A 144,179-nucleotide genomic window follows, 5' to 3' on the forward strand; every position below is an offset into this window, starting at 1 on the left:
GTGAGCAGGGATTTCTGTGATCAGGGAATGCTTTGATCAGAAAGCTCTGTGCTCAGGTAGTGCTGGGATCAGGGGATTCTGGAATTAGGGAGTGCTATGATCAGGGAGTGCTGTGATAAGGGAGCTCTGGGATCAAGGATTGCTGGCATTTGGGAATGCTAGGATCAGGGATTGCTGGGATCGGGAAGCTCTAGGGTTAGGACGTTCCTGGATCAGGGAGCTCTGTAATCAGGGAGCTCTGGGATCAGGGTGTTCTGTGATCAGATAGTGCCTTGACCAGGGAACGATGTGATCAAAGATTGCAGGCATTAGGGATTGCAGGGATCAGGGATTGCTGGGATCAGTTAGCTTTAGGGTTAGGGAGATCTGTGATCAGGAAGCTCTGTGATCAGGGAGCTCTGTGATTGGGCAACTCTGGGATAAGGGAGATCTGAGATTAGGGAAAGTGGAGATCAAGGAGTGCTGAGATAGAGAACTCTGTGGTCAGGCAGTGCTGTGATCAGGCAGTGCTGTGATCAGGGAGTGCTGTGTTCAGGGAGCTACGTGATCAGGGAGCTTTGTGATCAGGAAATGCTGTGATCAGGGATCACTGTGATCAGGGAATTAAGCGATCAGGGAGTACTGTGATCAGGGAGCTCTGTGATTAGGGAGCACTGTGATCAGGGAGCTCTGTGATCAGAGAGCTCTGTGATCAGGGAGCACTGGGATCAGGGAGCACTGTGATCAGCGAGCACTGTGATGAGGGAGCACTGGGATCAGGGAGCTCTGTGATCAGGGAGCTCTGTGATCAGGGAGCACTGTGATCAGGGAATGCTTTGATCAGGGAGCTCCGTGATCAGGGAGTTCTGTGATTAGGGAATGCTGTGATCTGGGAGTGCTGTGATCAGGGAGCTATGTGATCAGGAAATGCTGTGATCAGGGAATTCTGTGATCAGGGAGCTCTGTGATCAGGGAGCACTGTGATCAGGGAGCACTGTGATCCGGGAGCACTGTGATCTGGGATCTTTGTGATCAGGGAGCACTGGGATAAGGGAGATCTGTGATCAGGGAAAGTGGAGATCAAGGAGTGCTGAGATAGAGAGCTCTGTGATCAGGAAGGGCTGAGTTCTAGGAGTGCTAGGATTAGGGAGCTCTGGGATCATTGAGCATTGCGCTCAGGGATTTCTGTGATCAGGGAATTCTGAGATCAGAAAGCTCTGTGCTCAGGGAGCGCTAGGTTCAGGGGATTCTGGGATTTGGGAGTACTGTGATCAGGGAGTGCTGTGATAAGGGAGCTCTGGGATCAAGGATTTCTGGCATTAGGGAATGTTAGGATCAGGGATTGCTGGGATCGGGAAGCTCTAGGATTAGGAAGTTTCGAATCAGGGAGCTCTGTAATCAGAGAGCTCTAGGATCAGGGTGTTCCAATCGGAGAGCTCTGTGATCGGGAGCTTTGTCATCAAGGATTGCAGGCATTAGGGTTTACAGGGATCAGGGATTGCAGGGATCAGTTAGCTTTAGGATCAAGGAGATCTGGGATCATGGAGCTCTGTGATCAGGAAGTCCTGTGATCAGAGAGTGCCGGGATCAGGAAGCGCTGTGATCAGGGAGGTCTGGGATCAGGGGACACTGTGATAAGGGAGCTCTGGGATCAGGGAGTGCTGTGATCAGGGAGCTCTGTGATCAGGGAGCTCTGTGATCAGGGAATTCTGTGATCAGGGAGCTCTGTGATCAGGGAATTCTGTGATCAGGAAGCTCTGTGATCAGGGAGCGCTGTAATCTGGGGACTCTGTGATCAGGGAACTCTGGGATCAGGGTGTACTGATCAGAGAGCTCCGTGATCAGGGAGTTCTGTGATCAGAGAGAGCCTTGATCAGGGAACGATGTGATCAAAGATTGCAGGCATTAGGGATTGCAGGGATCAGGGATTGCTGGGATCAGTTAGCTTTAGGATCAGGGAGCACTGTGCTCAGGGAGCACTGTGAGCAGGGAATTCTGTGATCAGGGAGCTCTGGGATCAGGGAACTCTGTGATCAGGGAGCTCTGTGATCAGGGAGCAGTGTGATCGGGCAGCTCTGGGATCTGGGATCTTTGTGATCAGGGAGCACAGGGATAAGGGAGATCTGTGATCAGGGAAAGTGGAGATCAAGGAGTGCTGAGATAGAGAGCTCTGTGATCAGGGAGGGCTGAGATCTAGGAGTGCTATGATTAGGGAGCTCTGGGATCATTGAGCACTGTGAGCAGGGATTTCTGTGATCAGGGAATTCTGAGATCAGAAAGCTCTGTGCTCAGGTAGTGCTGGGATCAGGGGATTCTGGAATTAGGGAGTACTGTGATCAGGGAGTGCTGTGATAAGGGAGCTCTGGGATCAAGGATTGCTGGCATTAGGGAATGCTAGGATCAGGGATTGCTGGGATCGGGAAGCTCTAGGATTAGGAAGTTCCTGGATCAGGGAGCTCTGTAATCAGGGAGCTCTGGGATCAGGGTGTTCTGTGATCAGAGAGTGCCTTGATCAGGGAACAATGTGATCAAAGATTGCAGGCATTAGGGATTGCAGGGATCAGGGATTGCTGGGATCAGTTAGCTTTAGGATCTGGGAGATCTGTGATCGGGGAGCTCTGTGATCAGGGAGCTCTGTGATTGGGCAACTCTGGGATAAGGGAGATCTGAGATTAGGGAAAGTGGAGATCAAGGAGTGCTGAGATAGAGAACTCTGTGATCAGGCAGTGCTGTGATCAGGGATCTTTGTGATCAGGGAGCTCTGTGATCAGGAAATGCTGTGATCAGGGAGCTGTGTGATCAGGGAGCACTGTGATCAGGGAATGCTGTGATCAGGGATCTTTGTGATCAGGACGCTCTGTGCTCAGGGAACTCGGTGATCAGGGAGCACTGTGATCAGGGAGCTCGGTGATCAGGGAGCTCTATGATTAGGAAGTTCTGTGATCAGGGAATGCTGTGATCAGGGAGCACTGGGATCAGGGAGCTCTGTGATCAGGGGGCTCTGTGATCAGGAAATGCTGTGATCAGGGATCACTGTGATCAGGGAATTCTGTGATCAGGGAGTACTGTGATCAGGGAGCTCTGTGATCAGGGAGTACTGTGATCAGGGAGCTCTGTGATCAGGGACCACTGGGATCAGGGGGCTCTGTGATCAGGGAGCTCTGGGATCAGAGAGCTCTGTGATCAGAGCATCTGTGATCAGGGAGCACTGGGATCAGGGAGCTCTGTGATCAGAGCATCTGTGATGAGGGAGCATTGGGATCAGGGAGCTCTGTGATCAGGGAGCACTGTGATCAGGGAGCACTGGGATCAGGGAGCTCTGTGATCAGGGAATGCTTTGATCAGGGAGCTCTGTGATCAGGAAGTTCTGTGATCAGGGAATGCTGTGATCTGGGAGTGCTGTGATCAGGGAGCCATGTGATCAGGGAGCTCTGTGATCAGGGAGCACTGTGATCAGGGAGCTCTGGGGTCAGAGAGCACTGGGATCAGGGAGCACTGGGATCAGGGAGCACTGTGGTCTGGGAGTGCTGTGATCAGGGAACTATGTGATCAGGGAGCTCTGTGATCAGGAAATGCTGTGATCAGTGATCACTGTGATCAGGGAGCACTGTGATCAGGGAGCTCTGGGATCAGAGAGCACTGTGATCTGGGAGCATTGTGATCAGGGAGCACTGGGATCAAGGAGCTCTGTGATCAGGGAGCACTGTGATCAGGGAGCTCTGTGATCAGGGAATGCTTTGATCAGGGAGCTCTATGATCAGGGAGTTCTGTGATCAAGGAATGCTGTGATCTGGGAGTGCTGTGATCAGGAAATGCTGTGATCAGGGGTCACTGTGATCAGGGAATTCTCTGATCAGGGAGCGCTGTGATCAAGGAGTTCTGTGATCAGGGAGCACTGTGATCAGGGAGCTCTGGGATCAGAGAGCACTGTGACCCGGGAGCACTGTGATCAGGGAGCACCGTGATCAGGGAGCACTGGCATCAGGGAGCGCTGTGATCAGGGAGCACTGGGATCAGGAAGCTCTATGATCAGAGAGCTCTGTGATCAGGGAGCACTGTGATCTGGGATCTTTGTGATCAGGGAGCACTGGGATAAGGGAGATCTGATCAGGGAAAGTGGAGATCAAGGAGTGCTGAGATAGAGAGATCTGTGATCAGGGAGGGCTGAGATCTAGGAGTGCTAGGATTAGGGAGCTCTGGGATCATTGAGCACTGTGAGCAGGGATTTCGGTGATCAGGGAAATCTGAGATCAGAAAGCTCTGTGCTCAGGTAGTGCTGGGATCAGGGGATTCTGGGATTTGGGAGTACTATGATCAGGGAGTGCTGTGATAAGGGAGCTCTGGGATCAGGGATTACGGGCATTAGGGAATGCTAGGATCAGGGATTGCTGGGATAGGGAAGCTCTAGTATTAGGAAGTTCCTGGATGAGGGAGCTCTGTAATCAGGGAGCTCTGGGATCAGGGTGTTCTGTGATCAGAGAGAGCCTTGATCAGGGAGTGATGTGATCAAAGATTGCAGGCATCAGGGATTGCAGGGATCAGGGATTGCTGGGATCAGTTAGCTTTAGGATCAGGGAGATCTGTGATCAGGGAGCACTGTGATCAGGGAGCTCTGTGCTCAGGGAATGCTTTGATCAGGGAATGCTGTGATCTGGGAGTGCTGTGATCAGGGAGCTATGTGATCAGGGAGCTCTGTGATCAGGAAATGCTGTGATCAGGGATCACTGTGATCAGGGAATTCTGTGATCAGGGAGCACTGGGATCAGGGAGCGCTGTGACCAAGGAGCACTGGGATCAGGGAGCTCTGTGATCAGAGAGCTCTGTGATCAGGGAACTCTGTGATCAGGAAGTGCTGTGATCAGGGAGCTCTGTGATCAGGAAGGTCAGGGATCAGGGAGCTCTGTGATCAGGGAGCTATGTGATCGGGCAGCTCTGGGATCTGGGATTATGGAAAGTGGAGATCAGGGAGTGTTGAGATAGAGAGCTCTGTTATCAGGGAGCACTGCGATCCGGGAATTCTGTGATCAGGGAGCATTGTGATCAGGGAGCTCTGTGATCAGGAAATGCTGTGATCAGAGAGCACTGTGATCAGGGAGCTCTGGGATCAGGGAGCACTGTGATCAGGGAGCACTGGGATCAGGGAGCACTGTGATCAGGGAGCTCTGTGATCAGAGAGCTCTGTTATCAGGGAGCACTGGGATCAGGGAGCTCTGTGATCAGGGAGCACTGTGATCAGAGAGCTCTGTGATCAGGGAGCACTGGGATCTGGGAGCTCTGTGATTATGGAAAGTGGAGATCAGGGAGTGTTGAGATAGAGAGCTCTGTTATCAGGGAGCGCTGCGATCCGGGAATTCTGTGATCAGGGAGCATTGTGATCAGGGAGCTCTGTGATCAGGAAGCTCTGGGATCAGAGAACATTATGATCTGGGAGTGCTGTGATCAGGGAGCTATGTGATCAGGGAGCTCTGTGATCAGGAAATGCTGTGATCAGGGATCACTGTGATCAGGGAATTCTGTGATCAGGGAGCTCTGGGATCAGAGAGCACTGTGATCAGGGAGCACTGGGATCAGGGAGCACTGTGATCAGGGAGCACTGTGGAGCAGGGAATTCTGTGATCAGGGAGATCTGGGATCAGGAAGCTCTGTTATCAGGGAGGTCTGGGATCTGGGAGCTTTCAGATTATGGAAAGTGGAGATCAGGGAGTGCTGAGATAGAGAGCTCTGTTATCTGGGAATTCTGTGATCAGGGAGCACTGTGATCAGGGAGCACTGGGATCAGGGAGCTCTGTAATCAGGGAGCACTGTGATCAGGAACCACTGTGATCAGGGACCACTGTGATCTGGGATCTTTGTGATCAGGGAGCACTGGGATAAGGGAGATCTGTGATCAGGGAAAGTGGAGATCAAGGAGTGCTGAGATAGAGAGCTCTGTGATCAGGAAGGGCTGAGTTCTAGGAGTGCTAGGATTAGGGAGCTCTGGGATCATTGAGCACTGTGAGCAGGGATTTCGGTGATCAGGGAATTCTGAGATCAGAAAGCTCTGTGCTCAGGTAGTGCTGGGATCAGGGGATTCTGGGATTTGGGAGTACTATGATCAGGGAGTGCTGTGATAAGGGAGCTCTGGGATCAGGGATTGCTGGCATTACGGAATGCTAGGATCAGGGATTGCTGGGATCGGGAAGCTCTATGATTAGGAAGTTCCTGGATGAGGGAGCTCTGTAATCAGGGAGCTCTGGGATCAGGGTGTTCTGTGATCAGAGAGTGCCTTGATCAGGGAACGATGTGATCAAAGATTGCAGGCATTAGGGATTGCAGGGATCAGGGATTGCTGGGATCAGTTAGCTTTATGATCAGGGAGCTCTGTGATCAGGGAGTACTGTGAGCAGGGAATTCTGTGATCAGGGAGATCTGGGATCAGGAAGCTCTGTTATCAGGGAGCTCTGTGATCAGGGAACTCTGTGATCAGGAAGTGCTGTGATCAGGGAGCTCTGTGATCAGGGAGGTCTGGGATCTGGGAGCTCTGAGATTATGGAAAGTGGAGATCAGGGAGTGCTGAGATAGAGAGCTCTGTTATCAGGGAGCGCTGTGATCAGGGAGCTCTGTGATCAGGGAGCTCTGTGATCAGGCAGTTCTGTGATCAGGGAGAGCTGCGATCTAGGAGTGCTATGATTAGGGACCTCTGGGATCATTGATCACTGTGAGCAGGAATTTCTGTGATCAGGAAATTCTGGGATCAGAAAGCTCTTTGATCAGGGAGTGCTGGGAGCAGGGAGTGTTGGAATCAGGGAGCGCTAGGTTCAGGGGATTCTGGGATTAGGGAGTGCTGTGATCAGGGGGTGCTGTGATAAGGGTGCTCTGGGATCAGGGATTGCTGGCATTCGAGAATGCTGGGATCAGGGATTGCTGGGATCGGGAAGCTCTAGGATTAGGAAGTTTTCGAATCAGGGAGCTCTGTAATCAGAGAGCTCTGGGATCAGGGTGTTCCGATCGGAGAGCTCTGTGATCAGGGAGCTTTGTCATCAAGGATTGCAGGCATTAGGGTTTGCAGGGATCAGGGATGGCTGGGATCAGTTAGCGTTAGGATCAGGGAGCTCTGTGATCAGGGAGCACTGTGATCAGGGAGCTCTGTGATCAGGGTGCGCTGTGATCAGGGAGCTCTGTGATCAGTGAATACTGGGATCACAAAGCACAGGCATCAGGAAGCTCAGGGATCAGGGACCGTGGGGATCAGGGAGTGCTGATGTCTTGACAATGGTGCTGACGTGAAGTGGCAAAATGAAAATACAGCCAAGAATCCTTCATCATTTCCCAAAAATATTTCTCACGTGGATGCTATTCGCTGAATGACATGGAATACAGGAACGTCAAGTTCCTTCAATGCATTACCTGAAACAAAGCAACCTCTACATGATATTCAGTCACAAAGTATTCAGCTCAGTTTCCTCTCAGTGAATTCCACTTTCTTGACTGCAATGTGGTTTGTACAATTTCCTTACTGAAGTCAATGTGCTGGACAAAAATAAACAGTGTGAGGAAAGGCCAGCATTGTTATTGCTGCAGTGAATGCCTGGCGTGAATCCATTGTAAATTATGGGAAAGTCAGATTTGTATTTGTTCTGAAAACAGTTGTGGATCTAAGTCTTGATCCAGCGACACACATTTGTTGCAAAAAAGCATAAGTGCTGCTCTACATGTGAAAATTAAACAGCTGCCTCGAGGTCAGCTTCCAAATTGAATTTTTAAACCCTTTTCAGTTTCAGAAGTAAGACAGAGAGAGTCAGTGCATTCCCCGTTCCCAGGTGATGGGTTAGTTATTGCAACAGAATCTGAACACAGAGTCTAATCTGACACTTAAGGTATACTGAACATACTCCGCTGTTGGAGACAATGTCCTTTAATGTGGTTTTCTCCTTGGATGCTCTGTGATGGCTCTGGTGGAGGTTAAAGGTCACTCAACACTTCTCAAAAAACAAGAGTAGAAAGATTCTGCAGTGTCCTGGCAGGCATCGCTTCCTCAAGGATTGTAAAGATTTGTATCTCGGGTGCTGGTTGCCGTGGTTGTGGGTATGTTCGCCAAGCTGGGAAGTCGATTTACAGACGTTTCGTCCCCTGTCTAGGTGACATCTTCAGTGTTTTGGGGCCTCCTGTGAAGCGCTGCTGTACTGCGTCTTCAGGAATTTATTTGGTTCCGTTTCTGCTGCTTCCGATTGCCAGTTCCAGTAGTTCATTGTAGTGGCTGATTTTTCTAAACAGAGGACAGCCAAAGAATTTCTTGAAGCATGGCACTCATCCATCAACAAACACATAGGCCGAGACCCAATATACCGCCCACTACATCGAACTACTGACACCGGCAACCGGAAACGGCAGAAACAGAGCCAAATAAATTCCAGAAGACACAGTTCAGCAGTGTTTCACAGGAGGCTCCAAGGCACTGAAGATATCACCTGGACAGGGGACGAAACATCTGCAAATCACCTTCTTGGCTCGGTGAACAAACCCACAACCGCGGCAATTGCTTCCTCAGTCTGAAGGTCTCATGCCTCAAAAACTATTACCAGCTTAACTTAAAACACAGTGGACATTTTAACGATGGCACCTATGGGACCTGGAGTGTGCTGGTTGATCTAATATTTCGGATAATCAACAAGTTCACATAATCAATTTAAAAACACACATTAAGTAATAGAAACGTAAATACACATCACTGTTACTCTGTATTTCCAGCATTAATCACTTCAATAATAATGCAATGTTGCCCTAAATAAAACTTACAAGCAGTGAGCCTTCTCACTCGCACCCTCAACTGAGTACTCAGAGATGGCAGTATTTGAGAAGTCGTTGACTCGAAATTGAACCAGTTGTTGATATTTCGTGTGACCATTCAATTGACCAACAAGTATATTTATGTTGAGGTAAATGAATTTAAAAATAACAAGTCATGCAAAACTGTACAAACTATTGAAGACAGAGAGATCACAACATGTTATCAAGGTGAAGGTGTCAAAACAGTACAGGAAGGAAGATTTTACAAATACAGAACAGGATGATGCAATTACGTCTTGCCTCTTTACTTTAATTTGTCTGTTCAGTTTGGATTACTTGTTATTTTGTTTAGACCCTCGGCATGCGACTCTTATACCTATGTTATTCCAGCCATTTGGTTTGTCTTCAGCATGAAATTATCTATAATGCTTTGTAATTATTTCTGCGCCTCAATTAATCGGATCATAGGTCGTCCCTTCACTTGCTGTTCAGCTGTTGACACTTTGCTCACACCGTCTGACACTTTTGATTAGCTAGGTGAAAGTGGATACTGCAGATGCTGGAGATTGGAGTCAAGATTAGAGCAGTGCTGGAAAAGCACATCAGGTCAGGCAGCATCCGAGGGGCAGGAAAATCGACATTTAGGGCAAAGCTGCAGAGACTTGTTAATCAGCTGGTCAACACACCACTCACAACATTTTCATGATCTTTTGATCCCTCTGCCTATAAATTCTGTGCCTGTGTTTTTCTCTGCATTTCACCTGATGAAGGGACAGAGCTCTGAAAGCGTGTGCTTTCAAATAAACCTGTTGGAGTTTAATCTGGTGTCATGTGACTTCTGACCTTGACCACCTCAGTCCAACACCGGCACCTCTACATCACAGATTCTATGATTCTATGATTTCTTTGCAATTGCAATTAAAATGCCTTGCTACCATGATAGCATTTGAACTTGTATTTCTGAATAATTAGACCAAAGAACTAGATTACATACTTGATGGGCCAATGGGGTCCTTTTGTACTATATGAGTCTATAGAAGCTCAGTGTTACTTCAGCTCTATGAATCTCCACCAAAAGAAAATAACATTCATTCAGCGCATTGCTTCCTGAGGATGACACAATTAAGACGTAAAGGTAGAGACTCTGTTTTAAAGGTATTAATTTGACATGAAGTGACTTGACGTAGTGTTCAAGGATGTGATGGAGTGCTTTATAAATGCAAGGCTTGCTTTCTTTCTTATTCTGTCTTTAAACCCAGCAAAACGTTATGTCTAACAGTACACAGCACCCTTTGAAGAAAACTCAGAGCATTTTAAAATTGGAAAATAATGAAGAAACAGAGTGATGTATTGGGCAAGGCAAACTTTCAGATTGAGTTAATCATTAGACAGAATCAACGCAATTGGCTTGCACTCCAGTCACCTTTTTTGAATAACCATTTGTAGATTTATTCCACATCTACAAAGGCAGTGAGGTGACAAGAGGAGAGAAAAAAAAATGATATCAAAATGGAACAAATGCATACTAAGAGCAAACAGAGACCTGGCACTCCTTGGGCTCATTAATCTTTGTGACGCCAGTTGGATGTAAGATTTATTTGAGAGAAAGTCGATAGTTTGTCTGCATTTTGTGCAGTTCTATGCATTCCGTCATTTAAATAAAGAAATTCAGAAGTCTAGTCAAAAGTAATTTAAAAATTCCAATATTTTTGTGTTGAGGGCTTTGTTGAAGAAACCAGTTATGGAGCCAGCTTAATGTTCCAGGATACAAATGCTACAGGAAGAACAGAAAGGGAGGCAAGAGAGGAGGGGAGTGGCATTTTTGATAAGGGATAGCTTTACATCTGTACTTAGGGAGGATATTCCTGGAAATACATCCAGGGACGTTACTTGGGTGGAATTGAGAAATAAGAAAGGGATGATCACCTTATTGGGATTGTATTATAGATTATATTATAATAGTCAGAGGGAAATTGTGAAACAAATTTGTAAGGACATTTCAGTTGTCTGTCGGAATAATAGGTTGGTTATGGTAGGGAATTTTAACTTTCCAAACATAGACTGGGACTGCCATAATGTTAAGGGTTTAGATGGAGAGGCATTTGTTAAGAATGTACAAGAAAATTTTCTGAGTCTGTGGATGTGGATGTTCCTATCAGCGAAGGTGTAAAACTTGACCTACTCTTGGGAAATAAGGCAGGGCAGGTGACTGAGGGGTCAGTGGGGGAGTACTTTGGGGCCAGTGACCATAATTCTATTAGTTTCAAAATACTGATGGAAAAGGATAGACCAGATCTAACAGTTGAAGTTCTAAATTGAAGGAAGGCTAATTTTGACGATATTAGGCTAGAACTTTCAAAAGCTGACTGGGGCAGATGTTTGCAGGTAAAGGGACGGCTGGAAAATGGGAAGTTTTCAGAAATGAGATAACAAGAGTCCAGAGACAGTATATTCCTGTTAGGGTAAAGGAAAGGCTGGTCGGTATAGGGAATGCTGGATGACTAAAGAAATTGAGGATTTGGTTAAGAAAAAGAAGAAAGCGTATGTCAGGTATAGACAGCATAGATCGAGTGAATCCTTAGATGAGTATGAAGGTAGTAGGATTATACTTAAGAGGGAAATCAGGACGGCAAAAAAGGAGACATGAGATAGCTTTGGCAAACAGGGTTAAGGAGAATCCAAAGGGCTTTTACAAATGCATTAAGGACAAAAGGGTATCTAGGGAATGAATAGGGCCCCTCAGTGAGGGACAGGATTTACAAGTATTTGGAAAGGCAAGGACTGATTAGGGATAGTCAACATAGTTTTGTGTGTGAGAAATCATGTCTCACAAACTTGATTGAGTTTTTTTGACAAAGTAACAAAGAGGAGTGATGAGGGCAGAGCAGTGGATGTGATCTATATGGACTTCAGTAAGACATTCGACAAGGTTCCCCATGGGAGACTGATTATCAAGGTTAGATCTTATGGAATACAGGGAGAACTAGCCATTTGGATACAGAACTGGCTCAAAGGTAAAGACAGATGGTGCTGGTGGAGGGTTGTTTTTCAGACTGGAGGCCTGTGACCAGTGGAGTGCCACAAGGATCGGTGCTGGGTCCACTACTTTTAATTATTTATATAAATGATTTGGATGTGAGCATAAGAGGTACAGTTAGTAAGTTTGCTGATGACACTAAAATTAGAGGTGTTGTGGACAGCGAAGAAGGTTACCTCAGATTACAAAGGGATCTTGATCAGATGGACCAATGCGCTGAGAGGTGGCAGAAGGAGTTTAATTTAGATAAATGTGAGGTGCTGCATTTTGGGAAAACAAATCTTAGCAGGACTTATACACTTAATGGTCAGGTTATGTTGCTAAACAAAGAGACATTGGAGTGCAGGTTCATAGCTCCTTGAAAGTGGAGTCGCAGGTAGATAGGATAGTGAAGAAGGTGTTTGGTATGCTTTCCTTTATTGATCAGAGTATTGAGTACAGGAGTTGGAGGTTATGTTGTGGCTGTACAGGACATTGGTTAGGCCGCTGTTGGAATATTACGTACAATTCTGGTCTCCTTCCTATTGGAAAGATGTTGTGAAACTTGAAAGGGTTCAGAAAAAATTTTTAAGGATGTTGCCAGGGTTGGAGGATCTGAGCTACAGGGAGAGGTTGAACAGGCTGGGGCTGTTTTCCCTGGAGCGTCGGAGGCTGAGGGGTGATCTCATGGAGATTTATAAAATTATGGGGGACATGGATAGGATAAATAGACAAAGTTTTTTCTCTGGGGTGGGGTAATCCAGAACTGGAGGGCATAGGTTTAGGGCGAGAGGGGAAAAGCATAAAAGGGACCTAAGGTGCAACTTTTTCATGCAGAGGATAGTGTGTGTACGGAATGAGCTGCCAGAGGAAGTGGTGGAGGCTGGTACAATTACAGCATTTAAAAGTCATCTGGATGAGTATATGAATAGGAAGGGTTTGGATGGATATGGGCCAAGTGTTAGCAAATGGGACTAGATTGGGTTGGGATATCTGGTCTGCATGGATGAGTTGGACCGAAGGGTCTGTTTCCATGCTGTACATCTCTATGACTCTTGGACTCTAAATTGGAAAGTGTGCAATTTCTTCTCTGTTTAGAATTAGCTGAACAAGCTGCAATGTTTGCAGTTTCACAACAGCAGTGGCAGGACTGAGCTGTCCAGAGGTTCTGTCCATCTGACAGCAGGGATATACAGAAACCACCGGTGGCAGTATGACAGAAGAGCAACAGAAGCTGAAGATCTTGGTATGCATAGATCTTGAGGGTCACATCACCCACCACAGTCTATCCTCCAGGTCACTCTAAGATCACAAGTTGAACAGAAGAAGGAGGAGATCCAGATTCAGTGGGGTGGGTGTGTGCTGTGGTCAATTATCCAAAGGTCTGGATAGTGGTAAACCCCTGCATCCACCTATGGTCAGTCAAGCCTTCAGTATGTTTACATTTTACATCCTAAGAAGTTTCAAGTCATAGAGACATTGCAGGAGGCCTGGTTTTAAGTCAGCACAGAAACAGACCATTTATACTGCATTTTAATCTTTTCCCAACTTTGCTTTCTCTATAATTATCAGCTCTACTCTCTATTCCTTTCTCTCCCATCTTGCCTCACCATAGCTACATCTGTACGATTCACTTCAACCATTCTTTGTGAGAGCAAGGTGCACATTCTCAGTGCTGTCTGGGTAAAGACATTTCTTCTGAATTTATTTTTGGATTTCTTTGCGGTTATCTGTCAGTTGGCCTTGGACCTGGTTAACATTCAGAGGCTCAGTTTCAGGATCTTGACATCTCCAGGAAAGTTTTGTGTTTTCAAAGGGGTCGTAGTCAAAAAGTGAACAGGGAGGCCACTCACCTTCTATTAATGGACCACTAAATGCCTTAGGGAATTTGTTCAAAGACCTGTCCTGGCACGATCGGAATTTTCAATTATTCATCTAGCACATCCAAACTCCAGTGCTCTGTTTGCTGCAGGAACACCAGAGATTTCCTCACAGTGTAACGTAAACTGACCTTTCCTAAACCTGCTCCTGTCAGCTTGACTGCTCCACCATCACCTAGCCTGCTTCGTCACTTCCATTTATATTGGTATGACACGCTTTCTTCTTGAGAATTTAACAGCATTCTCCAACATGACTGCAACCTGCCCTTGTTACTGGTGCCTATCAGGCAGTTCCCATCTCCTCGGGGTGTATAGTCCCTATAACTGAGAACCAAGCTGTCTTCTGATCAGTTAGGGCATTTGAAATAGTCCCACGGATCTGACAATGCTTGGGTACAGGCTTGGACCTGAGTTCATCTCAGTGATCCTGTCCATGCCCAGCTCCTCGGAATGCATCGGTCAATTGTCTTGTTTGGTTTTTGAACAGCTGAAGACTTATTTCCAGCACATAAACAACAAACTGCCAGGGATATTAAAAGAACATTAATTCATTCAGTTTGGCAGTCGGGTCATGGAAAAGTATTTGTCAAACCCCTGGCTTTGTTTACTAAACATGTTTGCACCACATTGTGTGACTGTGCTGCAAGTACATTACTTCAAGCACAGGCAAGGGCAGTGTTATCACAATGTCACTCTGACAGTAATCGAGAGGCCCAGACTAATGTCCTGGGGACAAGGGCTCAAAAGCCATTGTGCCAGCTAGTGAGATTGTCAACTCAACTCATTTACCAAATCTGGAATTGGAAGCGAGTCTCAGATTTTCAATATCGGCAGTAGTATTTGCATTAATTTGATTACTTTGAAAGATATAAGGCTTTTTTATTTCCAGATTTTTGTTCATAATTCTAAGTCAAATTCTTGACCTATCTTGGTGGGATTTGAACTTACGTATGATGGATTGTTACTCCTGACCTCGAGATAAGTTAACCACCAGATTCCGTGAGTTGTACTCTGCATGTTTTGGTGGCTAGGGAGAGATTAAAAAAATACAAAGATTAGATTAGATTACTTACAGTGTGGAAACAGGCCCTTCGGCCCAACAAGTCCACACCGACCCGCCGAAGCGCAACCCACCCATACCCCTACATTTACCCCTTACCTAACACTACGGACAATTTAGCATGGCCAATTCACCTGACCCGCATATCTTTGGACTGTGAGAGGAAACCGGAGCACCCGGAGGAAACCCACACAGACACGGGGAGAATGTGCAAACTCCACACAGTCAGTCGCCTGAGGCGGGAATTGAACCCAGGTCTCGAGCACTGTGAGGCAGCAGTGCTAACCACTGTGCCACCGTGCCGCCCACTAAGTATTTTGCAAAGGTAGAGTTCCAGATTGGTACACCTCGGAAACAGACCCTTCGGTCCAACTCGTCCATTCTGACCAGATATCCTAATTAATCTAGTCCTATTTGCCAGCATTTGGCCCATCTCCCTCGAAACCTTTCCTATTCATATACCCATCCTGACACCCTTTAAATGTTGTAATTGTACCAGCCTCCACCATTTCCTCTGGCAGCTCATTCTGTACATGCACCACCCTCTGTCTGAAAATGTTGCTCCTTAGGAGCCTTTTAAATCTTTCCCCTCTCAGCTTAAACCTATGCTCTCTAGTTTTGGACTCCCCTACCCTGGGAAAAATACCTTGTCTATTCACCCTGTCCATACCCCTCATGAATTTGTAAACCTCTTTAAACCACCCCTCAAGCTCTGACTCCAGGGAAAATGACCCCAGTCAATGCAGCCTCTCTCTATAGCTCAGACTCTCCAATCCCGACAACATCCTTGCTTATCTTTCCTGAACAATTTCAAGTTTAACAACATCTTTCCTGTAGCAGGGAGACCAGAACTGAACGCGATATTCCAAAAGTGCCTAAACCACTGATAAACAGGCAATTCTGCACATGTTCGTGATCACTATTACTACTTAAATGATACTACCAAAAAAAAAATCTGCTGGTTATTTATCATTAGCTGTATGTTTATTTGACAGGATTGTTGGGAGGGATAGGGAAAAGCATAATGAGGAACCTTAACCAGTTTAGCTTCATCAAAAAGAATGAGAGTGGGCAAATCTTGCTAAAACTATACAAAGCACTAGTGACACGACAGCTGGAACAGTTTTGGACCCCTTATCTAAGGAAGGATAACAGATATGATGGGACTGTCTGATGAGGAGAGGTTGAATAGTTTTGACTCTATTCATTGAAGTTTAGAAGAATGAGAGATAACCTTATTGAAGCACACAAGATTCTTAGAGAGTGTGACAGGTTAGTGAAATGTGGTTTTCCCTTAAGTGAGATTTTAGGACCACAGGGCATAATCTCAGCAGAAGGGGTCACACATTGAAGACACAGATGAGTAATTTCTTCTCTCAGAGGATGGTGAACATGTGGAGTTCTTAACCACAGAGAGCATTTGAGGTTGGTTCATTATGTATATTCAAGGTTGAGGTAGACAGACTTTTAATCAGTGAGGGAATCAAAGGTTATAGGGAAAAGGCAGGAAAGTGGAGTTGAAGATTATCAGTTCAGCCATGATCACTTTGAATGGCTGAGCAGAGACTCAATGGACTGAATGGCCTATTTCTGTTCTGATGTTCTTATGGTCCTACAATTCGGTGAATGCAGAACTCAAACATTGCTGAGAGGAGGGGCAATGCTTTAGTCTTGCACTTATCAGGACTAATGCAAGAATGCCAAACATCAAATAATCATAACAACAAAAGAGCTTTGTGCGGGCTGATTGGTTGGCAGGTTCAGTGTGGATTAGACTTTCCAAACAAACAACCTTCTGCGTTGCTGTGTTACGAACTTCTGTGATCGATCGGAGTTAGGCATTCTTGTAATTGTCCTATTGGGTGCAACAAGAAAAGCTTGGTGAACATGCTTCCTTTCGCATCAGTATTCTATCTTGTGAGTGCCTCCAATGGTCCCACCAAGACTCTTAGAGAGGTCACTCACCGTCCAAATGAACAACTCTTGCACACTTCCCCCATTTGTGCCTGGAATTCGTAATCGAGATTGTACAATTAGCAGAGGATGTCCACTTTGCATATTTAGAGCTGAAAATGTGTTGCTGGAAAAGCGCAGCAGGTCAGGCAGCATCCAAGGAACAGGAGATTCGATGTTTTGGGCATAAGCCCTTCTTCAGAATTGCTTATGCCCGAAACGTCGAATCTCCTGTTCCTTGGATGCTGCCTGACCTACTGCGCTTTTCCAGCAACACATTTTCAGCTCTGATTTCCAGCATCTGCACACCTCACTTTTTCCTCGAAAATTTTAACCTACTGCGAATCCTCTTGCAAGGATGCCTTCCTTGAAGAAGCTCTCTTCCTCTCATTCCTGAAGAAGGGCTTATGCCCGAAACGTCGAATCTCCTGTTCTTTGGATTCTGCCTGACCTGCTGCGCTTTTCCAGCAACACATTTTCAGCACTTGCATATTGACTTTACCTGTTCCAAGTGTGGAGGAGCCGCAGTTGCACTGGGGTGGATCAAGTTAAAAATCACACAACACTAGGTTATAGTCTGACAGGTTTATTTGGAAGCACTGGCTTTCGGAATGCTGCTCCTTCATCAGATTCATCACCTATAACCTGGTGTTGTGTGATGTTTAACACTGTTCCAGGTGGACAGGCTGCTGTGCTATTCTGAGGAGTACAGCAGATGAGCCTTGGCTCTGAGATGGATCCCCGAGGTACATTTCCCAGTTTTATCATTGGCCACCCGTTTTCAGATGAGATATGGGGGCCACAGGTTGGATGTGGCACACCTCCCACCCTTGTATTTCAAAACATGTCATTGCTAGAGAAGTCCTTTGACAAGTTGTGAAATAAAAATATTAAGTTCAGCAAAGCTATTTCTTAAAATCAGTAGCTGTAGGTTAGACATGCCACTCACAGAGTATAAAAATAACCTCTGAAGCGGCATCACTTAACCTTGTCAGATGTATAATTGCAAAAACAAAAGAAAAATCAATACAGGAGTACAACAGGAGTTGCCCTTAATGGGATGGATTGTAGGTAGTCAGGATTGAGGACTGAAAAGCTGAAGAAAAATGAAAAACATTTAGAAATCTAAAGGAATTTTGATGTTGTTTTCAAGCTATGATAATCCAGGAAATAATTCCATGGGATTTAGGTATTGTTGGTTGGGCCAGCATTTATTGCCCATCTCTAGTTGCCCTTGAGAAGGTAGTGGTGAGCTGCCCTTTTGACCTGCTACAGTCCATTTGGTGTAAGTAGACCCATAGTGCCCATCCATTAACTCCACCTATGCCTCTTGCAGCGATGGAAAGGCTGCCAACATCATCAAACGCCCTTTCCCACCCCAGTAATACCCTCTTTCAATCTCTTCCATCAGGCAGAAAATGCAGAAGCTTAAACACGGACACCAACAGGTTCAAGAACAGCTACTTCCCTGTTGTTGATAGACTGTAGAATGGACCTGTCTAATTCCAAATCTAACATTAAGCTTGCTTTTGTGCACCTCTTGTGCAGCTGTAACCTTGTGTGTCTCGCTGTGTCTACGCACCTTATGAACTGTATGTTTTTGTTCCCTATGATCTGCCTGTACTACTCACAAAACAAAACTTTACACCATACTTTTGACAATAAATCAAATCAAACTTCCACAACTTTGACTGACCAACACTGAAGGGAATGATGACATAATTCCAAGTCAGGATGTTGAGTGGCTTGGAAGGGAACTTACCTTGCACCCAGAAAATTAATGTATGTGCTAAAATACCCTTGCTAAATAAACATTTCAAACTAAACTACAAAGTGCCCAATTGTGATTATGGTCAACGTTGTGCAAATGATGTAACAAAAATATCCGTGATCAAATGCATTGTTTATGTTTTCATTGTTAAATAGATAGTAGTTGATTAACAAAAGGCCTGTGCAGTTTCCCTGTTTTGATACTGCAACTGATGTGTGTTTTCCTGGTGACTGGTAATGACAAAGAAGCCAGTTTCATTTCTCTGTCTTTTACTAAACTGACATCCAAATACAAAAGAAACGTCAATGCTGAAAACTTGAAATAGAAACAAAAATGCGAAAAATACTCAGCAGTTCAGGGAGCTTCTGTGGAGAGAGAAAAATGGGTGGAATTTAATGGCTCCCTCCTTGTCAAAGTGGGCTCAGAGTCAAGGGGTAGAGCTTGAGCTCTGTCTGACTTGGTGTGAGGGAATGGGAGGGCATTTATGTACTACTTAAGGGCTTCAACCCATTGCCATTGATACCCAACCTGAAGTGGAAATCTCTTCAGCCCAGAGGTTGCAGGTAGGGGAAGTGTTCCTCATTCACAGGCACTCTGTGCAGATTTTGTTTTATTCTTCATTACTGGGATGAGGATGTCATTGGCCAGGCCACCATTTATTGTCCATCCCTAATTGTGCAGAAGGGGCAACCACATTGCTAGGGCTCTCGAGTTACATGTAGGCCACACCAGGTAAGGATGGCAAGATGGTTTTTTCCAACAATCGACAATGGATTCATGGTCATCGTTAGACTCTTAATTCCAGATTTTTGTTGAATTCAAATTTCACCAACTGCCGTGGCGGGATCTGAATCCAGTCTCCAGAACATTACCTGGGTCTCTGGATTAGCAGTCCAGCAATAAAACCAGGAGGCCATCCCCTCCCCCCTAATTGAAGGACTCAGCATCAGGAATGAGGGACTCTACAGGACGCCCATCCCCTGCCCTTCTTAGTAACCCTGTTCCCCCAAGCCTTATTCTGCCTACATTGACATCGTCCTTTTGCCAAATATTTCCGCAGGCTCCATTGTATTACTAGCCAAGACCATTGCGCTTGGTGGAGCAATTGGCACTGGAGGTTTGCTAGTCTCTGATTATCTGGCGGTTCTCAGAGGGCTAGATTTCAGCCCCACAGTGAGTTTGACTGGGCGGGAGGCTGGATACTGCCCGGGTATGTCCCTGTCACCCATAGGCCTCAGAGGTCTGTGCAGAAGAGAAAAAGACATTAGAGTGAACAGTGGGCAGTGAATCATCCTGGAGATACATTGACAGCCACAGTCATAAATCACCTATCACTCTTTCTCCTCCTTTATTCTTCTTCCAGTCTTGCACAGCTGAGTTGCTTATGGTACCACAGACCTGGCTCCAACTACAGTCCCTTGTATTACTGGCACCCTCACTTACTTCCAAAATGGAAAACCAATGTGTAAATCCCAGGCGACTCTAGCAATACCTGCCCACATCTCTTGGATTGCTTGGCCGTTACTTTTCAACTTTCTGCCTTCAGGCCCTTAAGCTGTGGTGTGACCACTTCTCCGAATGTGTGACCCACATAGCTCTCAGTCTTACAGATGTGCCACCAGTGGTTCCAGCTGCACTTCAAGCTCCAGCATTCCCTGCCCCTATATGTGGTCAGGTAGGAAACTGGCATTATCCATGACTTCTTAGATATTACAATCCACACATTCCACTTGACTAGTTGCTCTGTCATATCTTAAATTTACTTCTTCACATTGACTTGAGTCTACATTGGATTATTTACTTTCAAAGTCTAGAATTTCCTATAAAAAATAATACACTCATTGAATTTGTAGTAATTTAATCCTCCTCAACTCTGTCCTAACTGGGTGACCGCTAACTTTGAGATTATGCCCCAGGTCCTAAATTCCCCCGCAAGAGAAACCAACCTTTCCACATCAACCTTTCATGTCAAGTCCTCTTGTATGCTTAAATACGATTATCTCTCGTTCTCTAATCTTCAGGTCAAAATTATTCAAACCCTCCTCATAAGACTGTCTCTCCATACCTGGGATCAATCCAGTGAACCTTCTTTGGATTACCTCCAATTTGCCAGTATATTTTTCATTCAATAACAGGATTAAAACTGATCACAACATTCCAGATGAAGTCTAACTATTGTCTTGCATAGTTTTCACAAGCCAACCCTAGTTTTATCCTCCATTTCCTTGGAAATAAAGGCCAAAATTCCATATTCCTTCTCTCTTATCTATTGAACTTTTATTGTTTGGTTAAAACCCTGAAGGGGTTATTTGAAGCTTAGACATCATCAGCTCAAATGTATAACTAATCAAGGAAGAAGTTATCAAACTCACCAGATTGGGAATTTAAAGAAACAGGCAAGTTAAACCTGTAGATGTGATGGCAAAGCAAACAATCTCTGCTGTTTGAGTAAAGTGATGGTGTTGGAAAAGATGGCTTTACATTCTTAATATATATTTCAACATCTCTTAATTGTATCACATGTAAATGGCTTGTATTATTCTATGTTTTTCTTATCTGCTTCTTTTTATTGTTAAAAACCGTAGTATGCATTTCAGTGGAAGGCCACTTCATTAAACAATTAAAAAAACATGATTTATTAATCCAGGCTTATATCTGGGATCTGATTTGTCTGGTAATAATATCAGTTGGGTTCATGCTAACGTTCACTACAAAAGGAAAAAAAGTATCTCCAAAAGGCAGTGTGTGTTAGACAGAGAGAGAGAGAAAGAGAGAGAAATGAGACAAAACATCATAATGCAGAACTAGAACCTTTCAGAACTGATTCATTTATCTGTTGGTATTAATCCAGGATGTCTGTTTAATATGAGCTAACCAGTGCCTACTGACATTGAACACATGTTGTTCTTATCTTTCTTATCCTTCACTACTCCTCTTTCATTAGTTCTGTTCCTTGCATATCAACATTTTCATACAGTCAAACCACAATGTGTTCCAGTGGGTGTGCACGTTCCTTCCTCCCTCAGGATTCTAACACAAGCACGTAATGTTACCTTTTTGTTTTTGATGGCACTTCAGGAATACCCTCAAGGCCTCACTGGTGAAGTGTGGCATTCCCACTGACACCTGGGAATCACTGGCCCGAGACCATCCTAAATGGAGAAGGACCATCCAGGGAGGTGTCGAGAACCTCGAGTCTTGCCATCAGGAAAAAGCTTAAGCCAGGGGAAAACAGCATGAGGAGTGCGCTGCCACACCGACACCCCACCTACCCCTTCCCGCTACTACCTTCTGCCTCAAGTGTAACGGAGCCTGCGGTAGCCGCAAGGCTCTGTAGCCACCTACGAACTCACCCTGAGATGGAAGAGAGTCATCTTCATCTGCAAGGGATCATTGATGATAGCTGATGGCCCAATTTATCATCATTTACTTCTGTCTTGTGAAGTTGAGTTGCTGTTTGTTCATCTTGATCCAGCATCCTCAATAATTTAGTGAATTCAGTGTATCTAAACTACAAGAACTTTCAAAGAAATGGATCAAATAAACAACCTTAGCTTCTAAAACCCTTATTTGAAACAATGTAAAGGAAATACTAAATATATAATTTTTGTGCTTGGGGTTTCTGAAGCTTCACTTGCTCCTACTATTATTCAAGTTTCTTGAGGTTAGTGGGAATGTGGAGGTTGATGTTCTGACAACTGACCAAATCATTCTGATCTAATTTATGGGGAAGTAAGAAAGGAGGTATATGCACTCATTCAATAGAAGACCTATATCAGACTGGAAATGTTAACTCTGCTTCTCTACGCACAGATGCTGCTGAATTTTTCCAGCACTTTCCATTTTCACTTTTAATCATACCATCATTTGCACAACATTAGTGTGCCCAGAGTTTACTGCCAAGGAAATCTACTGGAAATTGGAAACAACAATTGGAAATAGAAGAGTAGCCATAAAGGGAGGTGAAATGAGGACTAAAGGTAGAATAGTAGCAGTTTATCCAGTTGGGAACTAAATCTAATACACGTAGAACAAACGGAGCAGATATCCTAAAGGAGGGTCATTGGTCTTGAAACATTAACTCTGCTTTCTCTCCATGGATGCTATCAGACCTTCTGAGTTCCTCCAGAAATTTCTCGCAAGTCAGCACAAATTGTGTTGACATCTCCAAGTGATGTCTATAAAGTTTCAGAAGACATTTCAGAAGAAATTTACCAGGACATGGCTGCGTATGGAAGATTTAAGTCATAAAAAAATGTTTGTTAGGCTGGGACTATTTTCACTGGAGTGGAAGAGGTTGAGAGGCGTCCTTGTAGAGGTTTATAAAATCATGAGGGTTATAGATAGGGTTAATGGCTGATGTCTTTTCCCCAGGATGGTGAATTACAAGTCAAGAGGGCATACTTTTAAGGTAAGAGGAGAGAGATTTAAAAAAGACATGGGGGCAATCTTTTTGCACAGGGGGTAATTTGTGTGTGGAATGAACTTCCAGAGAAGTGGTGGATGCAGGTACAGTTACAGCATTTAAAAGACATTTAGAAAAGCAAATTAATAAGAAATGTTTGGAGGAATATAGGCAAAGCGCAGATGGGCGGGACCAGTTTAGATTGGGATTATATTTGGTGTGGGTTGGTTGGATGGCAGCGTCGGTTTCTGTGCTGTATGACTCTATGACTCTACAACTAACCTCAACACCCAAGCGTAACAAAGCAGAAAAATCACCACAATGTTCACTTTGCAGTGACTTCTGCTGGAAATGCAGAGGGGAGGGAGGACTTGTTTGTCATCTCCACCCCTTCACTTGCTGGCAACAGTCAGCTGTGAAGAGTGTCCTTAAGGCTGAAAGATGCTGTGAAGGGTTTGTTAGGGTGAACAGTGTAAGGTTTCTGGATGCGGGTTTCACCTAATGTTGGTCATTAGGTGAAACTTCTCCACTCAAGAGAATTGTAGAGTCATGGAATGGCTTGCCACGATGATGTTGGGAAGCAAAGATCTTGGCAGCTTAAAAGGAAGGTTACATAAATATTTGCAACAGCAGGAAGGTACTTGCTGAAGGGGATAGGGAAGATGAGGTTTGTTTTGGATTATCCTAAAGAAAAGCAGGTGTAGGTACAATGGATTGAATGAGGCCTCTCTCCCATTGCATGGAAGAGTGAGCAAGTCCCAGGCAACTATAGCCATCAGACAGTTAGCATCTTTCAGAGAGAAGGGTGGGAGCAAAATTGATGGCAAAATAAAAACCAAGAAAGACTTGCATCTACATAGCAGCTTCAATGACCACCCATATCACTTAACAACCAATTTAGTACGTTTCTTTTGTAATGTAGAAACTGTTGCAATGTCAGAAGCTCAGCAGCCATTTTGTGCACATCCAGCTCCCATAAACAGTTGTGATAATGACCAGAGAATCTGTTTTCTGTGAGGTTGATTGAGAGATAAATAGAGGTCAGAACACCATTGAGTCATAGAGTCATACAGCATGGAAACAGAGTTTCTGTCCAACCTGTGCATACTGGCCACAATCCCCAGCCCCACCTCCCTGCACTTGGCCTATATCCTTCCAAACATCCCTTATTCATGTACTTATCCAAATGTTGTAAGCGTACCCGCATCCACCACTTCCTCTGGAAGTTCATTCCACACACAAACCTCTTTATGTGCATTACCAATTATGTCTTTTATAATTTTTTTTTCTCTCATCCTTAAAAATAGGCACTCTAATCTTGAAATGGTGAATAAATAAATAACTCCCTTAACTTCTCCTCAAAACAGTGCCCTGGGATCTTGGATCTTGTATCTGCGCAGTTTAACATCAAGTTTGAAAGACAGCATCTCTGACAGTATAGTGCCCCCTCAGGACAGTGTACAATAGCACTAGCTTTAATTTTGTACTCCAAAGTGGAACTTGAAACTGTGGTTTATGACTTTGAGACAAGACTGTTACCTACTGGCGCACTACCACCGCCAAGAGCAATCAGGTGTGGGCATGAAATGTTGATCTTGCCAATGAAGCATGCATTCCATGAATGAATTGACAAACATTCTTTTTACAAGTTACCATACAACGTTACTGTTGGATAGCGGACCGGTGCGCATGTGTTAAACATGTGTAGAAGGAGTTATGTCAATCTGACACATCACCAAATCTTTTTAGTGTTTATGAGGCAAGTACTTTAAGCAACAGCACGTTATCTATCAGAAGTACTTGTGAGTACGGCGGACTTTAAGCAACAGCACGTTATCTATCAGAAGTACCTGTGAGTATGGCATACTTTAAACAACAGCACGTTATCTATCAGGAGTACTTGTGAGTATGATGTAGTATTTGCAAAGCAGTTTCCAGCTCTCTATTCCAAACACTGATTTACACACCACATTAATTGAATATGATTTTATATATAAATTGGGTCTTTTTTATGTATCTGGAAAATGTCTTGTAAGATGGCATTATTCTCTTGAATACCAACTATGTATTCCACATAGATTATCTTACTCAGCATAGCTCTACTGTACGTGTATTTCATGGGTTAAAATGTGGTTCTGATGTTGTCGGTTGTGAAAACAATTTAACCTGTCGCTGATCCCAGTCTCACCTCTGTGCAGTTTTTAATTGATGCTTTTGTTACGCAATTTAAAGTAAATGTAAAAACATTGAAATAACTGGCTAAATATTAAAATATTCCAAAGAGCTGCAGATGTTGGAGATCTGAAACAGAAGCAGAAATTGCAGGAGCAACCCAGCAGATCTGGCAGCATCTGTGGATAGAGAAATAGAGTTAATGTTTCCAATCCCGTGACTGAAGAAGTGTCACTGGACTTAAAATGTTAATTCTGGATCAGTGGTGCTGGAAGAGCACAGCAGTTCAGGCAGCATCCAACGAGCAGCGAAATCGACGTTTCGGGCAAAAGCCCTTCATCAGGAATAAAGGCAGAGAGACTGAAGCGTGGAGAGATAAGCTTGGGGAGGTTAGGGATGGGGAGAGAGTAGCATAGAGTACAATTGGTGAGTGGGGGAGGAGATGAAGGTGATAGGTCAGGGAGGAGAGGGTGGAGTGGATAGGTGGAAAAGGAGCTAGGCAGGTCGGACAAGTCCGGACAAGTCATGGGGACAGTGCTGAGCTGGAAGTTTGGAACTAGGATGAGGTGGGGGAAGGGGAAATGAGGAAGCTGTTGAAAGTCCACATTGATGCCCTGGGGTTGAAGTGTTCCGAGGCGGAAGATGAGGCGTTCTTCCTCCAGGTGGTGAGGGAGCGGTGGTGAAGGAGGCCCAGGACCTCCATGTCCTCGGCAGAGTGAGAGGGGGAGTTGAAATGTTGGGCCACAGGGAGGTGTGGTTGATTGGTGCAGGTGTCCCGGAGATGTTCCCTAAAGCGCTCTGCTAGGAGACGTCCAGTCTCCCCAACATAGAGGAGACTGCATCGGGAGCAACGGATACAATAAATGATATTAGTGGATGTGCAGGTAAAACTTTGATTGATGTGGAAGACACCTTTAGGGCCTTGGATAGAGGTGAGGGAGGAGGTGTGGGCACAGGTTTTACAGTTCCTGCGGTGGCAGGGGAAAGTGCCAGGATGGGAGGGTGGGTCGTAGGGGGGCGTGGTCCTGACCAGGAAGTCACGGAGGGAACGGTCTTTGCGGAAGGCGGAAAGGGGTGGGGAGGGAATATATATCCCTGGTGGTGGGGTCTTTTTGGAGGTGGCAGAAATGTCAGCGGATGATTTGGTTTATGTGGAGGTTGGTAGGGTGGAAGGTGAGCATCAGGGGCGTTCTGTCCTTGTTACGGTTGGTGGGGTGGGGTCTGAGGGCGGAGGTGCGGGATGTGGATGAGATGCGTTGGAGGGCATCTTTAACCACGTGGGAAGTCTTTTCTCTTCACAGATGCTTCCAGACCTGCTGAGTTTCTCTACTAATTTCTGTTTAGAATTAGTTTTATATGCTGACCTTAAGCAAACTTCTCCCTGCCTGTAGTTTCTTTGAGTTTACCTTGTTTTCCAAACTGTAACTATAAAATATATATAATTCTGAGCTTTCTTGCCAAGTGATCTGACTGCTACAGAGAAATGTTGTGCCTAATCTGAGGTCTTGTGTGTGGATTCGACCTTGATTTCTGCTTCTACTGTTCATCTAGCTCATCACACTCAGATATATTAACGTTTATTGCCCAGTCACCCAACATTATTTTACAATTTTTGGGTGGCATGGTGACTCAGTGGTTAGCACTGCTGCCTCATGGCACCCGGGACCGGAGTTCAATTCCAGCCTTGGGGGACTGTCTGTGTAGAGATGTACAGCATGGAAACAGACCCTTCAGTTCAACCTATCCATGCTGACCAGATATCCCAACCCAATCTAGTCCCACCTGCCAACACCCGGCCCATATTCCTCTAAACCCTTCCAATCCATATCTCCATCCAAATGCCTCTTAAATGTTGCAATTGTACCAGCCTCCACCACATCCTCTGGCAGCTCATTTCATACACGTACCACCCTCTGCGTGAAAACGTTGCCCCTAATGTCTTTTTTATATCTTTCCCCTCTCACCGTAAACGTATGCCCTCTAGTTCTGGACTCCCTGACCCCAGGGAAAAGACTTTGTCTATCCTATCCATGCCTTATAATTTTGTAAACTTCTATAAGGTCACCCCTCAGCCTCCGACGCTCCAGAGAAAACAGCCCCAGTCTGTTCAGCCTCTCCCTGTAGCTCAGATCCTCCAACCCTGGCAACATCCTTGTAAATCTTTTCTGAACCCTTTCAAGTTTCACAACATTTTTCCGATAGGAAGGAGACCAGAATTGCATGCAATATTCCAACAGTGGCCTAACCAATGTCCTGTACAACCGCAACATGACCTCCCAACTCCTGTACTCAATAATTTAACCAATAAAGGAAAGCATTCCAAACGCCTTCTTCACTATCCTATCTACCTGCAACTCCACTTTCAAGGAGCTATGAACCTGCACTCCAAGGTCTCTTTGTTCAGCAACACTCCCTAGAACCTTACCATTAAGTCTATAAGTCCCCTGCTAAGATTTGCTTTCCCAAAATGCAGCACCTCGCATTTATCTGAATTAAATTCTGTCTGCCACTTCTCAGCCCATTGGCCCATCTGGTCCAGATCCTGTTGTAATCTGAAGTAGCTGTCCACTACACCTCCAATTTTGGTGTCATCTGCAAACTTACTAACTTTACCTCTTATGCTTGCATTTAAATCATTTATGTAAATGACAAAAAGTAGAGAGCCCAGCACCGATCCTTGTGGCACTCCACTAGTTACAGGCCTCCAGTCTGAAAAACAACCCTCCATCACCACCCTCTGTCTTCTACCTTTGAGCCAGTTCTGTATCCAAATGGCTAGTTCTCCCCGTATTCCATGAGAAATAAGCTTGCTAACCAGTCTCCCATGGGGAACCTTGTTGAACGCCTTACTAAAGTCCATATAGATCACATCTACTGCTCTGCCCTCATCAATCTTCTTTGTTACTCCTTCAAAAAACTCAATCAAGTTTGTGAGACATGATTTCCCACGCACAAAGTCATGTTGACTATTCTGAATCAGTCCTTGCCTTTCCAAATACATGTACATCCTGTCCCTCAGGATTCCCTCCAACAACCTGCCCACCACCGAGATCAGGCTCACCAGTCTATAGTTCCCTGGCTTGTCTTTACCGCCCTTCTTAAACAGTGGCACCACGATTGCCAATCTCCAGTCTTCTGGCACCTCACTTGTGACTATTGATGCTACAAATACCTCAGCAAGAGGCCCAGCAATCACTTCTCTAGCTTCCCACAGAGTTCTCGGGGACACCTGATCAGGTCCTGGGGGATTTATCCATTTTTAACTGTTTCACATTCTCCATCTGCACATTCTCCCTGTGCGTGCGTGAGTTTCCTCCGGGCGCTCCGGTTTCTTCCCATAGTCCAAAGGTGTGCAGATTAGGTGAATTGGCCATGCTAAGTTGCCCACAATGCTTAGGGATGTGTAGGTTAGGTGCATTAGTCAGTGGAAATATAGAGTAATAGGGTAGGGGAATGGGTCTGGTTGGGTTACTCTTCGGAGGAGTCAGTGTGGACTTGTTGGGCTGAAGGGCCAGTTTTCAGACTTTAGGGATACTATGAACCCTCCCTCCCTTTTTGATTTCACCTTCAGTGCAATCTCACTTGATGGTGGAAGAAAGTATGTCCAGAACAGTTTGAAGATTAACTTGGGACATCTTTCCAACATGTGTCAATTGCAGGTGATAAGAATGTGAGTGACTCCCAGCCAGTCAGCTGGAAAAGGACAGTGCGGTATCTTGCCAAGTGGAACCACGGATCTTGTTGAGGTATTTTCTCCATGTGGTGTGGCCTGAATTATGACGTGGAGTTTCTGTTTACCGAGAGGACATGACTTCAGATCTTCTTCCAGGAATTGCCAGCCATTTATCTGGGCCTGATGAAGGTTTAAGAAAAGGTCACCTCACACCAGAGCTATGCTGGTGGGGCTGTGGCTGCCATAAGGAAGACATTGCTTAGGGTTGGGGCCATGAATCTGGGCTTTAGGTGGCTGGCAGAGGGGAGGACTCAGAAGGCTGAGGTGACCAGATTTGGGGCTTTAATGGTTGGCGGAGGGGTAGGTTGAATGACACTGATTCCTGTCGATCTGAAGCTCGACATTGGCTCTCGGAACCAAATCTTCCTTTGGGCCCCTCACAGTCACATAAATCATAGAAAAGACCACTCAGCCCATCATAACTGTACCAGTCAAAAACAATCATATAACTATTCTAGTCCCATTTTTCCAGCACTTGGCCTATAGCCTTGTATGCCTTGGCATCACAACTCAAACCTAAATATCTCTTTATCGTTATGAGGGTTTCTGGTTCAACAGATTCCCACCACTCTCTGGACAAAAAAATAATCCTTCATATTATCCCTCACCTTCCTACCCCTTCCTTTCTTGGTCATTGATACCTCCACAAGGGGAGAGCACCCTGTCTGCCCTGTCTATACCCCTCTTAAGGTTTTATACCTCAATCATGCCGTGTCTCAATTTCCTCTACTCCAAGGGAAATAACCCCAGTCTAGGCCAATCTCTCTTCATCGCCAAATCCCAACAGCCGAGGCAGTGTTTTTAAAAAAATCATTCTCGGGATGTGGCCATCATTGGCTACGCTTGCATATATAGCCCATCCTTAATTATCCAGAGAGCAGTTAAGAGTCAACCACATTACTGTGGGTGGAGTCACATATAAGCTAATAATTTCCTTCCCTAAAGGGACATTAGTAACCACATGGGCTATCATTAGACTTGTAATTCCAGATTTTTATTGAATCCAATTTCCACTCTCTGCCCTGGTGGGATTTGAACCCAAGTGCACAGAACATTAGCTGGATCTCTAGATGGTGAAGCCCGTGCCTCTCCAGCCTCATCGATTTCCTCTATAACCTCTCCAGTGCAATCACTCCTCCCATAATGTGAATTCCAGAACTGTGCAAAATACTCTACTTATGTCTTAACCAACATTTTATACAGTTCCAGCATCACCTACCTGCTCTTAAACTCAACAGCAACTAATAAAAGCAAGTACCTCCCCATTTTATCTACCTGTTCTGCTACCTTAAGGGATTGGTAGGCATGCACATCAAGGTGCTTCCCCCAGGGTCCTAGCACAGCCCCTCATTTGATCTGTCTTGTGAAAATTCCCTTTAAAATGAGTGGGGGGTGGATTTCTATAAAGGCATTCTCCACTTCCTCATCTTTGTCCACCACCTCCTGACAGGAGAGATCTGCACTTTAGCAATGGACCCTCCATAAAGGGCTGCTCACTTATTTCATCAGGGATCCGGGGGTGGACAGTGTTGCATGCAGAGAGGTTCAGAGGGTTCCAGACCACAGGTCAGTTTGATGGCCTGGAGGAAGCAGTGTTTCACACTATTTTGTCTGAGCGTCATCATTTGCAGCCCCATTTATTCTTTTTAAAGGGGTTGCTGTTAAATGTTTAGCCCCATGCTCCTGATTTGTGGGTATATTGTGCTGAGATGGGGATGGAGAAAGTGAGGACTGCAGATGCTGGAGATCAGAGCTGAAAATGTGTTGCTGGAAAAGCGCAGCAGGTCAGGCAGCATCCAAGGAGCAGGAGAGTCGACGTTTCGGGCATGAGCCCGAAGAAGGGCTGGAGAAGGGCTCATGTCCGAAACGTCGACTCTCCTGCTCCTTGGGTGCTGCCTGACCTGCTGCGCTTTTCCAGCAACACATTTTCAGCTCTGAGATGGGGATGGGCAGATTAGAGTGCCCTTTTGTGGGCTTGCTGCTATGTCTGGCCAAAATGGCCATCAATAGGTCCAGGCAACTGGTTCTAGAGAGGGTCATAATACCTGAATTTCTGCCCCTCTTCCATGGTTATGCCCATGTGAAGCATGCATAATAGACCAATAGTCCTTTGGGGACCAGGTGGGCACTGTAGGGCTAGGATATATCATCACCCCTGGTGCTGACATTTCAATTTCAATTTGATAAGTTTCTGTTGTAAGTCTCCAGTGGTAAACTTTAGAGCTTTTTTGACCCAATGTTCCACCAGGGGCTTTTTACTTGTACAATATTCATTTAAAAAGACAAGAGACAAGGTCTGCTCTTAAAAGTGGTTCCTTTTTCCAGAGTGGCAAGTGGTGTTGTTAGAAATTGCCTTGATCCCTGCCCAAGAGGGAAGAATCAGAAGCCAATACTGTACCATTTTGATCGCTGCTCAATCACTCCCATGTGTCTGTCAGTTGAAGAAACTATTGTATTCAAATATAATGACCAACATGGGATAGAGTCCAGGAAGGTTTACTGCACAAAAGAAACACAATCATTGCCTATGTGCAAGACAAGTCTCAGAGCTGAAAGGTAAAAAAAGTTGCAAGACTGACACAGTTATCAAGGAAATGAGAGAGGTTGTAACTGTGTAACTACACCTTTTACAAATTGTAAGAGTATTGTCAGTGACATTTTATGTTAACTAATACAGGTCTCTATTCAGGTGCATTGTTAATGGTTACCATTTAAATCAAACAAATAACTTCTCTATTTTGAGATTTGTACCTTGATAATTTAACAATCAATGTTCAATATGCTTAGATTGCTTTTTGTCATTTGTATATGATAACATATTTGTGTGTTCTCCATCAATTTCTCCAGAAAGTTTGCAGCTTAGATCACACCCAAAAATATAAACAGTGGTTTGGCCTTTTAAAGTTAGAGTATAGGGTGGAGCCACAGCTAGGATTGATTCATTCATCCCAAAGAAGTTTGTTACTGTTTGGTAACATGGCAACTATGATGATTGATATTTTTCAAAAACTCTTGATCGAACAAGTTTATTTTAATAGACCATAAATTCATTTATGTTGAAAAATAAAGATTTTGTTGAAAATGCCTCAAAATCATCAGGATTCTCTCTGGAATATCAATGTAAACAGGATTTTATACTGTATGAGAATGGAACACTAGTTGTTCAGTGGAATCTGGCGCAAGTGTTGCCATGTAGAATGCACCAATTAGTGATGACTGACATTTAACTGCCAATCTCTGCTCAAGTTTAAACCAGACAGTTGGCTCTGTTTGGTCAATCTGTTCTAATCAGGATCCATCTGCCAACTAATCAGCATACTGCTCATACAATATGAAATGTTGTTTCCTTAATATTAATATTTGTGCAAATGTCCTGATGTGTAAGGCTGAAAGATTCAACGAAATGCGTCTTGCATTTTAACAATGCTCAAGTTCTTTAATATCACACACCAATTCATAAATTGTTGGTAATGAGGATTATATGTGGTCTCTTAGTGTTGGTAGGGTTAAGGAATCTTTGATTTTAACACCTTTCACACATGTTTTTCCTGAATATTCCCTGGTGATGTGTTGGAAGGAGGGGGCACTGATAAGGTAGTGAAGGAAGTCCAACCAGGGGAGTCCATTGTCATTCCATTATACACCACTGGCTATTGCCAATGACAGGACGTTCGACAACCCCTTATTGACCACTTCTTGCTCCAGTGGTCATTTTGCTCCTGTTGCAAAGCCTGCCATAGTATTGGGTAAAACATGCTGCCATCTCATCAAGTCCTGAGTATTGGGGGTGGGGGGAATCCTTCTTTATGGCTGCTTGATGGTTCACGAAGGGGCTTCCCCTGTAACAATGGTGAGACCAGCAGCCAACGTGCTGCTAGTGTAGGGTTGTTCCCTCTGCTCTTCCCAATTGCCAGGACTGCCCAGCCGGCCTTGACCTCTCCGACTGACCCCACCTTCTCTTCAAGATTCTCACCTACCTCTGAACGAAAAAAAAGCTTCCCTCAATCCCTCTATACCTTCTGCCTTTCCCTTAAAATTATACCTGAAAATGTGTTGCTGGAAAAGCGCAGCAGGTCAGGCAGCATCCAAGGAACAGGAAATTCGACGTTTCGGGCATAAGCCCTTCATCAGGATTCCTGATGAAGGGCTTATGCCCGAAACTCGAATTTCCTGTTCCTTGGATGCTGCCTGACCTGCTGCGCTTTTCCAGCCACACATTTTCAGCTCTGATCTCCAGCATCTGCAGACCTCACTTTCTCCTTAAAATTATACCCCCTGTTTATTGACCCTTAGACTGGAGGTGGGAAACAATTGCTTCCTATCCACCACATCCACATCCCCTCATAACCTCATACACCCTTCTCTTGTGGTGCAGTGGTAGTGTCCCTATCTCTGAGCCAGAATTCAAATACCATCTGCTCAAGAGGAGTGTCACAACAGATTGATTATAAATATTCATGCACCTTTTCTGTTGTCAGAGGATCAATTTAAAAAAAGTGTATCCTGTACTGTTTTGCTGGGAAGTTAGTCTTGAGGAGTGCACTAAGTGAATGAGTGCAGGGAGGGTGTGACTGACTAGATTTGGGGAATGCCTTACGCGGTGGCCATACACGAGTGAAGTTGACTCATCGCCGTTTAATAACTGACATCACTGGGGAGACGCCTCAGAAGCCAGACTTTGAAAAACACGGTGCAATCTGTAAAAGCTCACTGTCACAGGCTGAGCTTGGGAGTTGGAGTCTTCCCTCTCCATCGTGTGAGTACAGTTGTAGTATTCAAACTTTTACTTTTGATGGTGGTGTAGGAGGGAGAAGTAAATAAAAGAGGATTCTGACAATTTTCAAACGTTGTCAGTCTCGAAGGAAAATTTCTATATAGTTGGGCTCAGATTGATGGGATGAAATGTTAAATATTTACTGCAAGAAATGGGTCGATGCTCCTGCTTTCCTCCAGCCTCTGAATTTGTATTTGTAAACTTTATTTGCAAAGTTGAAAAAAAGAGACTCCAATGTTTGTTACACTTCATTGACGGTAAAAGGTAATTCCTGAGGTTCGATGCAGACAAGTTATGGGGGAATTTTTGTTTTCCCTCCCCTTTTCATGTAAATTCAAGTTTCCACTCTACTCCCCGGTAAAATTGCAAGTTTTTTTTTCCTCCCCCGGATGTTTGTACTTGCCCTGTTCCCCTGGGGGACACGGTTTTAGGAGGGGACTGAAGTTGTCCGTCTCTGCTGAGGCTTAGACCCCCCCCTTGCATAAGGAAACCCTTTCATGCCTTATTTTTTTAAACCACGACAAAGTTTAAAAATGTTGGCCATGACTTTTTGAAACTCTTCGTGTTCCTTGGATTCTCTGAAGGATTTTTGAAAAGTGTGTGTGTGTGTGTGTGTGGGGAGGGGATGAATAATTTTGCATCAGAGCTTCATTTCAGCAGATAACCGTGTTTTGAATGGGTGTGGCTACTCCGTGTTTATCCAAAAAACAACAGCGTCCATTCTCTCCAGAATAATGTAAAATTACTGTCTTTCAAAATGGTAACGGGGAGTGACACTAACGTTTTCCCTCTGCGTCTTTTTTTTTGCCTGTAGTTCCTGTGGGATTAAACTTTTGCCCACTGAGTTGGCTTTTGGATTCGATCCTTTTTTTTTAAAGAATCCCCAGCTGCAGCAAAGGTAGAGTCACCACAGGGCATCTACCTCATTAGAGAGAGATGACTGGTGGTGGTGGTTTAACCTGAGGGTCAGGTGAGGTTGAGGAGGAGAGTTACTCAGCCAGATGTGGGAATTGAACCACGATATTGGGTTCATACTGCATTGCAAACCAGCCAACCATCCATCCAACTGGCTCCCTTAATCTAACGTTAAAGGAGCGGGTGAAAGTACTGATAGTTATTATCCGGGGAGTGGCATTGTTTGCTGTAAGAGATGTGGGTGAGCAATTTCCTTTAGTCAGCTCCCTGGAGTCTCAGGATCGAGCCCTTACCTCAGGGTGGGGTTTGGGAATCCTTGGCTGTGCTCCAAGGCCCCTTACCTTCACTTTGGAATCCCTGTTACTTGACGCTGAAGTTGCAATGGGTGAACTGCCAAGGAGATTTTGGCCACTGATAAACACCCATTCAGTCCTTGCTGTTTTCTCTGTTGCTCGTGCCATGCAATGTCAGAAATGACCACCTTGTTGTGAGCTTCTGGAAGGCTGCTTCCCTATCCAGCTGAAAATGCCAAGTAACTTCCAACGGTTCCAGAACACTTCCATGTCTCGAATGATGAGAGAGTCTCATTTTGGATGACACTGAAAGATCTCGGGAGTCATTCTGAAATCCCAGAGTCTTTGTTTGAAGAACTGAACTTTTTTTTTAAAAATTTTTTTTTATAATATTTGTATTGGAATATTTCCCAACAGCAGATTGTGGAACATTTTCTAGGCCAAATGAAAAGCAGCAATGTACACACAGCATTCCAAAGCTGCAGGGCGTGTCAGTCAACATAGTTCCTATGGTATAGGGGAATGGTAGTGCACTGAGCTTGGGTGGGACATGCAAACTGATGATGAACTCAACAGAATACTAACTGGCAGTGTGGTTTGTGAGTGGAGACTGCTAATGATTTATTTTACAGTGCAGCCTCAGCCAGTATCACCCTTCTGAAAGTCCCCATAACCTAATCCTGAGCAAACCTCGGGAGTGGAAATCTATGCAAGATCCCAGGACAGGAACCTCGTGCAGCTGATGTGGCAGTGGGAATCTTGGTCTGGGCTTTCAAGTTTTTATTTTGCGTGACAGGCGCTTGGATTCGAGATTATGACGACAGTGGGTATGCTGAGTTCCAGCCTTCCCCATGATCGCACGCTGAACTGCAACTTCCTTAAGTTTGAAAAAAAGTTTGATGAGTTTCTTCCTTTTGAAGCTGTCCCATTTTATAGGGGAAGTGGAATATTCATGACAATGAACTCTGGTAAATTAGGAATTCGAGAATGGAACTCTTTCCCTATTTGGACATCTCGAGTCTCATAATATCTATGGGAGCTGCAACTAAGGATAAAAACCAGTCTGTTCTTGGGGCCATTGTTAATCCTTTTTGAAGTTTATGCAGGCAGGGTGGGGCACAGAGGAGGAGGACACTGGGCTGCGTGGTGTAGTGGTTACGTTGCTTGGTGACTGTGTTTCTTTATCCTTATGTGGGTGGGGCTGGCAAAACTAGCATTTGCTGTTCATCTCTTTGTTACTCTTGAACTGAGTGGCTTACATGTTCAACTCAGAGGGTTGAGGAGAGCCAGGCACATTGTGCTGGTCTGGGGTCACATGTGGGCGGCACGGTGGCACAGTGGTTAGCACTGCTGCCTCACAGCACCTGAGACCCGGGTTCAATTCCCGACTCAGGTGACTGACTGTGTGGAGTTTGCACGTTCTCCCCGTGTCTGCGTGGGTTTCCTCCGGGTGCTCCGGTTTCCTCCCACAGTCCAAAGATGTGCGGGTCAGGTGAATTGGCCATGCTAAATTGCCCGTAGTGTTAGGTAAGGGGTAGATGTAGGGGTATGGGTGGGTTTCGCTTCGGCGGGTCGGTGTGGACTTGTTGGGCCGAAGGGCCTGTTTCCACACTGTAAGTCTAATCTAAAGTCTAATCTAATCTAATGTATGCTGGACGAGGTAAATTCTGCCTTCCCTAAAAGTAACCTTGCATTCCAGGTTTATACCCCATGAGCTTTTGGATTACTAGTACAGCTCTGGGAAGGCCGCCAATATAATCAAAGATCCCTCCCACCCCAGTTATAATCTCTTTCAACCTCTTCTGTCTGCCAGTTATTAGACTTCTGAATGGACCTTTCACATTTAATGTTGATCTCATTCTTTGTGCACCTTCTATGCAGATGTGACTTTTTAATCCTCGCTCTGTTTAGATTAGATGCCCTACATTGCGGAAACAGGCCCTTCAGCCCAACCAGTCCACGCCAACCCTCTGAAGAGTAACACACCCAGACCCATTTCCCTCTGTCTAATGCAGCTAGCACTATGGGCAATTTAGCATGGCCAATTCACCTGGCCTGCACATCTTTAGACTGTGGGAGGAAAACCAGAGCAAACCCACGCTGACCATGTGCAAGCTCAACACAGACAGTTGCCTGAGGCTGGAATCAAACCTGGGACCCAGGTGCTGCGAGGCAACAGTGCTAACCACTGAGCCACCGTGCCACCTGTCTGTTACTCCCATGCACTTTGTATGATATGATCTGCCAGTGCTGCATACAAAACAAACTTTTCACTGTATCTAGGTATGTGTGACAACAATACACCAAATCAAAACAGTTAAATTGCTGCCCTGCCATTATAGCTCTTGCAGACAGGTCATCTCTTGAAAATAACTTACCCCCCTCTAGCCATTCTCTTCTTAACCCTTCATTTCCAGTTCAACCTAACTGCTCACCCTTATCTCTTCCCCTACATCCTTCTGAGGGGAGCAGTACTGGATCTTTTGGAGTTCCTCATCCCTCCATGTTGGAGTGTTCTTAAGGGGAGATGTTGCTCTTCATAAAACATAATGGGAAGATATAGGACATTTGGTATAACCAGCTCCAGGCTATTCTTGTAGCTGTCCTGTCACGTGTTTGCTGGAATTGAGTAGACCAGTTTTCTGGGCCTCCATGTCAGCAGCAAATATCTCCAGCTATGGCCACATTTAGCAGGTTGGAGGTTAGATCTTCACCTGCTCTGCTGTCCATTATGTATTAAGTATAGGAGTTGGGATGTCATGTGGCAGCTGTCCAGAAAATGAGTTCACTTTTAGAATGTTGCAATCAATTCTGGTCTCTCTGCTACAGGAAAGGTGGTGTTATACTTGAAAGCATTGAGAAAAGATTTACAAGGATGTTGTTGGGATTGGAGGATTTGAGCTGAATAGGCTGGGGCTTTTCTTCCCTGGAGTTTTGGAGGCTGAGGGTGACTTTAAAGAGCTTTATAAAATCATGAGGGGCATGCAGAGGATGAAGAGCCAAGGCCTTTTTCCCTATGGAAGTGAAGTCCAAAACTAGAGGACATAGGTTTAAGATGTGAGGGGAAAACGTTTTAAAAGGGACCTAAGGGGCAACTTATTCCCCAGAGGGTGGTGCGTGTATGGAATGAACTGCCAAAGGAATTGATGGAGGCTGGTATAATTACAACATTTAAAAGGCACCTGGATGGGTAAGAGAGATATGGGCCAAATGCTGGCAAGTGGGACTGGATCCTTTTGGATATCTGGTCAGCATGGACGAGTTGAATCGAAGAGTCTGTATCTGTGTGAACTGACTCTATAAACGTCAGTCTCCGAGTGGTACCTTGTACAGTACCAGTGTTACATTTTCACCTTTTACACCATTCACACTCTGACTTCACTGGAGCCGGTTTTGTTAAATTGACCATCTTGTGCCAATTCCTGGAGCACATGTACCTGGCCCCATATCCATTGACAACTAATGGCTGAAGATGGTCTTGAGCTATTTCAATTATTACCAGCAGAGGACATTTGTGGGCCTGATGGATTGGGAGTTGTTTTTTCAGCCCAGTAATAAAGATCTTGGCCTTTAATGGAGTGCTGCTGCAGAAGGAGAGCTTTTCATCTGGTTTCAGATTCCTGGGCTGGAATAACAATTCTAGAATTCTGTGTTTCACTTACTTCCAGCTGTGTGGTAAAGCACAAATGCATCAAAACCAGCCAAACCCATAAAACAATCCCTCTCTACAGAGCTGAATGAAATAGGATTGTTCTGAGCTCACTCAGTTCATTGGGCTGTGCCTGAAATTATAAACCAGTCTGATATTGCAACATTAATTGGTTAAAGAGTGTAGAGTAAAGCTGAGAGTTACTGTGCTGAATATTGAGTTGGGCTGCAAACGATGGAGTATACTGTATTCAGTAACAAATATTGTGACTCTGCAGAGTAAAGCTGTAAATGATGGAGTACTGTATCCCATTGGCATAAATATTATTTTCTACTTATTATTTTGTTTAAGGGAGGCATGGTGGCTCAGTGGTTAGCACTGCTGCTTCACAGAGCCAGGGACTTGCGCTCAGTTCCAGACTCACCCGACTGTCTGTGTGGAGTTTGCACATTCTCAGTCCAAAGATGCGCAGGTTGGGTGAATTGGCCATGGTAAATTATTCCATGGTGTTCAGAAATGTCTGCATTAGGTGCATTATTCGGGGGAAATGGGTCTGGATGGGATACTCTCTGGAGGGTTGGTGGTGTGGACTTGTTGGGCTGAAGGGCCTGTTTTCACACTGTAAGGATACTTTTTTTTAAACAAACACTCTTCATAGTGAGCAATCTCTGTTTGCCACTTTTTAAAAAAATTCTTTTTGGCCTTAGCCATCAAGTCAGGAACCAGTGTATGAGATCAGAAATCTGAGTTTTCACTCTTTACAAAAACCAGGCGATCAGGAATTCAGTTTGAACTGTAGCTTTTTAAAATGAAGTTGTTCAGTTTAACAAAGACACAAGATATGGTCATGGGCATCGCTTTCTGTCACAAATAACTCCCTAGACTTGGCATTGATACAATGATTTGTAGGTAAATTTGCAAGTTTAACAAGCTTCCACCCTGCCTTGGTTGAGCTGACTAAACCAAGTTTAGTCTGAAAGCAAAAAGAAAGATGAAAATTTATATTGCTAGGCGTATTGTAACATCTGCTTGATTTGGTGTATTGTAAAAAATGATTTGAGAAAAGCCTTTTCAATCCAGGATTTAAATTTCAACAAAACTGATTTTAATCTGTATTTATAATCAAGAAGCTTTGATCAATGGGAGGGATTCAGTTTCAGTAACAGCTTAATGCAAAACACATGATCTAGGAAATGTTGACACTAGTGCAGTGTGCCTGACGCATACAAATTGACAATATTTCTCATTCATTCCCCTGCTTTGATTCCACTAACATTTTTTTCCAATTTTTTTTTTGAACTCTTATGTAACTTAGTATTTCATGCCCATTCTCCTCCTTGTGGTATAACTATCTTCCTCCTCTCTTTTTTTATTTGGACACTCTTTATTCCTGCAGTGCTTCAGTGGCTTTGAAGAGTCACCCACCGTTGACATCATTGACCTTTTTTTTTAATTGGGGGGGAAATTGGAAGTTACATCGGTGAACCAAAACATCTTGACAACAAATCTTTTTTTACGATTAGCACCTCGGCATAGTAAGTGGAATCACACACTGGGTTTATGTGAATATATGAAAAAACACATTGAAATGTGGTTGCTCGAAATCTGAAACAAAGTGTCACTGGACACAGTATTGATTCTATTTTCTCTGCACAGATGCTGCTGTTTCTCCAGCACACTCTGGCTTTAAGTGAATTTAGCTTCTGCTCATCACTCCAGTGCACAAGTTTGTATAGCACTTTGTGACATATAATAGAGGTGATGAAACATCGAAGTGTTCAAATTATTACAGGACATATAACACAGAACATTACAGCGCAGTACAGGCTCTCAATGTTGTACCGACCTGTCATACCATCTAACCTACACTATTCCATGTACGTCCACATACTTGTCCAATGACGAGTTAACTGTACTTAAAGTTGGCTATTTGCCCCTTTTGAGCCTGCTCTGCCATTTCAGTATGATCATGGTCAGAAATGGGAATGTTCTATGCTGATTGAGTAATTTTCAATCTAATTTGCAACCCCTCCGTTACGGAAGCAGTCTATGTGTAAATGCAACAAGATCTGAATAATATCCAGGCTTGGGTTGAAGTGACAAGTAACACTCATGCCACACAAACACCAGGCTCCAATAAGGGGCAATCTAACCACCATCTCTTGACATTCAGTGGTGTTACCATCACTAAATTCCCCACTATTAATGTCTGGGGGGGGGTTACCATTGACCAGAAACTCAACTGGACCTGCCATGTAAACATTTGTGACTCCAAGAGGCCAGGAATACTGTGGCGAGTAACTCCCCTCCTGACTCCCTGAAGTCTGTCCACCAGCTACAAGACACAAGTCAGAGTGTGGCACTGGAAAAGCACAGCAGGTCAGGCAGCATCTGAGGAGCAAGAGAATCGACGCTTTGGGCATAACCCTTCATCAGGAAGGGCTGATGGAATACTCCCCTCTTGCCTGGATGGTTGCTGATCTAACAACACTCAAGAAACTTTATACCATCCAGGACAAAGAAACCCACTTGATTGGCTCCGCATCCACTCCCTCCAACACTGCCACTCAGTAGCAGCAGTGTACACTATCTACAAGATGCGCTGCAGAAATTCACTGACGATGCTTAGCCAGCACTTTCCAAATCCATGGTACTTCTATCTGGAGAGACAAGGGCAGCAGATACATGGGAACACCACCACCTGCAAGTTCCCCTCCAAACTACTCGCCATCCTTATTTGGAGATAAATCAACATGCCTTTAGTATCACTGGGCCAACATCTTGGAATTCCTTGACTAAGGGTTGACATGCAACACTTGGACTGTGGTGGTTCAAGAAAGCAGTTCACCACCACCTTCTCAAGAGCAACTAGAAATAGGCACCACTAGTTGGACCAGCACATATTGCCTAAGACCCAATTTGATGTTAAAAATCAAGGCTGATTTGTCCACCTTTTTTTTAAAAAAAAAAATTTAAGCCTGTGTCATAAAGTTGTCTCCTTGTGATGAGATATAAGTTCTGTTACATCAGGTACACATGAGTATGAGGCAAATGGATTCTGAGCATTTTGTGTGCTTGAAGTAGAGTCAGAATCACAAAGTGGCAATGTGTGTTGAACAGACAGAACATCCTTTAAGCGCTCTGGGTTAGGTAGCATCTGTGGAGAGAATGCACATTTTTTTAAAAATCACAATTAAACAATTTCTGAACTGCAGTCTGTTCTCAAACGGTACAATAAGTGACCAGATAATCAAGTTATACAGGTGTGGCACTTTCATCAGAACTGATCAATATAGAAACTGTTCCAAAAGGTGCTTAGTAACTTGTGTAACACTATAAAAAGCATATTTTGGTGTTTTTTCATTCATTCCATTTCATCAGGTGCAATCAACTTCCAAAGGTTTGATCTGTGACTGTGAGAAAATGAATAGAGTGGATTAACAGAACTTTTCAATTAAACTTTCCCCCAGTTGCTATAGGCACCAGCCTCCTCCTCCATGCCTAAGTATATTTTATATAAAATTGTCCAGTTGGCTCATTTAGATTTTATGGTCCATGCTTACCAACTTGTATTTTGTTTAATCTCACCATTTCAATGCATTTCTTTTTGCCTTTTTAATTGTCTGGTTTTCCTTTTGTGTATCTATGAATTTACCACTCTCTGTAGAGAGTTCTGCTTACTGTCATTTCACATTGATTTCTCTGTGCTAAGTCCTGCTGAGGTCAATTTCACAATTTCTCTAGTTCTGATAACATCTAGCATTGCTGGTTTTCTCACTGTCTCTCATTGTTCTATCTTATAGCTATTAGCAAAATGTGCTCTGCCTATTTAATGTTTGAATGTGGAGATGTTTGACTTTTCTGAAATTCATGGTATTGCTGGCAAGGTCAGTGATTTATTACTTTTTTTGAGAAGGTGGTGCTGATCACAATTCATCATTGCGGTTTTGATCATAGTTGAATGGCTGTCTTATCCACACAGAGAACATGAGTCAAACCACATTGCTGGGCCAGATTGGGTAATTTGGACACATTTTCTTCACTACCTTTATGGTAATGACAATCCTTAAGTTTTATGGTCTTCCTTACTGTTTCCAGCATTTTTTTTGTTATTCAGAATTTATTCAATGAACTAAATGTAAATTAATTTACTCACTTTCTGTGATGGGATGTGAACTGATAATTCTAGATTCTTACTCCAGGCCTCTGGACTACTTATTCACTAACAGAACCAGTACTTGTCTAGAGCATAAATGACAGAGTGCACGTACCTAGAAGCCAGTGAAAGAATGGAAAGATAGGTAGGTAGCTGTGGGGGTGGGGTGGGGGAACAGGGGAAGCTGAATGCTTGTTCATTTCATCACAGTCTGAATAACCGAAGTTCAGAGTGGCACGGTGACTCAGTGGTTAGCATTGCTGTCTCACAGCGCCAGGAACTCCAGTTTCAATTCCCACCTCGGGCAACTGTCTGTGTGGAGTTTGCACATTCTCCCCGTGTCTGCGTGGGTTTCCTCTGGGTGCTCAGGTTTCCTCCCACAGTCCAAAGATACGCAGGTTAGGTGAATTGGCCGTGCTATATTGCCCTTAGTGTTAGGTGCATTAGTCAGGGGTGAATGTAGGGAAATGGGTCTGGGTGGGTTCCTCTGCGGAGGGCTGGTGTGGGTTGAAGGGCCTGTTTCTACACTTAGTAAATCTTAAAAAAAACAGTGGGGTGGTGTAAGAGAGAGGAAAGAAAATTCAGAATTCTGGAATTTAGTGTGGCAGCCCTTTTAGATGAGTTGATGTCGAGTCATACAGCACGGAAACAGACCCTTTGGCATAAAAAGTCCATGCCAACCATAATCTCAAAGTAAACTAATCCCACCTGACAGCGTTTAGCCCGTATCCCTCAAAATGTTTTTTCTTATTGTTTACTTATGCAAATATATTTTAAATGTTGTGTTTGTACCCACATCCACACTTCCCCTGGAAATTCATTCCGCACATTAACCACTCTGTGCAAAAAAAAAAGTGCCTCTCATGTCATGCGGTCATGGAGTCCTGCAGCATGGAGACAGGCTGTTTTGGCCCAAACTGGTCCACATCAACCAAAATGTCCATCTACGCTATCCCCATTTCCCTGCATTTGACCAATATCCTTCTAATCCTTTCCTATCCAAACGTCTTTTTAAAAAAATCTTTCTCTTCTTGCCTTAACAGTAAACCTCTTAGTCTTGAATTCCCCACCCTAGGGAAAAGACACCTACAGTTCACCTTATTTATTTCAACTTATGTATATCCCTTCTTGACCTTAAACCTCTATAAAGTCACCTCTCAACCGTCTTAGCTACATTGAAAAATGTTCCAGCCTCTCCTTATAACCCAGACCCTCCCATTCCTGGCAAATCCAGGGAAATCGCTTCTGAGCCCTCTCTAGTTAATAATATCTTTTGTGTAACAACAGGCCGACCAGAAATGTTCTTCTTTCAACAGAAAAATTGGAAGGGAATGCTATTCTTGGATCCATTGCTACTGTGGGACAAGTTTCAAGATGAAACCAAATGGGCGGGATGTGAATGCATTTCCAAATACTAATCCTTCGTTTGTGCTTTTGGCTCATCAGCTAAGAATGGAGCAGATTTATTGGCACATTAAAAATCCATTCTGCATTTTTAAAAATTCTTTTGAGAAATGAACTGTACTTTACACTGTATTTTAACATTGAAGGAACAATTGCTTTAAAATAATATTGCTGTGTAATTTTATATAGGTTAGAGTCAGGTTTACTACAACTATAATTTGAGACTGTTTTAAGGTTCATAAATACCTTTGCTATGGTGCAAAACAGTACAATCAAGGAGAAAGCTTGCTGTGAGACATTACTTTTCCAGCACCATGTAGAAGGGTTTTTATCCAAGATCTCTGGAAAGATCTAGAATTCTGAGCTGACCAATCGTTACATGAGGCTGCGATTTGGGCAAAGATACTGCAGCAATCACCTCTCCCTTTTTTCACTCTGGAGAAACAGGAGCTCTACGTGGTTAAACCTCCAGGAGGAGAACGGGAGAACTGTGATCACTTTTGTTTTGGGTAGAATTCCAGCTGAAGGTTGATCAAGAAATGGAATTAATGGTCCATGGGTGAGAACATGAAGAATTGTGACCGGGCAGAGAGAGAAGAAATCAGTGGAAAAAAGATCTTGTAATTTGTTTTGCTTCCAAAACACTTCAAAGCTGGTGTTCTATGATCTATTCAATGCGGATTCCTTCCTTCGCTGGGTGTGGCCATGTATGTCTATATAGTAAATATACAGGTTTATATCTATAACTTTCACAGTATTATGATCAAAAGAGATGTAGAGTGCTGTTTATTTCACAAGTTCAAAGTGAGTTGTATTCCATCAGGGCAGTAATAATCTGTCCAAATATATATAAAAATGATTTTTCTTTCTTTAGATGTCATTCAGCAATCTACCATTTGCCAATAAGTTAAAAAGGAGTGTGCTCTTGGTCATTAAGAAATTATCATTCCTGAGCTGGCTGATGTAAAAACAAGACTTCAGTGGGAAAGCACGTTATGCTGTGTGTTAATCGAGGGGTGGCTGATATGTTGTCTCTATTGTACTATTGATCCATTTGACTTTCACACCCCTATTGGAAAGACTCAATATGGTTCTTGGTGAACATAAGTTGCGTAGCTTGGTGTAGGGTTTAAGGCTCACAGAAAGGTATTGGGATCTTTATCTTTTTGGCTGTTGCATGTGACCTGTGCTCACTTGATGCTGATCCATGTTTCCTGAAATGGGAAACTAATGTAATTTGCTGGTGATGATATTTGGTGCAGACAAGAGGGACTGAATGGCCTTCATTTTGTGCTGGAGTAATTGTGATTCTGCGCGATATGTGATTTTTGTCTTCCCTAAGTTAAAGCTTTAACAGCTATTGGACATGCTCCACTGTGTGGAAATAGTAACATCCTTGTGTGTAAATTTATGAATGCTATATCATAACTGGTAGCAAAGATAGGCTTACAGGTCATGTGCCTATTAGGATATTTCTGTTCTGTAGGCTTCAGTTATTGTATGTTGAGTTGTGTTGTCATTCATTGTCAGTCATTTAATTGGAAAGCCTTGTCATGAAGCTTGTGGGATGAAGAAATATGTGATGACGCTGTTTTGACTCAGAGTTGGGTGGAGATGCATTGTCGTTGTTTTACTATAGCAACTGTTTGTAAATGGATGATGTAAGTTCCCACTGAAGCAGCCAGTGTCTTGATGTTTTACCAATCATCTGGAAGGTCAGCTCTTGGCTTGGTATTGCAGGCTGTAATGTGATCCTGTGTTACCTGAGTGGGCAGCATTGAGTGAAGTTGTACACCGAACCAATGGAGCATCTCACAGTGATGGAAGAGGGGCTCAAACAATGACAATTTATCGTTTGGTTTGGGTTGTTGAGAGAGGCATTTCTAATGAAAAGTACAAAATGAAGACGACTCAGTCTTTTGTAGTTTGTCCAGTAATTGATCCTGTTTTTATAATGTATTGCAGCAGCAGAGATGTTAAATATGTTGGTCATAGAGTTATAGAGATGTACAACAAGGAAACAGACCCTTCAGTCCAACCCGTCCATGCCGACCAGATATCCCAACTCCATCTAGTCCCACCTGCAAGCACCTGGCCCATATCTCTCCAAACCCTTCCTATTCATATACCCATCCAAATGCCTCTTAAATGTTGCAATTGTACCAGCCTCCACTACTTCCTCTGGCAGCTCATTCCATACAAGTACCACCCTCTGTGTGAAAAAGTTGCCCTGCAGATTTCTTTTATATCTTTCCCCTTCACCCTAAACCTATGCCCTTTAGTTCTGGACTCCCCCACCCCAGGAAAAAAACTTTGCCTATTTACCCTAACCATGCCCCTCATAATTTTGTAAACCTCTATAAGGTCACCCCTCGGCCTCTGACGCTCCAGGGAAATCAGCTCCAGCCTGTTCAGCCTCTCCTTAAAGCTCACATCCTCCAACCCTGGCAACATCCTTGTAAATCTTTTCTGAACCCTTTTAAGTTTCACACCATCTTTCTGATGGGAAGGAGATCAGAATTGCACGCTATATTCCAACAGTGAAATGTGAGTAAACTGTAGAATGCCAATGCATGGCAGATATAAATTTCAATGGTTTCTCTAACTGCTGTTACATAACATTGGAATAAAAATTCAACACAATGGAAATCTTTTATGTATCTGTGTTGAATATAAAATTTGGAAGTGGCTGAAGTATGTACTCTAACAAAATGGAGAAGGCAGAAGGTTACAGTTGACTGTCGTACACACTGCTGCCTGTGATGCTGTGACATTCCTGAACTGCATTTGAACTTAAAACTTTCCAAAGTTGCGCCCTGTTATTTTGCAACCTGGCCTGACTACATTTGACTGCAACAGTTCAGAAAACAGACCACAGCAATCCAGAAATTGACTTGTTTTCTGTAGCTGAGCTTAAATGAAGCCTTTCATGAGTTTGTAGTTCTGGTGGAATCTCTGTGCAAGGAGGTCAGGCATTTTATAACTGGAGGCACTAATTTTAACAAAGGAAGTTTCTGTCTGCACTGTCAATGCATGGAGGTAATAACTTTACAATGACAGGAATATCATTAATTTTGTTCATGTTAATGAATGGGGTGCTAGGAACTCTCTGTAGGTATATGCTATAGCAGTTTTATACCTTGATGCAACATTGTTTGTTTAGGTTAAGTTCACCTGTAATATTCCTTTTGAAATTTACTACTATAGATCTCATTAAGCCAAAATTCTCTCTTCACGCTGTGGCATCACAACAATTTAATAGCAGAACTGGTTCTGAGATTGAATCTATTTTTAACACTCGCTCACAGGGTGTGGGTGTTGGTGGTAAGGTCAGTATTCATTGCATACTCGTGATTGCTCCCGAGATGCTAGTGGTGAGCTGATTCTTGGAAAGCTGTAGTCTGCGGTGCTCTTGGAGTTCCAGTGACACCTGAGGAAGGACAATTTGATTCCAAGTGCTCACTAACCTTGGCTCATTTTGGGAGGTGCTGGTGAAGAAGCCTTGATGAGTTGCTGTTGTACAACTTGTGGATGGTACATGGTGTAACCACCTTTTCTTTTGACTTTGAAGTGAGTATATGTGGTGGTTGAGATGCTGATCGAGTAGGTTGCTTTCTCTTTGAAAGTTTTTTGTGCACTTTGTACCAGTGCCAACTAGGCAAGTGGAAAATGTTTCACTACACTCTTTCGATTTGTGCCTTGTATGCTGTAGAAAAGTTTTGTGGAGTTAGGCGTGTCACTTGCTATATTCATTATCTATCTATTTAGTTAACTATGTGGTCAGTGGTAACCCTGCACAATATCGGTGATGGATTCCATTATGGTAATACCATTGAATGCTGATGGGAGTTGGTTAGATTCTGTCTTGTTGGAGATGTTCAATGTTTGGCATTTGTAGTAAAGTGAGTGCTCCTTGCCATTATCAGCTCACACCTGGATGTTGTCAGGCTGGTTGTCTGCAGAGATACACTCCTTCACTCTCTGCACCATGAGGTGTTTGCAAACAGAGTTATGCTGAAATTTTTAAAACACTAATTTTCTCATAAATTTCCACATATATTTACATAGATAATCTACATGAAAGGTTTGCCATGTTTAAAACTAGAATGGATCATCAGGATGGGAGTTTGGCATTTGCGAGTATCCCAATCTGAGCCAGAAGGTATGGGTTCAAGTCCCATCCCAGGAAAAATAAAGATGTATTCATAAAATGACGACAAACACGATGAGTATCAACCTTTCAACGTGTACCACTCAACATGATACCTGGTCAGTTATGCCATGGAAAGATAGATTTTGCTGTTCCCATCACTACTCTAGCCTGTAACACACACGTTACCATAGCAGCTGAGGCTCTGCGTAAACTCTAACATCAGTTAGTGGGAATTCAGAAAGCAAGAGTGATTATTTTGTACTTGCAGTAATCTCCTCCTCCATCGTAGGCCGATCACTCGGGGAGAAGGAAGTAGACTGTGGAAAGGTAGTGTACATGGGTATTTTATTTCTAAGAAGTCCAGTCTTTCATGTGCTTCGTGTACCTAAATTTCGAAGCTCCGGAATCAATCCCCCACTCTTGTTGGCTCCTGCTATCTTAGGAATTTTGTGTATAATTGACTGAAAAAACATGTGAAAACATCACACTGGCATTTTGATTTAGGGTCTGCCCCAGCGTAAGTCTGTCTGTATTCAGGGTGACTAGTGCTGTTTGTTCATCTTAACTGTACGGGAACAAGCTTGTGAGCATTGTAATTATTAGCATTTCAGCCTGATGGTCACGCGCACCCATTGTAAACACTATGTTCTTGTGCTTCTACTGAAGAGAGCTGAGGGGACCTTTTTTTTTATTTTATCAGGGAAGAAATGTAATTAGTCTGTAACCGAGGGAAAATCATTGGATCAAATGATTTCTTCTGTCTTGCTATTTCACTGACCAGTTGAGTTGTTTGTCTTGAATGGAATGGTGAATCTTCCAATAATGGGGAGGAAGAATTTGCAATGACCTGTTGAAGACCCTTGCAGCAGTACCCCTTGTGAGACTCTTCCGGCCTATTCAAGGTGTTGCGAATGGCTGCTATTGTGTGTTTAACAACAAAAAGATATCAGTGCAACATTACTGTTTGGCTCAAAATATCAATTGTGGGTGGATTGGAGCCCTGAATACAGCATATTGAGGTTCTGGAAATAATTGGCTTCATAATTGAGATAAAGGTCTTCTGGGTTATCTACAACCCTACCTGAATTGCCTCATCTATCACTATCGTCTGTAGAATCACCCCACTCAAACCATGGGGAGGTGGTGGCATCTTAATAATCTAGAATCTCCAGTTCACACTGTGGGGGCATCAGTTCAAATCCCACCATGGCAGATGTAAAATTTAAATCCAGTATTAATCTGGAGTGGACAGTCCAGTCTACTTTGTATTCCAGTTGTGTGGTTGATGGGTCCCTAGAGGGAAAGCCAGCTGACTTTCCTCTCAAACTATTTAGAAAGGATACTTCATTTATATGCACTTTCAAGTGTCACTTAGATTGTTGGGAAAACTAGGACCCAGTCAAAACAAAAACAAGAATTGCTGGAGAAATGCAGCAGATCCTGGCAGCATCTGTGTAGAGAAAGCAGGGTGAATGGTTTGGGAGCCTAAACATTAACTTTGCTTTCTCTCCACAGCTGCTGCCACGACCTGCTGAGTTTCTCCAGCAATTTCTGTTTTTGATTCAGATTTCCAACATCCACTGTTTTTTTTTGTTAGGACTTGGCCAACTTTAGCTTGGCTGGAGAGAGCAAACCTTTTAAAATGGAATGCAAGTCCACCCCACCCTTCCAAAGAAATTTAAAAAGAAAAGAAACCGGAATCTCTCAAAGGTTGAAGCATCCAATTCCACAAATCTTAAATGAGCCACTTGAGTAGTATTTACTCAGGAAAGTACACACACTTTGAATGACAAAGGAATCATTGACTGGAGCATTTATTGGATTTGATGTTGTTTTGCAAACCCCATTCTCTTCCAGCACAAAGTTCTAATAGGATGCACATGGTGTCATAAGTATGATGGAGGCTAACTTAAAATTACAGAAATGTTATCAGCCATTCTTTAAATAACTTCCATTTCATGCTTGTGTCTTTCAGAAGAAAACTGAGATTCTTGTTCAAAGCATGTAATTTTGTGCAATTTATTTCAAATCTCTTTGCTTGTAGGGACTGTGACAGACAGTGGTTCACAATTCGTCACTGCATAGACAAACTTTGTGCATAGTTGCAAACAAAAGTAACAGATTCAGGGTGAAACTGTTGTAAATGCTATCCATACTTTGATTATCACTCTCTTTGCTTTGAATCTACTCACTGTTGCAGTATTTTGCCAAGCTTATCAAACAGCTTAATTTTAAAACTGTATGGCATACACATGAGAATCGCTTTCATTATGAGAGCCTTTGTTCAGGGGTAGTGTCAGGCAAAACTCATTCAGACAAAAGGTAGTGGATTTCTGGGACAGTTCCCCAAACTCCACCTCAGTAAAATGGCTGCAGGTGGGGAGTCGATTGAAACCTCAAAGCTGTGCTTCAGCGATTTTTATCAGGTTTCAAAACAAAAATGGGTCGACAACCATTAGGATGCAAGTATCCTTGAATTGTTCAAGATTTTGGGTTTCCTGAATTGCCTCATCTATCACTATCATCTGTAGAATCACCCCACTCAAACCATGGGGAGATGGTGGCATCTTAATAATCTAGAATCTCCAGTTCACACTGTGGGGGCATCGGTTCAAATCCCGCCATGGCAGATATAAAATTTAAATCCAGTATTAATCTGGAGTGGACAGTCAAATGGCTGTTGGAAAAACCCATCTGGTTCACTGACATGCTTTTGCGGAAGGGAATCTGCCCTCCTTTCCCAGTCTGGCCTACATGGGACTTTGCCAGGAGTCTAATGTGGTTGACTCTTCACTGTTCTCTGGGCCGGAGATGTTCACCTAGCCAGTGCGACCCAGATCCTGTGGAACAAATTTTTAAAATACTAAATTGGCTGCACTATAACTGACCAAGAGGCAACCCTCGAACTTGATTAAACAAAATACAACATGCAGTAAATTAAACTGGAACAGTCAAGACTGTGTGCAGTCAAACTAATAAATAAGGTCATTGACCAATAGCAGTAAATGAATAATAGGTATTTATTTTTTGACAATGATATAACTACAAAAAATACAAAGCTCTACAGATTTTACAGTGGGATTTTAACCTTCCTCTAAACTTCAATTGAATTGTAATAATGAATAACAAAATATAGTCAAAAATAACAAAATATATCATGACTGAGGCACATCCAGGTTGGTTGTGAGGAGGAAGGGAAACCAGTCTTGTTTACTCACAACAAATCACAGAAACGCACTGAGCTAATAACAGAAAAGGAACAGAACACTTGCTAGGAAGTTCTGCAGCAGAAGTCAAATGAGTGGTGACCTTGCACTTGGAGGTGATGCATTAAATCAAATGGATACATCAACAGAAGCTCCTTATCCTTGCACTAAATGGCATAAAGGAAATGGTTCACTTTTTTTTTGTCTAATTGTGCAGAAATAGTTCAGCAGTAGAATCTTAAACTAAACAGATTATGCTTAAGCACTGCTTTCAACATTTGTGTATTCCATTCTTAACATTTATCAGTGCTTGTACAAAAACGCTGAAAAATTTCAGCAGTCTTTGCATATGGATTACCTTAACCTCACCTTTATTCTGTACCACCCCATCCCCTCCCTAGCACTGCTCACACCTCAAACCAAAAATAATAGTACATTTTCCAAGATTTGCAAAGTTTAAAAATCTCACAAGACCAGGTTATAGTCCAATAGGTTTATTCGGAAGCAATAGCTTTCAAAGCATTGCTAGTGCTTCCAAATAAACCTGTTGGACTATAACCCGGTCATGTGTGATTTCTTTAACTTTGTCCACCCCAGCCCAACACCGGCATCTCCACATCATGTTTTCCAAGATGGGAAGGTTTTAGATTTACGATTGACTAGTGCTAAACTATCAATTGTTGCTAGGACAACTGAGGCATTTCTTAATTCAGAACATTTGAAAGATTTGCTTTCTTCATGAGAATATGTTTCCAGTGTTTTTAGTCGCCTTTCTTTCCCCATGACTATATCTGGCTGCCAGATTGCCCATGAGTCAGAATCTGCTGATGTATGGTATTCCAGATGTCACGGAGTGAGTGGGAAGTGCTCTATTAAACTCATACAAACTCCAAAAGCCTTTTTCCATGCTATATTGTTGGACTTTTAAATCCAACTGTTGTATAAAATTAGATTTAATTACTATTCAAAGCATAAAACCAAACATTGTGTGCTCTGTATACAATAGCATAGTTCTGCTGTAACCCTTTGAATGTTCAACTCTCTGAATAGATGGATTTTTAAAGAATCGTGCATCGGGCTAATTTCATATATTTTTGAAAATTCTGCTTTCTCCCTCCAATCCTGACGTTAATATTTGTTATGCAGTGAAGATTTGTTTTAAGACATCTGAAACCAAGGCAATTAAATGATTATTAGATACAGTTCAAGCAATTCCTGATTGAATGGTGGAGGAGTGTGGTGCTGAATAGTCTCCACTTCCTATCTCTGGTACATTGCTAAGTTGGGTTTTCCATGAACCTTAAAGATTACTAAATTACTTACACTTTCTGTATATCCCAACCTTATCCAAAATCTATGCACTTTCCAGAGGATTTGGAATAAGGATTGGGAGTGACTACCTCTTTCTCAATGAAAGATACTGACATCAGCTGTAGTATCCTAATTGCGATGAAATGACTCTGTGTCAGCCAACAGTACACCTGGATCTACTTCCCTGTCTACAAGACCTTTCACCAAATTGGATGTGGAGGGAGCCAAGATTTTGCTTGTGGTTCATAGAATTGTAGAATCCATACAGTGTGGAAGAAGGTCATTTTGCCAATTTAGTCTGCACCAATGGTCGGAAAAGCGTCCTACCCAAACTCATCCCCTTCCCCTACCCCTGCATTCTCATGGGTAACCCACCTAGCCTGCACATCCCTTGACTCTATGGGGCATTTTAGCATGGCCAAACCACCTTACCCACATATATCTTTGGACTGTGGGAAGGAGTAGGAGCAACTGGAGGAAAGCCAAGCAAACAATTGCCCAAGGGTGGAATTGAACCGGTATCCCTGGGGCTGTGAGGCAGCAAAGCTAACTACTGATTCACCATGCTGTCTGGCTCTAATCATAGCTAGAGGAGAACCGAATTGTGTAAATGCAGAGAGCTGGTCAAACTCCATTCTGCAGAATTTTCTAATGAATGTTTCTTTTCTGTATTGGTTAAGTGTTGTTTGCAATGAATACACAAGACTGGTTTCCCTTCTTCCTCGCGACTGACCGAGATGTGCGTCAATTGTGTGTGTTTTTTTTAAACATACTGATATGGATCCAATATACATATGTATATATTGAGATATACAGTATCAGTGAAGTTTTAAGTAGTTAGGGAAAGAATGGTGGGCTCCTCAGTTTACGGCCTGTCAGGGTTAATGATATGGAGAAAAAATGCTACAGGGTGGATAATGTGCAGCAGACTCAGCACAACACATTTTGTGGCTTTTTGTGAGAGGGTGGCTATATGAAGCCCACAATGAGCAAATACAGTCACTAATTTAAGAGGGAATTCATTTTCTGCTCTTTGCTCTCCTCCCTGCAGCTGCAGGCAAAGCCTACCACACCCTGCCCTTAGTAATTGCAACACTGAAAAATATTCTCACTCTGCTCAGAGCTGTGGTACTGTCTCCGAAAGGAAAGAGGGAACTGTGAGGGAAATCCTCTTCCCATACACTATCATCCTTTTGGTATAGATTGTTTTTAGCTAGTAATACGTGTTTGCTTTCTGGTGGAAGGACAGACAACAAAATTGGAAGACCACTCAGTAACTTTTATTCCATAAAATGACTAATTGTACTGCTAGCTTCAGCCCCAAATGACCGATCAGGAATATACTGTTTGTTATTGCTTTTAAATAGTGAAAGATGGAACAGATAAATGTTAAGAATAGGTAGACCTGCTGTCGCTGAATTTGGAAAATACACCAGTGTTTGTCATCTTGCAAACCTGAATTTACCCAGGGTGGCCCTTTTTCATTCATTTCACAGGACATGGGTGTTGCTGGCTGAACTGACATTTTGTTGTCCTTCCCTATTTGCCCTTGAGAATGCGGTGGTTAGGGCCTTCATGAACCCCTGCTGTAGGTTGGCACACAATTATAGAGAGTCATTAAAGTCATAGAGATATACAGCAAGGAAACAGGCACTTTGGTCCAACTTTTCCACGCCAACCAGATATCCTAAATTAATCTACTCCCATTTGCCAGCACTTGGCCCATATCCCTCTAAACCCTTCCTATTCATATACACATCCAAATGCCTTTTTAAATGTTAGAATTGTACCAGCCTCCATCACTTCCTCTGGCAGCTCATTCCATACACACACCACCCTTTTGCATGAGAAAGTTGCCCCTTAAGTCCCTTTTAAATCTTTCCCTTCTCACCTTAAACCTATGTCCTTTAGTTCTGGACTCCCCCCAACCCAGGGAAAAAGACCATTTCTATTTACCCTATCCATGCCCCTCATGAAATGTCAGGATTTTAACCCAATGACACCGAAGGAATGGCTATATATTTCCAAGTCAAGATGGTGAATGGTTTTGAGGGGAACTTTGGTGTTCCCATGTATCGGCTGCCCTTGTCCTTCTACTTGGAAGTGGTTACTGGCTTGGAAGATACTCTCTCAGCGAATTACTGCCTACCTGATTGAATCGTTTCATTCATTTCCATTTGTACATCCAGGATGAGCTTCACACTTGGTGGCCTATTATTTTTGCAGCTGTTAAAACAGATGGAAAGGAATATCGACAGCAAGTAAATGCTGAATTGAGAACCCTGATTCTGATAAAGGCTTTATCAAACAAGTTTAAGCTAGTGTCAATCACAATCTGTGTCACTGAGGTTAATACACACTTCAGGATTCTACATCTTATGATTCCAGGTTTCTGAGAGTGATAGACGTCCACATCCCAATCTAAGTTGTGGTTTAGATTGATGTCGCTGGAGTCCCATCAAAATGCTTGAGAAGTGGCAGATGAAGTTTAATTCAGCTGAATGCAAGGTGCTGCATTTTGGGAAAGTGAATCTTAGCAGGACTTATACACTTAAATGGTAAAGTCCTAGGGAGTGTTGTTGGACAAAGACCTTGGAGTGCAGGTTCATAGCTCCTTGAAAGTGGAGTTGCAGGTAGATAGGATAGTGAAGAAGGTGTTTGGTATGCTTTCCTTTATTGGTCAGAGTATTGAGTACGAAAGTTGGGAGGTCATGTTGCAGCTGTACAGGACATTGGTTAGGCCACTGTTAGAATGTTGCATGCAATTCTGGTCTCCTTCCTATCAGAAAGATGTTGTGAAACTTGAAAAGGTTCAGAAAAGATTTACAAGGATGTTGCCAGGGTTGGAGGGTTTGAGCTGCAGGGAGAGGCTGAACAGGCTGGGGCTGTTTTCCCTGGAGCATCAGAGGCTGAGGGGTGACCTTTATAGAGGTTTACAAAATCATGAGGGGCATGGGTAGGATAAATAGACAAAGTCTTTCCCCTGGGATGAGTGAGTCCAGAACTACAGGGCATAAGTTTGGGGTGAGAGGGGAATGGTATAAAAGAGACCTAAAGGGCTACCTTTTCATGCAGAGGGTGGTACGTGCATGGAATGAGCTGCCAGAAGAAATGGTGGAGGCTGGTACAATTGCAACATTTAAAAAGCATTTGGATGCGTATATGATTAGGAGGGGTTTGGAGGGATATGGACTGGGTGCTGGCAGGTGGGACTAGATTGGGTTGGGATATCTGGTCAGCATGGACGGGTTGGACCGAAGGGTCTGTTTCTGTGCTGTACATCTCTAAGGCTCTTTAATGTGAGATGTGTGGCCTTCCTGAAAACCAGAAATTGACAGCAACCTGTTTTTCTCACACAACACCAGGTTATAGTCCAACAGGAATAAACTTGTTGGGCTATAACGTAGTGTTGTGTGATTTTTAACTTTGTACACCCCAGTCCAACATTGGCTTCTCCAAATCATGTTTTTCTCACAAGTACTTGCATTTGTGTGTGTGTGTCTTACAAAAATAGGGCTAATCATTGAAACAATTGTTGTGAAAATCCTCTGAACAAACAAAGCATTTAAGTACAGTTATGTGTTTGTCAACTATATTCGTGCCCACTCTTTCCAACATGTAGAAAATGTGAAATTTTCAACAGCACCTTTTCAAACCTGCAACCTCTACCATTTGGAAGGATGAGGGCAGCAGACTTGTGGGGATGCAACCACTTGGAAATGCCCCTCTAACTGGCACAGCATCCTGAGTTGGAAATATATCGCTGTTCCCTTCAGTGTTATTGGGTCAAAATCCTGGAACATCCTCCCTAACTCCGTGTGTGTGTGTAGATGCTCAGCACATGGTGAGCCGTGGTTCAAGAATTTAGCTCATTAGCACCACCTTGAGGGCATTTAGGGAAGGGAAAGAAATACTGGTCTCGCCAGCAGCAACCGCATCTAATGAAAGAATAAAGTTGCACGAACATTTTCACTGTCTGCCAGAATTTTACTGCAAGCTAAATGTGCAAGCAATTAACATCATCAAGGCATAATTTGTGCTCAGCATATGCCAACTACAGAGACAAAATTCACAGCTCAAGGATAGTGGCTCCATTCTAATGACTGAACTACTGGCAATGGAATAATCTGTATATCTTCAGAAGGTTCTATTTTATTTGAGCTTCATATTGCTCAGCTTTATAAAATTTATTTTCTGTCCTAATTTATTGTGTGTATAATGGAATTCATGAATTCCAAGAAGTGGATTCAACAAGCTTTGTAATAAAAGCAAAATACTGTGGGTGTTGGAAATCTGAAACAAAATTAGTAAGTGCTGGAGAGACACAGGAGCTCTGGCAGCATCTGTGGAGCATATGTCCATAAGTGGAAGAAGACCATTCAGCCCATCAAGTCTGCCCTACCATTCCATGTGATTTGTGGGCCCATCTGATAATTCTCAACTCCATGTTTTCCCTCCACAAGCCTTATAGAAACAGTTAATGTTTTGAATCTGGTATGATTCATCTTAAGTTTTTTGTGATGGTTATCAAATACAGCATTCAAATCCTATTTCAATTAGTGACGGGATAGTGCTTGACTGATCAAGCATCTGTCTGCTTTTTATTCTGAACTTAATTAAGACTCCTCAGTCCACTGATTTTTAAATATAATTCAACCATTTATTCAATTCCATTCAGCTACTTTCATTAGAATTCCTAGGGGTGGTGCAATACCTCTCCATCTATGACATGCTTTATTCACTCGCTAGCTGTGAGTTTTAATTATTTTAACATTCTTAAATTATTCTGTTTGGAAGTGGCTGCCAATGGGTGAGAATAGCATGCAGCAGACAACAATGGGCTGGAAAATAATCATTAGGATTAGAAGGGATTTGAAGAAAAATATTGTTACCAAGAGAGTGGGAGAAATCTGAATGCACTGCCTGGAAGGATGGTCGAAGTGGGGAACTTCAAACGTTTAAAAGGTACCTGAACGAACACTTGAAATGTCGTTCAAGGCCATGGGCCAAGTGCTGGAAAGTGTGTTGAGTGCAGATTTAGCATTAATTAGTACAGACTTGATGGGCTAAAGGGCCACTTTACTGTATGATTCTGTGTGTGAAAGCCCACCAATGTGAAGTCAGTATTTTTTTCATCTGAGGTACTTTATAACACGAAAAACAATTTTTATTTTCTCTCCTGGTCGTTCCTCCTGTGCCGTTCCTCTCTGTTGAGCAGTTTAAAGTAAAGTGCTGACACGTGGTGGTGAAAAGAGATTTCCTTCAGTCAGAATATTGATTGACTGCCTGTCCAAAACTCATGGCCCATGGATAGAAGACCGACAAGCTGTTGTGGAGACTCCTCCAGATGTGATATTTTCGGGTGCTGTAAAAACAGTGTCTCAGTGTGGAGGAAATTGCATTTAATTTAATGCAGCAAATGAGTGTTCAGTAGTGTTTTGCTTTAACACTACTGGGCGGCACGGTGGTTAGCACTGCTGCCTCACAGCGCCAGAGATCCGGGTTCAATTCCCGCCTCAGGCAACTGACTGTGTGGAGTTTGCACATTCTCCCCGTGTCTGCGTGGGTTTCCTCCGGGTGCTCCGGTTTCCTCCCACATTCCAAAGATGTGCGGGTCAGGTGAATTGGCCATGCTAAATTGTCCGTAGTGTTAGGTAGGGGGTAAATGTAGGGGTATGGGTGGGTTACGCTTCGGCGGGTCGGTGTGGACTTGTTGGGCCGAAGGGCCTGTTTCCACACTGTAAGTAATCTAATCTAATCTAATCTTAACAAACACCAAGTTGGTCATTTGCCCTGTATTTTTACATGGTAAAAGGAGATTTTATTTTCCCTATAAATTTATTAGCATTAAACCATCTACATTGTCAAATATGGTCTGAGCCGGTTTGGCTGAAATTTAGAAAGAGCCTGGATATTAAAGTTGATTGTTGAAATGCAGAATGTTGCTTAGGGCCATGTTGAAATGAGTTTTTAACTTATGCCTTTTTGTTTTGTTCCTTTTTTTAAAAAATTGGGATCTCCAGAGTTACTATAAAGAACACGCACATATTGAAGAAACATTTGGCACTGCAATCTGAATGAGTCAGTTTAGTTCATGCTTTTGCAGCGGACCACGCCCAGTGTTTAAAACGGATCCATCAACAAAGCATTGAACTATGGATAATTCTCAATTCTTGCTAGAATTTTCTTTTTACCTCAATGATATTCAGATCTTCCAAATTTTACTTTGAGGTGGTAGGGAAGAGTGGAGAGGAGCGAATATGTGGGAGGTAAAAAAGGCAGAGAGAAAATAAAAGGAGTACAATAAATTCCTGAAAGCTTAGTAACACAAAGCACCATTGTATTTTTTTTCTCCTGTTAATTTTTTTTCTTTTTTTTGACAAGCAGAAGTCCCTGTTTTTTTTATTTTTTTTTAAAACCCCCACACTACCGCCTAACTGCGGTAGTGCTTACTTTTCCCCAAAGCACCACTGTATTAGGGACAGGGTGGGGGGAAGGATTTGTCTCTGCTGATTGGTCCATTGAAGTTCTGATGCAGCCTGTTTCTAAATTCAACTATGCAAATATATTTTGAGGGGAACTGGAAGGTGTAGTTCTGAAGAATTGGAAGCTAATTAACTTGGTTAATCTTCACTTGGAGGCAATATTAAAATCTCTTCATTTAAACTTAAAGATTTCAATGGCAGAGCAATGGTTTGCTAAAACGTGGAACCCATTGCAGTGTGGATTCAGCCTTTGGCACCCAAATGTTTCTTAATTTTATTTCAGAACACATATTTCAGAAATTGTCGCTTATAAATTCATTTTTGGAGCAGTTATACTCTAATGAAGAGTTGCAACCTGGAGTCCATAAAAGCACTTTTCCCTGTTAAACTATTGGCCAGACATGGCATACGACACTCCAATGCAAAGGGTGGCAGAGAAAATCTTAAACCATAACTCCGATGTGGAGAATTTACTTGCAGGGCAAGAAAAGTGCTACACAGTTGCCCATTTCAAAGACTGTTTCAATGGGGCTTTGTTGAATTAATACTTGTGTTTGGTGTGTAGGTGACGAGAAGAATAATAGAGATGCATGAAGGTGGCCAAGCAGGAAGGAACATCCAAAATACTAACCAAATGGCTCTTAACATAGACAGGCATTTCACTCAGCAGAGATCTAAGGACATACCCGTATCCAGTGCCAGTATTGTTCAGAATCTGGACAACATGCTTTATAACCAGATAATGGCGAAATATCTATGTCCCATTCACACATGGAGCCAGCAAATGTGGCCAAAGAGGATAGAGTTTTTGTTTTTAATTGTGTCAGTTTCATGGAGAGTTTCTCACCATTTTATATATTTTTTCCCAACACCACCTCGTAAACTACTTACCCCACCCTCCCATGTGATTGCTACCCCATTCTGCCACCCCCACTGTCCTCTGAACAGCCAGCCTCGCTGGAACTGATCATCCATTTTTAAAAAGCCTGTTGTGTACCCAGACCAGCCGTGTCAGTCCAGAGCTGCCTTGCATGGTTCCTGATAATTACGGCAGGCTGATGGGGAAAATTGGTGCCTTGTTTTGTGGATAGGGTCCTGGAAGTCCTGCTGGATGGGGTGGGTTGTCCTCTAACTCTCTTCCCCCACCCCCCAGCCCCACAATAGGCCCAGCAGTGGAGGCCACAATAGCAGATTGTGCCAGCCTGGTTTGTGGCTGCCAACTGGGTTAATGCCGTCTCTGACATCTGGATGTTTCATTTTCATAGAATCCCTACAGTGGGGAAACAGGCCATTTGGGCCAACAAGTCCACACTGACCCTCTGAAGAGTATCCCATCTTCACCTACCCTATGACTTTACATTTCCCATGACTAATGCATCTAGTCTGCACATCCCTGGGGTTGGATCTCAATATTCAGCCATGCGTCAGTCTCCGATGTGGCTTGAAAGTACAAACCAGGCCCTGCACTGTAGGGAGAGGGACAATGAGCATTCTGCCCATGTAAATGCCTCCATCTTTTCCCTGAAATTGCTTGCTCACTCTATCTCTGTTTCTGTACCTTCATCCCACTGAGGCTTATGCTCTTTTATACTCACTGCCTGCAGCGCCTTCCCTCCCTCACTGCCACCCACTCCAGTACCCAACTCTGCATGCTCTCTGTGTTGCCTATGCAAAAATTACCTCAACCTGTGCCAGTAGTAACAGCTGTGCCATCCACTTCCATCTCCTTTAACATATGCCGTCTCACATTGGAGTAGGAAGGCGGTTTGTGGGGAGGAAAGAGGCACCATCTGGCTCCTCGCCCCTTTTTGAGTAGAGGGTCCTGGTTGTGATTGTCCTGGATGGGTGGGTGACAGTGCCCAATCCTCTAGACTGTTTCTGAGGCTATCCTTCGCTTACTGTGCCAGGAGCCCCTTAGGGCAGGATATCCTTCCTTGACTACTAGGGCCTGCTGACGCCTAGGACAAGAGTATTGGCTTCATATCAGTGCTCAGCAGCACAACAATGCAGCAGTATCTTGAACTTAGTATCTCTGACTCGGGGAGCTGAGCACAAAAGAGCAAGGTGTTGCAAAGCAGGGATGCAGCGAGTCATCCAAGAGAGGCTCCGAGTGAGTGAGCACAGAGAGAGTCGGTGAGCAGCCCAAATGCAGCCTGGTCCAATTCATGAGCTGGGCGTATGTCCCAGCAATACAACAAAAATTGCCATTATGTGCTGAGGATTTAGTGCGGTGAAAACCTCTAGAAGCTGCACATGTCTGATGCAAGTGTCTGTGGACATGTGTGGATGTGTGACCAGTCTCCATGGACTGTGCCTGAGATGTCCAACATAGGATGAGCTGAAGTCACAGGAACTTGCTCTAACTACCTAGTGGAGAATTCTTGGCATCTAGTTTGGTTGGTGGGATTGGTAAGACAAGCTGTGTACGGAGTGATGAGATGTGCCATTCAGAGGGATTTTGTTTGTTAACGGTCTTATCAGTCGATAACTTGCCCCTTTCTGTGGGAATCTTGTCTCAACATCTGGCAGCTGCAATAAAGGAGTTGTTCTCTGTTACATCAGGCCACATGGTGTACAAGATCCTGCCCCAATCTATCCATTGCCCACCTCAATCAGACCCCTAATAAGATTTGTTCCAAAGTGACAACTCGCCCAAAGGCGCTGAACATGGAAGAGGGAATCCACAGAGACTAACGAGCTTGGCTCAAAGTGAGGTGGGTAGCACTGCTTCCTCACAGCGTCAGGGACCAGGGTTCGATTCCAGTCGTGGGCAACTGTCTGTGTGGGGTTTGCACATTCTCCTTGTGTCTGTGTGGGTTTCCTCCCAGGTGCTCTGGTTTCCTCCCACAGTCCAAAGATGTTCAGGTGCATTAGTCAGAACATAGAACATAGCAAAGTACAGCACAGAACAGGCCCTTTGGCCTACGATGTTGTGCCGAAGTTTAATCCTAATGTAAATTATAGTAACTTAACCTACACACCCCTCAACTCACTGCTATCCATATGCATGTCCAGCAGTTGCTTAAATGTCCCCAATGACTTCGCTTCCACCACCTCAGCTGGCAACGCATTCCATGCATTCACAACTCTCTGCGTAAAGAACCTACCTCTGACCTCTCCTTTATACCTTCCTCTTAATATCTTCAAACTATGACTCCTTGTAATAGTCAATCCTGCCCTGGGGAAGAGTCTCTGGCTATTAACTCTATCTATTCTACTCATTATCTTGTATACTCGACCAGGTCTCTTCTCTTCCTCTTTCTCTCCAGAGAGAAAAGTCCGAGCTTATTCATAAGGCAAACCCTCCAGTCCAGGCAGCATCCTGGTAAACCTTCTTTGCACCCTCTCCAAAGCCTCTGTATCTTTCCTATAGTTGGGCGACCAGAACTGGACACAAGTGTGGTCTCACCAGGGACTTGTAGAGCTGCAGCAAAATCTGGTGGCTCTTAAAGTTGATTTCCCCCGTCAATGACAGCCAAAACACCTTTCTTAACAATGCTATCCACTTGGGTGAAACTTTTGAGGGATCTATGTACTTGCACACCCAGATCCCTCTGTTCCTCCGCACTGCCAAGAATTGTAGAGTAAATGTAGAGTAATAAGGTAAGGGAATGGGTTTGGGTGGGATACTCTTCGGAGGGTCGGCGTGGACTTGTTGGGCCAAAGGGCCTGTTTCCACACTGTAGGGATTCTATGCTTGTCAACTAGATCCAAATCTCCTGAAAGTCTGCCTTGCCAACCATTTTATATTTGTAATATGCAGATTTATTTAATAGCTTAAGTTTACCAAGCAACTTGGATTGCCGTTTAAAAATAACTCATTATTGAAATACTTTTGAAAACCTTTTGAAGTAAATGTGAAATTGGAACAAATAAATAGGATGTTTAGTAATTGGCTGGAATCATTCTGGCCTGTAATTCCTAAAAGAAAGATTCAGAAATATTGTGTAGAACAGCAATGACGAGAATATGTGGAGATGATAATGAATCTCTCAACCGAAAATTGTCTTCCATCTGATGAGAGACAGACCCTCCACTAAGGCTTTAAACACAGATGGTTAACAGAAGACCTTGAACTTCTGGCAGTCAACCAACTTGGTTTAATCTCTCATCAGTAGCTGGAAGGAGAATTGCAACCAATGCTTAGTAACTTGATTCTCACATTGACTGTAGCCAATTTACTGTTTTGCAGCAGCTTTTTCTGGTCCTCTTTTTTTTGACCGCATTAATTGGTAGCGCTTTTAAAAATTAATTCATGGATGTGAACTTCACTGACTGGGCCAGTGTTTATTAGCTGATCCCTAATAGCCCTTGAGAAGGTGGTGGTGGTGGTGGTGAGGCACATCGTTGAACTGCTGCAGTCCATTTGGTATAGATAACACTCTCTGGGTCTATTGAGGAGGGAGTTGTAAGGTTATGACCCACCGACACTGAGAAGTGGCAATATATTTCCAGGTTGGAATGATGAGTGATTAAGGGAGCATTGGTTAGATTCTCAACTGTTGGAGATGGTCATTGTCTGGCATTACTTGTCAGCCTGAGCCTGGACATAGACTGCTTTAGTAATTTGAGGACTTGTGAATGGTGCTTATCATTGTGCAAGTATCAGCAAACATCACCAATTCTGACCACCTTCTGGTGGAGGGGAAGGTAATTGAAGATGATTGGACCAAGGACTATATTCAGAGATGTCCTTTTAGTCTGAGATGATTAGCATTCCAACAAACACAACTGTCTTCTCTTGTGTTAAGCATGTCTCCAACCAGTGATGCGTTTTTCCACTGTTTCACATTCATTCTAGTTTTACTTGGGCTCCTATATGCCATTCTCTGTTTAAAGGTGGTCTTTTACACCTCACAGTTTTGGAATTCTGCTGTTCATGTTCGAACCAAGGCTGTAATGAACTCGGGCTCTGCAGTAACTGAACAGCGTGTTGCTTGATAGCACCATTGATGGTACCTTCTAATACTGTGGTGTAATTTGCCAGGTTGGATTGGACTACGTTTCCTGTGCAGGACATATCTGGGCAATTTTCCGAATGTTCAGGTGATGCTAGTATTGTAGCTGCACTGGAACAGCTTGGCTTTGGTAACGGCAAACTCTGGACCTTATGTATGCGTTACTGCCAGAATATTGTTAGGGGCCCACTGTCTTTGCCAAAATTTGCATGGAGTGAATCAAATTGGCTGAAGGTTGAGATTTGTGATGCAGGGGACCACTGGAGGAGTCCGAGATTGGTTGTCCACTTGGCACTTGTGGCTGAAGATTGTTGCAGATCCTTATCCTTCAATCTTGTGTTTGGCACTCTTTGTGTCAGGCTCCCCTATTGTTTGGAGGATGGAGATATTTGTGAAGCCTCTTTCTCCAGTGAGTTGTTTGATATGATGTGGCAGGACTGCAGAACTTCGATCTGATCCATTGGGTGTGGATAGCTCTGTTTATCATTTGTGTTTCACTGTTTGGCAAACAAGTAGTCCTAGTTAAAGCTTCTCAATGACTCTTCATTTCTGGTCTGCATGGCGCTGTTTCTGGCATGTCCTCCTGTCCTTTTCTTTGAACCTGGGTTGATCCCCTGGTTGAATAGGGGATGTGCTGTGCCATGAGGTTACAGTTTATACTGGGGTGCAGTTCTGCTGTTGATGGCCCACAGCGTCTCAGATGCCCAGCCTTGAGGAGTTGGACCTGTTCAAAGTTTAGCGCAGTGATAGTACCACACAGCATGATGGTGTCTGAGCTATCCTTGAATGAATCATTCCTTCACAAAAGCTATTCAGTAAAATTGATTGGTTTTAGTTTTGAACCAAACTGAGAACAAAGACAATAATCCTAAAACATCAGCATGGTCCGGATAGCCGCCTCCCTTGCTTCTTATTAATTTAAAGAACATTGTTCATTTGGTTTTGTAAAATCTCTTGCAGGGCCTGCATAGATACAAAAAACTGCTAAACAGGCATTTTTCAAAAATAAAAGTGGATGGTTTTGCCAGATGTCTGGCTCCAAACTTATCTGCTGGTTCTTTCTACACGAATTAAAAAAAAATGTGCAAACTTGTCATTTTGTGTACTAAACAGTCAGTCTTTTATGTGTGACTGTGTGTGTCTATGAAAAACTAATTTGTATTTTTGTATTTGCAGCAAACACTTGTAGTTTGAAGAAGTTTCGTGTGAGACAAGTACAGACAGACCTTTTATCGTGATGCTTGTGCTTCTGGGATTCATTCTTGTCTTTCACCTAGCCACAGCTGCCTTGCTGTTCATTGCCACAATAAAAAATGTGAGTAGTTTTGAGTGTTTAGATTTACGTAAGTACAAATGATACAAGTTACCAGATGCTCTTTCCATCTCTAATTTACCAAACAGTCGCACTGTAATATTCTTTTATAAAACGCTTCTTGTTTGTGAGTTTTTAAGAGTAAGCTGAACCATTGGTTTTTGTGCAGAATTCCAAGCCTCTGACCTGCTCTTGTAACCATAATTCTACAACTAATGTTAGAACATTAAATATCTTAACAGCTCTAAAGGCCCAGCCTCCGAGCTGACTGGTGGTGAGCTGCAACTGAGGGTCACTACACTTTAGGCATCGAGAATACAGGACCTTCCTGGTGACCTTAGGGAATTGAACCTTCGCTACAGGCAGCATTCTACATTGCAAACCAGCCATCTAGTCAACTGGGCTGTATTTGCAGCAGGGATGAAGAAGGCTGGACATAGTAGAGATTTCCAAGAACGGACGTATCATTAGAGTTGGGTTTGACATCCAAAGTAAATGAATAATACCATTTTGTTCTTACAAAGTGTCTTTTTAACATAGAACAGCAAGCCAAATGACTTCAGAGGCTTAGGAAAAACACAAATATTTATCGAGGAAATATTAGAAGGTGTGGCTGAATGCTTGGTTACACTTTGTCAGTTGATAGCTGCATTCTGTCGTCAGATAGGCTTCTGTTTATCTTCTGAAAACATTGACAACTCAAATATCTTGAGTTTATAATCTGTGTACAGTGGCCTGTCTATCTGCAGACTTCTACATGAAATACAGTTATTTTTATAGTGATGTAAACCACGTCAAATTAACTGGCTTTTAGCCAAGTGTAATTTTTGCTCTTTGTCCCAGTCACTTTTTTTTTTAAAATGTTGTCCCCCCCCAACTCCTGCATACCAGTTGTTGCCACTTACGTTTGTGTCTGCAAAGGCCAGTTTAACACCGTTTATAACAAGTACTAATAAAGATTAACAACTGGGCCCCTTACCTTCAATGTCACTAGTCGTCCGATGATCCACTGCCCCATCCCTCCTAAAACTCAACCATTCCGCCAACAGAGGATTGCTGCCTGAGAGTTTCATGGGGACTGGAGTTGCTGCTTCTAATGAGGACTGTTGGGGATCTGTTTGACAGCAGGATGCTGATGGGAGAAAAGAGAGGGTGAAAGCCATTCAATGAAAGAGAAAGCAAGGAAGTGGAGAACAGTGATATTGGAATGGAGAAACTAACGGTAGTGAATGAAAGGAAGTGGAAAATTTAGTGGAACTGTATGGGTGGTGCTTTTTAATGGAATAGGCAAAGTGTCATCATTGATTAGAGGGGCAGGAGAGCAGTGCATTTTAGAATGCTAACTTCCACTTTGAAAGCAAAGACTGGGTTATGGGGCAAGAATGAGTAATGAGTAAGTAGCAATGTGAGCTAAACAACTGTTCTTCTATGTTCTCTCATCTCGGCCAAAGTCATTTTGAGTTTGGGGTTTGGCTGTGCTGTTAGCTGGCAATAGGCAGTCTAATATGTTTTGATTCCTCATTCTTGTTTCACTAAGAAAGTGAGTGAGCAGATTAAATTTCTGACATTGAAGTCAGTCCGAGACTTGTATAAACATACCTTTTTTTCACATCTGGCAAGCCAGCCTGGCATTCAAATTATAAGTTTCTGAATCAGTAGTGCTGGAAGAGCACAGCAGTTCAGGCAACATCCGAGGAACAGGAAAATCAATGTTTCGGGCAAAAGCCCTCCATTAGAAATAAAGGCAGTGAGCCTGAAGCGTGGAGAGATAAGCTAGAGGAGGGTGGGGGTGGGGAGAAAGTAGCATAGAGTACAATGGGTGAGTGGGGGAGGGGATGAAGGTGATAGGTCAGGAAGGAGAGGGTGGAGTGGATAGGTGGAAAAGGAGCTAGGCAGGTAGGACAAGTCATGGGGACAGTGCTGAGCTGCAAGTTTGGAACTAGGGTGAGGTGGGGGAAGGGGAAATAAGGAAACTGTTGAAGTCCACATTGATGCCCTGGGGTTGAAGTGTTCCGAGACAGAAGATGAGATGTTCTTCCTCCAGGTGTCTGGTGGTGAGGGAGTGGTGGTGAAGGAGGCCCAGGACCTCCATGTCCTCGGCACAGTGGGAGGGGGAGTTGAAATGTTGGGCCATAGGGCAGTGTGGTTGATTGGTGCAGGTCTCCCGGAGATGTTCCCTAAAAGCGCTCTGCTAGGAGGTGTCCACTCTCCCCAATGTAGAGGAGACCGCATCGGGAGCAACAGATACAATAAATGATATTAGTGGATGTGCAGGTAAAACTTTGATGGATGTGGAAGGCCCCTTTAGGGCCTTGGATGGAGGTGAGGGAGAAGGTGTGGGCGCAGGTTTTGCAGTTCCTGCGGTGGCAGGGGAAGGTGCCAGGATGGGAGGGTGGGTTGTAGAAGGGCATGGACCTGACCAGGTAGTCACGGAGGGAACGGTCTTTGTGGAAGGCAGAAAGGGGTGTGGAGGGAAATATATCCCTGGTGGTGCAGTTTTTTTGGAGGTGGCGGAAATGTCGGTGGATGATTTGGTTTATGCGAAGGTTTGTGGGGTGAAAGGTGAGCCCCAGGGGCGTTCTGTTCTTGTTACGGTTGGAAGGGGTGGGGTCTGAGGGCGGAGGTGCGGGATGTGGACGACATGCGTTGGAGGGCATCTTTAACCATGTGGGAAGGGAAATTGCGGTCTCTAAAGAAGGAGGCCATCTGGTGTGTTCTGTGGTGGAACTGGTCCGCCTGGGAGCAGATACGGCAGAGGTGGAGGAATTGGGAATATATGGGATGGCATTTTTGCAAGAGGTAGGGTGGGAAGAGGTGTAATCCAGGTAGCTGTGAGAGTCGGGTTTGTAAAAAATGTCAGTGTCAAGTCGGTCGTCATTAATGGAGATGGAGGGGTCCAGGAAGGGGGGGTGGGGCGGAGTCAGAGATGGTCCAGGTAAATTTAAGGTCAGGGTGGAATGTGTTGGTGAAGTTGATGAATTGCTCAACCTCCTCGCGGGAGCACGAGGTGGCGCCAATGCAGTCATCAATGTAGCGGAGGAAGAGGTGGGGAGTGGTGCCGGTGTAATTACGGAAGATCAATTGTTCTATGTAGCAAACAAAGAAACAGGCATAGCTGGGGCCCATACGGGTGCCCATGGCTACCCCTTTGGTCTGGAGGAAGTGGGAGGATTCAAAGGAGAAATTGTTAAGGGTGAGGACCAGTTTGGCCAAATGAATGAGAGTGTCGGTGGAAGGGTACTGTTGGGGACGTTGGGAGAGGAAAAAATGGAGGGCTTGGAGGCCCTGGTCATGGCAGATGGAGGTGTAGAGGGATTGGATATCCATGGTGAAGATGAGGCATTGGGGGCCGGGGAAACGGACGTCTTGGAGGAGGTGGAGGGCGTGGGTGGTGTCTCGAATGTATGTGGGGAGTTCCTGGACTAAGGGGGATAGGACAATGCCGAGGTAGGTAGAGATGAGTTCAGTGGGACAGGAGCATGCTGAAACAATGGGTTGGCCAGGGTGGTCAGGCTTGTGGATCTTGGGAAGGAGGTAGAACCAGGCAGTGCGGGATTCCCAGACTATGAGGTTGGAAGCTGTGGGTGGGAGATCTCCTGAGGTGATGAGGTTCTGTATGGTCTGGGAGATGATGATTTGGTGATGGGGGGGTGGGGTCATGGTCGAGGGGGCGGTAGGAAGAGGTGTCCTCGACTTGGCATTTGGCTTCAGCGGTGTAGAGGTCAGTGCGCCAGATTACCACTGCGCCCCCTTTATCTGCTGGCTTGATGGTGAGGTTGGGATTGGAGCAGACGAATTGGAGGACTGCATGTTGTGAGGGTGAGAGGTTAGAGTGGGGGATGGGGATAGACAGGTTGAGGTGGTTAATGTCCCAGCGGCAGTTGGAAATGAAGAGGTCGAGGGCAGGTGATAGGACAGCGCGGGGTGTCCAGGTGGATGCAGTGTGTTGGAGGTGGGCGAAGGGGTCCTCGGAAGGTGGGTGGGAGTCCTGATTGGGAAAGTAAGCTCAGAGACGGAGCCAGCGGAAGAAGTGTTCGAAGTCACAGCATGTATTAAATTCATTGATGGGTGGACGGAGGGGGATGAAGGTGAGTCCTTTGCTGAGGACTGATCGTTCGTCCTCAGTGAGGGGGAGATCTGGAGGGATTGTGAAAACTCGGCAGGGCTGGGAGCTGGGATCTGGTGTGGGTGTGGAGCTGGGAGTGGGGGTGGAGCCAGTAACTGGAGTGGGTGTGATGGTAGGGGGAATGGGGGTGGAGTCATGAGCAGGGATGGTGTTCCCCTCAGGGTTCTGGGGGCCGGGAATGGTGACAGTTGGATCTTTGGGGGGCGTGTCAGCAGAATGCAGGTGAGTGGTGCTGGTGGGGGCAGAAGTGGTGGCAGACACAGCAGTAGGGGTGACGGAAGTCACTGAGCGTGTGACATCAGCGATGATGTGATGGGTGGAAGTGATGTCACGTGTGATGCATGAGGAATTGTGAGGGGTGGAAGTGGTTGTGGGAGTGGCCATGATGGGGGCGGAAGTGACATAGTCAATCAGCGTGGGGGTGGCAGCTGTACCAGCCGCATGGCTAATGGCGTCCAAGCAGTTCCAGAGGCTGGGGGAATCTTCTGGAATGTTTGAGGAGCACTGGTTATGGAGATGGGTAGATAAGTTTATTGTACTTACAATTTTTGATGTTTGAGATGGAATTGAAATACTGTTTGTTGAGAGTATGAATTCTCCTGAGGATGTAGTACAGAGTGGGTCCTTTGCAATTCTGAGAGAGTGTGGCCCTCAGCTGAGGCAGGGCTGACTGTGGAGAGGTTAGGTGCCGGCGCATTGCTGCGAGCGTGGAGCAGAGGATCTTGAAGGAGGACTGTTGCTGGTGTTTTTGAAGCTGTAGTCTGTACTGTTTATCCTGTTCGGGTCCAAACTCTGCTGGTTTAAAGGTGGTCTGGAGACCGTGTGGGATGAGTTGGTTATGGAGGCAGGCACTGAGGAAGCAAATGTGGCTGTGGTAGCGAGTTTGTTTCAGGACATGGTTGAAGAGCTTCAGGGCAGAGGAAATGACCTGGGAGTTGCAGTGGGAGAGGGACTCGCTGAGATTCTTGTAGAGACATGAGGAAAACTTCTTCAAGGCAGGCATCCTTGCAAGAGGATTCGCAGTCGGGTTAAAATCAACGAGGTAAAAACAATGACTGCAGATGCTGGAAACCAGATTCTGGATCAGTGGTGCTGGAAGAGCACAGCAGTTCAGGCAGCATCCAAGGAGCAGCGAAATCGATGTTTTGGGCAAAGGCCTTTCATCAGGAATAAAGGCAGTGAGTCTGAAGCGTGGAGAGATAAACTAGAGGAGGGTGGGGGTGGGGGTGGGGAGAAAGTAGCATAGAGTACAGTAGGTGAGTGGGGAAGGGGATGAAGGTGATAGGTCAGGGCGGAGAGGGTGGAGTGGATAGGTGGAAAGGAAGATAGGCAGGTAGGACAAGTCCGGACAAGTCATGGGGACAGTGCTGAGCTGGAAGTTTGGAACTAGGGTGAGGTGGGGGAAGGGGAAATGAGGAAACTGTTGAAGCCCACATTGATGCCCTGGGGTTGAAGTGTTCCGAGGCGGAAGATGAGACGTTCTTCCTCCAGGCGTCTGGTGGTGAGGGAGCGGCGGTGAAGGAGGCCCAGGACCTCCATGTCCTCGGCAGAGTGGGAGAGGGAGTTGAAATGTTGGGCCACAGGGTGGTGTGGTTGATTGGTGCGGGTGTCCTGGAGATGTTCCCTAAAGCACTCTGCTAGGAGGCGCCCAGTCTCCCCAATGTAGAGGAGACCGCATTGAGAGCAATGGATACAATAAATGATATTAGTAAAACTTTGATGGATGTGGAAGGCTCCTTTTAAGGCCATTCAAATGATAAGCCTTGTTCATGTATAATAAGTGTTTTTCAGTGTGCTGTGATATGAGCTGTTTGATCATTAGCCATTTCATGGTCACTAATCTCCATGTGTTTTTATTCACTGTTAATTCTACCATGTTGTACTCTCTCATAGTGGGAGCAGTCACTGAAGGTTATGGTCTTCCTTAGAGATGAACATGGGCCTTAGCCAATTCTAAGGTAGCATGAGTAGATCAAGGAAGCAAGTGGCTATGGTTGAAGTGGCCCTTAGAATGGTGGTAATGAACGAGTAAGCTGTGCCTTTTAGAGGTGTTAAGATATTTAATGGTCTAATGTCAGTTATATAATTGTGGTTACAAGAGCAGGTCACCGACTTGGAATTCTGTGCAAAGAACTCTCCTCCTGACTCCCCAAAGTCTGTCCATCATATCAGGGGCACAATCAGGATTATGGTGGAATACTCCCCCAATTGCATGGATGAATAGAGCTCCAAAAACGCTTAAGAAGCTTGATACTATCCAGATCACAGCAGCCTGTTTGATTGGCACCACGTTCACTAACCATCATTCATTTCCTCCAGCACTGACACATTGTACCAGCAGTGTGTACCATCTACAAAATGCACAGTAGCAACTAATCAAGGCTCCTTCCAGAGTGAGCCCCATTATCCAGAAGGATAAGGGCAGCAGGTGCATAGGAACACCAGAGCCTGCAAGTTTCCCTCCAAGCCATCCTGACTTGGGTCCCTCCCGAACAGCATTATTGATGGACCTACACCCCAAAGATTACTGTAGTTCAAGAAGGCAGCTCACTGTCGCTTTCTTAAGGGAAATTAGGGATTGATGATCAGTGTTTGACCTATGACACCCACATCCTGTGAATGAAGAGAAAAATATTTGTTCAAGTCTACACAATTGGATGTTTGACTGAATTCATTCTATTTATCAAACCTGTTCTTGATGTTAATTATGGATACAGCAAGTATTGATAAAACACTTTAAGGGACATTTTTTAATGAAACATGGGCCCCCGGTGAAGAAAAGAAACTTTGCTTTCCTATCTTTTAAAAACAAAGGAAATATTAGACAATATTCGAAGTGACCCTGTTTAAAAGGGGATGAATAAATATTTGAAATGGCAGGATATAGAGATAAGATAGAGCGGACAATCATGAGTGACCTGCAGGGATTGAGGTAAGTCAGTGATGTTTGGCCAAATTTCATGCTGTTCAATTCTTGGAATCTTGATTAGAAATTTAATGCTAATTTCCTATAAATAGGAATAATTTGTATTACAGAACAAAATATACAAAGCTGCCTTTAATCTGCAGGTTGTGATATAATTCAACATGGGACTCTGCAGTAAATAATGATGAGTTCTTTAGACTGGATTGAGGTGTAAATGGTGCTCCCCAAGGAGCAATATTACAAACTTTTGCTCTTTTTGAGATATGTATGCCATGGGCTTGAGTACAAAGGACCAAACGTAAAAGATTGTAGATGATCTAGAATATCAAAACTGTCATAATAAATAGTGAGACCATAGACGTTATTCTTAAAACGGAGACAGACATACAGCAAATAAAATGTACTGATTAAATGTAAAGTGAAATATTTTGTTAGTAAGTACGAATGGAAGGTCATGTGAATTAAATGATAATTTGTAAATAGTGCAGAAAATGAGCCCTGGGTACATGTGCACAACCTTGAAGGTTGTAGGACAAGTCTAGAAAACTGCTTGTGTTTATTTCACAAAAGCATTTTGGCTTTAGAAATGGTGATGCAGAGCGGCAAAACAAGTATATTGCATGGTAAAACATCACAAAACATTTCAGCTTTAGCTGAATTATTTGAATGGTGCCCGGAATGGAACATGTTAGGAAGGAGAGCGAGGCCTTTGGAAAGGATGTAAAGGAGTTTTCCCAGAATCCTTCAGGTAGTTCTCTTTGGCATAAGAAATTTTATGGATGATTATGATTTTGAACAAATAAGTGAGGACAATCTCCTTCCAGTTCGTTTTTTTAAAAAAAAAAAAGAGGGGATGGGGTTTTAGTAATCAAAGGATGTGGTTTTAAAGTCCTTGGTAAATGAACCAATGGTAAGAAGAGGAAATATTCCTTAATGTGTTGTGATCGAGAATGTATTGTCTGAAAGGTTGCTGAAAATACACTCAGTTGTACTATCCAGAGAATTGAATAACTACTTGAAGGAAATAATAAAAATTTACAGAGGTTTGATGGAGCAGGGACATACTGGGTCAAATGGCCTTTGGCTCGTATCAGAATCATTCAATGATTCTAGATTGGTGTTTTTAAAAAAAAACTTGTGGAGGTATTTCTGAAAGGTTATTTTATTTTGTAATGAATAACTCGCATTTTTGGTGTTTCAGCTTCAAAAAGCAGGCAGTATAATTTAATTTTTCAAAATATATTTTGTTTTTAGGCCTGGTGGCAAAATGATTTGATCAGCACCGATATATGGACGACTTGCTTTTCGAACAATTCTGTTTGTTTGAGTGAATTTGTTGAGAAATATGGAGGTAAATATTTGCATGAATTGGTTGCCTTAGATTCACATTTAATTCAAAAGGTTTGTTTCCCTTCACCACCACCACCCACCTATGTGTAAATGTTTGGGTATGTTTTTATTGGGATTCATTGCATTCTGGTACTTTGTTCAAATTGATAGAAGCCTAGGACAAAAATGAAACTTTGTGTTCCGCAGATGTTTAATAAAATTATCTGACCCTATATGTTTAAGGAGCCAGAGATATATGATCAGGCTCTGCTGCTGTGACAACGAATGCATCTCTACTTTGGAACCAGGTCAAACCCAAAATGTCCAATGATCACAAACAGCAAAATGAAAAATTCAGTCCCTTTTTTCTGAGTAATATAACCTCCAAACACTCCATCCCAGTGAAGCATCATTCCAACCTCCTTTTTCATAGTAATTCTGCCTTCTCCAAGAGGCATTTGGACCAGCCAACTTGCTGACTTTTCTTTACTGAAGAATTGCTAAGGATTTATTTCCCTGTGTCTTTTCTGCCAAAACACCTTAAGACTTCTTTCCAGTTCTGGTGGCCTGGAGCCTGCCAAGAACTAAATTGCCCTTCTGTAACTAAGGATAATGTCTTCTGTCTTCTGATCTCTTCCTGCTTGTGTCACCACCCCCCACCCCATGTCCTTACAGTTTTTCCATTTGTAAAAGCAGAAGTTGGCAGTGGGCTGCAATCACTTCACTAAGTAGCAAGAAAGCATCGAACTAGTTAAATTTGAAGTAAATGAGGGATTCAGCGGCACTTGAGCTGAGGCAGGGGCGGAGTTGGAGGTGGTCTTCTTGATGACTGGAGTGCGGTCAGGAGTTTGTCTCAGGCTCAAATACAATTCCCAAAGTCTGCTACACCCACATGTAATTAAAGTTTTATACAGCAAACCTTTTATTAACTGGCACCTGTGGGAGCAGGAGTGTGCTAGTTGATCAAATGTTCCAGATTTTCAAGGAGGTACGTAAACCCCCACTAAATGACATAAACATCACTCAAAAGAAAATCTATGCAAAAACATCAACACATCTCCTAAAATCAATGTTCATATCACACACTAAGTAATCAAAATATAATGCAGAGGATATACACACTGTTATACTTTATATAAAATATAAACACTTGAAAATCATAGCAGATCGCAGTATTTGAGGTATACAATTTTTGTCAGTTTGTCAAGAGAGCTATTTGATCAGGTACCAGTTAAAACAAAGTTTGCTGTATCATTAATAATATTACTATTAATTTGGGAACTTTGATTCCAAAGGAAAGTTCAATGGGTTTTTGATTTCAGTAGGGAAAGGTCTGATCTATCTTTCTCCCCAAAGGGGTTAGATAACCATTTGAAGTAAAAACAACAATTTTCAAAATGATTATCCTGTGGCTTGAACTAAATGGCTCAACTCAATGTTTCAACCCCAGGACGATGCACAGATTGGATTCTCAGCTCAGGCTGGGGATGAATGGAAAATGTAATAAAAAAATTCACTTTTATTTGCAATAGCTGTTGCATTTGTTTAGTTAACTGTGCAGAGGTTTTGGTGTTATGTGGATTTTTGTTCTCATTGTTTAATCAAAAAATTAGCAACCACTCTGAAACATTTTTAAAATTGCCAAACATTGGATAAATAATGTTTTAGAGCACAATATGTTAAACAAAAACATTAAATTTGTTTTTGCAGCCCTCCTAATTAGGCAAAAGTTAATCTTCATCTTTTGTTTTATTCTGCAGAGTGCATCCAGGCAATACAGGCGACCATGTGTCTGTCAGTGATCTTTTGCTGCATTTCCTTCATTGTGTTTGTTGTTCAACTGTTCCGACTAGAGAAGGGACAGAGGTTTTACATTGCTGGAACCCTGCAACTGCTTTCTAGTAAGTTTGTGGAATATAAAACAAACAAAGTACTTTTATTGGGAAAAAAAACTCTTGAAATCCTTCTAGTTCGGCTTTCACCATGACTCAAGGTGCAAAATTACCATAAATATGTCTGACCTTGTGTCTTGTTCTCCTCAACTTCTCTGTGGCATGGTGGAAAATGCAATCTTGCTCTGTTCTCTAATGTTTATGTGCAACCTTGTATGATTCCATTCCGGCCTATCACCCTCACCTTGACCTCCTTCCACCTATCACATCTCCATCGCCCCTCCCCCAAGTCCCTCCTCCCTACATTTTATCTTCGCCTGCTGGGCACACTCTCTCCTCATTCCTGATGAAGGGCTTATGCCCGAAACGTCGAATTTCCTGTTCCTTGGATGCTGCCTGACCTGCTGCGCTTTTCCAGCAACACATTTTCAGCTCTGATTCCACTCCTGCCTGTCTGACTGCAGTCATGTTACTCCTGGATTTTGTTATCTGACAAATTCACTTCCAGTGCTCCAAGGGTATATAGCCCATCAGTGACATAAATTGGGTCAGCTTTCAGATGCATGCTGAAAAGGTTGCCCTTACTGATTCTTCCAATGGTTTTCCTGATAACCCCCTCAAACGGCTGGCTGGCTGAATGATTTCCCATCATCCAGTCTCGTGGTGCATTATTTCCTCTAGTTGACCATCAGTAAGATTTTAAGATATTAGTTTTAGCTTGAATGATAACCTTGTTCTTTTGTACCCGAGATGTGCAAACCTTAACTCGCATTTGAGCCCGATGTCATATGCAATCCAATATGAAGTCTGCTTTCTTTTAGGTGTTAATATTCTTTGTCTCTTGTGCTAATACGAACATTAACACACCACCTTTTTTCTTTCCTCTGGATTTCTGCAGCATGCTTCTTTTTTGATTGGTTTGAAACTCAACCACTGCAGTCATCATTGACCTATACTGGCTCCTGACTATTAAAAGATTAACTTTTAAAATCCACATCATCCTTTTCACATTCCTTCATTTTATAATTATAACATGCATTCTGTGTCTCTGGCCACAGCCTTTGTCTTCTGAACTGGGCCTTCCGTTTGTTGTGCTGTCACTCTCTGTGACATTTTCAGTCGTCATAGTGCCATTATCCGGAACCCCCTCCTTTAAATCGCTGTCTCTCTTGCACGCTTTCTGTGTACTTTTTAAATGCCTACATTAAATCTCTTGGACTGATAGAGTCAGAGTCCCACAACAGGGAAACATAGCCTTTGGACCAACTCGTCCACGTTGACCGTCTTCCCAAACTAAACTAGTCCCACTTGCCTGCACTTGGCCCATTTCCCTCTAAACTGTCCCTACTCATGTACCTGTCTAAATGTCTTTTAAATGTTGTAACTGTACCTGCATCCACTGCTTTGCTCCTTCACCTACTTTGGTTGTAAATTGCTTTTTGGATAATGTTATGATTGTAGTGTACCCTGGTATTTGTCTGTTTGGGTTAGGGATCTCATCCTGCAGTGCCAAAATAACAGCACTAAAAGTGCACCCTGAGATCACTTGCTGATATAAAGTTCAGAAACAAAGTGTTAAACTTCACATTTGGAGTATGTAAACAACTGAAATCCTTGTGAATTATGCGAAGGGGAAGGAATGGTCTCATGGTGTTATTGCTAGACTATTAATCCAGAAACCCATGTAATGTTTGGGCAGCTGAGTTTGAATTCCAGTATGGCAGATGGTGGAGTTTGCATTCAATCAAAATCTGGAATTAAGAGTCTAATGACCATGAAGCTACTATTGATTGTAAAGAAAAATCTGGTTTGCTCATGCCCTTTCGGGAAGGAAACTGCTGGCTACATATGACTCCACACCAACAGCAGTAGGTAATTAGGGGCCACACCCACATCTTATGAATGAATAAAAAGTATATATGATACAAGTTACTTAGGTTCTTTTGAAAGCGTGGAGTTCTGTATCTCAGAATGACTTGTATTAATTCTTAAAATTTTTGCTTTCGCAGGTCTCTGTGTAATGATTGCAGCCTCCATTTATACAAACCAGCAAGGAACCTTCCATGCTGATTTGACCTCAAATCCAGGAAATTACGGATACTCTTACATTCTAGCTTGGATTGCTTTTGCGTTCACTCTGATCAGCGGTGTGATGTATATTGTTTTACGGAAACGTAAATAAGAGGTTTACCTTGTTCTGAATCCTCCTGAATACATCACTGCAGAAATGACTTCTGGATGATAGCATCAGTCCCTTGCAAACAAAGCCCCATCTGTACAGTGACTGTCAGATTAAGGAAACCCCAAATCATAGTTAATTCCACACTTTCGAACCCTTATTAATTGCAAATTCTCAACCTGTTTGCCACAGTATTTACAAAAATCAAAATCTACATTTGTCAACAACAAGGTACAGCTGCAAGTTTTCTTTTGTCAGTAATGAGCAGTTTTTGCATTATTATCCTATGTTCATTCATCTTGTTTGTTCATGTTCATAGAGCAGCTGATTTAAGCACTTCAGTCTCCACAAACTAGCTAGTTTAGTTTTTAAATTGGTGATTTTTTTTTTTAAAAACCCTGTCTCGAATTCAGCCTTTCCCAAAGTCAGTCTGTTTTTAATCTATGATCCCACTTAGTTCTCAAAAACGTAACATTTTTCACATATAAACTCTTTAAAACGATATGTCACAAAATGAATTAAGTTATCCTGAAAAGTGTCGCCAAGACGGAATATGATCCTTTTCAGAGGTACATTATTGCTTTTTTTATAAACCCAAGAGCTGTACCATATGGTATCCACTGGGACAGTGTATTTTCTTCAATGTTGCATTAAATGTGTAAAAACATAGCAGTTTTGTAAAAAAAAATTCAAAAGAAACATCTGATACTTTTTTGTACAGTTAGTGAATTATGTGGATTTGGTTCCTTTAAAAAAAAATTCAAACAAAAATAATTTTGAAAACTACGATGTTTAAAAAAAATTGAAGGAATGTTTGTTCATTCATAGAAGCTCATAAACAGCACAGTGCCAAACCTACATATGTCAGGAGCAGCATATTTACCATCTCATCAAACTGGATCTAATAATATGTGCCTACATTTAGATAGTGACATTGTGTTGTTTAAAAAACAATACACTGCATACAATACGATTCAAATATGATCTAATTTTTGGATTAGACTAAATCATTCAGATTTTAATTTTCTTCCACCCAAGAATCAAAAGTTAAACCATTATCCCCCAAGAACTATTCAATTTGCCTTTTTGCTCTTGAATCTGGACAATATTTAAAATCTAAAACAAATGCTTCGGAGTCTACAATGTTGAAAACCGAATAAAATTGATGTCTGGGTCTGTTTGTACTTTTTTATTCACTAATATAATACAAGCCATCTGCTGCAGTGTAAATTGCTGGAAACAGGCATTTGCTATTCTGAGTACTATTTCATTCTGAAACAGAACAATTGATTTAAAAACTTGTCTTCAGATCAAACTTTTGGTTTTGATGTAAGTAGGTGCCTCTTTTTTTTTGTTGCCAATAAGCATGATTGGAACTCTTTGTGACCCAGCCCTTCTGCAATTCATGGCACCAGACTAATTAAGAAAATCATCATGTTTCTGATGTGCAGATGTGGTTGATAATCTGAGCGTCTCCTGCTCTTTGAGCTTGACATGAAACTTTTTAAAGTTTTATTTTTATGTATTAACCTACTGAAAAATGTCTCCAGCCTCACATGATTCTGTTATGGATTTTCTGCCACTGAAATAAACTTCTGCATTCTACACTTCAGTAATCAGACTACTTCAAAGCCATGGACTCTTATGGCACAGTGATAGTGTCCCTAGCTCTATACCAGAAGATCAGGTTCAAATCTGACCTGCCTAAGGGTGCCAAAATGTATGGAGCAGGTTCATTGAAAGTAACTACTGCAAGGCCATCAATGCAAATGAAGTACTTTAAACTGAACTAAACTCTCTCATCATGACTTTTCCCCTACTTTAAAGCTAAAAGCTATTTCCAGAAACTAAATGATATGCTCTTGACATGAGAAAATTCTGTCTTGACGTTTATGGGAAACAGAAGATACTGCTGTTAAGGAATACTCAAATTCAGCATTTGTGAGTTTGTCAAGTTGGTGTTATTTGTTTTTGTACCCTGACTATCAGAAGAACATTAGATTACAAAGATTCTTAAATCTAAGTGATAGAACAAGGTTCACCATTTGAGTGCTCGCAAGATGTTGACCTCTTATCCCTGTACCTGTTTGCTAATTGGAGAGCAAGCATCAATGTAATCGAAAATAACAATTGCACTGAAACTTAGCAATCAACCTCCTGACAAAGGAGTTTTTCATCTTTCTCAAAAAAAATTCTAGCCCAGAAGTGTTTTTTACTTCCAGATAACAAGTTTTAAATTTTATAAAACAAACCCTAATAGCTCAAGTGTAGGAAATGCCACTACAGGTTCCGCATTAAGAACTGTGACTACCATTGCAGTGCTCTAGAATGGGGCTGGAACATATGCTAGTGGCTTCTAGTGGCAGCAGGATGGTACTGTCAAATGGCTTGTTAATGTTTTAAGTTTTTTTCTCCTTTCTTTTCTTAAATCCTAGAGCCTAGTGAAATATGGTTTTGTATTGTTTTGCAAGTGTAGCTCTATTGATACTACAGCAAGCAACTTTCTTTCATTATGAAATGTTGGGGTTACATCTTTTTCAGTGGTCTATGGATACAAGGAAATAGATAAATTGTTTACTGTTGTACAGTTACATAAGATTAGGGAGGGTATCGCAGGCTTTCATAAATGAGGATCAAATATTAAGTCCCATCTTGTGAGTGGATTCCAATCCATGAGCAATGAAATAAAAGAAGTGTTAACTTGCTAATCATTTGTTATTTAAAGAAATGTATACATCTCCAAACAGAATTTGCAAGTTCTACTTGTACAAGATCTTTATTCAGACGCTGTAGCTTCAGAGCTTAATATCCACAAATGATAATATGCCCACTGATTGCGAAGTTAGCATTTTCTCTAATATAGTATCTTGAGGTATTGTTTTTATAACCAATATGTATTTATTGCATGCAAACTCATTGTTAATGCTTTTACTCTAATAGCATTGTACACAGTTAAACAAATTATAAAACTCAAATGCCCAGTAGAAATTTGCATTTCAAAATATTCATTCGATACATTGTGTATAATAAATATAGTTTATCTAATACATTGACATATAGGCTGTTGTCCTTTTCCTGCCTAAATTATCAGCCACAGATGGGGGTCAAAACCTTTGAGATTAGAGAACGTTATTCTAAACAGATTTGTGCATTTTCAGTCATGTTGGATTGTAAGGAACACAATGCATGTATTTTGAGTTTTAACATTTGGCCATTACTCGAGTCAAATTAATTGCTGCCATTTAGTGACAACATGAGTTATTGTTCATTTGTTCGCCACACATTTGAATCTCCCTCCACAAATAGTTTAACAGTGGGTTTATGATTTGAAATCTGAACTAATTTCTGATAATAGGCATATTTGTTTATTTCTACTGTAACAAAGATTCCAGTATAAAGACTAGCTGAAATATAGACTTCCAGTGCAACTGTCCTTAAGTAAATCTATGGTTATCCAGGATCCTACTGTATGCTACAGAAATCTAAATTCCTATTCAAAACTGTTTGGGGATTTCTTCTTTTGGATGAAATCTGCAGTATTGCTTAGTATTTAGTCCTTTTAAAGACATTTAGAAAAGATTGTAAACTCTTCCCCAATTACGTACACGTTTTATTGAAAGCTAAGCCCCTTAAAACTACTTGGACTCTTTCTCCTGGTATTTTTTTGTTTTGATCTCATGATTCAACATATTTTTAATAAAGGCTGTGTTTGTAATGAAAGCTAAAACTAAGAAATGGTTATTAATTCTGTATTTTGTATGTAATAAAGTATCCACTTAGTAAATCACTGACAGAATTGTGTTGTATGGAAGCATCTGAATAGACCGTGTACAGTGAGATACACCCAGCTTGTTTGCGTACCATCCCACAATGCAAAAGTCAAATAAGAGACTAAATCAAGGTTCAATACATTGATCATGCCCATATGATAATCATCCTGCTGTCAAAGGAACTACATCAGAATCTGACATATGATCAAATACAAACTTTCTCGGGTACGTTTAAATAAATGTAGTTGGTATCGTAAAGAAACACCGGGTCGAAGGAGAGAGATCATTTTCAGAACTGAAGGGGGCTGGAATAGGATGGTTTTTATGTTGTTGGCAAAGTAGGGAGAGGAGTCCAATTGAACAACTTGAGAGTGCCCTGAGCAAAAGACAAAGAGAATGCTAATGATTGTGATGGAGAAATGCAGCTACAAAATACATGCTTCTGATAGGTCTCAATAGTCATAGAGTCATTGAGATGTACAGCATGAAAACCGACCGTTCGGTCTAACCCATCCATAAGTTCGCTTTGCTAAGAGCAAACCCATGCAAATGGTTGGTGGAAGGGAGTATTCATGACCTGATGTTATTGAATTAAACTATTTTCCAGCCTTCAGGGCTCAACAATAAGTAGAAAATAAAGTGCTGTTCCTCCAGCTTGTGTTGGGATTTGCTGGAATATTGCTGTAGGCCTGGGACAGAAATGCTAACACTGTAGCAAGATGGTGTTTTGAAAAGGCAAATAACTGTAGGCTTATTCTTAGAATGGAGTGGAGGTTTTCTGCAATTACCCCTGCCTGCATTTGGTCTTACCAGTGTAGAGTAGATTGCACCATGATCAGCAAATACAACAGATTAGACTGAGAGACCAGTGTGTAATTGTTGCTTCACCCTGGAAGTGTGTTGTGGTCTTTGAAATTGAGGAAGGAGAAGGTAATTGGGCAACTGTTACACCATCTGCAATTACCTAGGCAACTACCATTGTGGAGGAGAGAGAAAGAGACCTCAGTTGAGGATAAAGAGGACAAGTCTGAGGCACTCTTTGGAAGTTGGCGCTATTGAAATAGAGGTGATGGAGACACAGGAACTGGGAGAATGGAATAGAGTCCTCACAATAAGTGAGGAATCATAGTTAAGGTAACTATGGGAGGAGGTAGGTTTGTAATGGATATTTGTGGACAGCCTATTTCCAGAAATGGTAACATGTTATGGAAGGTGAGGGAAGAATGCAAATTGTTTTGCTTTCAATCTGATGAGAGCGAGAACCAGCTCCAATAATTATATTGTACATCAATGAAAGAACTGTGGGAGGGTCAAAATGAGGAATGATCCACAATCCCCATAAGGAACTGATATAACTGGGACATGTGCGTATCCTTCGACTTGGTGAAAGAGTGAAGTTAAAGGAAAAGTTGTTCAGAGTGACGAGCTCAGCCAGGCGAAGGAGGATAATGGTGAATGGGAAATGTTCAAGTTTCCTGTGTTACGGACCAGACCAAAACTCTTCAAAATATACTAAGGAAGTAGTCTAGACCCTAACTTTTTGTTATATTTTAAAGGTGTTACGTTTAAGGTGTTGCATTCCAAATGCAATTCAATTGGGCAAACTATTTGACTTTAAGTAAAACATGCTATTTTAACCATAGTGTAAAAATATAGACAATAAATGTGGCTTAACTGTAACTCAATGTGTAACAAAATAAGTAACTACTCCTAGTTAACTGATCCAATATAGTAATATCCCATAAACACACCCTTGGCAAAGGCAAATTCAGTAAAATAGATTGTATCACATGCAATTCCAGCAGTAGGAAGAGAACCCCAGCTTTTAGCTGTGTAACAGAGAGGACTAAGACTGTCCATGTCCAACTTCAAGACCCCAGCAACTGCTGAAAGCTAAAACTAAAAATCCTGGTTCTGTGGGAGCATGACCCCACCCATTCAGGCTGCTTCTAATGTTCCAACTTTTTAAACCAAAAACCCAATACTTCACAAGTTGTTTATTTGCTTTGCAGCTCTGTCTCAACCTTCCTTCATTTAAAAGAAAATGTTTCTTTTCATTGTTACATCTCCCACTTAGTCTCAGCCAGATTTATCACCAAGCCAATCTCCCAATGTCAATTGAACAATTCTGATAGATGCTCCAAACGTTGCTTCCATCTGTGACTAAAAATTGCCAGATCGTCAACGTACCCCACACAACTGGGTGATCCTGAAATGACTTTATTGGTTAGTCTTTGAAATGTGGTTGGTGCATTTTTAATACTAAATGGCACGATTTTAAACTGGTACAGTTCATTTGGCATCACAAAACCCAAAATTTCTTAAGCTCTTTTGGATAAAGGTACATCTGAGGTCACTATTTTCTGAGTAAGTCCAACTTTGAAATATAAGTTGCTTGACTCACCACCTCAATATAGTCTTCCAATTGTGGAATAGAATATGAATTAAACTTTGTAACTGCATTGATTTTGTGATAGTATGCACATAATTGTTGGGTACCATCTGGTTTTGGCACCATTACTATGGGTGAGCACCAGTCAATAGAACTCACTTCAATTATGTTGTCTTTAATCATGTGTTTAACTTTTTTTTTAGCTGTGCCAACTTTAGAAGGTTAAGTATATAAAGATATCACTCACTCAGAACATTTCCTATATCTCATTCATGTGTAATTAGATTAATACTGCCCAGCTTATTTCCATGCATCTCCCATGTGATTGTAATAAGTCTTGAAGGTCATTTAGATTTTCCTCTGGAAGTTAACTCAGTAATTTATCCCAGTTTTTGAAAATGTTCTTATTGTTCAAACTAATTAGAGGAATTTTCAACTGAGAATCATTGAAGTTTGCTCTTCATTCTGTGTTGCAACCAGTTACACATTCCCCCTTTACTTTTGTTCCCTGTCATAATTCCCTTTTGAGCATATTCGGATCTCACACTCTGAGGTTTGTTTCTCTGGCATTATCAAATCAAATAGTTCACCTAACTCCATCTTCTTTTGATTTGATATGACCCACTAAACCTTGCATTTAAAAGTTTACCTACCACTGGGAGTTACACTAACACTTTATCTCCACTAGCAAAATAAAGAATTTTTGATTTCTTATCTGCTTCCTGTTTCATCACATACTTTGCTACTTTCAAATGCTGTCTGGCCAACTCTTGCTATTTAATCTTACCTAAAATGTGACACACAGTCCAAATATGTAGTCTCTGAAATCTGACTCACTAGTTTCTCCTTAATTTCAGTGGTCCTCTCACCTCATGCCCAAAAATTATTTCAAATATAATGAATTTAGTTGATTCATTAGGTGCATCCTTAATTACAAATATTATGAATAGAATTCCTTTTATCTCAATACTTTTGGATAGTCTCCTTTTGGATATATGCCCTCAACATGCTCTTTAAAGTTTGATGCCACCATTCGAATACTCCCTGTGATTCTGGATGGTACACAATAGATTTGAACTGTCTTAATCCTAAGTTTAGATTAGATTCCCTACAGCATGAAAACAGACCCTTCAGCCCAACAAGTCCACACCGACCCTCCAAGAGTAACCCACCCAGACTCTTCCCTGACTAATGCATCTAACACTATGGGCAATTTAGCATGGCCAATTCACTTGACTAGTACATCTTTGGACTGTGGGAGGAAACCGGAGCACCCAAAGGAAACCCATGCAACTCTGGGAGAATCTGCAAACTCCACACAGACAGTCGCTCAAGGCAGGAATCGAACACGGGTCCCTGGTGTTGTGAGGCAACAGTGCTAACCATTGAGCCACTGTGTCACCCCTAAAGTTATCCACAACTTCCTTGAATAATTTTGATGTAAAATTTGACCTTGATCTGGTTACATTTCTTGGGTAAAATGTAATTAATGAAAATTTTGAATAACTCTTCTACAATCCCTTTAGCCGTGATACTGCATAATGAAATTGCCTTTGAAAATCTAGTGGACACATCCATTATAGTCAATGAATACCAATTCTCAGTTTTTGTTTTGGGTAAGGGTCCTTCACAATCAATTAAGACTCTTGCAAAGGGCCTAAGATTTTCCAGGTACTTTACGTGAATGACATGTCTGGCAAATTCAACCACATCCTTATGCAATCCAGGCCAATATAAATGTTATGTTTTGGCTTACATTTTCCTTACCCCCAAATGACCCCCTCTTGGTAGTTCATGTGCTACCTACAACATACCCTTCTCTCACCCACTGGCAATGCAAGTTGATGAACGTCTGCCCATTTCTCAGCGTATTCCTGAAATACGTGATGGTTTCCATTTCCTCATCGAGACTTCATTTCTAAAGTAGTAACATTCTGGGGAACACTCAGATCTTTCTTCTGAGTATGGTTTTTGATACACCTGCTTTTTCATTTTTCTATTGTAATTCAGTTAATTTCTTTGATCTAAAAATATCAACTTTGCCCTCCACCTGTTCTTGTTTTCTTTCAACCATTGATCAAGCGTAGTCTCTGATAATCAAACTTCGACTTCCTTTATTCCTTGATTTCTCCTCTTGCTTCAACCCATGGCTTTTACAGTCAGGAAAAGAATCCCAGGGTATACTTCCTTTTAACATGTCGCTTGATTGATTTTTTTCACTGGCTTGTCAAGCACAGAATGCATCACTCCCACCTGTGATCCAGCTGTATCATTACTAAGGTTAAACTGTATTTCTGGAACTGAGAGTTTCTCCATTAGTCTGACCACCATTTGACCACTTTTCTCCAGACTCTCCAACCTCACTTTATACAATGGAACACTGCTCTCCACCATATTTCTACTTCTTCTGGCAACGCTTCTGCTGAATTACATATCTCCTCATCTCTCAACATCAAAGATTGAATTCCTTCTGTATGTCTTCAAATTTTAATTTCTTTACCTGCTCTTTCTCACGTGACTAAACCATACCCATACAAGTACATTTTTAAGGAGATCTGACACTTCCTTCTCAACCAACCCCTGACCAGGTTGTATATTCCTTTGTGGCTTTTTTAGGTTCCACTATGCTTTCCTTTACCATCTCAATAAAACTCACTGGCTTATCCTATTTCCCTACATCTGTCTTCCCAAAAGCTTTTTCAAAAGTATGAACACTGCGACTTCATGTGGCCCACTTTATTACAGTGAAAGCACCTTAATTTTCCAACTTCTCTTTTCCCCTCATGGGTTCCCTTTTAACCTACGATAGACTATCTTTAGTTATGGTTGTAAGTTTGCCCGCTGAGCTGGAAGGTTTGTTTTCAGGCATTTTGTCACTGTACTAGGTAATATCAGTGAGCCTCTGATGAAGCACTTTGACCAGGACAAAACAGAAAAAAAAACAAAGTGGTGTCCTTCATCATCTGTATGAGATAAGGAAGAATACCACTTTGACTGGGACAACATATCCATCTTAGGACAAGCCAAACAGAGTCATGCACAAGACTTCATGGAAGCATGGAACTCCAACAAGAGCTCTGTTAACAAATACTTTGATTTAGACCCATCTACCACCCCCTGAGAAAAAGAACAGGAAAAGACATCACCAACCCAAGGAAACCTAAACACGTAACTGGAAAGCTGGACATAATACCAGCGCCTCACCAGAGGTTAACTGATGATGTTACCGAGTATGGTGACGAAACTTCTGAAGATGAACCTTCCAGCACATTGAGCAAACCTATATCCAGAACCTCAACTCGAGCTACAAATCTTCTCCAAACTCATAAACTATCTTCAGTATCTTCAATGAGATCTACATTTCCCTCTCTATCTGAGGATTTCTCCTTTCCCCAATTTCTATCTCTCACAATTAAAATTGATGTCGGAAGCCAAACTTTGAATTATGAACTGACTCATTATTATCGCAACACCTAATCTTGTAGTCTTAACTCACTGCTCTTCCACCAGTTCTTACTACCTCAGGAAGTGAATTTTTGAATTCCTCCAAAATAATCACGTAAGAGTGTCATATGTTTGATCTATTTTCAGTGTCCTTAACCACTTATCAAAATTACTTTGTTTGATCCTTTCAGATTCTATGCATGTTTGACCAGGGTTCCTCCTTAGATTCTTAAATGTTGTCTGTAGGCATCTGGTACTAGTTCATATGCGCTTCTGTTGGCTTTTTTTTCACCACATAACCCCTCTAATAGTAATGTAAATGCTTCACTAGCTCTACCTATCAAGTTTGTTTGAATCAACAATAGTTACATTTCTGTCTACATTGATCTCCACCCCTTTCAGGATATTGATACTTGGGTCTCTTAAATTTAAGTACTATTGAAGATTAGAGGAGCTGGTTGGATTTTGGTGAACTTGTTCATTATTTGATGTTACCCAGATTTGGTGCCAGTGTCTTGTGAAAAGGAAGCTCTTTTCTTAATAGCCCTACAGTCGGGTGTGAATTCTATGCTCGGAAGCTAATTTCCACCTGGGTTGGACAATACTCCAAATATCACACTTAAGGTTCTGCATTTTAAGTTAGAGCTCAAGTCTTAACATCACCTCCCAGTTGGGTTTGTTCCGAAGAGGATCAGAAAAACTGGGTTTATCCTGTGACTTTTCAAATCCTTCTCCAGCTGCTGTGAGGTATATTACCAATCCTGGAAGCAAGGAACAGCACATGTTTTCAGAGTATTGTGCTTGGCTGTCGAGAATGCTATGTATGATAGAGCTCACTATTACTATTTCTAATGTCCTCTTCTTCCTTCCCCATCCCAGACAGCTTGAAAATAAATGGGGTGAGTGACAAAGCTATGGCTTGAAGTGGTTATTTTGTCCTTTCATTTTTGTAAGAGAGATTGAATGAGAGGTGGAGAGCAATCTAAGGAAATTAACAGCTGGTGAGGTCTTGTTTTTTTAAAAAGTTGGAACAAGTTGAAGCAGCCTGAATGGGTGTAGTTGAGCTCCTTGGATTTTAGTTTTAGCTTTCGGCAGCAGTTGCTGTTGGGATCTTGAAGAAGTGAAAGCTGTTCTTTCTTTCTCTCAGTAACAGCCAAAAGCAAGAGGATCTCTGCCTGCTATGGGAGTTACATATGAGACATTCTGTTTTGTGAATTTGTCTTTTTCCAAGCATGTGTTTATGGGATGTAATTGTGTTGGAACAGTTAATTAGTAATGGTTACTGTATCTATTATTCTGTTAAGTTTTCCAAACAAGTTAAGTTATTCCAATTCCTTCGTTTGTTTGAATTTAACTATCATAGAGTCATAGAGGTGTACAGCACAGAAACAGACCCTTCAGTCCAACCCGTCCATGCTGACCAGATATCCCAACTCAATCTAGTCCCACTTGACAGCACCCGGCCCATATCCCTCTGAATCCTTCCTATTCATATATCCATCCAAATGCCTTTTAAATGTTGCAATTGTACCAGCCTCCACCACTTCCTCTGGCAGCTTATTCCATAAACGTACCACCTCTGTGTGAAATGTTACACCTTAGGTCTCTTTTATATCTTTCCCCTTTCACCCTAAACCTATGCCCTCTAGTTCTGGACTCCCCCACCCTAGGGAAAAGACCTTGCCTATTTATCCTATCCATGCCCCTCATAATTTTATAAACCTCCATAAGGTCACCCCTTAGCCTCCAACATCCCAGGGAAGACAGCTCCAGCCTATTCAGCCTCTCCACATAGCTCAAATCTTCCAATATCCTTGTAAATCTTTACTGAACCCTTTCAACTTTCACAACATCCTTCCTTTGGAAGGAGACCAGAATTGCATGCAATATTCCAAAAAGGCTTAACCCAATGTCCTGTACAGCTACAAGATGACCTCCCAACTCCTGTACTCAATGCTCTGACCAATAAAGGAAAGCATACCAAATAGTATGTTTTGCTTTAAATCTGACAGTTTGAATAATCAAATTGCATCTGGAATGCAACACATTAATCTTTAATGTAAGAAAATCCTGAGGTCTAGACTATCTTCTGAATATTTTTGTGGTGGTTGGTCTCATCCATAACAGAAATGCCTCAGAAAATTCAACCAATTGGAAAAACATCATCCACCCTGTAAGTAGAATGGACAGACTCTCTGAGGAGTGGGTCCTCCAATCATTTTTGTCAGAGGTTGTGGGCTGTGCCATGTAATGGGGGGCCACACTTTTGCCAAACCCCCTGCCTTTTCCCAATGGTCAGAGGCTGCAGCTTTTCTGGAGTTTGGGAGAAAGTGTCTGCAAATGGAGTTGCTGGAGGGATGTTGCTACTACAAAGACTCAGGAAAGAAGATGGTGGCTGCAAGGGGAATGTGGGGAAGAGAAACAGGATGTAAGATGTTAAGGGATGAGGCTGCAAGAGGAGAGTTGAGGGGATGTAGGAGGAGATTGCAAATAGGAGAGTGGAAAGGGAGTGTACAAAAAAGCAAGAACAGTTTAAAATGGTCAACAAAATAATACTCCGTTCACTGGAAGCCAGGAAAACATGGTAACACTTGGTAATTCATTCTTTGCAAAATAATATAGATTCTCTAGTTCAAGAATACTTAAAGTTAGGAACTACAATATGGGGAAAATATAGTTTATGCCATTGTAATGAACACTGGCAATTGTTAAATTTATATCTCAGATGTGGTATAAAGAGTGGTAACTGTCTCATTGAAAACTTTGTGGTTAGCACTGCTACCTCACAGCACCAGAGACCCAAGTTCAATTCTCGTCTCAGGCAACTGTCTGTGGGGAGTTTGCACATTCTTCCTGTGTCTGCGTGGGTTTCCTGCGGGTGCTCTGGTTTCTTCCCACAGTCCAAAAATGTGCAGATTAGATGATTTGGCCGTGCTAAATTGCCCTTAGTGTTAGGTGAAGGGGCAAATGCAGGGGAATGGGTCTGGGTGGGTTGCTTTTAGAGGGTCGGTGTGGACTTGTTGGGCCGAAGGGCCTGTTTCCACACTGTAAGTTATCTAATCTAATCTAGAAACCACATCAGCTGTGATGTCACCAGTATGTGTAGTGCAGCTGGCCGTGAAGAGGAGTTTAGTGTGCTGGATTCTTGTGTATCGATGTTGAAGTCATTTTGTAAAAGGTTTGTGCTAAGCTATACTTTTTTTGTCTTGAGTCAATTTAAATATTATAGTTATTTATTTTCCCTTGTGTTTTGTGACCAAGTTTGTTACTGTTACTAAGTAACGGAAAGTTGGTAATTGAGAAATTCTTCTAATTCTGCTTCTATGAGGATTCAAACACCACGTACGTTTCAACACAAATACAGGAGGTAATATTACATTGTGACTGCTGTTACAACATTGGGTAAGCCCTCCTGCTTATTTTAAAAGCAGCAACACAGAAAAGATTGATCCCATGCAGTAATTCGTAAAACTTCGAGTGGCCAAAAACTATGTAAAGGAAAAATTAACAACTTTATTTCTTAAAGTATAACTGAGAATAATTAACTAACAACTATTCACAACTCCTTCCTCTAACCTATCTTTTACCTTTCCTTCTATAATGCTAGTCCAATAAAACTCCCAATTAAGATTTACAAAACCACATTTCTTATCTCAAAGCCAGGCAGCTTTTCGTTCTTCTATTTGAATCTTCCTCTTTTCTGAGAGCTATTTTTCAAGCAGTCTGTCACATGCTGGTGGCTTGTCAGTTCTCCTCCCAACTATTCAATTTTCCTTGGTCTTCTACCCCAGAACATCAGATTTTGTCATTGGCTTTTAAGATTGTCAATATACTCAATTCAAACTGGATTGGAGTTTGATATTTTTCAGGGTTTAATTTAAATTGATTGGCTGAATTCAAATTTGTTTTTGTCTCCAGGCAATGAGCTAATTGAGTTGTTCAATCAAGTGTTACCTTGTTGCCTTATTGAGAACACTTGGTGCCGTGTCCAGCAGTTCTGCTGCTTTTAACTCTGCTAAAGTATGCCCACATCTTCATAACACTGCACTGTCCAATAAAGCAGTTGGTGAGCATGGAGAAGCAGCCCCTGAAAACCAACAAGGTAGCCTCTAAAAGCTAGATAAGGTATTTTGATGCCAGCAGCTAGTGGAATTTAAACACAATAGAATCAGAAATTGCAAGTGAGTCTTAGTAATGGGGACCATGAGACTATTGGTGTTTGTCATAGATACACATCAGGTTCACTAATAGTTTCCATCCCTGAAGAATGCTGTAGACCAGACCACGTAAAGATAACATGATATTCCAGGTCCGCAGTAATGTGATTGGCTCTTCAGCTGTCCTCTGAAATAGCCTCGTGAGCCATCTCTCCAGGGGCAAATAAAACTGGGCAACAAATGCTGGCCTTGCCAGTGATGCCCAGATCCCATGAAATAATATTTTTAACAAGTAACTTTGAAGAAGGCATATCTTAAACTTCTGTCAGTCATTACCACTACCAGATTGTGGTCAATGGTAACTCCAGGATGTTGATAATGGGCTACGAAGTTAAAAATCTCACAGCAGGTTATAGTCCAACAAGTTTAATTGGAAGAACTAGCTTTCGGAGTGCTGCTTCTTCATCAGGTGGTTGACAACCATCTGATGAAGGGTCAGCGCTCTGAAAACTGGTGCTTTCAAATAAACCTGTTGGACTATATAACCTGGTGTAGTGCGGATTTTAACTTTGTATACACCCAGTCCAACACCAGCACCTCCAAATCATGATACTGGGCTTTCAGTGTTTGGTAGGATTGTAAAAGCTTTAATGTCATGTAACAGACAAGTGACTCTGAACTCAGTCTACAGCAGCAATGTGGAGAAATCAGACATGTAAATACAGTCTCCTGTTAACCTTTTAAGTACATAATCTTAACTTCAAATAGAGAACCCAACTATCATTTTACCAATTAATGTACGATTGTATATCTGCATTAAAGAATGTAGCAAGTGGTACCATAGTTTTTAAAAATTTGATTGAGAAGTATTAAACCCTTTAAATGTAATGAAGAACTATTGTGCATATCAGACACCATCAGGTACCAACTTACTGTGTGTAAATGATTCTGTAACACAGCCTCACCTGCTGCAGTGTTTGTGCAGATACAGATATTAATTTCTAGTGCTCCAGGGTTTAGCTTAAAGCAGAGCTCCTTACATAATGGAATCCTTTAACAATGCTTACTATCGCTGCAGGAGGTCGGGAGAGATTAAAATATTACACTCTGTGCTACAGCTGCTACTGTAATTAAAAATCTTTTTACACTGTTCAATTAACTTTTTAAAGCACACAATTCTATTTCACCCCAAAATGTCACTTTTGTTGGGGGGGCTTACCACCAGGAAACACACAACAGCATCACCGTTGCAGTTACACAATAACCTATGATTAATTAAAGTTGTCACCATGAAAGGGACTGCAACTCAGTGTCAAATTAAGGTGTAGAGTCATACAGTCATACAGCACAGAAACATAACCTTCGTTTCAACTAATCCATAATGAAGTTAAGAATGACACAACACCAAGTTATAGTCCAACAGGTTAATTTGAAAGTACATGCTTCATCAGGTAGCTAGTGGGGCAGGATCATAGGACACAGAATTTATAAGTAAAATAACGAAGCATCATACAACTGATAAGATGTATTAGACAAATCTCACATTTTTATAGCACTTTAGTAAAATAAACAAAGGCAAGGCTCACACAGTTAAAAGTAGGGCTTTGGGCAATGTTGTGGAACAGAGACACCTAGAGGTTCAGGCACAATAGTCTTTGCATGACATACGGACAAAGTTGTGAGTAAAAAGTGAGGTCTGCAGATGCTGGAGATCACAGCTGAAAATGCTGGTGGATAAAGTTGTTCAGAAGGCATTTAACCTGCCTGTCCTCATTGCTCAGGCCTTTGAGTATAGGCTGACCTGAGATGTCACCTTTTTTTAAGATACTGATAAAACTTCAAGTTATCTCAGGGCAGTGACTTGAAATAAATTTTGGGATTTACATAATAAATAATCGAAACCTGCATCCCCATTCTGAGTAATTAAATACTTTACAGCCATTTAGGTTATATCAAATACATTGCATCAGTTGTATGACACTTTAATATTTTACTTATAAATTCTGTTCCACTAGCTAACTCATGAAGGAGAAGCGCTCCGAAAGCTAGCACTTCCAAATAAACCAGCTGGACTATGACCTGGTGTGTGATTTTTAACTTTGTCCACCCTTGTCTAACACCAACACCTCCACATGGCTAATCCATACTGACCATAATCCCAAATTAAATTAGTCCCACTTACCTGTGCTTGACCTATATCCCTCCAAACATTCCTTATTCATATACTTGTCCAAAAGTCTTTTAAACATTGTAATTGTACCTGCATCCACCACTCCCTCTGGAAATTCATTCCATAGGAACCACTGTCTGTGTAATAAAATTGCCCCCATGTCTTTTTTTTTCAAAACTTCCTCCTCTCACGTTAAAAATATGCCCACTAGTCTTGAAATCCCCCACCCTAGGGAAAAGTACCTGCCATTTACCTGATCTATACCCCTCATTATTTTATAAACCTGAATAAGATCACCCCTCAATTGCCTATATTATAGTGAAAAAAAACCTCCCAGCCTATCCAACCTCTCTTTGCAACTCAAACCCTCCATTTCTGGCAAATCTCTTCTGAACCCTCTCCAGCTTAATCATATCCTTCTGTAACAGGTGGCACGGTGGCTCAGTGGTTAGCACTGCTGCCTCAAAGCACTAGGGTCCCAGGTTCAATTCTGGCCTCGGGTGACTGCCTGTGTGAGGTTTGCACATTTCCTCTGGATGCTCCAGTCACAAAGATGTGCAGGCCAGGTGAATTGGCTATGCTAAATTGCCCATAGTGTTAGGTGCATTAGTCAGAGGGTCTGGGTGGGTTACTCTTCGGAGGGTCGATGTGGACTTGTTGGGTCGAAGGGCCTGTTTCCACACTGTAGGGAATCGAATCTAATTAAAAAAACGGCAAACAAGAACTGCACACAGTGTTCCAGAAGAGACCTCACCAACATTCTGTAGAACCTCAAAATAACATTCCAACTCCTATATTCAGAGGTCTGAGCAATGAAGGCAGGCAGGCTAAATGCCTTCTTAAGAACCCTACATGTGATGCAAACTTCAAAGAATTATGTACCTGAACCCCTAGTTGTCTCTGTTCCACAACATTGCCCAAGTCTCTACTTTTAAGTGTATGAGTCTTGCCTTTCATGATATGGAGATACCTTGCTTTTGTTTGTTTTACCAAAATGCAATACCCCACATTTATCCAAATTAAACTTCATTTCCCACTCCTCGGCGTATTGACCCAACTGATTAAGATCTCTTTGTAACCTTAGATAGTCTTTTTCACTGTCCACTATACCACTAATCTTGGTGTCATCTGCAAGCTTACTAACCATGCCTTCTATATTCTCTTAAATGACAAACAAAATTGGATCCAGCACCGATCCCTGTGGAACACTGCTAATCACAGGCCTTCAGTCTGAAAAACAACTCTCCACCATCACTCTGTCTCTTGGTGTTAAGCTGATTTTGTGTCAAATTGGCCAGCTGACCCTGAATCTCATGTGACTTGACTTTACCAATTAGTCTACCATGTGGAACTTTGTTAAAGGATTTATGAAAATTCAAGTAAACAATAGCTACTGCTCTGCCCTTGTCAAGTACTGAAAGATTTTAAGAAATAGCAAATTTGCAGAAAGTCACAAGATGATCACAAAAATTCTTAACACTTATTTGGAAGGCAATCTACTTCCTATCCCTGTTAACTCATCACTTATTGGAATAAAGTTGTGCTTTTTGCAGCTCAACATTTCTGAACCAAATAAACAAGGAATTAACCAAAATTGCTTTAGGCAATTGAAGCCTGCAGGGGATCATGTCAGGTCTGTTCAATAACCACATTAAAAATTCAGATAAAAGCTAGTTAAAACTCAATTAATTAAGTGAAACTCAATTTGCAAATATGCTCAAATAAAAGCAAAATATTTCAGATGCTAGAAATCTGAAAGAAAAACAGAAAATGCTGGAGGAACACAGCAGGTCTGGCAGCGTCTGTGGAGAAACAAAATTAACATTTTGAGTCTGATATGACTCTTCAAATTAGAAAGGAACTGAGAAATAACAGTTTTTCTGCTGTTTACCAAAGGGGAGGAGTAATGGAACATATGATGAGGGTACCCATAGCAAAAGACAAAGGGAATAACAGGGAAACAAGAGAGTTATGTGCAACTCATATCAAGACAACTTATATTGAAGAATTGTATCACCATAACAATAAAGTAAATACAGGGGTTCTTTTCACTTGTGGGACATTGGCATTGCTGAATGGACCAGCATTTATTGACCATTCCTAGTTGCCTTTGAGATGGTGGTGGTGAGCTGCCTTCTTGAATGCTGTGGGTTGACTCATAATGTCCTCAGGGAGGGAAGTGTAGGATTTTGACCCAGCGACAGTGAAGGAATGGTGATATATTTCCAAGTCAGGATGGTGAGTGGCTTGGAGGGGAACTTTTAGGTGGTGGTGTTCCTATGTGTCTGCTGCCTTTATCCTTCTAGTGATTATGAGTTTGGAAGTTGCTGTCTGAGGATCTTTGGTGAATTTCTGCAGTGCATCTTATGAAAGGGATACATTGCTGTTATTGAGCGTCAGTTGTGGAGGGAATGGATACATATAGATGTGGTGCTAATCAAGCTGATGTTTTGTCCTGGATGGTGTCAAACTTCTTGTGTGTTGTTAGAGCTACACTCATCAAGGCAAGTGGGGAATATTTGAGCACACTCCTGACCTGTGACTTGTTGATGATGGACAGGCTTTGGGGAGTCAGGAGGTGAGTTACTCGTTGCTGTATTCATAGCCTCTGACCTGTTCTTGGAGGCCCTGTATTTTTATACCTAGTCCAAGTTCAGTTTCTGGTCAATGGTAACTCCCAGGCTGTTGCTCGTAGGAGATTCATTAATGGACAGGACAGGAATGCAATTCATATCAGGGCAAGTTCTCCCATGAGAAACAATACAACACAGTAGGGGTAAAGACTGCTGGTATCTGAGGGACTTCCAAATATATTATTTTGTTAAGGATCTATTCAGTTTTATTAGACAACATAGGCAGTGGTACGACATGTTGGAAAAATAATGGTGAAAATAAAAGTAAAATCTCGGTGTTGAGAAAACATTTTGCAATTTTTCCCTTAAGATTTAAATGGTAAATCTTGCTAATGGATGGTGACAACCACATTTCTATGCTTTTGTGCCTCATTAATTACCCAACTCTTCTCATTTGTATGCAGCTTCCAATTATCTCCAAATCAAATGCTAGTATTTGATATGAAAGCCAAAGTACTGTATATGCATAGTGATATCAGCTCCCCTCTTGCTTCTCCAACCTCTGGAGCTTTTAGTAAACTACAATTTGCATGCTTCTAACTGGTTGCTTTGCATGCAGACACAAACATATCTCATATATCATCACAGGATACATCTATTACTCCCATCATTCATTAACCTTGTGCTCAGCTGGAGGCTTCCGGCCTGTCTGGCTTGCTCTGAAGGAAAGCAGAGAGGGGAAGCCGGGCAGTTTGTCACTGTTTGGAGTACTGAATAGCGAAGGGGTCAAAATATGGCATTGTGCTTTCTCAGTGTCACACTGACATCAGGTGACAGCAGCTTATGTAGCAAACACACTGCACATTTTTCAACGAAATTACCACGTCAGAAAGTCAAAGGGGACCATCAGGGTGGATTATGTCAGTTGGCACAAATAAGAGAGGTGTACCGTCTGCCAAAGGGATGGTCAGATTCCAGTCCAAGGGGTGGGCCACAGTCAACAGAGCTTGGTTCTAGCAGAATTTATGAAACTGTGGTTTTTGCGTTCTGGCGATGGTCAAAAAGGGCTCGTTTCATGGATTAACTGTGGTTCTGTACGATGCCTCTAGATCCTTGACCCATAAATGCATCCATGGATACTGAACCATATTCCTCCTCCAATGACAAAAAGAGTCAAGCAGCCCAAGTACAGGCATTCTTGTCTTTCCCCAGGAACACATTGCAACATTGTACCCATCTTGCTTTGAAAGAGTATATCACTGAGCTGTAGAGGTTGTCAACTGAAAATATTTCCAACCATTAATATTCAAATTTGATGTGACTATAATGCCAGATTTGGGAGATCTGCACCAATTATCCTTGGAACTACATATTTAAAAAAAAGTTTCCTGCTGGCATCCAAGGTCCTTCGGCCACACAGGAAAAGCAGCTGGGAGACAAGGGATATCGTCTCTAAATACAGCTCATGACACCTTTATGAAACCCATAAACTGATACAGAATGACGATATGTTGCTGCCTGTGCTTCCACCATGACCATAATTGAACAGACCTTAGGTCTCCTTAAGGTGAGGTTTCAAAGTTTGGACCATCTGGCTGAGCCTTGCACTATGGCTCAGTAAGGATATTCCACATCACTGTGACATGCAGTGCTCTCGTAACAGGAGATGGCAAGAGAGCATGCATTAGGTGCAATCAAAACAGAACATCAACACCAATCCTCTGAAGGCAAAGATGAGGAAAGTGACTGAGAAGGACTACTCTCTCGAATCCTTGAGGTTATGTGTCGTCAAGTGCAAAAAGTCAGAGAGACATCATTGAAATACACTCTAAGGGCAAGTGAACTGGGGTTAGACTTCCTTTAATTGTGACATTCTTTTGGTCTATGGCAAGTACCCCCTGGTTACTGTAAAGAACATGTGGATCTAGTTATTTTCTCAGTCCTTTATCTTTTATGTTGCTGAATAAATGTTTCACTATCCAAACATATGTACATTATCTTATGTTCTCACTTTTAAGTATCTCTCAATTGCAGGTCCTAGTCACCATTTAGGAAAAGAAAACAGCAATTGGTAAGACTACCTGTGGTTTTGTTTTTGCTGCTGTTTACCTATTATTTATTATCTATGCTACTTAACTATGTCATCTGCCTGTACTGATCACAAGACAAAACTTTTCACTGTGCCCCGGTACACATGACAATAAATTCAATTTAATTCAATTCAATTCAATTCAAGGCACAAATATTGCATAGCAATAAGGTTAGGTAATTCTTAATGCACACAAAATCCAAGTGTTGTTCATGAAGTCTTTCAGACTTGGCAATAGGATAAGAGCAATTCTGAGGCACCTCCTTTTGGTTTTCTATCATCAATTAGCCGTCAATGTCCGAAGTTCATATAAATTGCTAAATTACATCAAAATAGTTGAGGATTCTGCAGAAAAGGGCTTAACTCCAGGAAGGCAACTCTTTATGCAGCTTCTTTCAGAAGACCACAGCCTTATGAAGGAGGAATTGAGAACAGTTATACACTTCTCAGCCTTGAACAGCAGTATGCTTCCTTGAAAAGTTGGAATCTTTGCAAAGAGTGATATGTGGAATCATCAGGACTGCACGGCAGTTCAGTGGCTAGCATTGCTGCCTCACAGCGCTAGGGAGCCAGGTTCAATTTGACCCTTGGAGTGGTGGAAGGTTGTTTTTCAGATTGGAAACCTGTGTCCAGTGGAGTGCCACAAGGATCAGTGCTGGGTCCTCTACTTTTTGTCATTTATATAAATGATTTGGATGTGAGCATAAGAGGTACAGTTACTAAGTTTGCAGATGACACCAAAATTGGAGATGTAGTAGACAGCGAAAAGGGTTACCTCAGATTACAACAGGATCTTGACCAGATGGACCAATGGGCTGAGAAGTGGCAGATGAAGTTTAATACAGATAAATGCAAGGTGCTGCATTTTGGGAAAGAAAACCTTAGCAGGACTTATACACTTAATGGTAAGGTACTAGGCAGTGTTGTTGAACCTTGGAGTAAAAAATGAGGTCTGCAGATGCTGGAGATCACAGCTGCAAATGTGTTGCTGGTCAAAGCACAGCAGGTTAGGCAGCATCTCAGGAATAGAGAATTCGACGTTTCGAGCATAAGCCCTTCATCAGGAATAAGAGAGAGAGCCAAGCAGGCTGAGATAAAAGGTAGGGAGGAGGGACTAGGGGGAGGGGCGATGGAGGTGGGATAGGTGGAAGGAGGTCAAGGTGAGGGTGATAGGCTGGAGTGGGGTGGGGGCGGAGAGGTCAGGAAGAAGATTGCAGGTTAGGAGGGCGGTGCTGAGTTGAGGGAACCGACTGAGACAAGGTGGGGGGAGGGGAAATGAGGAAGCTGGAGAAATCTGAATTCATACCTTGTGGTTGGAGGGTTCCCAGGCGGAAGATGAGGCGCTCCTCCTCCAGCCGTCGTGTAGTTGAGTTCTGCCGGTGGAGGAGTCCAAGGACCTGCATGTCCTCGGTGGAGTGGGAGGGGGAGTTAAAGTGTTGAGCCACGGGGTGATTGGGTTGGTTGGTTCGGGCGGCCCAGAGGTGTTCTCTGAAGCGTTCCGCAAGTAAGCGGCCTGTCTCACCAATATAGAGGAGGCCACATCGGGTGCAGCGGATGCAATAGATGATGTGTGTGGAGGTACAGGTGAACTTGTGGCGGATATGGAAGGATCCCTTGGGGCCTTGGAGGGAAGTGAGTGTGGAGGTGTGGGCGCAAGTTTTACATTTCCTGCGGTTGCAGGGGAAGGTGCCGGGGGTGGAGGTTGGGTTGGTGGGGGGTGTGGATCTGACAAGGGAGTCACGAAGGGAGTGGTCCTTGCGGAACGCTGATAGGGGAGGGGAGGGAAATATATCCTTGGTGGTGGGGTCCGTTTGGAGGTGGCGGAAATGGCGGCGGATAATACGTTGTATGCGCAGGTTGGTGGGGTGGTAGGTGAGAACCAGTGGGGTTCTGTTTTGGTGGCGGTTGGAGGAGCGGGGCTCAAGGGCGGAGGAGCGGGAAGTGGAGGAGATGCGGTGGAGGGCATCGTCGATCATGTCTGGGGGGAATCTGCGGTCCTTGAAGAAGGAGGCCATCTGGGCTGTGCGGTGTTGGAATTGGTCCTCCTGGGAGCAGATGCGGCGGAGACGAAGGAATTGGGAATATGGGACGGCGTTTTTACAGGGGGCAGGGTGGGAGGAGGTGTAGTCCAGGTAGCTGTGGGAGTCAGTCGGTTTATAATAGATGTCTGTGTTGAGTCGGTCGCCCGAGATAGAAATGGAAAGGTCTAGGAAGGGGAGGGAGGAGTCTGAGACAGTCCAGGTGAATTTCAGGTCGGGATGGAAGGTGTTAGTAAAGTTGATGAACTGTTCAACCTCCTCGTGGGAGCACGAGGCAGCGCCGATACAGTCATCGATGTAGCGGAGGAAAAGGTGGGGGGTGGTGCCAGTGTAGTTGCGGAAGATGGACTGTTCCACATATCCTACGAAGAGGCAGGCATAGCTGGGGCCCATGCGGGTGCCCATGCCAACTCCTTTAGTTTGGAGGAAGTGGGAGGATTGAAAAGAGAAGTTATTCAGGGTGAGGACCAGTTCAGTCAGTCGAAGGAGGGTGTCAGTGGAAGGGTACTGGTTGGTGCGGCGGGAAAGGAAGAAGCGGAGGGCTTTGAGTCCTTCGTGATGGGGGATGGAGGTGTACAGGGACTGGATGTCCATAGTGAAAATAAGGCGTTGGGGACCGGGGAAGCGAAAATCCTGGAGGAGGTGGAGGGCGTGGGTGGTGTCCCGAACGTAGGTGGGGAGTTCTTGGACTAAAGGGGACAGGACCGTGTCGAGGTATTGGGAGATGAGTTCGGTGGGGCAGGAGCAGGCTGAGACAATGGGTCGGCCGGGGCAGGCAGGTTTGTGGATTTTGGGCAGGAGGTAGAAATGGGCGGTGCGGGGTTGTGGGACTATGAGGTTGGTGCGGGGTTGTGGGACTATGAGGTTGGTGCGGGGTTGTGGGACTATGAGGTTGTGTGCGGGGTTGTGGGACTATGAGGTTGTGTGCGGGGTTGTGGGACTATGAGGTTGTGTGCGGGGTTGTGGGACTATGAGGTTGTGTGCGGGGTTGTGGGACTATGAGGTTGAGTGCGGGGTTGTGGGCCTTGGAGTCCAGGTTCATAGCTCCTTGAAAGTGGAGTCGCAGGTAGATAGGATAGTGAAGAAGGCATTTGCTATGCTTTCCTTTATTGGTCAGAGTATTGAGTACAAGAGTTGGGAGGTCATGTTGCGGCTGTGCAGGACATTGTTTAGACCACTGTTGGAATATTTTGTGCAATTCTGGTCTCCTTCCTATCGGAAAGATGTTGTGAAACTTGAAAGGGTTCAGAAGAGATTTACAAGGATGTTGCCAAGGTTTGAGGATTTCAGCTATAGGGAGAGGCTGAAGGCTGGGGCTGTTTTCCCTGGAGCGTCGGAGGCTGAGCGGTGACCTTATAGCATGGATAGGGTAAATAGGCGAAGTCTTTTCCCTAGGGTGGGGGAGTCCAAAACTACAGGGCATAGTTTAGGATGAGTGGGGAAAGATATAAAAGAGACCTATGGGGGCAACTTTTTCACACAGAAGGTGGAACGTGTATGGAATGAGCTGCCAGAGGAAGTGGTGGAGGCTGGTACAATTGCAACATTTAAGAGGCATTTGGATGAGTATATGAATAGGAAGGGGTTGGAGGGATATGGGCCGGGTACTGGCAGGTGGGACTAGATTGGGTTGGGATATCTGGTCGGTGTGAACGGGTTGGACCGAAGGGTCTGTTTCCATGCTGTACATCTGTATGACTCTATGAACTGTCTATGCAGAGTTTGCACCTTCTCCATGTGTCTGTGTGATTTCCTACCACAGTCCAAAGATGTGCAGATTAGGTGAATTGTCCAGGGGACATGCAGGGTTACGGGGATAGAGTAGGGGAGTGGGTGTGGACAGGATGCTCTTTGGAGGGGTCAGCGTGGACTCGAAGGGGCAAATAGCCTTTTTCTACACTGTCGGGATTCTGTTATCTATAATAATTGATTCCTAATTCATTCATGTAGTGTGGAATTATAATGCTAGGCCAGGCCCAAGTAAAATCCCTGTACTCAAATAAAAGCAAAATACTGAGGACGGTGGAAGTCTGAAACAAACAGAAAATGCTGGAAAAACTCAGCAGCCTGGAAGAGAAATGGAGGTAACATTTGGAGTACCCTTTTGCTGATTTCAAAAGTACCAGAAATTGGACTTTTGTTATTCTTACGACAGAGGTGGAAGAGCAGTGAAGGAAACAGATTGCGAGGAGGCCCAATGCAAAGACAAAGAGATTGTTCATGGTGAGAAAAGGGATATTAAATGAATGTAAATTAAGTTGTGAGAATGAAAAAATCCTTTCTGTTGAGAGTGAGATAAAAAAGATTTTAAAAAACATTATGAGTTGGAGAGAATGTAAGAACGATGCAGAACAACGGGCTGCACAGTGACTCAGTGCTTCGCAGTGCTGCCTCATTGCGCCAGGGACCCAGGTTTGATTCAAATCTTGGGTAAATATTGGAATGGAGTTTACACACTCTCCCAATGTCTGCATGAGTTTCCACTGGATGCTCCGAGTTCCTCCCACAGTCCAAAGATGTACAGGCTAGGTGGGTTGGCCATGCTAAATTATCTATAGTGTCTAGGGATGTGCTGGCTTGGTGGATGAGTCATGATAAATGAAGAGCCACAGGGATAGGGTTGGGGTCTGGGTGGGATGCTCTTCGGAGAGTTGTGCAGACCTGATGGGCTAAATGGCCACCTTCTGAATTATAGGGACTCAAACAAGTTGTGAAGTTGTGGAACTAAATATTGAATCCAAGAGGCTGTAAAGTGCTTACCTGGAAAATAAGGTGTTTTTCAAGCTTGCATTGGAATATTACAGCATGCCTACTAGGATTGAAATGTTGCTGTCATGCTAACTAGAGACAGATACAGTATGTAATCGAGAAGGCCAATGGGATGCTATCCTTTATTACAGAAGAATTGAAAGTAGTAGTAAGGAAATTATGCTTCAGTTATACAGTGCATTAGTGAGACCACATCTTGAATACTATGTGCAGTTTTGGCCTCTATTCAAGGAATGATACAAATGCATTGAAAGTGGTTCAAAGGATTGATTTTTATTAGATTATTAGATTGATAGCTGCAATGAGCAGATTGTCTGAGGAGGATGAGTTGGATTAGTGATTATTCCTACCACCCATAGTCTTCCACATTTGTAAAAGCATAAATGACTAAAATGCAAGGCAGGGATTATCAATGCTAAATAAAAATAACAGAATGTGTCATCTATTTTTCATATAACGTATTATTTTATTCATGGACTAAAATATACAAGTATACAAGCGAAAAACATAAAATCACTTTGTTAATGTATTTTAATACTGGAATGAATGTCTAAGGAAGACTTAAACTACCAGGAATTATTGAACATGTTGCTCATGTTATGTTAAACAGAATAATTAAATAAAATTGAAAATGTTTAATTAGTTCTTAGGCTGAAAATAAAATTTGGGTCTAAGCACCACTGCATTTGTACAAAACAAAAAAACATTCTCTTACAATCGTTAAGTAATATGCTACAATTTTTAGGTGTATCCCAAAATACCGTCAGATAAGCAGTCTTAAAGTCTCCATTTGGCATCAGACTGATTATAACACCATTGGCAATTAGACACATCATGGCAAAATGAACACACTATTTTCTTTCATAGGTTATATTAACCTGGGGAATTGTGTAACATATTTTATAAAGAACATTTTGATATATAAGTTGCAATGGAAAACACAATTTTAACTCTGTTTTATCTACACGAGAAGTTTTTGATACTGAAGAGTTGTTTGGAACATGTTTCATGATCCCTTGGTGTTTCTGTGCTAGACACAGGTGGCAATTTTCACCATGGACTAGATGTATGGTAAGAATTGGACTAGCACTTGTAAAATGAATTAAAGCAACTCCTACAATTGTATAATTCATGCAATGTTTGATGAACAATTTAGTTTTATTAAAACATAACAGACTTCAGATCAACAAATTTCTACTGTTCTAGATTCAGTTATGATATGGGAAGCAACAAAGTTCAATTATCTAATTTTTCATGACTGAAAAAAGTTATCACCCTGATTCCTTAGTAGAGTAATATACTCCTCATACACAAAAAGTAGGAAATATTTTGTCTACGTTCCAACCAGAACCTAAAATTGGGAAATTTGTCCCAAAATTACTTTTGATCATGTCTTAACAGATTGGTTTCCAACTCAGTGGCTATGGTAACATTTATGTTTTGCACCAAGCCAATATAATAAACTATCCAACTCCTGACATGGGTTTCATGAGCTGTTCACCATTTCCCTAGACCTCAATATGCAAATGTATAATTAATCGGTCTAGATTAATGATATGATAGGTTTTAGATGTAATGATATTAATAACATTCCAGTCTGTGCTAAAGTGGGTAAGCAGCTTTTAGAAAGCATTATTTTCTCGGTTCTCTCAAATGAAATTAAGTATAAAAATATAGCATGTCTACAAAGGTAAAGACTATGTAGGATTATCTGATTACTTACCTTGCATTTTCAGAACAACTTAAGTTTAACCAAAATTAATAAAATTACTTCGCTAGCTTTTTTGATGGATAAACGCCATTCATATCCATCTATTGTAAATAGCGAAAGTGATATGGAACTTCTTCAATGTTCATTTTACTACTGAACAAGCAAAACCTATGTTTCCTCGATATTGCCTCTCTATAATATTTAGCAGCTTCAGATACCAGCACATTAATATCTAAAATCCAACTTTGCAACTTTTAGTACAATAATTTATTTGCATTTTTATAAATGCCACTGATGACATTTAGCTTTAGTGTTGCAAGCATTCTTACTCTTACACAATATTTTTTAAATTTCAAGTGTGCTAGAAAGTACCAACATGTTACATGATAAATGAACAAAAAATAAATTTTGAGCCAAGGTTGCCATCAAAATGCAAATCTTTCTGATGGAAACACATCACATCTATGGGCTTGTGTGGAAGGGCTGCAGGAAACCTTTAAGTGGAAGGAGAAAACGCCTTGGATATTATTGTATGTTTAATCAGATCAGACTATTCTTGACAGAAGGCTGAACAGATCATCTGTCCTCATAACTGTAGATGAAGCAAGGCACAAAGAGGTCATAAGGAAAAATATAACTATTTTCACTGAATTTCACCCTTGAATATTGCATAAACACAACCTCAGAGAAGTAATGAATTGCAAGTTAAAAGAGAAAGTATTTCCAAATATCTTGGTACTCTTCAACTTATACATATATCTTTGAAATTAGCTAACCAAAGTTGCAGTAATATTTAATTAAGAACTGGAAATATATTTCGAGCTCACACTGGGGAATGAATACTTTTAACATGGCATTGTGCTCAAAAACCTCTTCTGATTTTTGGATTTGTTTTGATTCAAAAGTGAATACCACACCAGCCCGTTTACTAACATTGCTGTAATCTCAACATTAAGAACCAGAATTCAACCTTTCAAACTGACTATGAATCCTTGTAGAACTACTGCTATAGTAAGCAAACATCACTAGTTTTTGTCATTTGCTTAATCAATTGTCAATATTCTACAACAATACACACAATTTAAATCCGACCTTACAATGCAACAAATAAAGTCTTATTCTGTTTCACTTAGGATTCTTGAAAGCAAATAGCTTGTGGTTCACAAAAAGGACCAAAACGCCCATAAATATCCTTTGCTCTCACTGTAAAATAATACTTGTTTCCAAGTGCAAACTGAGTCAAAGTGCAAGCCATTGGAAGAGGTAGGGCTTTTATTTCTCCAATTATTTTCCATTGTGATGGACACTTCAAATTGGGGTTTTCATGATATGCATACAACTGATAACAGTGCACAGGGGCACAAGTCTGGCTTACATCTGTAATATTCCAGGAGAGTGCAATTCCTTTTGGTTTTCTCACTTGTGCCAGATTTAATTCAAGCATCTGAGGAGTACTTGTATTAATAGCTTCAGAAGGTAGGTCTGCTGTTGTCAATATCCTGGATACTGGAGCAGGGTGTGAACATTTCGTGGTAACCTACATAATATAGAATTATAAAGTGATAATCTCTTTAAATTGATGAACTTCCGTGCATGCAATATTGTAATCATGCCACATACTATGAAAACACGGAACATATTTAACACACATTTAATAAACAAAACATTATTCTTTTGCTTTTTAGTTTCCTTCAAGTATCATTCATAAATTTACAGTCATAGTGCGAGAGATGTACAACATGGAAAGAGACTCTTCCATCCAACTTGACCATGCTGACCAGATAAATTTATCCTGCTCCATTGGCCAGCATTTGACCCACATCCCTCTAAACCCTTCCTATTCATGTTCCCATCCGATGCCTTGTAAATGTCGCAAGTGTACCAGCTTCCACCACCTTGTCTGGCAGTGCATTCCATACATGCACCACCCTCCGCGTGAAAATGTTAGGTCTCTTTAAATCTTGCCCCTCTCACCTTAAACCTATAACTTCTAATTTTGGACTCCTCTACCTTGGGGAAAAGACCTTCACTATTCATCCTATCCATGCTCCCCATAATTTTATAACCTTCCACAAGGTCACCCCTCAGCCTCCCACGCTCTAGAGAAAACAGCCTCAGCCTATTCTGCCTCTCCCTATAGCTCAAACCCTCCAAACTTGGCAACATCTTTCTAAACCTTTCTTGCACTTTTTCAAGTTTAACAAATTCTTTTCTATGGCAGGGAGGCCAGAACTGAACACAGTATTCCAAAAGTGCACTGTATAGCCGAAACATGACCTCCCAGCTCGTATACTCAATGCATTGATCAAGAAATGCAAGCATACCAAATGCTTACTTTACCATCCCTGTCTTTCTGCTTCAAGGAATTATGAACTTGTACCCCAACGTCTCTTTGTTTGGCAATACCCTCCAGGACCTTACCATTAAGTGTATAAGTCTTGCCCTAATTTGTTCTTTCAAAATGCAATACAGACGAGCTAATGATTGTCTTTTTTGGAAAGACCCAGGAACATACTGCAAAATTAAATAACATGATCTCAAATGTTATAATTTTTGTATGATTACCCAAAACGTGAGTAAATTAACAAAAGTTAGAAGCTAAAGGAGCTTGGAAAAAAGGGGTTCTATCAGTCTAAGCACTGGCACTTAAATTGTGACAATGGGACCAAGTTAATAATGGAAAAGATAAATAATGCAGTCCCAAGGAGATTAAACTGCCTCGCATGGAAGAAGTTGGGCAGTAGCAATTGGGAAAAAATTCCTGGCTCAGTCTGCCCATCTAGGGAGAAAGTGCCTCCATGTATGTGATCATTGTTGCCAGAGTTTGGGCAGGTGTGTATATAGTCAGAGAAATGGCAATAACAGATTGCATTTGGGTAAGCCAACCAGGGAAACAGGTCAATAGCAGCTCCAGGTGCCTCACACAGAATGCCTCAGCACTGCTGGACACTGCAAAGAGCGTGATGCTGGAAAAGCATAGTTGGCCAGGAAGCATCCGAGGAGCAGGAGAATCGATGTTTCGGGCGTAAACCCATCATCAGAAAACATTGATTGTCCTGCTCTTCGGATGCTACCATACTGGCTGTGCTTTTCCAGCACCACACTCCAACTCTGATTTCCAGCATCTGCAGTCCTCACCTTCTCCCACTATTGAACACTGTCCCAGTTATAATAAAATGAAGGCCTTCTATCCTATTAACCCTCACTCATGAAACATTTCCCATGTTCCATCCAGACCACCTTTCATTTTTCCACCCACTTCCCAAGGCTTCTCATTCCTGGCTAAGTCATTCCCACCCCCAGTCCAAAAGTCCCCATGTCAAATATTAGTACTGCCATGCTAATTCACCCAAAACACATCGTACAAAAGTAATAAATCTCTCCACAATAATAAGTATGAAACAAGAGATTTAAAAAAATGTTTCCATTTCTATAAAAGATCATTAACTACAAGCCAATTAAAAAGTCTATTATCAGGCTCTTTAAAGCTTCAACAGCAGAAACTTTAAGTACTGGAATTCTCAATAGTATAAATAGACATTGTGAAATTGACAAGCGATCAAAGAGCCAGGGCTGACAATCAAGCAATGTTTTCCTGGGGTTCAGCCTTTCAACACACTAATGGATTTCTGGGCTCAGTGAAGAATGCATAATAAGGCTTAATAGATCACTAACATGGATTTGGATTAATAATCAGAAATGCTGCTAGAATGCTGATTCCATATCTAAAAAGACCAGATGTAATATGACTCATGCTTCAGGAATACGAAGCCCTGATCAGATCAGTCCTGGAATACTTTGAGCAGTTCTTGACACTACAACCTAGTACAAAGAGATTCTGAGAATGGAGCATCATATCATTAGTATGATATCTGGATTCCAAGGGTTAAACCTGAAACAGAGATTGTATAAACTAGGATTGTATTCACTGCATTATACATGGTTAAGATTTGATCAACATTTTCAACACACTAAATGGAACAGATTTGGTGTCACTTCTGCTCGTTCAGTAGTCCAGGATCAGGGTACATAGTCAAAAAATTAGAGTCAGAACTTCAGGAGTGCAACTGAGAAAATCTTTTTCACTAAACTGATAGGGATTAACATTAAATCTAAGATTGACAGATTTTTGGTATCAGAGTTACTAACGCATGGGGCAAAAAGGCAAGAATATAGTGTTACGTCACAGATTAGCCAGATACCACTGAATGGAAATACAAATGTGACAATAAATGGTCAAATCCTATTGCAATGCCTCTATAACCAATGCTACTTGATGGACATATCAAAGATTATTTTCCTATGTTGCTTGTTTAAAATCTTCCATTTGGTGCTACAGCCTGAGATGCAGAAGACTCTTCTGGTTGAGTCATTGAGAGAGATCAGGAGAACATCTGTAGAATGTCAGCACCAGCACCTCTAATTTCAGAGCCTCTAAATGTCACAAAAAGAACCAAGAACTAACATGTCGAAGTTTGGTCAGGTGTTACCTTTGTACTTAAGGTAATGAAACAACCCAAGTTATATTTGTACTATACTGATACAGAAAGTGACCTCTCTCTTCTATTCAGGATCTAAATATGAGAATATTTGGGAAAAGAGACAAATGTGAACTTTTTTTTATTCAATGTGTTGCTGAGATCCTGAATGTACAGTCTGAAAGAATGCTGGAAGCAGAGATAATACTAACTTTTCAAAAGGCAAAAAAATACATTGCTACAGGGAAAAAAAAGGGACTCGTTAGTACTTCTTTGAAAGACACCATTAGCATAATGGACCAAATGCCTATGAGCTCACTGAGAATGAAGGAAGTGTTTTTAAATTTAGCTTGATGTTGGCTTATGTTTGTCATAGATCAAGAGGGTTGAAAACCAGATCCAGTCGCAGGAGTTTACAATAAATTTGGTCACGTTTTAATGCTATTAGTCAATCAAAATGGAAATAAATCCAAGGGAACTGACAAACCAATTAATATAACAAAACTTGAGAACTAATTTTTGTCTGTCCATTTTAATAGAATGATTATTATGAAGTACCAAATCATAATCTGCTCTTCCAAACTCAAGTATTAATTTGAGCAGAACACCACATGCAATGTAATGCTTAAAACATTCTTTTGGAAATTTACTTCCTTAAAAAGTAGTTATACACATATGCTGCAAAGGCGAAAGTGAGGACTCCAGTTGCTGGAGATCAGAGTCAAGATTAGTGTGGTGCTGCAAAAGCACAGCAGGACAGGCAGCATCTGAGGAGCAGGAAAATCGATGTTCCTGATGAAGGGCTTTTGCCCAAAATGTCGATTTTCCTGCTCCTCGAGTGCTGCCTGAACTGCTGTGTTTTTCCAGCACCACTCTAATCTTGACATATGCTGCAACTGCAAATGTGTTGCTGGTCAAAGCACAGCAGGTTAGGCAGCATCTCAGGAATAGAGAATTCGACGTTTCGAGCATAAGCCCTTCATCAGGAAAGCAATTTCATTTCTTGATCTTTGCCAATGTGATCTGGATTACACTGCACTTTGGCATTAGTAGACTAAAAATATCTCCACAACAGTCCAGGTTGGGGTTCTAACCTCAAGGTTCCATCCTTTTGTGGGACTTTCTTCCTGTCTTTAGAAATGCCACAAGAAGATGGTCTATTTGTTATCTAACTCATAAGTCTTGAAAAAGAACATCTTTGCTGATGTTATAATCACAAGTATTTGTTTACAAGCCTTTATGTCTTACTGCATTTGAGGAACATGTGAAACATCAATGAAGGCAGAATTATTGAAGATTATGAGATTTAATGGTTTTAAACTTCTCAATTCTCTTCCAGGACATTGCTTTTATAGTACAGGAAACAGAAGGAAACAATAGCCATGCTGTTCTTAAATAATCTTAAAGAACAATCCTGTTATTACCAGTTAGTTGAAATGAAGATGATACTGTAAGACTTCATAATATGGATATATCAATAAATGCTAACAGCTTTGTTATATATTAACACAATAAAAGTATTTAAAGATTTTCATACATTACTCATCTGAGAATACTGTTGTTGTTGATTCATTGTAAGGTCAACCAGCTTTAGACTTTTGGTCATCACTTTATTCCCTCTCATTGGTCCACCTAAACAAATATGTATATTTATTGCTTGCAGTGGCTGACTTTATAAGAATATTTTAGTTTGGGCTGTAAAATAAACATTAAAGTATTTAGATATTAAAGTTAGTATTCGTTTAAACTAGAAAAAATTCAATCTTTCAATGCCAAATTAAAATTTTATGCATGCTTTCTCTTTAGTAACTTTAAACAAGGCTTGTCTAGTTGATGAAAGACAAACTATAGACAACGAGCCTCATACACAGTCTTGTACAGAGTGAACAAAGTTATGACAGCATCATGAGCAGGAACAGGATTTGATTAGGTTTAGTCTAGTCCCAACTTTGACAGTCTCCCTAAAGGAACAAACAAACAACTTACAACACAGTCATTTCCTTGTAGGGAAAGTCATGCCACCACTGTTGGTGTTTATGCACCTATAATGACAAATTCTGAAGAAATAAATTATAAATTTTGGGAAAAGCTATAACCCTTGATTCCAGCAATTTCAAAGTCAGGCACACTCATCATTCCCAGTGATGTCAATGCCAGAGTTTGCACAGACCAACAAATTTCGATGGAAGTGATAGAAATAGATTTGGTAGCACCAACTACATTTATCCGTTGAAGATATGTTCATGGCATGACCAACTCATTACTAAGACATTGTTCCAAATATCTTTGTTGTAACCTTGCTCCCACCACAGGCATTTAACTAGGCTATCGTCAGAAAGATGAATAGGAAGAATATCAAGGTAAAAGAAACTCTGCCTGAAGCTGATTGCTGCACTGATCTCAGATACACTATCAAAAACATCAATGTTTAGAGTTGGAATTTTATCGGGTCATGGACTTCCATTTCTGACAACGTCTTAGTAAATGCTTCCTGAACCCTCTTCAGTTTAATAATATCCTTCCTATAGCAAGGCAACCAGAATTGCATACAGTATTCCAGAAGAGACATCATAAACATCCTGTACAACCTCAACATAACATCCCAACTCCTATATTCAAAAGTCAGAGCAATGAAGGCAAGCATGCTAAACGTCTTCTTAACCTCCCTGTCTACGATGTGACACAATGTTCAAAGAATTATATACAAGAACCCCAAGGTCTTTCTGTTCTACAACATTACCCAGAACCCAACTTTTAACTGTATAAGTCCTGCCCTTGTTTGTTTTACCAAATGCAATACCTCAAATTTATCCAAATTAAACTCCATCTGTCATTCCTTAGCCCATTGATGCAATTGATCAAGATCTCTTTGCAATCTTAAATAATCTTTTTTACTGTCCACTATACCACCAATTTTGGAGTCAATCACAAACTTACTAACCATGTCTCCTAAATTCTCATCCAAACTGTTTTTATAAATGACAAACAAAAGTGGCGCCAGTACCAATTCTTGTGGAACACAGCTATTTACAGGCCTCCAGTCTGAAAGGAAACTCTCCATCACCACCCTCTGTACTCCTAACTTGAAGCTAATTTTGTATCAAATTGTCAAACTCTCCCTGAATCCCATGTGATCTAACTTTACTAATTAGTCTACCATGTGAAACCTTGTCAAAGTCAATGTAAATAATCACTTTGTCCATATCAATCTTTTTGGTTACTTCCTCAAAAATCTGAATTTCCCTCCAAAAAGCTACACTGTCAATCCTTAATCAGTCCTTATCTCTCCAAATGCATGTAAATCCTATCTTTTTGCATGATCTCCAACAACTTACCTACTAGCCAACCAAGGTAAGGTGAGCGTCAGAATCGAACAAAACATCTGATGAGGCTGACCTGGTCATCAGGAGCATTGGGTGCCATTTTTTATGCTTTTCACAAGAGGTCTGGCAGGTTCCTCACTAGGCAATGGCAAGTTGCCAAATTTATGGAGGTTATTACTTGTTAAATACCTTGGTGAATGGTCTAGCTTGCCTCAATAATGTTCAGTTTTTTATTTTACCAAATAACCCAGACGTAAAGAAAAGTTGACATGCAAAGTAGAATGGATATTCAATGGATTCAGCTCTAAATAACTTCCATGTTGGACACCAGGCAAAAACACCTCAGGTCACTGGACACACACACACCATGTCCATTGACATTAGCACCCAACACATGCCAACTAGTAACAGCCCTCATGGCACATCTCCAATCCACTGTCAGTAGCCTTCTGCACTTCAATGATGCAGTGCCAACTATCAATGTATCGCTGCAGCAAGGATACAGAAGCCATTGGGGTACATTTCTAAGAAACTAACCAGTACGCGATGATGCTACTCCTTTAACAAGTTATGGTGTTCTTGCATTTTCTCCCCCCAGAAGGGTAATAAACGCAGCGTTGCTGAGAAGTCTGGGTTGAAGGATTTTAGGGACAATTTGATTATAGCTAACAGATACTTCCTCAGTCAAAAGGCTTTCAAGTTTTTTTAAAAAATCATTTATACAATGAAAACAAAGTGGCTGGTTCTCTCAGCTCAACTTTTCTCTGGCTTGGTTTAGCTTTTGCAGCATGGCTATTCATTGAAAGCAGTCAGTTTTGAGGCTGCTAGTCAAAGAAACAACAACATGGAAGATGATGTTTCATTCTGAATCTCGCCATCATCTCTCTCACACTTGTAAGACTCTGTTTGGTTTTACCTTTTTTTTTGCAAAGGGGTGTATATGGAGGTTGTTGCAAATATTTGGAACAGCATCATTAAGTTGGGATAATTTATTCAGTTTTCAGGAAGTTAAGTTATTCTACACTTTGATCTCTTTTGTTTGTGTTTCATTCGGTAATCTTGCAAATAAATTCTGTTTTGCTTAAAACTAAGTTATTAGGTCAGCTGCATCACTCCTGGAATATCCACTTACAGCTGCTTAAAACAACCAGCAAAGGGTCCTGGCTATTTTCTAGAAATGTTCTGAGGGGGTCTGGCCTGGTCCATAACATGGTACTTACACATGCTGGCACTGCAGGTAAAGCAAGGAGAAAAAGCTTTCTCTCACTCCCCAGGTCCTTACCATGAAGTGCTTAAGTCTTGCTCTGATTTGCTTTTCCAAAATGTAGCACCTCACATTTATCTTCTTTGATGACTTCAAAAATAGCAGCTTCAGTTCTAGAATGTTGTCCCAGCAAGGCATGATGTCCCAGCAAGGGATGGAAAGATGTCATCAAGACTACTGTATCAGTTACCTTATTCGTGGGATATACTCACATTGCAATTAGATTAGAAAAGGTTCATCAGGTCGATTCCTGGGTTGAAGCAATTTTATAATGGAGGAAATATCAAGCATATTTGACCTATACTCATTGGAATTTAGAAGATGAGAAGTGATTTTATTGAAGTATAAAAGATACTGAAGGGTTTTGTCAGAGTAGTTGCTGAGAGGATGGTCCCTTGTGATAAAATCTAGAAGTAGAAATACAGTTTCAATATAAGAGATCTCACCCTTATGAAGAAGAGGTTTTTTTTCATTCATTCATAGTATGTGTGCATTACTAAGCCAACATTTATTGCCCATTTCTAAATACACGAGAAAAAAAGTTGGTGGTACATTACCTTCTTGAACTGCTGTAACCACGCAGTGTGCATACACCTATAGTGCTATTCTGAAAGAAGTCCTAAGATTTTGAATCAGCATCATTAAAGAATTTGCAATATAGTTCCAAATTGGGCCAATGTGTGGTTGAATAGGAACTAGTAGGTAGTAATATTTCCATGCATTTGTTGAACTTGTTTTTCTAGATATTAGGAGGTCAAAAATTTGGAAGATGCTGTCATACAGGCCATGGAAATTTGCTGATGCAGTGCATTTTGTTGATAGTGGCAGCAGTATGTGTTATGTAACAGTGATGGTAGAAGCGAATGTTGAATATGGTAGATGGGGTGTCAATCAACCAGCTAACCAAGTGTCTTGGATGATATTGTGCTTCTTGAGGCCTGTCAAAGCTGTATTTATCCAGGCAAGTGAAAAATAGTCTACCACACTCCTGAGTTGTACCTTGGACACATTTGGGGACTGAGGAGGTAAGCCATTCACTGCACTATTCCAGGCTTCTGTTATGCTTTCGCAATCACATTAATTATGTTTAGCTAGTCCAGTACAGTTTCTGGTTAATGGTAACACCCAAATTTTGATAGTGGGGGATTCAGCAATGGTTAATACTCTTGTAATGCCAAGGGGAGGTGATTTGATTCTTTGTTGGAGGTGATCATTCCCTGGCACTTTGGTGGGAGCAACACTCTCATCACACATGAGCTCAAGCCTAGATGGTTTTACAGGTCTTGCTGCTTTTGGACCTGGGGAGTTCTGAACATTTCCAACATGGTGTAATCATTTCTGACTTTATCATGGAGGAAGGCTATTGATGAGGCAGCTGTTGTTGATTGGGTCTGGCATTCTACCCTAAGGAACTCCTATAGAAATATTCTGGAAGAAAAGCTGCTCCAATACTCCATCGATCAGTGTCAGCACGTTGATTGTGGCATAGGCATCTACTTTGGGAAGTTGCAGCCACACTCTGAAGCTCAGAAGCCTGCGCAACGGTTAAGAAAATTAGATGAAATGCTGATCATACCTAGCATACAGAGAGATGGCTTTGGCTTATCACTGCAGTCCAAGGACAGCACTACAGGAGTTCTTCACAGTACTGTCCTGGGCTCAACTACCTTCAACTGCTTCAGTGACCTTCCTACCATGATAAGATCCAAAGTTGCAATTCCTCAGAAACTAAGCAATCAATTTCCATGTGTAGCATGACCTGGGCAGCATCCAGGTTTAGGCTGATAAGTGGAAAATAACATTTTTGTCAGACAAATTCCAAGCATTCATTGGAATTATCACGGAGTCCCCCAACAATCAGGGTTATCACTGACCATAAACTGAATTGTGCTGTGGCTACAAGCAGGTCAGAGACTAGGAATTCTGTGGTAAGTAACTCAACTCATCTCTGCAATGCCTGTTCACCACCTAAAAGTCACAAGTTAGGAGTTGGTGGAATACTCTCACTTGCCTGCTAAGTGCACATTCGCCAACACTCAAGAAGTTTGACACAATCCAGAACATCACATCCCACTTGATTAATAACCCAGCCATCATCTAATTATTTCAGTCCTTCATCACCAATGCTCAGTGGCAGCAGTGTCCACCATTAACAAGATAATCTCACTAAGCCTCCTTCGACAGCACCTTCCAAATCCACAGCCTCTGCTATCTAGGATAAGGGCAGCAAATTCATTGCAACACATCCACTTACAGGTTTCCTACATATCATCCTGACATGGAATGTCATCACTGTTACTTCACTATCACTGGGTCAAAATCCTGGAAATCACTTCCTAACAACAGTGTCCACACACCACAAGATTGTAGCAGCTCAAAAACAGAGCTCATCACCATAGAGTTGGGCAAGAAATGCTGGCTTAGCAAAGACTCATCCCATGAACAAATCAAAAACAAGAAAATCCTTACTGGTGCTCACTTCGCTTCCATAAACAACCATCTCAAATCAAAATATTAATTAGGTGATTAACTAACAAATAAGAAAAACACAATCAGGCATTATCCACACTATGTCCAGCCACATATCTTCACAAATGAATCTGGTACAATGAGTAAGTTATAATCAAACTCAGAGGGAGATGTTAAGTTACAATGCTGAATGTGTTTATAACACCTGCTATGTTTTCAGTTGGGAAGCTAAATAAAATCTAAATAAAGTCAATAACTCAAGTCTTTTAGGCAGAGACAGATAGGCTCTTGATTAGTAAGGAGATCAAAGATTATGGGGAAAAGGCAAGAGAATGGGGTTCAATGATGATCAAATGGTGAAGCAAAGTTGATGAGTCAAATGGCCTAATACTGCTCCTATATCTTATGATGTATGCTGTCATAAAAATTGGATGGATTAGTTTTGTGCTGCTACTTTGTCAGTGCGAGATCAGGTGATATGAATGATTTCTATCAGCAAATTTCCATAGTACCATAAATCAGGGATTCACTTATCTATGGAAAATAGCTGCACACTTCCTGTCTGTGACAGTTATAAATTAGCTGTGCTAATCTTTGGCTTGGTGAGATGACAGTCTGAGACAACTGACATTTGCACAGAATCAAGACCAATCCTGTTGTATGACTGTGTGGGTGATGGCTGAGCCCCTGTATCATAGTTTGAACTTAATATTCTGAGAAGGAGAAAGAGATCATGAAACACTAATGAATTAAGAAAATTAACATTCATGTGGGAAATCTACTGTTAGTTGCTTAAAAAGGCGTTCTTAAACATTTTAGTAACGTGCTAACTTTTAAAAAAAATATACGAAATACAACTTAATGCCTTACTAAACCAATCATTTCAAGATGTCAAAGGCCTGGATTGGCTAAGCAGCAAGATGTCCATTCAGTTGTTAACAGCTGTAATGATCACCATCTAACTTCAGGTCATCCTGACAATTAAATAAATACTGTCTCAACTGGGGAATGTGAAAGAACCTTGTTACATGGCTAATGGCAATCATTTGGAGCATGATTTCTACAAGGGTTAGGAGGTGAAGGTACAAATTATTTGAAAAGGAATTGGATGTGTACTCAAGGGAAATAACCTACAGAACTAGGGCACATCATTTGGAAAGGAGTTTGCACAGCAATCCAAACAGCAGATATGGATTCAGTGGGCTGAGTACCTCAAATATGAGATATTTCTATTAAATCTCTATTGCTGAAATTCATACAGCCAGATGGTGAAGGAAGGAACACTGGAGCCTAGTCATTGTAACCTTAGAAACTTTTATTTTCAGAAACACATATAGCATCACATCACATCCAACCAATCACCACAACTTCAAATTGCTCCTATGAGGGAAACCATCAACTAATGTCCTTCACTTGAATACAGTTAACAGATTCTTCTCTTCTACATACAATATTAATTTAAAACAGAACATAACATTGCCTCCAGGACTCCTAATATTAAAAAAAAATCATGCCATATGGGCACTGTTGTTCATCTCTAATTTCCCTTGAGCGAAGGAAAGGGCAATAAGACTCAACCACATTACTGTGGGTCTGGAGTCACATGTATGCCATATCAGGTAAAGATGGATGAAGATGTCCCTATAAAAATGATATTGAGAAACAATATGCATTTTTACAGTAGTCTATGATCTTTGTCATGGTCAACATTAACAAGCATGGTTTAATATTCCAGATTTTCTACATCTCCATCTTCCCTTGTACATTTCTTTGTCCATGCAATTCTTTTAGTAAAACAATCCAACCACTGATGGTTTGAATTCACCCATTTAATTTTAGATACTTCCTTTCTCTCCAGCAGTAGCTTGAAATTGGCATGATCAATTCATTATCTTTTCTTAAAGATTTTCTGGAAAGTATGCATTATTATGCAATGAGTGATTATTTATACAACATTCATTGAGTATACTATCATTAGTATTCCCATTGTATATAAGACTCGACTTGGAAAATATTTTAAAGGAACATTATCTCCACTGACTCCACAAAAAAAAAGTTTCAGCAGCGAGAACATTTCCCTGACTGGGTCTCATGGAAAGAATGGGTATTGTCTGTTATAATTATGCTATGATTTTTAGTAACTTTTTAAAAATTTTCTTACCTTCCTAGGTTAGTGGGACATTTCATATTTTTAATAATAAAGATACTATGAAACCAGCTGCATGAGAATACCCATTAGCAAGTTTAACATCTGAAGCATTACTAAAGATAACTAGCTTCATGTTCTTTGGGTCATTTAAAATTACAACTTAAATGGCTATTCTTCCTAGAGTTAATCTTCATGCTTTATTTGGCTTTAAAACATTGCTGCTTTAGAATGCTTCACTTTAGTGATTAATTCAAATTCTTCAAAACTCATTTTGATATCCTAACAAATCTATTCGGTTTCTCTCAACAGATACTTGTTGAGCATTTCCAGTCTTTTTTTACTGCAACTTACATCAGGCCTAGCCCAACCAGTTCAAATAACCAAAGCAACAGATTGTTCTGATAGTACATCATTTTTTTGTGTTGACTTCGTATAATCAAACAGGATTAAAATAACACTTCTCAAATTGAGTTGTTGATTTACTTAGCTTAATATCTAAATACTGAAGGGCCCTAAAATCTACCAATTTTATTTTGTACTCTCAGTTTTTATAATGAAACATTAATCAAATTCGACAGTGCCATCAATATCATGAAGATTCCTGAAAATTTTATTTTAATAGTATATATGAAACATTGCAGGATTACTTTGTATCAAACCCAATCAACTTTTAGTGAACTAGACCTCACTGAAAAAGACTAAACATAGAAGCATAATTCAGGTCATAGATGCATTTGTTGAACATTCAGATAGTTTGACTTCTACTGCTGTCGCTTTGGGTAGTTTCATAGAGTCATACCGCATGGAAACAGACCCTTCAGTCTAACTAATCCATGCCAGCCATGTTCGCAAACCAATTGCCTACCCATAGCCATCTAAACCTTTCCTATTCATGTACTTATTCAAATGTCCTTTAAATGTTTTAATAATATTTACCTCCAGCACTTCCTCTACTTCCCTCGCACAAAAACATGCTGACTATTCCTAATCAGTCTTTGCCTCTCTAAGTGCATGTCAATCCTATCTTTCAGAATCACCTCAAACAACTTTTCCAACACCTACGTTAGATTTACAGGTCTGTGGTTCTCAGGCGTCTCCTTACAACTTTCCTTAAATAAAGGCATAACATTCCAGTCCTCCAGCACCTCACCTATGGTTATAGATGATAGAATTATTCAACCTCAAGATTATTGTAATCCATCAAATCATGGTAGAACTATGAGCTTTATTTTATTAGCAGATCTATTTCAGTCAAGGCCTCAACTGAGATTGCCCTCTTGTGCTAATTGAAAGAAGCATTTTGTAACAGTCTCTATTATGAGGAACAAAGTTTTTCACAAACTGATGGGACTAATGGCAGACAAGTCACCAAGGGCTTTAAAGGAAGTGACTGCAGAAATAGTAGAGGCATTGGTCAAAATCCAGACATTATTAGATTCTTGGAGGATAGCAGCTAATTGGAAAACAGCCAGCGCCTCTGTTCAAGAAGGGAGGGAGACATTGGTAGCACAGTAGCTCAGTACTTCGTACTTCTGCCTCATCATTCCAGCCTTGAATGACTGTGTGTGGAGATTGCATATTCTCACTGTGTCTGCACGAGTTTCTCCAGGTGCACTGGTTTCCCCCCACAGATGTACAGATTAGGTGGATTCGCCATGCTAAACTACTCTGTGGTGTCTAGGCATATGCAGACTTGCTAGATTAGCCATGTAAATGTAGGTTTGTATGAGAAAGCAGCTAACTAAGAGAAAAGCAACAGATCATTTAGAAAGGGAAATCATGTTTTACTAATTTGCAAGAATCTTTTGAGGATATAATAAGCAGTTTGGAACTAGTAAATGAAATATTTGAATTTACAGAAAACACTTGATAAGGTGCCAAACAAAAAGCTCTTACACATTATAATAGCTCATACTATTGGATAGGGGAGGGAGATGTGGTAATGTATTAGCATGGAGTAAGGATCGTCTTGGATTAACCCACAGAAGACAGTGGGGATTAATGGGCCCTTTTAGGTTGGAAAGATGTACCTGGTGGAGTGCTTAAGGATCAGTCCTAGGGCCTCAGCTATTCACTGTTCATATTAAATGAGTTGGAGGCAGAAGCAGGAAAAAGTATCCAAACTTGTTGTTCATAAAAACAGATGCAAGGTCATGTTGTAATGAGGACATGAAGGAATGTGCAAGGAGATATACATAGGTTGAGTGAGTGAGCAAAAACTTGTCAGATGGCGTTTAATGTAGGAAAGAGTGAGGTCACACACTTTGATAGGAAGAGTCAAAAGACAGATTCTTACTGAAATAGAAGTAAACTTAAAAAGTGCAGCACAAGGGGATTTAGGTGTTCTTGTGCACAAAACACAAAAAGTTAGGTGAAGCATGTCATTAGGAAGGAAAATAGAATCTTGGCCTTTATTGCTAGGGGATAGGAGTTTAAAAGTAGATAAGTCTTGTTACAAATATTGTTGGTGAGGCTTCATTTGGACTATTGCGTACAGTTTTGGTCCTTGTATTTGAGAAAGGATATACCAGGACTGGAGACAGCTCAAAAGAGATTCACTAGGTTGACTCCTAGAATGAAAGAGTTGACTTATCAAGAATGGCTTAATGGATTAGGCCTTTATTCATTAGAATTTACAAAAACAAGGGTAACCTTATTGAAATATACAAGATTTTGAGGAGGGTTGACAGTAGGTGTTGAGAAGACTTTTCACCAGTAGAGCAATCTTGAATTAAGGGACAGAATTACAGAATAAGGCTACACATATTTAAAACGGAGATGTAAAGGGTACTGAATATCTGGAATGTTCTACTTCAAAGAATGTACAGGCTAGAACACTCGAAGTATTAAAGAGGAGCTTATTAGATATTTGAAATATTGGGGAAGTAAAAGCTATAAGAAGTACGAAGAGTTGAGGTTTGGGCAGATCAGCCGCGTTATTGAATGGCAGGGCTGCTTGAAGGGCTGAATGGTCTACTCTAGTTCAGATTTCTGATATTCTAATATACTTTGTGTTCATTTTCAGATTTGAGCTACTTTTTTTCTTTATTCTTTCATGGGATGCTAGCATCGCTGGAAAGGCTCAGCATTTGTTGCCCAACCCTAACTGCCCTTGAGTGGTTTGGAAGGCTAGCTCAGACAGCAGTTAAGAGTCAACAACACAGCTGTGCCTTAAGTCACAAATAGGCCAGACCAAATAAGAATAGCAGACTAACTTTCCAAAAAAAGTCATTAGTGAACCAGATAAGCTTTCATATCATTGTCACAGGTAAATACATTGCTAAAATGAGAATTGATTTTCCTGCTCCTCGGATGCTGCCTGACCTGCTGTGCTTTTCCAGCACCACTCTAATCTGGACTCTGATCTCCAGCATCTGCAGGACTCACTTTCGCCTATTACATTACTAAGACTAGTATCCAATTCCAGGTTTATTAATTGAAATTAAGTTTCACCTGCTGTCATGATCAGATTTAAAGTTGTGCCTGCAAGCATTATCTGATGCTTCAGCATTAGTAGCCACTGAATTTACCACCGTACCATCGATTCACCCATCCTCCTTCCAGACTTGCCATCATTAATCATACCATATTTACTTACTTTCTACACATTTTCTCCACTCTATTATCCATGGACTTCATGTCTTAGTGATCATCCTGGACAGTTAAGTAAAATTTAATTTCACCAATAGTTCTTCCAGAATCACTGCTTCTGTCCATCCCGTTAGAAGTTAACCATGTGTACACTCTAGGTACCTGACCTGTGGACAGGATACCTATCCTGTGCATTAAGATCATTCACATTACCTCTATTCAGCTTCTCATCCACTATGGCTTGTTCTTTTAGCCCATGTTCTCACACACAAAAAAAGATGTGGTGCAATGTACCCCAAGTCTACCTCTAAGTTGGTGACTGTCAAGATTTTATTATTTATTTCAACTAAGAAAAATGAAATTCAACAATTTGACGACCATGTTTCACAAGTACTATTTTACCATGGCGTTGTCATTATTTATTAACTTCTCTTTTACAGTATAGCAAGTTGTCTGAATTGAGTTTCATTTCAGATGATCTCATAAAATGATATTATACTCAATGAAGTTTGGCTTGGATCTTCTTCACATGAGTTTTGTGGGATCCAATCCAAAAGATGCAGTCTGGCAAACCACACAGGCGACACTGAAGTGAATCAACATATTCATGAACCTAGCCCACAAAACGTTGAAGTGTGTACACTACCTAAGAGAACATAATTAAAGGAATTTGTGACTAATACATTAACCACAGTGTTAAAACTCCTTGAGATCAGTATGATTTGTTCAGATTAATGTTCATACACTTCCTCAGAATTTTCCTTTTCATGTGTCATTTTAAAGAACTTGTCTCTTTACTCTGAGCAATTCACTTAATTGATATTCTGGCGATTTCTGGGATTTATTTGTTCATCATTAGAATTTCAATTTCACCTTCTGTTACTAAAAGTAGACTTGTTTTTTTCATGATTATCATCTTGAATCCTTCCATTGCATTGACATCTGTGTCAAGTATCTGGGTATTTCAAAACCTGGTAAAGATCAAATCCTCTATTCATTGTGTTACAGCAGATTGACTGATTTGCTCCAAGAAGGTTGAAAGAAAATTGTTTCCCAGGAAGTATATGGTGGCAGACTTCTGACCAACAGACTCTTCTTCTCCAAGAACCAGACATCAGAAAGCATATGCTGGAGTCAGGTTCAATCAAGTTATTCAAAACAGCATTGAATTATTATCTGAAAAAAGGAAGAATGTGCACAGTTTCAGGGAGAAGGCAGAAGAATGACAAAGTAATTACACATTTGGACAGCCATGGGCCAAATTGCCTCCACCTGTTCTGTAATAATTGTAATCTGTGAGGTGGAACTAGTTGCCTGCCCATATGAGACACATTAAAACAAGCTAGACATTTAAATGGTAGAACAGATCCAGTGTTATTCAAAATTAATGATTTTTACAAGAGCTTGACAGTTTAAAGTCCATAATGTAAACATCCCAAAGAATATCCGTTGCTTTTCTGAAAATCCACTAAATTCTGATGAGGCCGTACAGGCAATTAACATCTTACAGATTCCATCCAGGGATCTGTCAGAAATCCAAACCCTCATCACAATCCAAAGGAATAGAATCCATTTCAGAAAATACCTTCCTTTGATTTTATTTTGTGCAGGAAGTAGCAGGGCTTCTGGAGGATATGCAACTACATAGTTGATTGCAGTGTGTCTGAAAAGACATGAAAACATGCTTTCCTGTTCAAGCTGCAGGTAAAATGAGTGATCTGCTCCATAATTAAAAAAAGGTCAATTGAAACCACAATGAAGTGACCTTATGCAACAGTCCTCATGCAACAGGAATCATTTTTGTTTTTGATAGTGTAGTAACTTGTGCTCAAATTATCAACCACGTTATGGTTCAGACTTAAGGATCATCATAAGATAATTGTGATGACAATTTAAATTTGCTTTCTATAATTTTTTTATAATTTCTATAATTCTATAATGACTACTAGAGTTCAGTTTACATTTCAAAAAGAAATTGCATTTTCAAACTTCAGACCACTATCCTTTATTATATTGCTGTAACGTGAAGCCAAGTCGTGGAATGATACAACAAAGAAATCTCGCTATAAAACATTTTCTGCACCTCCAACCAACAATCACATTCTTAGTCCACTCTTATGAACACAGGCGAGTTTCCATTTAATGTTCACATCTAAATACAATAAAATTGATACAATTACAAATGATATGAAAGCTGTCATGGCACAATGGTAGTGTCCCTACTCTTAGCCCGGAGGCTTGGGTTCAAGTCTCACCTACTCCAGAGTTGTGTATAACATCTCTGAACAGGTTGAGTACGAAAATGACTGACAAATGATGTGCAGATTATTAACATGTGCATCCTCTTCAAGGTCTTGACATTCTTCCTGAAGTGTAGCTATCATGGAACATATCAAACCTAATACTTGACATCAACTCATTAAGATTTTGTTTGAACTATGAAGAACAAAAACATCCCTGCTTTTGCATTCTATGCCTTTACTAATAAAGTAAGAGATTCTACGAGCTGTAGAAAACACAGAATTCTGGAGAAACTCAACAGGTCTGGCAGCATTTGTGGAGAGAGAAACAGAATTACTCTTCTTCTGAACTCTTATTATGGCAAGGGTACTGGATGGTACTGAAGTACAGCCTAATGCTCTGTGAAGACATGAGTTCAAGTAGCATGACAGCTATGGCAATTTAGAATGAAGTAACTCAAATTTATAAAAAGAAGTAGTCTCCACAACAATCAGAGATATTACTGTTGGAGAAACCATATTAAATCTGCCATCTTTACCATGTGACTCCAGATCCACAGTACTGTGGTTGAATATTGAAAAGCCCATTGAAATTGAGAAGCCTCTCTACTGTTTGTAACTGTTATAACAAATTTGAAGAATAAAACATGATAGATCATGCTGCATGAAATGAAGCAACGGAATCAAATACACATATGCCAAGCTGACCTGACAAAGTCCTTTACACTACATTTGTGTCAAAATTGGAAGAGCTGTCCCACATACTGAGTCAAGTGATTGCTTGACACAGTAACGCTCACCAAATCATATCTTACAGATAATGTCTCAGACAATTCTGTCATTGTTCAGGGCATGTCTTGTCCCACCAAGATAGACCAACCTCCTGGAAATGGGGAAACACTGATGTACAATCTGGAGGAAGTGGCTTGAGGAGTCCTCAATATACATCTGTACCTCAAAGTCTCAGATTATCAGATCAAGCATCAGCAATAGTAACACCTACCGATTACCATCTACCACCATCACATAGCTGTTCAATTAGTGCTCCTCCTTGTCAAATACCACTTGGAGGAAGGTCATGGGGACAAACAGGAAAATGAAGTTAAAGCTACAAAATGATTGGCCCTGACCCTATTATATGCAGAGCTGGCTCAATGGGATGAGGTACCTAATTCTGCTTCTACTGCTTATGACTTTAAAAGGATAGTAGAGAGATAGAGTGCACTCTGGCTGGGTGGGGATTTTGGTGTCCATCACTAAGTGTGGCTCAGCAGCACCAGAATTTACTAAACTGAGTCTTCAAGGACATATCTGTCAGACTGGGTTTATGCCAAGTAATGGGGAAAAAACACTTCGGGCAGAGTTAACTTAATCTCATCCTATTTGTTGCAAGTGCATCAGTCCATGATGTTACTCACAGCACTGAACACTGCCTGTGGAGAAGAAATCACATTTTCACACTAGGAACATGCCCCATCATATTGTGTGGCACTACAATTCTGTTAAATAATTAATAAAACTAATTTAATGATCTGAATGTTTAATTACACATATTGAATGTTAAATACCTCAATAATTCAAAAGTAAAGTTTCCAACAATATGATTTACACTTATTACTTTGAACAAAAATACAAGTTATAAGTACCTTTACTCCTACTTTGATTGTTAATATTCTGTTCATCATCTTCCGTAAGGTCAATTACTATTTGAGCACTTGTCAAGTTGTTCCTCTGGAAAAAAATGGGAGCTAATCAAAAGCATTATAACGATCCATTTATAGACATCTTTGATTTGGTATATTTACTCTTTTTTATATAAAGCAGCAACATACTTTTGGATAGCAGTAGGCCCTTGTTACACTGGTACATTTATAGAAAAGAAACACTTACATACGTTGTGATACAAGTAAACAGTCATGGAATAGATGATTATCAAATATTGGAGGGTCATACAGCTGAACGAGACTACAGATTGATATCAATAGGACCGTGGAGGAATTGAAAATAAAGATCAGAATTTTAAAATTGAGATGTTGCACAAGCAGGATCCAGTGACCACAAGTGTGATGAGTAAATGGCAATTGATGTGAGCTAGCACACAGACAACAGAGTTTTCACTGTAACAAAATCAAACAAATATCCAATTATGATAAATACTTAGCCATATTACCATTTCATCATTTTAACTGTTTTGACATTTGAAGTTCTGGAGTTTATAGTTCCCGTGGTGCAGTGTCAGTGAGGATTTAGTGGTGTACAAACCTACTTTAGTTTTTAAATATGGGCCTCATAGGTCACAAAGTGGTAATTAACTATTTGTGTTTTAATTTATCCATTATACAATAAATTCAGATACTTTGCAGTCCTCACTTTTTCCTTGATAATTATAAAATCAAAGCATTAACTTTGTTAGAAATTTTGTTAAACTCCTGATCTTAATTGTGTTACTGACAAATTGCAGGACTAATCTTACTTAATCATTTGTCTTTTGAAGTACATATCGAAGAAGACAACCTAAAGTTGATTAGATTGTTTCTGTAATAAAAAGGAGAAGGGTCTACATAAGGATAAAAGAAATGTCCACATTCCAAAGGCAAATCTGCTGGGTCCATTACTTTTTGTCATTTACATAAATGATTTGGTTGCGAGCATAAGAGGTACAGTTAGTAAGTTTGCAGATCTTGGAGGTGTAGTGGACAGCGAAGAATGTTACCTCAGAATACAACAGGATCTTGATCAGATAAGCCAATGGACTGAGGAGTGGCAGATGGACTTTAATTTAAATATATGCGAGGTTCTGAATTTTGGGAAAACACATCTTAGTAGGACTTAGACACTTAATGGTAAGGTCCTAGGGGATGTTGCTGAACAAAGAGACCTTGAAGTGGAGATTCATAGCTCCTTGAAAGTGGAGTCGCAGGTAGATAGGATAGTGAAGAAGGTGCTTGGCATGCTTTCCTTTATTGGTCAGAGTATTGAGTACAGGAGTTGGGAGGTCATTTTGCAGCTGTACAGAAAATTGGTTAGGCCACTGTTGGAATGTTGCGTGCAGTTCTGATCTCCTTCCTATCGGAAAGATTTTGTGAAACTTGAAGATGTTCAGAAAAGATTTACAAGGATGTTGCCAGGGTTGGAGGATTTCAGCTATCGGGAGAGGCTGAACAGGCTGGGGCTGTTTTCCCTGGAGTGTTGGAGGCTGAGGGGTGACCTTATAGAGGTTTACAAAATTATGAGGCGCGTGGATAGGGTAAATAGACAAAGTCTTTTCCCTGGGGTTGGGGAATCCAGAACTAGAGGACATAGGTTTAGAGTAAGAGGGGAAAGATATAGAAGACACCCAAGGCGCAACTTATTCACACAAAGCGTGGTATGTGTATGGAATGAGCTGCCAGAGGAAGTGGTGGAAGCTGGTACAATTGCAACATTTAAAAGGCATTTGGATGGATATATGAATTGGAAGGGTTTGGAGGGATATGGGCCAGGTGTTGGGTGGGACTAGATTGGGTTGAGACATCTGGTCGGCATGGATGGGTTGGACCGAAGGGTCTGTTTCCATGCTGTACACCTCTATGACTCTAAATGGAGAATTCAGCAGGTTTGGCAGCATCTGGGTAGGAAGAAATAGTTTTGAGTCCAGTAAGACGTTCTTCAGAACACAGGTTCCAGACCTGCCAAGTTTCTCCCGCACTTTGTTCCTCTTTTAAATTTCCAACATCCTCAGTACTTTGCTTTTATTTGAGTTTGTAGAGAACTTACTTATTCATACAGAAAGGAACCATGAATGGCAACAGTTGATGGTCATTCCAAAGGTGCCTTGAATGGTTTTGTATATAAACTCTTCATATGACCAAAGTTAAACTGATAACCATGCACCTCTAGAACCAACTATTGGTTAGAAATAAATCATGCATGTGGCAAAGCTCAAATCCAAAACATGGTAAAAGAACATAGTCAAGAGCTCATCCTACATCAGAGAAGGAACATCATAGCAGAAGAGAAAGAGGAAGAATCAGTGTCCAGCAAGACACAGATAGGAAGAGGAAGCAGAGTCCAAGTTGAATAGTGTTCTATGTTCACAGTTAACATGGGCAACAAAGGCTGTTGCAGTCTGTTAACTATTGCTTAGTTTGTTATGATTTATATTTTTATATTTCATTAAAATCCCTCAAACTAATTTATTAACTTTCTTCCTCAATTTCAAAAATCTTTGAATTCACAATTGAATTAAAGTTTTGCATCATAGAAATGGGACATCATCCAGGAAGAGACTGTTTTCAGTACAGATTCCAGTACCTACAGTAATTTGCTCTTACCAAGTCTTCAAATAGTCTTTATTTTTGCTCCCTTTGATGCTACTTGGCTTTGTACCATAGTGTGACCCAAACAAATTACTTCTGTTTTAGCAAATTCAGATTTTTTAAAAAAAGTTTATGATTTAAGATTTTAAATAATTGGCTCATTTTTCAGGGAGTAGAAGATATTTTGGCAATAGACAAAGCCAATTTAAAATTCCAATCCATGTAGTATACTTCACAGCAACTCTTATAAAAATGTCCAGTAACTCCACATACGTTTTTTTTAAAAATGATTCATAAAACTCATGGATTTTTATCCCAAACAAGCCCCCACTTTGTTATTCAGTGTTAGCATCAGTCAGGATCATCAGCCCGATTCCTGAAACCTGTCTCGATATACAAAATTAGGATCTACTTACCACCACTTTCTCAAGACTAATTAGGGACAGACAAAAATTCTGGCTTAGCCACTGATGTCCACATCTGATTAATAGAAAAAAGTCTTCACCCAGGCAGCAGTGAAGGTGTAAAGACTATTTTTTCCCTTTATTTTCATTGTGTACTGAAATGGGAAAAGGACTGTTTTCAAAAAACAAACAAAGGATTGTATAAAGGATTACTGCGCTTCTTCACAGTAAGTTACCTGAGGTAATAAATCTGTTTTCATTGCTGTTTGTTCAAATAGTAGAAGTCTCATTGTAAATAACCTGGTGTACACAAGTGAACGCACTTAGAGTCTGAAGATAGAGGAGCAGCAGATCCTGAGAAACTAAAAGGATCATCTCAAGGTACATGTGGATGGAGACCATTGGTTAGACAGTTGTCTTTCCACCTGTCAATGACATCCTTTTTTCTGTACTATGCATGTGTAGAGGAGTTTCTTTCAGGGGGTTGGAGTTTTATCTATTAGAATTATATGTCAACAGTTCACAATTGCGTACTTCCAGCTGGAATGGATTTCTTTGTTATAATTTGATTCTTAAGGGCTGAAGCCTAGTCCAGTCTTCTGCCCACCTGGGTCTAAAAGACAGGCAAGTTGTGGAATTGTGCATACTTTTATAAAATCTTTAACGTTTGCCATGACTCTGGGAATAGCGGGACTTGATTTTCAGTGTACTGTCCCAATGAGGCTTAGCAGAGGCTAGGTCATTGAAATATATTCAAGGTTGAGTTAGAGAAATTTTGACTCTTTTTGAAGGTTAAGGGATATTAGGTCAGGTAGGAAAGTAGCATTGAGCCCACAGTCTGACCAACCTTAAGGCAGGGAGATGGAAGAATCAGAGCTGAGTGCGGCAAATGTGAATTTCAGTGGTTCATTCCCCTTTCCCAACATCATGTTTCTTAATTGGACGCTGATGGACTGATAATGAGGGATCACTTCCCCCTCAGTCCAACAGGCCACTAGCAGTTCCAAGGCAATGTGGTGTAGAACTTTTGGGTTGGCACAGGGAAATCAAATGGCCTCTACTTAATTCCTGAGCAACCATTAAATTCCAGTGCGCAATGATTTTTCTCTTGTACGTTTTGGGAGATTGCAGCTTTCAGTTTGTCCACATGCGTGTTCAGGATCACCTCTCTTACCCAAACTTTCTATGTCCAAGGACCTGACCACTCATCAACCATGCCTCTTACCCACACAGAGCCATTCCTTTAGCTTTGACACCGAACTTTGTCTCCTAATGTCAACTGTCTGTCTTGTGTTTGGCATTGGCATTCCTGATGCCGTTTTCCCCTCCCTCTCAGTTCCAGCAAGATCCCTTTTAACCTGGTGCAGAATCTTCTCCTCATTAGCAACTCTGCTGGAGCTATCCCTGTTATTGCCAGAGGAATGGTCTTACATTCAAAACTGGAACCAGTTCAGTTTGGTATCGAGTAAAACTGTAGGCTGTTCCTTTAAGCCTGAATTCAAAGTTTGGATTGTTCTTTCTGCCAGACCACTGGATGATGGATGGTATCTAGCTGTCCCTATATGCCAAATGCCATAAGGCTTTAAGAAATACTCAAATTCCTTGACCATTGACTGTGACCAACACCCCTGGAGTCCATTCATTACAAAAGATGCTTGCAATTTTTCAATCATCCCTCTATTTGATGAACTCTATGCATGTCCAACTACTTTGAATGGGTGTCCATATGACTAAAAACAGAGCCCGTGAAAGGTCCAGCATAGTCAACACATAACCAAGTCCAGGGTTTACCCAGCCATTCCTACAAACGTGGAAGGGCTGCTGGCGACAATTTATGTCCTTGTTGGCACTGCCCATAAATTCAGCTATGTCTGCATCTAATCCTGGCCACAAGATGTAACGTCTCGCCAATATCTTCATTTTAAAATAGAAATCAAAGGATGACCCTGGTGGAATTCAGCCAGTATATGGTGGTGACCTTGGCTCGAGACAATTACTCTTGCTCCCTATAACTTTACAACATGGTTAAAGAGCTTCAGGGTAGAGGAAATGACCTGGGAGTTGCAGTGGGAGAGGGACTTCAAGATTCTTGTAGAGAGAGGAGGAAAACTTCTTCAAGGTAGGCATCCTTGCAAGAGGATTCGCAGTAAGGTTAAAATCAATGAGGTAAAAACAATGACTGCAGATGCTGGAAACCAGATTCTTGATCAGTGGTGCTGGAAGAGCACATCAATTCAGGCAGCATCCAAGGAGCAGCGAAAATCGACGTTTCGGGCAAAGGCCCTTCATCAGGAATAAAGGCAGTGAGTCTGAAGCGTGGAGAGATAAGCTAGAGGAGGGTGGGGTGGGAAGAAGCTGTTCTCTATAGTGATTTGGTCTTGCTGGATCTAGAAAGATTACAATTTTGGTTGTGATGGCAGGGAGATTTTAACAATCCTTAGATAAGCACATGGATGATTTTGGGATAGTGTCAGGGGACGAGCTGAGAATAGTTCACAAGTCGGCGCAACATCGAGGGCCGAAGGACCTGTTCTGCGCTGTATTGTTCTATGGCATTTTGTTTCCCCCATCACCACCAGCTGTTTTAGTTTTGCCAGTATGGGATCTTTTTGTGTCCATAGTCTGGTATTGTTAGTGGTGACCAGAAGGGTGTCCAGAAAGTTTAAAATCAGAATGGACTCTTCTAGTGGCAGTACCTGCAGAGGCAGCTCAAGACATCCACACTTGCCAGTTGGCCTCCTGGACGGTGTTCTGACTTGTAACTGTACACACTCAGAATAAGAACCAACTGCTGAATTCAACCTGAAGTTATGGGTGGGAAGGCCCTGTCCCCTTTTAGTAGCCCTTTCAGAGATTTGTGGTCTGTTACTACTATTACAAATTTACATCCGTAAAGGTATTGGGAGAACTTTCTCACACCAAAGTTGACTGTCAAACCTTACCTCTCTATTTGGGTTATCTTTGCTCAGCATCAGCCAAAGTCTGGGAAGCATATGCAACGGGCGTTCCTCTCCACTGGGCCTCTGGTGAGCCAACATTACCCTGACACCATACGGCAGGCATTGAGTGTCAGACCACATCTTGCTAGGGATCGTAGTGTGCCAATATCTTGGACAATGATAGCTGCTTCTTCACTTCCCTAAAGGTTACATCTGCCTAAAAGATCATTTCAAAGTCTGACCTTTATCAATAGCAGATGTAAGGGTCCCAGGATAGGGGTCAGGTTAGGTGTGAATTTTCCATCACAGTTCACCAACCCAAGGGAGATGAGACATCTCAGGCAAGCCAGAAGGCAGTGTGGTCTGCCTCCTAATTAAGTCCTGGTGTACAGATAAGGGAAATGAGACATGTTTGCTCACCCTCACTTCATCTTCCAATGAGTGCAACCTGGTCTTGTTGACTCTGTAACCCAAGTAGGTCACTACGGGAGAGTGGAACACACATTTTTCCTCTTGCGATGTAACACCTTGAAGAAACATTTAAACAAACTGTCCAAATTTCTAAATGCTCTTTATTGGTCTTCCTGGTTATTAGCATGTCATCCAGATAAATTGCGACCTGGAGTAGATCTTGTAAAATGTTCCGCTTTCGTCTGTTGGAAAATTCTAGCATTCTTCTAGGAATCCTCATCTAATCACAATTGCAGGTATACTTGGTTCATGTCCTGCTTCATGAAGGACAGCTCCCTTGCCAGTTTTGTGTATAAGTTCTCTTTGCTAGGGATTGGGTATTTATCCAGCTGTGAGAAATGGTTTACAGTTTGTTTGAAATTCCCAAAAAACCAAACTGATCAGTTGGGCTTCACAAACAGTATGATCGGTGCTGCCCATTCCACAAACTGCACTGGTTTGATGATTCCTTCACTTGTCAGCCTCCTGATTTCTGCCTCTACTTTGTGTGTAAGGCAAATGGCACTGGGCAGGACTTGCTGAAATATGGAATTGCTTCTTGGTCAACATGTAAGAGAATTGAGAGACTGTTGGGTGCTCTAATTTACAGAGACATGGCTCACTCTTGCTACAACTGGCTTACAACCCGAGAGTTTATCAGTTCACTGAATGGACTGCTCGGCGTTCTCAGGCAAGCCAAGAGGCAGTGTGGTCTACCTCCTAATCAACTCCTGGTACTCAGATGTGGCCACCCTGATGAGGTACTGCTCTGTGAACCTAGAATATTTTACAGTAAAGTGTCATCCCTACTACCTGCCATGTAAGATCACTTCCACTATCCTGACAGTGGTCTACATTCCACCCCATGTGGAAGTGAAGAGTAGCGTTGTATACTTGACAAAGCATACAACATTACAAACAGTCTTGATACAGAATACTTCGAGGTATCATTCATTATAGCTGGTGACTTCAAGCCGACCAATCCCAAGAATGTCCTATCAAAATACAAACAACATGTCTCCTGTCTCACTAGAGGTCCGAACATCCTTTATCATTGCTAGAGAACCAAAAATGCTCATCGCTTCATCCCTCTTTTGCATTTTGGAAAAACAGATCACAATAATGTGCACTTCTGCCTTGCTTACAAGCAGAAATTGAAGCATGAGAACACAGTACAGAAAATAGTGCAGTGTTGGTCTGAGGCAACAGAAAGGCTTCTATGGGATTGCTACAGCCAGTGGACTGGGCCATGTTCAAAACTTCAGTGGCCAACTAAACGAGAATGCCACTACTGTCACAGACTTCATTACCAAACGTGTAGAAGACTGCAAACTGAAGTTAATCAAAATGTTCCCCAACTGAAAATCATAGATGAATTGGGAAATCCACTCCCTACTGAAGGCCAGGTCGGAGGCATACAAGTCGGGCAACCCGGACCTACATAAAAAAATCAAGGTATGACCTCTGTCAGGGCATCGGAGATGGTAAGAGGCAATACCAAACTAAGCTTGAGACCCAGACCAACCACGTATACACGTGTCTTTAGTGGCAAGGCTTACCCGATATAAAGGGGTGCAAAGTGAAGTCGAACAGACTCATGGGCAACAGTCTATCCCTACCAATGAGCTTAATGGATTCTATGCTCACTTTGAACAGAAGATCAATGAAACAACGTCACCTATCACAACAGCCTCGGATGCACCTGTAACCATAATCACCACCACAAAACCTTCTAGAGTGAACCCACAGAAAGCAACTGGCCCAGATGGAGTCCAAATGCCCAGATGCATTCAGATCCTGTGCAGAGCAGCTGGCGGGAATATTTGCAGACTTCTTTAATCTCTCCTTACTACAATCTAAAGTTCCCACCTAAGTCAAGAAGTCCATCATCATCACAGTGCTAAATAAAAATCATGCAGTGTGTCTCAATGACCACTGCACTGCCGCTCTAACCTCTATAATTATGAAGTGCTTTGAGAAGTTAATCATGGCACACATCAACTTTGCCTCCCAAATTGCCTTAACACTTTGTAATTCACCTACTGGCGCTACAGGTCTACAACAGATGCAATCTCCCTGGCCCTACACTCATCTCTGGAATATCTTGATAACAAGAATACCTACATCAGGCTCCTGCTTGTCAACTACAGTTCCATTTTCAACACCATAATAACACTTCCAACAAACTCCTCTCTAAACTCCAAGACCAAGGACTCAGCTCACTGCCTCTGTAACTGGATCCTCAACTTTCTAACCCATTAACTGCAATCAATAAGAATAGGTGACAATGGCTCCTCCACCATAACCCTCAAATTCAGTCCCCTGTAAGGCTGAGTATTCAGCCCCCTACTATACTCTTAATACACTCACAACTGTGTGGCTAAATTGTGCCCCAATTCAATTTACAAGTTTGCTGATAAGACCATTGTGGTCAGGCCGATCTCAAACAATGATGAGACAAAACATAGCAAACAGATGGAGTGCTTAGCAGCATGGTGTAAAGGCAACAATCTTTCCATTAATGTTAAGAAAATGAAGGAGTTAGTTATTGATTTCAGAAAGTAGAGTGGAGGGCACAGCCCTGTTTACATCAATGGTGCTGAAATGGAACTTCAAGAGCCAAGTTCCTGGGAGTGAATATTATGAACAATCTATCATGGTCCACACATGTCGATGCAGCAGCTAAGTAAGTACAATAGCGCCTCTACTTCCTCAGGAAGCTAAGGAAACTTGGCATGCCCACAAGCACTCTAATTTTTATAGATACACCACAGAAAGCATTCTATCTGGATGCATCAGTGTGCATCATTTCTTGCTGTTATTAGATCTCTGAATGGACCTCACAAATTTTAAATTTCATGTTGATCTCGTTCACTTTCTCTGCAACTGTAACATTGTATTCTTCATTATGTTCTATTAACCAATGTACTTTGTATGACATGATCTACCTGTACTACACGCAAAACAAAACCTTTCACAGTACCCAGGTACATGTGACAATAATAAATCAAACCAAATGTCAGGTGGCTGTGGTCCCTTTGATAGTCCTTAGGTCTTCCTGAAAAACCTTCAGGATTTAATGAGAATTTTACTCAGCCAGCCATTTTCTAATTGAAAAATGCTGAGCCAATCAAATTAAATTTTTCTCAACCTATTCCATCCCATCAAGCTTGGGCCAGAGTCTTTTACTACAATCAATGGGAACTGAACCAGCTGTTTCTCTTAAGGGACCAGAACTGAAGTTGTATCCTTAATCTGTAAGGGTTCCCCGTAGAGGTTCTCAGCCTAGTCAAGATCTTTTAAGGGTTGGAGTCCAGAACGACTAGTTCTGTGATCACTGAAAAGGCTCCGTTGGTATTGATCTCCATTAGAACTTAGTGACCACTTAACAAGACCCTTATTTTGAATGGTTCTGATTTGGTTGTTGTTAACTGTTCCAAACCAGTTTTGGGGGGGGGACTTTCCAGGCTGTGCACTCTCTTGGATACCGGTGTACTCAATTCAGACTTAGTGGAACTCTTTTGCTGTCACTAGTTTACATACTAGCAGCAACTACAATGCCCTACCTACTGGCCTGGATCCTCGAGAAAGTTTTAACCGTTTGCCAAGGCTTGGCTTTGTTTTGGGGTTTTGCTGTGACTGACTGAGTGTCCCTCTGTTCAAGATATGCCCTAAGTGAGGATATATAATTGCCTTCATTAGTGGTGTTCCCCAAGCTCAGTCGGACGAGTGAGGGTGTCCACTTCCGTTAGAATATCCTGTAACTCATAAGCTTCACTTGTCGCATCTTATAATGACAAAGACAGTTGAAATCTAGATTACTTACAGTGTGGAAACAGGCCCTTCGGCCCAACAAGTCCACACCGACCCGCCGAAGCGAAACCCACCCATACCCCTACATTTACCCCTTACCTAACACTACGGACAATTTAGCATCGCCAATTCACCTGACCCGCACATCTTTGGACTGTGGGAGGAAACCGGAGCACCCGGAGGAAACCCACGCAGACACGGGGAGAACGTGCAAACTCCACACAGTCTGTCGCCTGAGTCGGGAAATGAACCCAGGTCTCAGGCGCTGTGAGGCAGCAGTGCTAACCACTGTGCCACCGTGCCGCCCACAAAAGGCTTCAGCCAGTAGACTCTTTTGCATGGTCACATCATTAATTCCACATACCAATCTCTCAGCATCTCACTTTAGGAATAACAAGATGATGGATTACTGGGCTAATGGTAGGCTACTTGGTAGTGTGGATGAGCAGAGGGATCTTGGTGTCCATGTACACAGATCTCTGAAAGTTGCCACCCAGGTAAATAGTGCTGTGAGGAAGGCATATGGTGTACTGGGCTTTATTGGCAGAGGAATTGAGTTCCGGAGTCCTGAGGTCATGTTGCAGTTGTATAAGACTCTGGTGAGGCCTCATCTGGAGTATTGTGTGCAGTTTTGGTCGCCATATTATAGGAAGGATGTGGAAGCTTTAGAACGAGTGCAGAGGAGGTTTACCAGGATGTTGCCTGGAATGGTAGGAAAATCTTATGAGGAAAGGCTGAGGCACTTGGGGCTGTTCTCATTGGAGAAGAGAAGGTTTAGGGGAGATCTGATAGAAGTGTATAAGATGATTAGAGGTTTAGATAGGGTAGATACTAAGAACCTTTTACCGCTAATGGAGTCAGGTGTTACTAGGGGACATAGCTTTAAATTAAGGGGTGGTAGGTATAGGACAGATGTTAGGGGTAGATTTTTCACACAGCGGGTTGTGAGTTCATGGAATGCCCTGCCCGTATCAGTGGTGAACTCTCCTTCTTTATGGTCATTTAAGCGGGCATAGGATAGGCATTTGGAAGTTATTGGGCTAGTATAGGTTAGGTAGGATTCGGTCGGCGCAACATCGAGGGCCGAAGGGCCTGTACTGCGCTGTATCCTTCTATGTTCTATGTTCTATGTAAGGTTATACCAAAATCACATGCCTCTGCCAATCATCTTAACCTTGTCAAAAATCCTGACACGGATTACCCTGGTTCTCGAACTGCTGAGTAAAACCGATAGTGTCTCAGGATTACAGGAAGTTTTGGGTTGGAATATTTCTTAGCCAAATCCATTAACTCTTTAAAGATTTTAGTATTTGGTGCCTCACAGAAAATTAGGCTCCTAATAACTGAAAAAGCTGCGAGTCCACAAGCTGTCTGGAGAATTATTTATTGCTTTTCATCTGCCTCAATGTCATTTGCTTGGAAAAAATAATGCATTCTTTCCACATTCTGGGACCCATCTTCGCCAGCAGGATCGAATAAGTCAAGTTTCCCAAATAATGGCATGATGTCAGAAATGCTTATCCCAATGACTCTCGCAAGTGAATCTTTGCAGGGATGTATTTTTCTCTCGTTGCCACTGAACTAACTCTATGAAGTCATGTCACCAAGTCACCTTTTATTTACACATGTATAGTACATGACACTGACCAGCTCAGAGCCAGCTCTCAGTGAGCAGAACCCCTGACACTCCTATCATCCAGAACTCCCTGATTGGACCAGGTTAACTACCCCAATGAGAGAACTCATATTCTATGATATCCACCAGGTTGACCTTGTTCCAATTACGTTTACCCGTCAGATCAGCAAAATAAGAAGTATTGGCTTAAATTGTCTGTGACATGAAGGGGTAGAAATAAGGGTGTGAAGCAACTAGCAAATCTTTTGGAAGTTAATGTAATTTAACCAAATATTCAATGCAAAGTAGTATTCCTCACCTACCTGTTCTACATCAACTGTTTGTCCTTTATCATCACATTGTAAAGTCAGAGTATCAGGAGACACCTCATTGCTTTGTGTTGCGTTTGAAATATCTAGTGACAGAAACCAAAATAAATCAAGAGTAGACATAACATCTAATGTTATTGACATTATTGACATAGAGAAATTAAAGACAGTCTGAATGAATTAGGCTAAACCTAAACACAATCATACATATTTCAATATTAACAATTTTAATCTTAGAACAATTAGTTAAAAGCTGTGTTGGTGCAACATTCTATTTTAAACAAATATGTTCTTTATGCCTCCATTATAATACCAGATATACAAGTAATATTAGAAACATTAGCAGTAATTACTAAACTCATCAAGTTTTATTTGAAAGATGTCCAGAATAAGCACTATAGATTGTGGGTCAGACTTGTGGTTTAGGTCATCAATTAAGTTGACTTTAACAAGAACACTGCCTAACATTTATGTAATTTCTGGAAAAACTCAACAGATCTGACTGTTTCCTTCTCCACAGATATGGAGTTTAAAATTTCAGCTGAAAATGACACTGCTTTGTATGCCTGAAGATCAAAGATTTATCATATTCAACTCCAAATGTTAATTGTTCCACCATAGATGCTGCCAAAGCTGTTGAGTTTTTCCAGAGGTTTGCTTTTAGTTCAGCTTTCCAACAACTGCAGGCTCCCTTTTAAATAATGCTACTGATTTTATACTCTTACACTGCTATGAAAATTTTGATGAAAATTGATACTATTCAAGCTATTGTTTTACTCAATTTCTTTTACATCTAGCAATATACACTCTAGTTATGGTCTAACCAAGGTTTACAGGGTTAGCATTATTTCCCTGCTTTTGTACTTAAGAAGTTTCCAAAAAAGACTGTACTGCTATTTCAAAAGATCACGTCACCTTCAAAGATCTATTTACATGAATCACAAAATCTTCTTGTGTCTGCACACATCAGAACTATGTTATTCAGTCAATATTTCCTTTCCACGAAGTGCATCAACTTGCAGTTCTCTGCATTAAATTTCTCCTGTCATATCTGTCCATTCCGCAAGCCTATTTTCTGTTGCAGTCAATTGTCATTATCCACACACACTCAGCCATACTACCAAATTTGGAATCATCAGGAAATTTTGCAATTTAACTCTGTATTCCAATGTCCTAGTCATTTACGTACATGTATGTAAACAACAGCAGGTCCTAGCACTGAGCCAAGGGCACAATATTGTTAACCAGCCTTTTGACTGCAAAACAACTACTGTATTTGCCATGATCCGGTTTTCAGTCCTTTAGACAATCTTTTATCCATACTATTTCACAAAATCATTAACTAGCTTTTTCTTTGTTACCATGCCAAAGAACTTATTACATGAACAACAATAACTGCTTTCCCTTCATCAATTTTCTATATTACTTCATCAAAAAATTAATTAAATCAGTTAAGCATAACCTACTTTTTATAAATCCATCCTGGCTCTCCTTACCTTGCTCAAACTTTTCTAAGTGCTTTTTGCATTCTCCACACCTCCCTCCCCACCACATAATTATTGTTTCTAAAACTTTATACTACATTGATGCTAGACTAACTGGCCTCCAGTTACTAGGAATCTCCTTTCCCTTATAAAATAAAGATTGCATCACACTTGCTGCTCTACAATTCTCTGGCTTCTCCGCAGTATTGAGAGAAGATTGGAAAATTATATCAAACATATTGACCAATCCCACTGGCTCCAAGTACCCGGAATGTAAGTCACAGTATTTCCAGTAAGCTGAAATTGAATTTTTGCTCTATCCCTTATCTCTATTATATTACCTTCTACCGATATTTCATCAGCTTTATTTTCCTCGGTAAATACTGATGCTAAGTACTTATTAATAAATCCACACTTTGCACTCTGTTCCAAAGCATACTTCACCGTCTTTGTCTTCTCTGGCTCTGCTTTACCTCATACTACTTACTATTATATTTGCTTGTTGGTTGAAGATGTTTGTATTACCTTTCATCTTAACCACCATTCTCTTATCTTTTCTCTGGTTAGTTGTATTTTCCTCATTAAATCCATTCTCAATTTATTTGATTTAGTTTTCACATGGAGAATTATTTGACATGCATTATTTAACAAACTCTTATTTGGTTTCATCATAATTTATAAAAGATCTTCCATCATGCAAGGAACTGTATCTTTGGTTCCCTCACCTTCTGCTCTTGTAGGAATGAACTCGCTTGTATTTGAAACATCACTTCATTAAAGATCTAGTGCCCTGTCAAGAGTTTATTACAGTCAATCTTTTGTTTCAGTCCATTAGAAGTTATCCTACTTCAGACTGTACTTTTATTTTCTCTATATTGCTAAAATAATATGCTAATCACTCTCACTGAAGGTTCCCTTGAAAAGACTTCAACCAACCACTACAAATCTCAGTTTCCAGAGTTGAATAAGAACACACTGGTCATGAAAATTCTCCTGATCACATTTCAGAAATTCCTATTCTTCCACACCTTTTACTCTAAAAATATGTTAATAAATATTTAGGAAGTTAAAGTTCTCTTGACATGGTCACTAAGTTCCTATGCATCTGATTTATTTGCACATTTGCTCCTCTTGGGTAATCTCACAGAATAGTCCTGGATCTTTGACTCTTTCAGTATACGTGCTCTTTCCAATATTCCATTCTCCCCTATTTTTTCTGAACACCTTGTATTCTTGTAAATTAAGATCCCAACCTTTTTTTTTTAAAAACTAGTCTCTATTAATGCCACAATATCATATTTTATCACTGGTATTTGTACTTGTAACTGACCAAGCTTATTTTCTATTTTATGAGCAATGCAAACCTGTCTTTGTATGCCTGGCAGATTTTGTTCTGCTCATATCTACTGTGGTATTTTTTCCTTTTCTACCACAATGTGAAATGTTCATCCCAATATGCATCTTACGCCTCTTCGCTATTTGAATTTGTTGGCCCTTCTGTCAACTTAGTTTAAGTTCTCCCAATCACTCTCATGAACCTTGCCAGTAGTGCATTGGTAGGGAGGAGGTACTTGGGGAAGGGGCATTGGAAATGCGATAGGTGGAAGGAGGTCAAGGTGAGGATGATAGGCCAGAGTGGGGGTGGGGGCGGAGAGGGCAGGAAGAAGATTGCAGGTTAGGAAGGTGGTGCTGAGTTTGAGGGTTGAGGGTGCAAAGAAATCGAAATATATCCCTGTTGGTGGGGTCCATTGGAGGGATATATTTCCCTCCCTTCCCCTATCAGTGTTCCGAAAAGACCATTCCCTCAGTGTCTCCCTCGTCAGGTCCACACCCCCCATCAACCCAACCTCCACTCCCGGCACCTTCCCCTGCAACTGCAAGAAATGCAAAACTTGCGCCCACACCTCCCCCTTACTTCCCTCCAAGGCCCCAAGGGTCCTTCCATATCTGTCACAAATTCACCTGCACCTCCACACACATCATTTACTGCATCCGCTGCACCCGATGTGGCCTCCTCTATATCGGGGAGACAGGTCGTCTACTTGCAGAATGTTTCAGAGAACACCTCTGGGACATCCGGACCAACCAACCCAACCACCCCATGGCTCAACACTTCAACTCCCCCTCCCACTCCCACTCCACCAAGGACATGCAGGTCCTTGGAATCCTCCATCGCCAGACCATAGCAACATGACGGCTGGAGAAAGAGCGCCTCATCTTCCGCCTAGGAACCCTCCAACCACAAGGAATGAACTCAGATTTCTCCAGTTTCCTCATTTCCCTTTCCCCCACCTTGTCTCAGTCCCAACCTCGAACTCAGCACCACCTTCCTAACCTGCAATCTTCTTCCTGACCTCTCCGCCCCCAACCTCACTCTGGCCTATCACCCTCACTGTAACCTCCTTCCACCTATCGCATTTCCAATGCCCCTTCCTCAAGTCCCTCCTTCCTATCTTTTATCTTAGCCTGCTTGGCACACTTTCCTCATTCCTGAAGAAGGGCTCATGCCTGAAACGTTGATACTCCTGCTCCTTGGATGCTGCCTGACCTGCTGCGCTTTTCCAGCAACACATTTTCAGCTCTGATCTCCAGCATCTGCAGTCCTCACTTTCTCCTAGTAGTGCATTGGCCCCAGTTCTGCAACCATTCCTTTTAAATAGGTGATCATGTTATGAATTGATCTGAACACACCTAGAATCTGAAACCCTGCCTCAAGCACTAAGCGTCAAACCACACATTGAACCTACTCATCTTGCTACTTCCACTTTTATTAAAATTCTCTCGATTGTCGTCTGTAACTTTGTAGAAGATCAGTGGAAACAGAGATACAGAGCAACTGTAGTTTCTCATAGATTTTCAATTATTCCAGCGAGTTACATTGGATAATTTGGAGAACCCATGCAGAAATTCAACCCTTACAGCTTAGTGAAGAGAAGCAACTTATGAATCAATATTATCCGACTATATTCACTAATCCTTAACTAAGTGAATCCAAAAGGAGTAAACTACTACAAAAAGGACTAGCCACTAACTGAATGAAGAACCAATTTGAAAGCTGGAAAAGTTGGAAAACATTAAAAATTACTTGGAAAGATAGACACCACAAACAATATGCTTCCCACCTGTTGCTCAGAACGATTTCTTTGAGGTTAGGACATACACTTCTGTTTAGGGATGCCATCAAATTGTAACTGTGTGTACCATCCACAAGCTGCACAGGAGAAATTTACCAAGGCTTGTTAGCTAACATCTTCCAAACCCACGACCACTAATAGCTAGAAGGTCAAGGGCAATTAATACATGGAAACACCATCACCTGCAAGTTGATCTTTAAGCCAGATACTGTCCTGACTTGGAAATATGTCACTATTCCTTCAGTATTGCTGTGTCAAAATTCTGGAACTCCCTCCTTAATAACATTGAGAATCTACCTACAGCTTTGGACTGCAGACCACCACGTTCTCAAAAAGGGTACTATGGATGGACTATAAACACAGCCCAAGGCAAAAGTGAGGACTGCAGATGCTAGAGATTAGAGTTGAGAGTGTGGTGCTGGAAAAGCACAGCTGGTCAGGCAGCATCCAAAGAGTAGGAAATTCGACATTTCGGACAAAAGCCTTTCATTAGGAATGATTCCTGATGAAAGGCCTTTACCCGAAAAGTCAATCTTCCTGCTCCTTGGATACTGCCTGACCTGCTGTGCTTTTCCAGCACCACACTCTCAACTATAAACATAGCCCAGCCAGCAGTACCTACATCTAGAGACTGAATGCGAAAAGTTGTTTCATTGACTAAGCCAGTTTATTGAACTAGAAAAACTCTAGGGACGACTTCAAAAGAACTTTTCACTGCAAAAACTCTACATTGATGTAGAGTTGAAGGTATTGTTTTAAAAGTCAGTGGACGTAAGCTCTCTTTGTTGATAACAAATTCAGTTATTTTGATCAAAATGAGACAACTATATTATAACCTAGCATATTAAGTATGACACCAATACATAAAATGAATTAAATTAGCTAAATTAAACCTTGTTCCATTATCTATGGAGCACAACATTTATTCTGATTTATAAAAAAAAGGACAAGGTCTTATCAATGTCTTCAATTTTGAAAACTTTGTCTTAAATTGCCATCTCAATAGATGTTCTCTAACAATGTTCAAAAAAATGACCAATTCCCATCGATTGGAACTTCAGTAATTTTCTGCAGGTGTACAATGACATTGTACGTTCACTTTGTCTGACTTTAATTTATATTTACTTACCATCTCCCTAGGCGGCCTTGCAAGGATAGAATCTCACCATACGCAAAATATTAAATCAATTCTATTTTCGGTGAAGAGAGAATGCCCAAACAATTTCCAAAGGGGCTCTCCCATTCTCCCGCAGTAGCTTTCATAGATTATAACTTCAGCATA

General features: G+C 41.7%; 1 protein-coding gene across 1 annotated transcript; it reads left to right on the plus strand.

The window, feature by feature from the left end:
* Nucleotides 1-33,339: 33,339 nt before the first annotated feature.
* On the plus strand, nucleotides 33,340-81,590 carry emp2 (epithelial membrane protein 2). Its single transcript, XM_060840499.1, has 5 exons — nucleotides 33,340-33,491; nucleotides 65,216-65,354; nucleotides 73,658-73,754; nucleotides 75,493-75,633; nucleotides 77,634-81,590. Exons 2-5 carry the CDS (start codon nucleotides 65,277-65,279, stop codon nucleotides 77,804-77,806), a joined length of 489 nt encoding a protein of 162 aa, XP_060696482.1. The 5' UTR covers nucleotides 33,340-33,491; nucleotides 65,216-65,276; the 3' UTR covers nucleotides 77,807-81,590.
* The last annotated feature ends 62,589 nt before the right edge of the window (nucleotides 81,591-144,179 follow it).

The sequence above is a fragment of the Hemiscyllium ocellatum genome, chromosome 20 (genome assembly GCF_020745735.1).
Source record: "Hemiscyllium ocellatum isolate sHemOce1 chromosome 20, sHemOce1.pat.X.cur, whole genome shotgun sequence".
In the NCBI taxonomy this organism is placed as follows: Eukaryota; Metazoa; Chordata; class Chondrichthyes; order Orectolobiformes; family Hemiscylliidae; genus Hemiscyllium; species Hemiscyllium ocellatum.

Coding starts and splice junctions, on each gene's coding strand:
- emp2 (XM_060840499.1), top strand. CDS start 65,277: ATGCTTGTGCTTCTGGGATTCATTCTTGTCTTTCACCTAGCCACAGCT. Junction 65,355..73,657: donor TCATTGCCACAATAAAAAAT/GTGAGTAGTTTT, acceptor TTTTGTTTTTAG/GCCTGGTGGCAAAATGATTT. Junction 73,755..75,492: donor ATTTGTTGAGAAATATGGAG/GTAAATATTTGC, acceptor TTTATTCTGCAG/AGTGCATCCAGGCAATACAG.